The sequence below is a fragment of the Pan troglodytes genome, chromosome 17, assembly GCF_028858775.2.
Source record: "Pan troglodytes isolate AG18354 chromosome 17, NHGRI_mPanTro3-v2.0_pri, whole genome shotgun sequence".
NCBI lineage: Eukaryota > Metazoa > Chordata > Mammalia > Primates > Hominidae > Pan > Pan troglodytes.
Genome location: NC_072415.2, coordinates 64,327,182 through 64,457,562, shown reverse-complemented (window position 1 = coordinate 64,457,562; position 130,381 = coordinate 64,327,182). Strand labels below are relative to the sequence as shown.

Sequence of the window (130,381 nt, the reverse complement as noted above, 5' to 3'; positions counted from 1 at the left end):
AAGGGAGGAAGGGAGGAAGGGTGGGAGGAAGGGAGGAAGGGAGGAAGGGAGGGAGGAAGGGAGGAAGGGAAAGGAAGAAAGGGAGGGAGGTAGGGAGGAAGGAAGAAGAAAAGAAGCAAAGAAAGGAAGAAAAGAAGGAAGAAAGGAAGGAAGGAAGGAAAGGAAGGAAGGAAGGAAGGAAAAAGAAAGGAAAGAGAGAAATTGGGCGGGCACTCACACCTGTAATCCCAACACTGGGAGCCAAGGAGGGATGATAGCTTGAGCCTAGGAATTCAACATCATCCTGGCAACATGGAAAAAATCCCATCTTTACAAAAAATAAAAAATTAGCCAGGCATGGTGGCATGTGCCTGTTGTCCCCTCTACTCAGGAGGTTAATATGGGAGGATCCTGTGAGCCTGGAGTTCAAGGCTGCAGTGAGCTGTGATTGTACCATCACACTCCAGCCTGGGCACAGAGGAAGACCTTGTCTAAAAGAAAAGAAAATACATAAATGATTAACTGTGATTATGTTCCAATAAAAGTTTATGAACACTAAAGTTTAAATTTCTTTTGTCATAAAATATGACACATCTTTTAATTTTTATCCAACTACTTCAAAATGTAGAAAACATTCTTAGCTGGCAGGCCATACAAAAACTGGTAGTAGGCTAGAGTCAGACTGTAGTTTACCTACCCCTGATTTGATCTTACTTCTCCCCACTTCCTGGTTCAGGACCTACGATGATCTAGAAAGGTGCATGATCAGAATGAGTTAATCAGCACTGACAGGCTCCTCTTCCAGGTAGATCCCGCTTTATTAAAAGGATGATTATTTCTACTAGATTGCTAATAATCTAGTTCCAGAAGAACCAGTGATTGACCATTTTTAATTACCTTTTGGAAAACCTCTAGTCATGTCTCAGTTTTGACCTTTATTACAAATCCGTCAACATCAAAATCATTCCTAACTTGCCCTCTTTTTATGCAAGGTGAGATGTGTGGTCCTGAGAAGATGCTGTTCAAACTATTGAACCAGATCCTTGATTTACTTGCGTCTCCCAGATAAGGAGGCCTGTGGAAGGATTTGGCTCATTCTTAACAAGTGAGAACTTCCAATAGCCAGGGAACTCCAGTACACAGCTGGTGCCATGCTTGCACTTTTTCATTTAAACCTAAGATCACGGGTCATAGAGAATGCGGCTTTCCAGAAACTAGAGCAGGGACTCCATCTCCCAGGTACAATTCAAGATTTTTCATTTATAAATAGCGATGATCTCAAAGTTTGTATCTTATCCTTTTTCCGCCCCTCTCTGCCTGCCTCTTTCCGCATCCCACATTTTCTGTTTTTTTTTTTCCCTGACTTAAAATAGGAGAGATGTTGGGGAGGCTACACCATGGGTTTAGTCCACTAGGTAGACTTGATTTAATCATGCATATGAGAAGGGCGCCTCAGGGTAAGAAGTAATAAGGATATTTCCTTTGAATCCCTGTTCCTAGCTCACTATATCAAGTCTATGTCTTGCTGAACACCCAAAGCCAATTATTATTACATTTTTTACATTCTCAAGGACCACCCTTTAGACTAGCAAAAGCATATGCCAAGGCTAAAACATCCTTCCATTATGTGAGTGTTGGGAGGATGACCAGGGAGAGACCTGGCATAATGTGAAGTTATTAGTGGTCTAACAGGAATCCCGGGGCTGAGGATGCTAAAGGGAAGTGAAGTGAGTTGGGGACAGTGTCATAATGCTTTATGTCTACATCAGGTTTCCAGAAGGAGAAAGGTGCCCTCTAGTGGAATAAAAAAGCGTAACAGCTCTTACTATTAATAACGCTTCTGTTTCTACAGGCAGTCATTACTGGCTGAAATTCTGACAGCATGAACTGGCATAATTCTTTTTACCAGCAACAACTAACACAAATCACTTATTATATTCCGGGAACTGTGCTAAGTGAGCACTTTACAAGCATTACCTCACTTAATCTTCACAACTGTATGAGATAGATACCATAGCTCCACTTAAGAAATTGAAGATCAGAGGTTTAATTTGCCTAAGGTACTCCAGCTAATAAGAGAAGAAAAAGATTACAATTAAATTTTAAGCCCTCCTAAGAAATCTGCCTCATAAAACTATGTACGTGCACACACAGAGAGACAGAGACAGAGAAAGAGAGAAAGAGAACAAGAACTAAATTTTTTCAATATCTGCAACTCTTTGCTCATTTTTTCATCCCCCATCTTTTTTAAAACCATTTTATTAAGGTATGATTGATGTTGCTTTGCTCATTTGTAATAGAATATCTATTCTGCTTTGGCTTGGAATGAGCAAATCTGTTTCTGAATAAAATTTTATGTTTCCCCAGGTTTCTCTTTAAAAAATTATTGAATACTTGTGATTTAAAGAGGCACTGACTTTTTAATTGCTAGAGGCACCATCATGAGCCAGGTCATGAACGATATTATTCCTCACTGTCACCAGTGCTTCTGGACCACCTGCCAAAAGAAACTTCTTTGTGTTCATTTCTGTTTTCTTTAACTTGTGTCTCCCACACCCAAAAAAGTAAATTGTTCAATTAATTAAATATCTACTACTGCAACCTAAAATAAATTAATAGCCCTCTTAACATTATTAAAATACTATATTCTGGGAACTTGTTTTACACTAAAACATCACAAAAACCTTACGAACAGTAGCTCTATCTCTGAACAAAAACAATAAGCCTTCATTCTACCTTTCATTACTATCTAATGAAATTAACATAGTGTATTGTTGCCATGGCATCAGGTTTTAAGGACTGGCTACTAAAAAGAAAAAAAAAATGGCTTTAGTATCTGAAAAAAAGTTCCACTTACTGCAAGCACAAATCAACATAGGGACTAACAAAAAATTAATATTCATTTTAGGCTGCATCAAAAATGCTAATCCCCTTCCTTCTGCCCACAGAATAAATCTAAAATTCTTGGCTGAGTATATCAAGTACCTCAGATGGGCCCCCAAGCCACTTTCTCAGCCTCATTCATTCAGAGAACAAGTATTTTTGGAGCATTTTACATAACTGCTAAGTGCTCTTCTAATTGTTAGGGATACAGCAGTGAATCAAACAAAGGCCCTAACCTCAATATTAATTAAAGAAAAATAAAGGAGGAAAGGGGCAAAGAGTAATGGCGTGAGCAATGGTGGTGGCCAGGGTTGGCCTCTGGTAAATGACGTTTGAGCATACACCTGAAGTGAGGAAGTGAATCATGGAATATTTGAGGAAAGACTATCCAGGTGGAGGAAACAGTGCAAAGCTCTGAAAGCAGACGCTCATGTTCATACTAACTGAGAACAGCAAGACCAATATGGCTGAATTATATAGCAAATGGAGTGGTAGAAAATGCACTGGTTTTGTTAGGTGAGGGGACTGAGAGATATTGGCATACCATAGAACTTTCTAGACTATGGTAGGAATTTCCGTTTTACTCTGAAAGGAAGGCAGGGGAAATTTTAAGAGATAAACATCACATGACATGTTTGCAAAAGATTGTTCTTGCTGTAGTGTGGAGAATAGAATGGAGAGGGCATTTTATTGCCTTAGAGGCAAAAGCAGCTTTATGTCTTATTCCTAGTGTCTCCCTCAACTAAATGTATTAGCCCTTTGGCAATTAGTATTTTCTGAGCTCATATGTGCCAGGCATACGTTTTCTCATTTAATCCTCAAAACGAAACTGCAAAGTAGATATCAAAAAAGAGAGGGAAAACAAAAAAGGCTCAGGCAAGGTCAGGACATTTGTCCACAGTAAAGAGCTAATAAAATAGTGGAATCATAAATCTGCTGATTCTGAAGCCCAGACTTCTTTTACAGCACACACTATTCTGATTCAACAAATTCTGTAGCAGGCTTTTCACCACTCAATCTTTGCACACATATTATCTCCTGGCTAGAAAAAACACCCTTCAGGCCGGGCGCAGTGGCTGACGCCTGAAATCCCAACACTTTGGGAGGCTGAGGCAGGTGGATCACCCAAGATCAGGAGTTCAAGACCAGCCTGGCCAACATGGTGAGAACCTGTCTCTACTAAAAATACAAAAATTAGCTGGGCGTGGCAGCAGGCGCCTGTAATCCCAGCTACTCAGGAGGATGAGGCAGGAGAATCGCTTGAACCCGGGAGGCAGAGGCTGCAGTGAGCCGAGATCACGCCATTGCACTCCAGCCTGGGTAAAAAGAGTGAAACTCTGTCTCAAACAACAACAACAACAACAACAACAACAAAAACACACACCCTTCTACTCAATTTCCTTGATGGCAAACTTCTGTTTGTTTTTCTATATCAACTCAAGTATCCTCTCCTGAGTGAAATCTTTCCTGGTTTTCCCCAGGCCACTTAGCTGATCCATCTTCTGTGCTTCTTTATCAGTTGTTCTATCTTCATTTCTCTGAAGCAACACTTACCTGGTTATAGTATACATTTCTCCACTTATATATTTCCTCCACTGAGTTCCGCATGATAGAGCGACGCCTTATTTGTGATCACCACCCCCCCCCACCCCACCCCCCCACCCCCCCCCCCGCCACACACAGCCCTAGAACAGTGCCAGGAGCCAAATAAATACTAGTCGAATAAAGTACTATAATAAACTATTAAACAGAGTCCCCACATTCTACTTTATGAATTCTGGACATCTGGTGCCACGTTAAAAAGAAAAAAAATTGAAAGCTGGAAAGCATCTAGAAAGGTGAAACAGTAAAGAAGAAATAAAACTTTTACCAAAGAAATAATTTAGAAACACTGAGCCTAAAGGATGGAACATTACTTCTGTTGATTTCAATAGAAATTAGGAAGATTGAAATATGTATATGAAATTGTCTTAAGAGGCAAAATTAAGAGTAAAATGTGAAGACAGAAATGTAAATCATGACTTAACTGAAGCAAGTATATGCTAAGAAACAAAGCATTCCGACTGCAGAGAATTTTCCACTTCCAGAATTGCTCATATAAAACTATATGACCATCTTGATGAAAAGTAATGAAAGGAATGCTCTATGCTCCTGCTATATTGAGGGTGCCATTCATGTAACTCCAGAATATAAACAGTAGTCCCGATTTCTAGTTCATGAACTATTTTATGAAGTTATCAAATTCATTAGATTTTGAAAATATTGGCTCGAGGGTTTTCACGGTTCCTCAGTTTTCTAAATGACCTGGTATTTTCACTACCTCACCCATATGCCCACATTTCTTGGACAGGCTATGCAATATGTTGCAAAACAAGGAGGGCAAAGGAGGATGAGTGAGATATTTTATATTTACCTTGTGATGAGCTCTCTCATCAAAACCTTCCTACAACCTGATCAGCTTCTGCACTAGTTATCAATGTATGGTCTCTCAGCTCCCAATTCACCCCGGAGGGTCTCTCCTGCTGCTTTCTGGCAGCTGCACCATCAGTTAAGAAGCGTGGGTGTGAAGACATCTGGGGCAGCTCTGCCCTAGCCACGCTCTGGTAATGTATTATTCTTAGTGACTTTACAGACCTCATCCGGGCTGGTGATCACCTTCTACGACCCTCCCAAAACCGACACCTCACGCTCCAGATGTCCTGCCAGCACTAGTGCCCCTCCCCCAACTCCTTCTGCATTCTCACACACTGAGTCACCATTGTGGCTTCCTGCTTGCCTGGTAACTAAACACCAACCAGCACTGGTCTGAGCAAACCATAACTTTCACTGCAATCCAGCGACCCACAGTTACCCTTTTTTCAACAAGGTCTGAATCCAGACTTTGGGCTCCCTCTCCCAAGTCTGCCCTTTCTTGGGTACTCTCCCTCAACTAGTTTAAAACTTTTATATTAAACTTCCCTTGTTTAAAATCACTGTTTGGTTGCTTCTAGATTAGACCCAAACTGATAGTGACCATCGAGCCAGGCTTGAAAAAGCAACACAATGCAAAACCAGTACTGTGATCTGCATGTGTTCCCTAAATTCATGTGTTGGAAACTTAATTCCCAATGCAACAGTATTGGAAGATAGAGACTTTTAGGAGGTATTTAAGTCATGAGCAGAATCAATGTCATTATAAAAGAGTTTGGTGAAGGAAGCTGGTGGATCCCTTTTGCTTTCTGTCCCTTCCATCATGTAATGACACAAAGTTCCTCCCCTCCAAAGAATGCAGCATTAAGACGCCATTTTAGAAGCAAAGAGCAGCCATCACCAGACAGCCAAACATCTGCCAGCACCTTGGACTTCCCTGCCTCCAGAACTGTGGGAAATATATTTATGTTTTCTATAAATTACCCAGTCTCAAGCATTTTGCTGTAGCAACATAAATGGACTTGACTCTTTATAATGCACTGAATTTTCCTAGATTTAGTGCTAAATCTGTAAAACTGAATATATAACTGATGAATTGGAAAACATTTAAAAACTAAAAAATCTCAGTTTTGAGGGCTCAAGAGGTCAGAAGGCTACAGCAACGTCATCCAAAATACACAACTGTTGCTCCTATTTAATGAACAGGAGCAGCAACATCAAAAAAAGAAATAGCTCCTCCAAAATAGGTTTAATTTACCTCATTTTAAAGTGGATTTTCAGGCAGTTGGAGTTGGGACCAATAGGCGGAGCACAGAGGATTTTCAGGGCAGTGAAAATAGTCTGTATTGAGACAGCCAGGTGGAAATGGGTCCCAGAGAAGTTCCAACAGGCCTGTGCACTGGGATGAGTGTGCACTGGGGTGGAGCCACAGAAGTTCATGCCATTTGCAGCAAGGAAAAGCCTGGCCCTTCCTCTTCCTGGGTGAAACCTGGAATTCGATCTGGGAGGCAGGAAGCACACTAGCAGGGACTCTGGTTTTTCAGAGTCCTTGTTTCCCTTTTTTCCTTTTTGCCCGATAAATTCCATTATTCTCACCCCTCAAAGTGTCTACAAGCCTAATATTTCAGGGCTATGTCACAAGGACCCAGCTCTTAGCTGAACTAAGGAGTAAGTCCTACAACAGCTTTGGTGCCCAATGTTTAGAAGTGAATGAAATGGGGACTCAAAACCTCTCACTGTCCTTTCTAAGCTTTTTCATCCTTGGACTTCTAAGGGTAGGGGAAACTGTGCTCCTACCTCTGTCACTCCCAGGGGTCGGGGCATTTCCGTGGCCTTTTCCTTTCTTTTTTGGAATAGACAGGCAAGCAGGGGCTTCTCATTCCTCCTTCCCTCCTGGTGTTATCTGGGGGTCCTTGCTCCCAGAGCTCCCAAGATGGTGGTGGGCGCTTCCAAAATGGCGGCGGGCGGCTCTCAAGATGCTGGCAAGCCTCGTGTTCTCTGACTTGGGGTTCTCGGCCTCACAGATTCGAAGGAATGGAATCTTGGGACATGCAGTGAGTGTTATAGCTCTATTGGAAGCCGTGGGTCACGGAAGAGAACCGTGGAACCCAGTGACTAGTGTTCAGCTCGAATAGAACAAACCTGGACACTTAGCCGTGCAGGAATGATGGCAAGCCTTTAGCCCGATCCGGAGCGGCAATGGGCGCCTCACTGGATCAGGAGCACAGCAGACACCCTGCTGGATCCAGAGGATGGAAGTCAGCGGCGGCTCTGCGACGGCGGCAAACAGCAGTGGTGGACGGCGAGCAAAAGCTCAGCTCCAGCCGTAACAAACATGGACCAGAAGAGAGTGCAGCTGCAAGATTTAACAGAGTGAAAACAGAGCCCCCATACAAAGGGAGGGGACCCAAAGAGGGTAGCCGTTGCCTGCTCCAATGCCTGGGTTTATATCCCTATCATTGTCCCTCCTGCTGTGCTCTCAGGCAATAGATGCTTGGCTATTCTTTACCTCCTGTTTTTGCCTAATTAGAATTTTAGTGAGCGCTCCTTATTACCTGATTGGTCAGGTGTGAGCTAAGTTGCAAGCCCCTTGTTTAAAGGTGGATGTGGTCACCTTCCCAGCTAGGCTTAGGGATTCTTAATCAGCCTAGGAAATCCAGCTAGTCCTGTCTCTAACTGGCTGGGGCTGGGGAATGCCACGAGATCTTCCCCTTCCCCTTCCCCTGCCAAGGGGTTCAACTCCAACAGATAGTAATTTTTTCTCCCTGGTGGAGGAACCAGTTGTATAAGATGCTCTTCCTCAGGCATTTTTAAATTGTTTCTTTTCTTCCCCTTCTCCACCCCACCAGCAGTTAACTTTTAAGTGAGGTTTTTCCTTCAGAAGATGTTTTACTAGGCTAGGAATGATAAGGATCACTGTTTATATTCTCTGTAAAGTTTTGTGAAAAAGGATTTGTGAGGCTGGTCTTCAGCTGTAGCCAATCTGGTGTGCTTTGCATGTCTGCATGGTTCGTAGCAAACTTCGCTGCAGGCCTCCATCTTGTTTTACTTCCTGGGGGTGCGGCAAGGCTTTGTTTAGCAATCCTGCCTTAGGAAATAAGTCCTTTCTGGTTTGATATCTGTATGTTTTCCTAGCCTGCTCTCTTACAGGGCTCCACCAGGGGATTGAGTTTTCTCCTACCTGTCTGTGTAGCTGTATGTGTTGTGTGTATGATGTCTGTAAAAAGATCCCTAATTAATTTGACCTAAAGAAACACAGCGCTTAGATCAAATATTTTTTAAAGGGAAGATAAAAGCTGTGGTACCTCTCAGTTCACGTGACTTTAATCTTTGAGAAAAAAATAAAATAGCCTTAAAGATTATTGTTTAAAAGCAGATGCCATCAAAATGTAAATAGTAGACTAAATTATGCAAGTTAGATGTAAAGTTTGCTAAGTGTTTTGAGGTTATAAGCTGCTTTTGGGGTGTTGAGAACTATCTGACTTGCCTGATCCACAACTGTTAAGGCCTGGGGACATATGGAACTAACCACGCCTTCTATTATGCTGGAAGGAGTCAAATCTTGGTTGTACCTGGCACACAATTAAAACAACTTACCAGGTTTTACATTAAAGTTAAAATTGCTAGGAGTTACCATTATAACATGTAACTGATACTGGAAATATATTTACATGCAAGATGTGTAAGAACAGTAAAATGTGTTTTTTAGTAAAAGGTTATAAGAAGGCATGGAAATGTAAGTTTTTGCCTAGGGATAAAGGATTGTTTTAAATTAGATAAGATAAAGCTGAAGGGTCAAACAAGTGGTGAAAGGATTGTAAGAATCTTGCAGAAGAGGTTCTCTGTTTCAACATATTGACTAAATTCAAAAAAGGTATTATATATTTTTTCTGTAAATTGAGCATTAAAATAAAAGCACAACAAGGTATTCTTAAGGTGCTAATCTGCTCTTTAGCAAAATTTGTAAAGGGTTATGAAAAGGTTTTTGCTTCTTTAAAATTTTGGAGTCATCATTTTGACAAAATAACTTATGGTAATATGAAATTCTATTTCATAATATCAAGTGGTTTGAACTTCTAACATATTTAATAGGCTTCCCAAAATCAAACTTCAGTTTTGAAATTGTCTTTCCTGATGCCAGGCTTTTTGGATGGATCAGAGGGCCCCTGAAACATGCAGAAAACAAGTAAACATGGTTATTTGACATACTTAGTCACATGGGATTGCCAAGATGATGTTCAATCTTCTTTAGGTTATATTTTGGTGAATAATATATGTTCCAAAATTATATGGGACTTCTAAAATTCTAATGTCTAAGTATATGCTATCAATCATAATTAAGGTTGTAAACCACAGAGATAACCAAACTTCTTTGTCAATTGTGTTTCTAACCATCCTGGACATTTTGCTATTGACAATTATTATCTTGTTTTAATCCTTTTCAAAAGATGGTTTATTATAAGCCATAGGACTGTGACAGGTGCTCTCAAATACAGGTTTCTGATAAGTTTGGAGATTGTGACATTGGAATAAAGGAAAAATGTACAAGACTCAAAAGAGCTGAAGTGTTCACGAATATCAGACAAAACGAGTTCACTAAATGGACTGAACTCAGGAAACTAAAGCAAATCTTTTTGACTTTTGCTTGGAACATTGCTGATCCATGTTTTGTTTTTCAAAGTCAAGGAAACTTATTTTGCACTATTTATGGCCTTTAATTAAGTTACACTCCTGTGAACAAAATTTGGAGTATGTTTGTTTCTCTCTGCCTGGTTCCTCTAGAATTTGGAAACTATGTGTGAGTATTCTTAACTTATGGCAATATAGTTATTTGCATCAGTGCAATAAGGATCCATTTTTTTTTCAACAGTATGCAATTGGAGAAACTGGTTATTTTACCAAGGCTTTGACTGGAAGGGTATGCTTCCCTTTAAGAAGTCAATCTTGACTTGCAGAGCTGCTAAAAGCCCTGTAGGAAGAACTGGCCTCATACCCTTGCCTACACAGTCCCTGTACAGGGTTCCTGGCCTGTGGTCAGTAAAGAATGTCACTTTGTAACAGGCCTAGGAGCTCCAAGTTTATCTTGGGACCTTAAAAGGAGAGAATCACCCAACTCACAGGTATTTGAGGATACAAACCCTTGGCTGGGCTCGGCTTAAAAAGTCTCACCTGAGATTCCTTGTGGCCCAGCGTTCCATCAAAGCCAATCCAAAAGGACTATGTAGAAATAACTATTCTTGCTGCACCTTATGCAAATAATCAGGCCAAGTATAAGACTAAAGTCCATTTTGGAAACCACTTAGTCCTATGATGGTTTATGTTTTTTAAACAAAAATGAGGACTGGTGACAGAAAAATTAGGTTTCAAAATTTATCATACATTTGTTATTAAATTCTAAACTCATTAGTTGTTTTTAAGTTTTCACCTACATTTTAGATTAACCCTACTTGTTCCTGTGAACTAACCAGCAATCTCCAGCTGCAGCTCAGAAAGAACAGAGGGACGGGTAATGTAAAAATCTGGATCAATATTCTAGTTCTGAGCAGTTATCCTGCAAATCCTGCCAGGTGATGGGAATAAATAGTATGCCCATCACTTGGAGGTTTCCTTTATGGGAAAGTAAGACCAAGGGAGCTAAACAAAGCCAAGCACAATGCACCCAAATCTTAGCAGCATAACTATAGCCACCAGTTATCTGGATGTATCACAAGACATCCTTTTCTCTCCCTTGTTGGAGGACTTAATTCTACAGCTTCACCTTAGCATTTGGCTTATGGTAATAAGTCCGTGCAAATCCCCCTGACACATATTTCTGTCCCAAACTCAATTCCAAGCTTCAGGTCAAAGCCCTAGGAAGGAAAACTGGATCTGAGGGATCCAGAGGCAGATGATAACGGAAAAGGCACAACACAGGTGAATGTGGCTGATTCCTGTCAATTAAGCCACTCTTCCCATTTCATAGATAAAGGCCATGCTAGTATTCATGGCATAAATGAGGTCTAGGGAATTCAAGGCTATGGACAGCAGGGGAAACAGAACATATGTGGGAAGAGTGGATAATTCCCACCCCCTAGGCCCCGTTAACATGAGTGAAAGCCACTTTAACATCCATGGCAGTACCTGCCAAGGTCACCAGGACTCAGGGATACAAGGACGAAAGAGGAGAATGCTCATCCTTCTCTCTCACGTACCCCGGGTATCTGCTAAAAAGAGAAGGGAACCAGGGATGCCTGCTCCCCTCTTTCTAGATGGGTGGCCTTTCTTCTTCAGTTTGTACCCCTTTCAAATGCATCCTGAACTCCAAGGACTCTTTGGAAAAGAGCCTTTATCTTTTTCCCTCCTTTGTCCTCTCTTCAAAGATAGGTAATTGTGTCTCCAAACTACAGGACGCTCCCCTCAGATGCACCCTTCACACTGGGAAAAGTTAATTTCCCAAACCTTAAACTGGTTGGCTTAGAATTGGGCTCAGGGGAAGGGAATCCAGAAGCCCAACATGCTGGCAAAAGGGTAAAAGTGTTTATTACCAGTCAGGCTTTTGACCTGCCTATCCCTGTGCTAACTGGTAAACAGCCTTGGGATCTTTGAGCTGTCCTTACCTCTCCCTTTGTTTCGTTTTGACATATATTTTTTAATAACCTGGTTTGTCTGTTCTTGCCTTTAGGCCATCAAACTCCAAACGGTCATGCAACCGGAGCCTCCGATGATGGCCCCTTCTGCTGGGAACCCTTAAACAGGCCTATGAAGAAGCTCTGACTGCCATTTTCCAAAAATAGTGCCCCCTGTCATCAGGAAGCAGTTAAGATGGGTCTTCGTCCTTATCCTTATCCTTCTTCTAATGGCAATTAGATGTACTTTAGAGGGGAATGAGACAGCCAGGTGGGAAGGGGTCCCCAGAATCCAACTGGCCTGTGCACTAAGAGGATTGCATACTGGGGTGGAGCCAAAGTTTATTATACATCTGCCCAAACTCACAGAATGTACAACAAGAGTGAACCCTGACATGAACTATGGACTCTGGGTGATTATGATGATTCAGTGTGGGTTCACCAATTGTTCACCACTCTGGTGGCAGACAATGAAAACGGGAGGTTGGGCATGTGCAGGAGCAGGTTTATGGGAAATCTCTGTGAAGATTATTTTCTTCTTCATTTTGCTGTGAGCCTGAAATTGCTCTTAAAAAGTTTTAAATTAAAAAAAAAGTTATCAAAATGTTTTTAAAAAAGAAATAAAGGATTTCCAGAACCTCACATAAGTAAAGAATGTGGTATCTTTATCTTGAACTTAACAACTTTATATAGGAAACCAGGTTTAGAATATCAATCAATCAATACTTAAAACCACTATGTAAAATGCAGTTTACTTTTTCCTGATTCTGTAAAGCAGTATAAGAGGTGCTATCATCAAGGAGATAAAACAATCAATCATCTAACATATTTTGATATACATTTCCTTGTCTAGGAATACAACATAGTATAAGAGGCACCACCCAAAACATTAAAATGAAATATAACAGCTAAATGAATGACAGGGGAAGGAAAAAGAAAAGCCAACTTACCAGTTTGGTGGATAGTTAGAATGTTTAGGGATGAAATAAAATACTTGGCCAGAGCTTTAAAGAAATGTAAGAGTAAGCTTTAGATAAAAGAACAAAAATTGAGTATTTCAAGCATGAGAAATAGTATGCACAAAGATGAGAATACACATATAAAGTTTGGGGGAATCTGAGTAAAGCAATTTAACTACAGCAAATTTGCTGAAACAAATCAGTGAGGTTAGAGTGGTGATACACAACAGAGTCTTGCCAAGACCAGTCACTCTGGCTTCTGTGTAAAAGACAAAGACAGTAGACGTTAAAGGTTGAAATAGCTATTTGAAAATGAGTGAACTAGTCCCAGTGAAGGTCCTGAAGGGTGGATAAAAGTTGCTACATTGTGAGAAAAACTGTTACACAGAACGGGCTGATCTAGGTTAAGGACAATGCAGAATACACTGGGAGGATGAAAAGCTAAGATTTTTTTTTTCTTTTTTTTGGTCCAAAAAAGGAAAACAATCTTAGGGACATATGATTATAAACAAAAAAAGAAAAAGGAAATGGGAAAATAATAACTTCAAATGTCACAGGAAAAATATCTAACAATATGCTCTATATGTGTTCAGGATTAGGCCTCAATTTACACCAATCACTGTATGATAGGCACTGCAATCCAACGCAACATTTAATTAGGCATGAAATATCCAATTTATACATCTAATAGGAAGACACACAGTCTTGCACATTTGAAGAAACTTCAAGTGCTCAGAAATTATCCACTGTATTAGCCTTTTGCTTCTTTTGTCTTCTTTCATGCTACTTGCCTTTTGACAAGTTCACTTCTGGATAACACTTCTACCAAAAATGTTCTGAAACAGAGAGAGTGAAGGGTGGGACAGAAAAAAATGAAACAAAAATTCAAATCTACAGGAGCAATTCCACGTGTCTGTAACACAGGAATAAACAGGGGACCTTGTCATGATTTATCTTCAGGCAATATTTTGGTATAACTACATATAATGTAATAACACATTATACACCATTAAATACTAAAACAATACAAAAAACCCACATTATAAATTTCAACAAGAAATAACATAACTATAATGACATATACCCAAAACAAACCCAGGAAAATAGTGTTTCTTAATTTGCTCAGAAATCTCTATGAAGCTGAAATTAACTGTCCGAGAAACAACTGAAAGGAGAGTTCTTGATAGTAAAGACAATACATTTCAGTCTTGACCCTTCATATTGGTCACACCATTGTCCCTTGATCTCAAATAGTTTTTTGAAATTAGGCTTTTTTGTTATGTTTTTCATACTCAAAGATCTGAAACATCTTATTAAAATTTCTTAATTTTTTCTATTTAACATTTTCTCAATAGGTCTAAAAGAGAGCAAAGGATTGATAAAAATTTTACATTCACAATGCAATTTTAAAAATCTTATGTTCTCCTTTGTTTTAAATTCTCAACTTAGCAGTCTCCACACTGTTATCCTGCTCTTTTCCCCTGGAAACCTAAAAAGAACCCTGAGATATTAAAATTGTAAATAAATCTCTTATTTAGAGAATTTATTGAATGTTTATCACTTAGATTCGTTATTTTTCTTACTTGACTCTCCTAGATATTTCTTATAAGAAGGTTGGAATGAATCATTTTGCTAAAATTAATTCCTTTGTTATGTAAAGGATTAAACCTCTCCATATTTAAAACAAGAGAAAACAAACAATGTTCCTTTGGTAAGTATAATCAAGTTTCTTAAAATACTGGCTGTAAGATTTTAGAACAGGCTTATCTCATTTAGTATTGGAGATATGTTCTCATGAATAGGAGCACTAACCGAATAGGTGCTTTTCAGTCATAATTTCCAGGCATAGTATATATTATGTATGATCAGCATATAATATTCAATTAGAAGTTACCACCTGATGCCTTTATCTCCTTGCCTTCTTTAGAACTTGTCTAATAGTGTATTTTTCTAGGCCTAGAACATGACCCACCCAGACCTACCTGATGTTTACCCACCTAAAATCTGCATTTTTAATAGCCAGGCATACTTTAATTTCAAAGTAACTCCTTGTTTGATTATGCAGGCTATTTTCTATGAAGCAGACTATAATCTGAAAACAGTGTCAGTGGTAAAAACATCACAGAATAAAGAAAACAAATCTATTGGTAATTGCCACTCAAACTGGTCAGAGCAGCATAGTAAAAAACTCACAGGCAAAAAAAAAAAAAAAAAAAAAAAAAAACCCACAGAGCTCACTGTAGTGTTTGACATGTCACCTCTAACAAAGATAGTAAATAACACTTTATTAACTTGGAAAAAATGCTTTGACTCAATGTGCTTAGAAATTCCTATTTGACAATAAATCTACTGAGGAAAAACGCTATCATTTGGGTGAAGTGTTAACCTGTAGTAGTTATACATATACACAGTACTCTTTAATTTCATCAGGCAGTAATGTGCTGTATTAGTTATGTTTTATGACTTAATTCTCAGTTGTGTTAGTAAAGATGCTTACTACTTATAAGAAGTATTAATAAGTGCTTGGTAAAAATTATAGAGCTTTGTTCAGTTCTAGCTAGAGACAAACTTAAGACTACAGATCGTGTTAAAGAAAGCACAACTCTTACAAAATAGCTCTAAAATAGAGTTGCTTTCTGATTTTCCATATTCATTTTAAGTTTTAGTTATCAAATTTGATAAAGCAATTGGCCATTTAGTCATAGTTTTCACTAGTTTGAGCTAACCCCAAAATTAAAATCTGGGAAACAATCTAATATCAAAATATTAAATTCTTAAATCTCTCTCCAAAAAAAGGTTTGGAAACTGTCAAGCACTACCAAGATTATGTTACACAGAATCAAAGTACTAATTAAATGAGGAGGTTCTCTTGAATGTCACAACACAATGTTCCTTTTAACACAGTATCACCCCACTATTAATGCAATTTTCAAATACGATGTATCTTAAATATTAAATTTATGAAAATTTCAAAGTAACAGACTTCCCTATAGATGAGATACACAATAACAATTTTGATATTCCTTTAAGCTGTTTAAAAGTGATGCTAACTATATCTTTAAAAAAGTCTATTTAACGTAAAAGATTTTGGATAAAAACCAGTAAGTTTCTTAATGATCCTGAACCAGGTAATAAAATGCTGAGGATGCTGAAGAAGGTTAAATCCAGGTAAGCTTCAAGAACAGAAGTCATCCATCTTTAAATATTAGACATTTGCTGGCCAGAAGGCGAAAGTAAGACTTCAGGATACACTGTGGGTCCTTGCAGTTCACATTCTAGTATGTTGGCACAAAATAAAGATAGGTCCCAAAACCTATGGGTATTTTCAAGTTTAGTGTTTTAGAAATATATAATCCTTGAACAAACCACAAAATAATGTATGGCTTATATTTACTTTGTCAGTTTAAGTAATAGAAAAAATGCCAATTTGTTCTGTGGTGACTATTTATTGTGGTGACAATTGCATTTTCTTCTTCACATTTTCGGTGACCGTTCTCCATTCGTATCATCAACCAGGTCTCTCAGGCGAGATAAATGGTGCAAAGCCCTTCATTAAAAAGTATAAAACACATTATAAACCAGTTATTAAGAACTGAATAGCCAATGCAGACAGCAAAAAAATAAATTAGATTATTAACTTCAAAATTGGTATGAGAAGTAAATTTATATAAACTTTGAGACTTATTCCTTATAAAACCTTGAGATCTGAATAATTGAGGGTTAAAATAATTTATCTAAAGTTCTATCAACATTTACTTTAAAAATTATATTTTTTGACATTAACTTTTTTTAAGATAGTCTGCCAAGTGCCCTAACAAGAAACAATAGGTATCAGTTGTATCACACTTAACAAAAACACTTTTTTCAAGTAATTTTCACTACAGCTCTATGAAATGACACCTTTGCTTTTGGTATCCTGTGTATATTAGTTAAGAAGTAAAATACAGAAATTATTTTTAACATTTACATTCAAGATAGCTATTTTTTAAATAGCATTTAAGGATTAGTTACAGATCTGAACAAAACTCATTTTTATTGATTATAGGGGAAGCTGCCAACTACTCCAATAAGTCTATATAAATGTGTTGTTATACCAACAACCTAGATTTTTCTCTGAAATAATGCCAAGATTGTATTGCAGGTATCAGTGGAGAAAACTCAATCATTCCTCAAACCAGGAAAAGAGGCCCTTAACTTTCCAAGCCTTCTCTAATTATATTTTTCCAGTTTTTCTCTCCCCTATATTTCAGTTCCTGGAGGACCACTCAGAAAACATCAATTAGTCATATTTCAGATCTTTGATAAATAAGAAGGATATTAAGGAAAAACAGAGTGACAATATAGTAATTAAGATGTGCAGGAAGGGCCGGAAGCAGTGGCTCACGCCTGTAATCCATGCACTTTGGGAGACTGGGATGGGCATATCACCTGATGATATGACCACCTGAGATCAGGAGTTCGAGACCAGCCCGGCCAACATGGTGAAACCCCATCTCTATTAAAAATACAACAGAAAATTAGCCAGGCGTGGTGACGGGCATCTGTCATCCCAGCTACTCAGGAGGCTGAGGCAGGAGAATCGTTTGCCAGGAGGTGGAGACTGCAGTGACCCATGATCGTGCCACTGCACTCCAGCCTCCAGCCTAGGCAACAAAAGCGAAACTCTATCTCAAAAAAACAAAATTAAATTAAAAAAAAAAAACATAAGCTGTGTAATAACCTCCAATGTTAGTAATTTCCATTTATGGTGAGCAGAAAGGTAATGACTACAACACTCTATTCTATAGTCTCTAACACACAGTAGTTGTTCAATAAATGTATAATAAACTGCATCTTCCACTTTACCCAGGACAAGGAGATGGAAGGAAACTAGTAGCATTATTTACTGCATGTATATCTATTTCCCTGTACTATACACTTCTTGGATACTTTTACTCAAATGTAATAAGAAGACTCTCAATTCTCCCACCTTTTTTGGCAACTTCAGTTAATTTCTGAGATTCCCACCTTCATTGACTAAGTGACAATAATTCACCCAAAGTTACTAACCAATCAGAGGTAAAATAACTAAAATTTTAAAATATTCAGCTGGGCGTGGTGGCCAGCACTGTAATCCAGCACTTTGGGAGGCTGAGGTGGGTGGATCACCTGAGGTCAGGAGTTCGAGACCAGCCTGGCCAACATGGCAAAACCCCATCTCTACTAAAAATACAAAAATTAGCCAGGCATGGTGGCACGTCCCTGTAATCCCAGCACTTTGGGAGGCCGAGGCAGGTGGATCACCTGAGGTCAGGAGTTTGAGACAAGCCTGGCCAACATGGCGAAACCCCATCTCTACTAAAAATACAAAAATTAGCCGGGCATGGTGGCATGCACCTGTAATCCCAGCTCCAATGAGTCTTCCTAGAGAACACATATTTCTAATTGAAGAATATAAGAAAACTGAGTATTTAAGGGACTAGACAAAGGCCAGACTAACTAGCTTACAGTTCCCTATGGCTAATGAAATATATCTTAAAACTGGATAGCCATCCAAATTATTAAAAACAAAAACTGTTATTTGAGGAATGTAAAGAGCCATAATAGGATTTTACCTTAGGAAAGGCCAATAAAGCCTACAAAGTATAATCAGTAACTTTTGAAATATTTTGCAAATATTTTGTAAATTTTGAAATATTTGAAGTATGAAAAGATGACCATATACCTAACCAGAATATTTTGCAGCCTGGAAAAAGGAATTCTGAGATGTAATTAATTTAAATTGACCTTAAAACAGTTAATCTACAGACTGAAAATAACTTTTGTAAGTCTAAGCTTACTTCATTACAGTACAAACGTCTTACTGATAATACTTTAGAAATGTAAAGACAAATTAAGACTGCTCCAGTTAATACAACAGAATTAATAACTAAAGGCCATCTAACAAAACATAAAACTTACTCTCTCTAAAAATGAAACTCCATATACAGGTAAGACTATTGATTGCTTATAGTAGAAAAAAAGTTACTATTAAAAAAATTCTAGCAAATGGTAAAAGCACTTATAGATCAGTATCGATTTTTGTGGTGATTTAATGACTTACAATCCACTGTTAGTTTTCACCAGGAAAAACATCTAGGATATGTACATTAACTCAGAAAACACATGTAGGTCTGTGACAGGTGCAGTATAATGCTTTAAAGAGCAATGGAAAACTTATGGTCATTCACCTCAAATTTTAAAGCAGAATGAAGTCTTCATACTAGGTGATCAACTGAGGCCCTGTTCTTAGTCTCAATGAATAATTCATCACTATCATTAGTGAGAGGAGTGTTAAAAATACAGACTTTCAAATCACACTACCTGATCTGAATCCCGCTTCTTTTACTAGCTATGGCAAGTTACTTTACTACTCCATGCCTATTCTCCGATCTGTATTATGAAAATAATAATAGTACTTACTTCATAAGGTTGTGAAGATCACATGAATTATATTCAATAGCACTTAGAATACTGAAATTTGGTAAACATTCAATGTTAGCTATTACTATCATTATTCACTGAATTCTATTAGGTATGAAACATTATACCCCAGTACTATGGCAAGCTACAAACAAAGGTGCATTATTTATACCCTAAAGATAATAAATTAAGTAGAGAGAAAAAAGTAATTATACATGATACATGTAAACTATGAAAACTATATACACATTTGTGACAATTAGATTCTTAAGTTTACATGTCTAGTGTTTTATTTTTCCACCAGTTCCTTAGATCACAGAAGCCTAAGCAAATTCTCAAAGTACAAAAGGTAGCCAAGTGAAATGGTGTGACTAGAGTAGAAACTTTTAATCTCAGTATTTCCTAAGTTCAGTATTCCATCTTCTGAGGACACTTCATAGTCATACAACGAACTCCAAAATAAATACCCTTCTCTTCTGTCAATATCATGACTATAGAAACAAATTGTATTTTTCTCCATTTTATTATTTAAGACACTGTAACTAAGAAAATTAGACCTATCTTTATACCCAGGTCATTATATCTACTTTAGATTTCTGTAATGATGTTCCAAATAACGATCCATTTATTATTAAATTTATTCTAGAGAGAATATATGAAAACACATTTCATACAAGTTACTGTTATAGGATACTCACAAAAATACTATCATAAATTGTTGCTATTACTACTCAAAAATGAGTCATATCCATTATATTTTAGAGGTCTAAGGCTATCTCATTAGGTCCTTAGAACATTTTGAATAGGAAAAAGCACAAGTTTAAAAGAAAACAATGTTTTTTAGTGTAATTAAACAGTGTGCTCCAAGAAGCTTAAATATGCCTAATAGTGCTACTCTTAAAACTACTTACTTCTACCCTGTAACTTTATATTTGTCAAAGAAATGGCTAAGATGGATTCGTATCCATATTAGTAAAGAATACTTACTTCTGAAGTGACCTAGTAATAGGAATCATACTTTCCTTCAACTGTAATTTAGAGAAATCATCTTCTGAAACCTATTATTAAAAACACCAAATATAACAAAATATTAAAATTATATAACTATAAAATTAAATGGTATTTAAAATGTGATTAAAACATTAAAAAATATTTTCTACATTTCCAAAGAATTCTAATAATTTTCAAGAGTATTAAATATTTTTATTTTCCATTTACTGTAAAAACACTACAACTAACAGCCATTTTTCAACTGTCCTAAAGTATACTTCTACACGTATGTCTATTAAAAATCAAGTCTTCGCTTAAAATTATGACTTTATTGAACAGGCTTATATCTCAATGATGTTTAGAATGAGAGGGGAAAGAAGGATAGATTACATTCTACATATTAATGTTATGATTATTAGAATGTAAGGACAGAAATTAAGAAATACAACTCAAATGAGAAGACTATGAAGGTTCTCAAAAGCTGATCCACTCATTTGTAATGAAAACTCAATTTCACAGATCTACTGAATAACAATAAAACAATGAGCCATCACTTATTGAGCATTTACCATGTACCAAGCACTATACTAAGTACTTTATATAGTTTGTCTCAATTTGTCTTCTCAACAACCTCACTGTACAGAAAAGGAAATTGATAAATGAAATAAGCCCAGCACAGAAAGACAGACACTGAATAATAATCTCACTTATATGTAGAATCTGGACGTGGGGACGGGAGTTGCAGAGATGTTTTTCAAAGGATACAACATTTTAGTTAGGCGAGAAGAATAAGGTCAAGAGATCTATTGTACAACATGGTGACTAAAATTAAAAACAACATATCGTATACTTGAAAATTACTAATGGAGCAGGTTTTACATGTTCTCCACAAAAAGTATGTGAGGTCATTAGCTCCCCTAGCCATTTCATGATGTTTCAAAACATCATGTTGTACACCCAAAATATATATATATTGTCAATTAAAAATCAATAATTTTTTAAATAGGAAACTGAAACTAAAGAGGTTAAATGATTTGCACAAATATTGCACTTGCTAGTAAGTGACAGAATTCACAATCATATTTGGGAAAATATAAACTCTATGTTCTTAAACACTATACTTTTGTGGGAAAAAATTCATCATATAGAATGGCAGCCTAAAACAGAAACAGATTTTCAAATTACCGGGAAATACACAAATTGAAAAAATAAAATGGCTCTAAAATAAAACTTGATATAACTGTATTCATAACAGCCAATGAACACACAGTAACAAAATTAAATTTCAAAGGAGAAAGGTGTGTGAAAGAATCTAATGTTGAAAAAGTTTTCTAGGCCTCCTCGAATATAACTACCAGAAGATGGGCCACATAGATTAATTTTGTAGAGCATTACAAAACTCTTACAACCCTTTGATACTATAGTTGTAACATCATCATAACTAAATAAGATGTTAGATTTATAACCATAATAGAACAATCTGTTTAGAGATAAACACCTACAGAAATCAAACAGAATTAAACGTGAGTACATTACTTCCTAACAAAAAAAAACTACTGCCACTTACAACATGTGTAATGTGGCATGCTTACTAACATAAAACTATAAGGTCTATTAAAAGATGTAGAAAAAAATCTTTATACAAATTCACAAATCTCAATTCATAAATCATGTTTGTGCTTACTTGTTTAATCTCTTCTTTTGGATCTGTGGTCTTATTTTGATTAAAACGTTCTTGTACTGCTTGAAGGTTAAATAACATTTGTTTCAGGGCTTCAACAGGACCATGATGTTTGCCTCCAGAGAGAGTACAGCTCTAAGGTTAAAACAGATGATAGTATAAAGTTAACCATCCAAACTCAGGGAAAGAAGAGTTTTATTTTGTATTAATTTCCCCAATAGAAAATTAATGTAAAACTCCAAACAATGCATGTCAATAAAGTATTTTAAAAAATCAAAACTGTAACTCACCACTTACATCCCCAGGCCCCAGGTGAAGTTACTTAAAGACAATCATGATTAACAGTTTGGCATATCCTTTCTAGTCATTGCTGTTTTAAAATAAATAGTGCACGTTTGTATTTATGACAAATTAATTTAGCACATTTAAAATCACAAATTGTAAATGAAATGAAAGGTCTTCAGAGGACAGGTAAACCAACATGTTCTTTACAGCTGATCAAGGACTAAAATTTCAAATACAGTATTCTCTGCACACTTTAAAATATGTTTTTATAACAGAATGCCAGCTTTTCACCTCTTCATGGGCCATACACTCCTTCTACCTAAATAACACTCATAGCTCGATTACCCCTGACCTTATTTGTGTTCAAAGAACGCAGCAGTACTTAAGACACATAAGATGGTCAGGATTCTTTTAAGATAATCGGTGAGGGATATTTTAAAATTTCTTTTTAAAAGTCTTACCAGTCTATTATTTTACATCTTTCAAATGAGTTTCTGTGTCCTAACAGCTATCTACCAAGTAACAAATAGGCCTGTACAGATGTCTGTAATTTAATATATTTCAGCATAGACTGTGCACCATAAGTACTACTTAAACTTCAATTCTATAGAAAGTTGTTGATTAGCATAAGATACTCAAGGTAAGCAGTATGGTTAAAAAGATTTTAAAGACATTTCCACAGTTATAGAACAGGGTATAAGAAACAGGGAGCGGAAAGGTAAAATGCTATAGCCATTGTAGAAAACAGTATAGGAATTCCACAAGAAATTAAACATAGAATCACTGAATGATCCTGCAATTTCCCTCTTAGGTATATATCCAAAAGAAGTGAAAACAGGGACTTGGGTAGATATTTGTATACCCATGTTCACAACAAAATTATTCACAACAGCCAAAAGATGCAGATAACCCAAGAGTGCAACAACAGATGAATAAACAAAATGTGGTACATACATACAATGGAAAACTGTTCAATCTAAAAAGAAAAGGAAATTTTGACAAATGCTACAACATAGATGATCCTTAAAGACATTATGCTAACCAAAATAAGCCAGTCACAACAAGATACACATATGATTCTTCTTACACGAGGTTCCTACAGTAACAAGTCCATAGGGACAAAAAGTAAAAAGCTACTTACCAGGGACTAGGGAGAGGGGGAAATAGGGAGTTAGAGTTTAATGAGTACAAAGTTTCAGTGTGAGAAAATAAAGTTCTGGTGATGGACGATGGTGATAGCTACATACAATGCGAAGGTACTTAATGCCACAGAACTGTACACTTAAAAATGATTAAAATGGTAAATTTTATATTATGTATATTTTAACACAACAATATAAGAAACATTTTAAAAAGAAAAAAAAAAAAAAACAGGGTAAAAGGATCCAGTTAGGATATACTCCTACACTCTGGGAGATAGCATCTGAGGCATAATCTCCAAATGATCTGCATCCAGCCACTACCTTATTTTAGAACTTCGGCTGCCTTATGTCAACCATAATAGTTACAAAAGGCTGCCTCTGGAATTTATGTTTGAGCTAAGTGACTTTTCATGCAAAGCAGTGGTCAGAGTATCAAAAGAAGACAGAAAACTAGAAAACATATGAACTGTTTGTGCCAATGTTAATGAATGTTTTAAAAATATTGTATGGATAATACAATTTGTTCTGAGACTTGTCATTGAAACCTGCTAGTAAATGTCTCCGGGTACATCTCTGTATATCTTCGACTCTCAGAACCATAGTGACATTTCATATATTCAAAAAGCAAATTATTTAAACCAAACAGAACAAGAGGACAACCCAATATATAGTCATCGCTGTTTTCTTGGGAGACTGTTTCCAGGACACTTTGTGAATATAAAAGTTCAAGGAAGTTCAAGTACCTGATTATAAAATGGCACAGTATTTGCATATAACCTATGCATATCTTCCTGTAAACTTTAAATCATCTCTAGATTACTGATAATAAATACTACAATGTCAACAGTATGTAAATACTTGCACATTGTGTTTTAAAAATTTTTTTTTTTTTTTTTGAGACAGAGTCTCGCTCTGTCGCCCAGGCTGGAGTGCAATGGTGCTATCTTGGCTCACTGCAAGCTCCGCCTCCTGGGTTCACACCATTCTCCTGCCTCAGCCTCCAAAGTAGCTGGGACTACAGGCGCCCGCCACCAGAACCGGCTCATTTTTTATATTTTTTAGTAGAGACAGGGTTTCACCGTGTTAGCCAGGATGGTCTCGATCTCCTGACCTCGTGATCCGCTCGCCTCAGCCTCCCAAAGTGTTAAATTATGTTTTATTATTGTATTGTTATGTTTATTATTCTTCTCCAGATTTTCAATTTGCAGTTGGTTGAATCTACAGATGTGGTACCCACACATACAGAGGGCCAATTGGATACAAAGACAAATGAACCAACTAACAGTATTATAAATAAACAGCACAACCACACCAAAGAGAGTTGGGAAGAAAATAACCTAAGTAACTCTGGAAAACAGTATTTTGTTATGATATTATAAGGCTAAAGACGAAAAGAGCAATATTCAGCTCGGCATGGTGGCTCATGCCTGTAATCCCAACATTTTCGGAGGTTGAGGCGGGTGGATCACTTGAGGTCAGGAGTTCAAGACCAGCCTGGCCAATATGGTGAAACCCTGCCTCTACTAAAAATACAAAAATTAGCCAGGTGTAGTGGTGGGTGCCTGTAATCCCAGCTACTTGGGAGGCTAATGCAGGAAAACTGCTTGAACCTGGGAGGCAAAGTTGCAGTGAGTAGAGATTGTGCCACTGCACTCCAGCCTGGGAGACAGAGTAAGACTGTCTCCAAAGAAAAAAAAAAAGCACTATACAAATAATGTAATCTAGTTAGTACATTTGTTAATTACAGGAATATGGGTTAGCAATTCTAAAACCACTTTGCATGTATAATAAGACTGAACAAACAAGTAAATTTACTGTAGATAATGAAAGGATTATCATGGGGGGAGAAAGTTACAAATAGGGAATGGGAAAAGCTAAAACAAACTGCAGTATTAGACCGGAATCAGAGGTATCAATACTCATGATTTTATACATATATATGTTTATTTATAGGTAAACACATATACACATATATGTACACAGATAAACAGATAAAGAAATGTACATATGTGAGTACATGTGGGTTGGCAAACTTGTTTCCTAGGTCTTCCTGCTGACATAGTTTAGAATGAACAACACCCTAGTAGCACTCAGCACAACTAATGCCTAGATCCTAGTTTCTAAATGCCATTTTCCAATACAAAGAACCATGGCTCCTCAAAGAAATGCTCAAAAAAGAATGCAGACATATAAAAAGGCACAGGAGCCAACATGACGGAACTCCTAATGGCCTAACCTGAAACAATTTGAACAGCAGCGTAACTAATTATACTGCATTCTAAACCAAGAATAAAATAAATTAGTGAATCTGTACTAATATAATTTACTAAACAAATATAAAGATAGTTTTTCATTATACAAGGTTTTCAGTTAATAAATATAGAAAAAAGATAGGATTCACAAATGGATACTAAAATTAGTAGACAAAAGTTTGAGGAGAAACAGGATATCTGCAAAGTCTCAAAGTGCTTTATAAGATATTTAATAATTACAAGGAAAATTGGTATCTTTACTAAGGATAAAGATCACCTTAACCAAGTGTTCAAAGTTAATACAACCAGTTTTTACATATTATATCTTTATTATATATTACTATTATTGCATTAACTTATCAATATATTAATGATATCAATATATAATGAGCCCTCTGAGATAATGCAGTAAGAAGAGCACATCACTTCTTCAGTATTCTTGCCAAAAATGCATAACCTCATTCTAATCATGAGAAAACTTCAGACAAATCCAAACAGAAAACCTCTACAAAATAAGTGACTGATCCTAAAGACCTGCAGATGATCTGGCAAACAAAGAATTCAAAATAGCTGTTCTAAGAAAACACAGCAAACATCAACAAAACACACAGAAAATAATTCAGAAAGATGCCGAGATACCAACAAACACAAGAAATATGTAAAACCAAGAAAATATGACACCACCAAAGGAATATAATAACTCTAGTAACAGACTCCAATGAAAAGGAAATCAGCAAATGGGTGGAAAAAGAATTCAAAATCATGTTTTTTAAAAAAACTCAATGATACAAAAAAACACAGACAGATAATTTGACCAAAGCAGGAAAACAATTCACAATATGAGCAACAAAGTCAACAAACAGAAATCATAAAAAAGAACCAAACAGAAAATACACAGTGAAGAATTCAATGAATGGAATTTTAAAATACAATAGAGAGCTTAATAGACTTGATCAAATAGACAAAAGAATCTCTGAACTTGAGGATAAGTCATTTGAAATTACCCAGTCAGAGAAGGAAAAAGAGTAAAGAAAGCCTACAAGACTTAAAGGATACTATAAAATGAACAAATGTTATTATCATGGGAATTCCACAAGGAGAAGAGAAGGCAAAAGGCACAGAAAACCTAATGAAATCATAGCTGAAAATTTCCCATGTCTGGGAAGAGATATGACATCCAAATCCAGTAAGCTCAATGGCCCCCAGTAGATTTAAGCCAAAAACATCCTCCCAGAGGCACACTATGGTTACACTGCAAAGGCAATTCTAAAAACAGCAAGAGAAAACCATGAAGTCACATATAAGGAATTCCCATTAGACTGACAGTGGATATCTCTGCAGAAACCTTAAAGGCCAGGAGAGGATGGGATGATACATTCAAAGGGCTGAAAAGAAAAATCGCAAGCCAAGATACTATATGGAGCAAAGCTTTCCTTCAGAAATGAAAGAAATAAACTCTTTCTTACATAACCAAGAGCAACAGAATTCACCACTACTAGACCTGCCTTACAAGAAATGCTCAGGGGAATCCTACAACTGGAAGCAAAAAGATAAGCACCATCATGAAAACACATGGAAATATAAAACTTACTGGTAGAGCAGATACACAAAGGAAAAGAATAAAACATTACTACAGAAAACTACCAAACCATAATGATAATATGAGGGGAAAAAAGGAAGAAAGAACATATAAAATGACCAGAGTACAGTAAACAAAATGACAGGAATATGTCCTCACTTATCAATATTAACCTTGAATGTGAACAAACTGAATTCCCCACTTAAAATTTGAGATGGACTTCCTGAATGGATAAAAATAACATTGTCCAACTATATGTTGCCTACAAGAAACTCCATTCACCTTTAAAGATACACATAAAGTGAATGAATGGAGAAAGATATTCCACACAAGTGATAACCAAAAGGAAGTAGGAGTAGCTTTACTTATATGAGACAAATCAGACTAAGTCAACAACTGTAGAAAGAGACAAAGAAGGTCATTATTATGGTTTAAGATTTCACATTACAACTTACCCTTAAGAAATAATCACTTGTGGAATATAAATTAGTATTATCAATTATGGACTTTTTTTTTTTTTAAACACTCAAGCAATCCTCCAACCTTGGCCACCCAAAGTGTTAGTATTACAGGTATAAGCCACCACACACAGCCAGACACAGTAAAACAGTATGAAGATTCCTCAAAAAATTAAATATATAATAGAACTACCGTATGATCCAGCAATCTGACTACTGGGTATATATCCAAAGGAAATGAAATCAATATGCCAAAGAAATATCTGCACATCCATGTTTACTGATGTTTACTGCAGCATTATTCACAGTAGTCAAGATAGAGACTCAACCTAAGTATCCATCAACAGATAGAAGGGTAAAGAAAATGTGACATATATAGACAACAGAATATTGTTCAGCCTTCAAAAAGAAAGAAATCCTGTCATTTGTGACAAAATGTATGACTCTGGAAGACATTATGTTAGGTAAAATAAGCTAAGAGCAGAAAGATAAATATCATAGTTCTCACTTATATGGGAAAGCTTACTAGCTGATCTCATAGAAATAGAGAGTAGAATAGTGGTTACTGGAGACTGGGAAAGGTAGGAGGGAGGTAAGGAATAAGGAGAGATTGGTTTAAGGATAAAAAAATTACAGCTAGAGAGAAAAAATAAGTCCTAGTGTTCTACAGCAGTATCAGCTGACTATAAGTAAAAATAAATTATTATATATTTCCAAATACCTTAAAGAGAGGATTTTGAATGTTCCCAACACAAAGAAATGATAAATATTTGAGATGATGGTATGCAAATCACCCTGATTTGATCACTGTATATTCACGGTGTATCACATCACCATGTATCCCATAGATATGTATGATTATTATGTGTTAATTTAAAAATTTAAAATATTATAAAAAATAATATAATCAATAATTCTGGAAGGAATGATGGGTATTTGAGAAGATTTGAGTCTTTTTTGCTTTAAATTATCTAAGTAACTTAAAAATTAGTATCTACGTATTATTCATAAATCTTTTAATAAGTTTTAAAACTTTTAATTTCACCCACCTGATTATCATTATTTAGAAAGTCTTCAAGAACCCCTTTAGCACTCTTTGCCCTTGAAGTTTGTTGAGGACTATCATCAGAGTTAACGGGAACAGGAGATTTGCTAAACAGGATTTAAAGGATGCAAGATAGCAATTAAGTTCCCAATTTCTAAAAAGTAAACAGTATATAATTTAAGAATTCTCATTTAAATACAAGTAGTCACCAAGAAATAATCATCATGGATATGATTCATATTAATGTTGTATGGTAATTCCCTTATCTTCTCCCTAAACTGATACCAGAATCCAACCCCTTCTTATCTCCCTGCTTCTGTCTTCAAGCTTTAAGAAAACACTATGAAGAAACTGAAGATATTAACATTCAGCTAAACAAGGCCTGAACTACAGACTATGCTCCAAAAGCTCACCTTGTTTGAAATAAACAGTACATTTTTCCAATTAAACATTGTTACCATCTAATAATCAACAACCCCATAAACTCTTAAAAGTTTTTACTAGAATGGCAGTTAAATGTTCTCCTACTTGAAGGCAACAGAACAGACTTCCCCTTTATAACTGGTATCAACATAAAGAACAGATCATTCTGGGAAAAGAATTCTGAAATTTAACATTCCTGCATGCAATCTCAGTCCCACTCACTGTATGACCTTAAGTAATTTATCTGAATTTCAGTTTCAACATTTGTAGTCCCATCTATCTCACAGACATATTGCATAAACTGAATTAATTTTGTATGTACCTAGTACATTTAATAAATACCCATTTCTTTCCTGATATTCACAGGGTAGTAGAGGAAAGGGTATCCCCAGCAAAAATAAGAATGTTCCGAGAATCAAATTCTATTAATCACAAAAATGAATTCAATCTATTTCTCTCTTATTCTTACAACACTATGAGGTATGTTTGTAACTCAAGAACTCAGATATCTAAGAATCTTTTTTTAACATTTACAGAATGCTGATGTTTTTTCTTAATAAGCATGCTTCTTTATTGACATATTTGATTTCTAATTCACAAGCTCTTTCATACTATCAGGTAGTCCTTTCCCCTATTCTTTGCTAACACTTTGTAGAGTCACCCATCTGTTATTAAAAAACATTTACCAGATTGTTGAAGAGTACACAGAGGTTCATTATGCTATTCTACTTCCATAATTTATTTGAGCTTTTCCATAATAAAAAGTTTCTTTAAAAAAGCAATGATCTGATTGTGGTTTTGCTCTACCACTTAAAATACTACCTTGAGTACTTCCTATTCAATTTTGTTTTTGATGACAGGTTGATAATAATTTGTCAATCTCAAACTGAGATCTATTCCTTCTCAGCAATTCATCCTTAGTTTTATCTACAAACATTCCCATCACAATATAAATTCAGTCTTCCAAAAATGAATTAGTATATGCAAGGTACTGAGCCAAACTATTGATAATATTAATTATACAAGCTAGAAGTTACATTATCAAATAATAAAATACATTAAGTGCACTCAAAAATTTTAAGCACCTCTGATACTACTTGCTTGCCCATTTTGGTTCCAATTAAAATCAAAGTATTGCAGCTATGATACTTTATTAATACACAGAACAAGTGATAAAATAAGCAACTAGGACACAAGAAGGATAAGAGAAGTTAAGCATTACGTGAACTCATTATCAACCCAAGTTTAAAAAAAAATACGTATATATATCTCAACATATATATATGAAATATATAAGGAGAAATGAAGCTAAAAGAAGAAAATAAAATATTCTAGATAATCATCATCACTACTAAAATTTCTAAGAGAGCTCATCCTAGGTCAGAAACTTCATTTTCATTTTCTAGTCAAATTAATCCTCACAATAACCCTGAAGCAGACGTTATTTCTCCATCTTTAAAGTTTAGAGAAGTCAAGTAAATTGTACAAGGCAATACAGCAAGAAAATGGCAGACGTAGGCTTCTAAACTGGAATTATAGTCAATGTCTACATTCTGAAAAGAGACAATCAACTGAGAATAAAAAAAAAAAGAATCCAGGAACTTATAGACTCTGTCTATAACAGAATGAAAGTTTAGACAACTAAAGATAATAAATTATCAGAGCGTAAGGCATGATATGGGGTTAGCAATAACGCATTTCTGATAATAAAAAATGTACCATCATTTAAGAAAAACAACAACTAAAAGGGAAAGTAAAAGTAAATGATAAGAAATTTGTAACTTCAGGCTGGGCACGGTGGCTCAAGCCTGTAATCCCAGCACTTTGGGAGGCAGAGGCGGGCAGATCACGAGGTCAGGAGTTAGAGACCAGCCTGGCCAACATGGTGAAACCCCATCTCTACTAAAAATACAAAAATTAGCTGGGCATGGTGGTGCAGGCCTGTAATACCACCTACTGGGGAGGCTGAGGCAGGAGAATGGCTTGAACCCAGGAGGCGGAGGTTGCAGTGAGCCGAGATGGTGCCGCTGCACTCCAGCCTGGGTGACAGAGTAAGACTCCATCTCAAAAAAAAAAAAGAAAAGAAAAAGAAATGTATAACTCCATTATATGGAGAGACTATAGAGGAACAGAGGAAAAGCTTTAAGTCAGAAGAAAATAACAAGAATTTCATAACACTACTCTGCAAAATAATTGTTTCTGGTTCTAATCCCTCATATTAAGATGCTTATCAATATTTTATAATGAAACAAAATGAGCACGTAACAAAGACAGATGTTATATAAAGTACCTAAGGTTATGAACCATTATACCATCTTGTGGTAATAAATGAAAAATGCAATTTAAAGCAAGTAACACAATGCTATGTTCTATGGAGTTACAATATTATTAATTACCGTTCGTTTAAATATAAATCAGATATTCGCATGACATTTTTCATTTGGAAAACTAAACAGTTTTTCCATTGCCACTTACTTACAAAGTAACAGGAATATTTTCCCATGATCTTTCTGCTTCAAGTTTATCTAATGAGCAAGGACTGTCATCCTTTTTCATGGACTTTGGTAATTCTTCAGTACACTGCTCTAGATTTCTCTTGGCCTTCAAGATAAGCAATTCAATTTTGTCACCTAATTGTAAAAGATGACTATTAATCCTTGAAGAAAAAAATTAATGTAAAGCATAGCAAAATCTCACAAAGTCAACAAGAGTTCTGATCATTTGGAATGTACATTCATCTATAACAGCAAATTATGTTAAAATGTGACATTTCAAGCAAAGAAAAAAATGGGAGAAAAGACATTTTCTAGTTACAAAATGCTGTATGTGAAGATTATAAGCATTCCAAAAAGATGTAGTACATGAAAACAAAACATAAAAGCTCCCAGATATCACATCAACTTTACGGCACTTCTTTTGGTTTAAAAAAAAGAAAAATAAGTAACTATAAGCAATAAACAAAGTATTACCACTGAATGGCTTTGTGGATTGTCCTGGGAGAAGTGGATTCTCACATTGACACTGGCTATGTTCAAAATCACATTTGTATTCATTAACTAATTCTTTATCATCACTCAAGGAATTTGAAAAGTTTGAGGGTTCAAAAGCATATTCAAAACAATCTAATTTATTGATAAGCCGAGAAGTTCCTTGTGCCTGATGACTATGTCTAGGGGAACACTGATCATCTTTAAATATTTGATAAACCCTTTGACTATTTGCATCAGGTAGCAAGTCTTGATTGTGGAGCCAGACTGGGTATTTGAAATCAGGTATACTAGTTATCCCTGAAACATTAAGGTCAGATTTCTGGCTAGTGAGCCATCTTGGGTAATTCTTTTCAAGACTGTGTTCTGAACTGTCCTTGAAAGACGATTTCTTGGGAAAAGACAAAGATGATTCAGAAATGCAATTATTAGTCCTATTCATAAGTTTTGGGTTTTTTAGCCTACCACATTGCTTTCCATTTATATTTGAGCGTATAACAGGAGTAACAAAGTTATCCTTGCCCACGGGAGTGTAGGGTCCTTGAAAATGTGGATTCTTCTCAATGTCCAATGAACCCAGTCTTCCATGGCATTTCTTGTTTTTCTTGCTCGTTCGGTGACTCGGTCCAACATAAGTATAAGAAAATGATCCATCTGCTGGGAGTCTTAATAGATCATCAGTTGTTAGGCTCATGGAGTCTATGTCATTAACGGTGTGTCTTCTACAGGATGTGAAGTTTGAGTGCTTTTTGTGATCAAGGTTTTCAAAAGCTGAAAAACGAAGAACAGTTTTGTTTATTACATACAAATATTTTATAATATCCAACAGTAAATGAGAATTAAGAATTTAAGAGGCATTTTGCTGCTTTCCCCTTATCCTCACTAAAGCTTTGATTAAAAGCATAAAAAGGTGTAGGTGGATAAAATAGGATGTGCTTTTTTTCTCATGATTCTTCGTTCTGTGTTAATTTCTACATTTTTCTCTCCAACCTCCTGAATTTTCCTGTGTTCTCTAATTTACTGTTCCTTCAACTTTTATCATCTAGACATATCTGATACACTAATACAATCACAATAACATTGGTCACTCAATATTGGTTGCAGCATAGAAAAAAATATGCTATTAAACTAGGTGGAAAAATAACTTGTTTTCTCACCTACAAACCCTTCAATGGCATGGATTATACATAGAGAACAGCTGTTCTCATTCTTTGCTTCCGGAATATATTGACCACATCCCTCCAAGAACTGAATACAAACTTTTTCTATTCTAGGGTCATTCTGCAAGTGTTCGGTAAAGTAGTAATTGACTTATCAACAACTGCATTTTCCAAACTTGTCTTCAAGGAAGCTTTATTATGGACAAACTCTTAACATCTTGTGAATATTACTGTTCCACAGAGAATTATATAATCATTTTACAAAAACACCCAGATCTCAATATTATAAGTTATTTTTACTCCAAAGTAACAAAAATAATGTCAAACTTTACAATACTACAGTACATCTCCCAAATGCTTCAAAACATCTGAACACAAAGAAAACAAAGAATAAAAGCATACCATTGTTTGGTTTGTAAATATAGTTGCAGAACTGTGACATATTAGTAAAATCCTCATCAATGTTAATTGTTCCAGTGCTTGCACCAGGATATATTTGGCTTAGATCAAAATCATCAATATAAGCCTGTAGAGCTTGAGAAGCAGATCTGTACAGCTTATCTTTATAGTGAAACGAGCCATCAGAATTAGAGGAATTACTACCACTCAGGGTGCAGCTTGCCAGCAGCGCAGATACTGAAGATTCCTGAGAACAAAGTCTATGTTTTGTCTTTGATTTCGCCATGGCTTCTTCAAAGTGGATTGTTTCTATTCATTTCCCTTAAAAACAACTGTAATACAAAAACGAAATGTTAAGGTGCCAATTAAAAGTGACCATATACAAACAAAATATGTAAACCTCTTGTAATTTTCTTTAAATAATAAAATCCATTATCTATAACAGACACTCCTTGTTAGGAATTGTAGATTTTTGTTATCTTTATTATTGTGAATTCCTTCATCAATGATTTAGAAAACATTTTTTGAGTACTTACTATGTGCCTGGAAGTATGTATACAAAAATTATCTGAGAATATACATGGAAAATACCAAGGAAAGAGTACTCACTTCTTAAAAAGTCCTAAAAACTACTTATGAACCGTCTTTTCTCTTATGGTGATATATTCTATGACATCACAATACCTAATATTCCCCTATACATCATATTTTTCAAATCATAAGCCTACTACCATGTGCTGCAGATAATAGCGCTCAATAAATTTTTTAAAGCCATCAAATGAAGTATTCAAAACAAGAAGGAACAATGGAGAATATTCACTTTCAATGTTATAAATGCTAGTACATTTACAACATTTAACTGTAAATAAACTGCAGGTCTTATTCTGGAATTAGTTAGCAATATACACTTTTCCTAAAATAGTTAATCATTTCCTGACCTTCGTTTTTGGTACCACCCTCCCTATTTTCAATTCTTATGTTAAATGGATTCAGCTCACCTCTTTTAAAGGAAGCTTAAATAATATGAAAATCAACTCAATGTGTTCTTCTTACTGTTTTTCCATTATTAAAATTGAGAGAGTCCCTGTCCACCTCAGTACAGTAACAGGATGTATATTCGAAAACCTAAGAAATCACAGAACGAACCGGCACTAATTCAGTCCATGATGACATTCTTTTTAAAATTAAATGAATGGATTTTCTATACTAAAAAAGTATTAATGTTGAGGACTTAACATATGCTATGATGTTATAATGTTTAATTTTTGGCTATAATTTTAGAAATATTTGTTATAACAACTTTTAATGTAATCTTAGTAACTATTAAATTTGGCTTTAAAACATCGAAAGTTTTCTAATTAAATAAGAGACAAAGTAAAACATCATCCTACCACAGCGTTAGAGCATGCAATGGCCATTACAAGAGATCTGACCGTGGTCAGTGCAAATGGCAGAACATAAGGTAACAGTTGTTTCGTCTCATTGATTTATCTGAATTCTGTAATACTGGCATATCTCTGACGAACGGCTAAACTAAGCCAGCTTTACCTTTTTCGTATCCCTTTTATTTAAAGAAGTTTAAACTCACTCAAGTAAATTTGTTTGGATAAGCCTGACCAAATGTTTTCTGTCTTTGAATGCCGAACAGGCTACTGATTTTATTTTACAAAACCTTGAAAGAGAAAGCTGTTGTATTGGTCTCCGTAAGTGGGTGATAACATTTACTAGTTATTTCAACTCACAGGACAGACAAAAAGAAAATGCACAATTTAAGTTCTATTATGAAAAGTTTTCCAACTTTTCCCCAAAAGAGTATACAAAAGTAGAATCTTTCAATAAACCCCTATGTACTCATCATCCTGCTTCCAACAATTGTAGCTAAAGTGGGTATGGACCCACCCACTTCTCCCCACTTCAGCCACAGGATTATTTTGAACCCCACATATCTCATGCAAATCCCATGTATCTTACCATTTCCTCCGTACAGGCTTCAGTTCGAATCTCCAAAAGAAAATCCATCACGCGGAAGAACAGAATGTTAAACTTATTGACAAGAAATTTTAACTAACTTTGATTCAAAAACAGAACGTTCAGTGTTAAATAGCCAATGGGAATATCGCACAGGAAATTAACAACAACTCTTGGAAACAGCTCTGTGACTGCTAAGTTAGGAAAGGGAACGTTTGTTTACTCGGCAGCAGAAAACCAGGAACCCATCGACCGGCCAGCGAAGGTCGCCCGTCTCCAGCAGTGCGCATCGTTCCCCTACCCCGGGCGCCCTGAATTCCAATTTTTCCAGTCCCAATCAGGCGACACCCTCCCTTTGGTGTTCCACCGCCCGTCAGTCACAGACACAGACAAGTTCTTCAATGAGATGCTATTCACTCCGAAACCATTTATTCAGCAGCCAGGGCGAGCGCAGCAATGGACTGAAGGAGAAGTGTTCGGAAGCGACAGCCCCAAAGCGCAAGCCCCTTCCTGTCGCCGCCTCAGGTCCCCAGACGCCCGTGTCAGCCCCCTCCGCCGCGTCCCGCGACCCTCCCTCGCCCAGGGGGCACTCCCCCTACAGTATTCTTCCTTCCACAGAGACTCCACAAGCGCCCTCCCTCAGGAGACGTCTCCTCCTCTTTCCTCGCCACTCTCCTTTCGCCTTTTCTCGGCTGTCACAACCCTCGAAAAGACACCCTCCTTTCCGGCCTAACTCACCCCTAAGGCCCCAAAATAAAAATAAAGGAAAACAAAAACAAAAACCGCACACTTCCACAGCTCTCCGCCGAAAGCTCAGGCCTGTTACCCAACGCGAGACACCACAAAGCATCCCCAACCCGGACACCGCTCCGCCTCAGGCTCGGCTCACTCGCAGCTTCCTCCGCAGTCACAGCGGAGCTCGACGCCCGCGCTCTCTTTCAAACCGCCCCAACATGGCGCCGGCCTGCGGTGCGCATGCGCGGCAGTGGGGCGCCGGGCGCGAGCGAAAATGAGGGAGCGGCCGACGAAGAGGAGAGGATGCTGTTGAGCGTTAGGTCGCGACCCCTGCTGGAAGGTGCTGTTTCTCCCTCCTTTCTGGGGCATCCAAGTCGCTGCCCCCCACGCCCTTCCAACCTCCGTCACAGCTATTCTCGGCCAGTTTGCGCGGGGACTGGCTGATCTCCCTTCGGCCGGCCCCGGGGTCTGCGGGAGGGGACTGGGTGGGGAGGGAGACTTAAGGGCGCTGGCAGCTGTCGTTCCGGTCGCTGAGAGTCGGCCCCACAGCTCCAGTTTTTCCAAGTGAGTTCAGCCTTCTCGCTTCCAGAGCATCCCCCGCCAAAAATAAGACATCGTCTCAGCTAGTAGGCAGTCCCCCCACCACTTCTTTCACTCCCTCTTCAGTGCCTTTCCTCTCACACCCCGGAGCCTCTCACACACAAAGCAGATGGGAGATTGGAGACCCGAGTTTAGCCAGGGATGGGATTTAACAAACTCCTAGGAAGCCTTGATTCCCAGGGAAGAATGGCAGTGACCCCGCACGGATTGGGGACCCAGTCAGGCAGCCCAGAAAGAGGGACATTGTACAAACAGATGTAAAGACTCACTACCATGTGTGAACCTGTCTGCAAGTCTGGAAAGAATCCAGTTTCAACCAATTGGTGTATCCAAAAAAGAGGCCATCCCAATGTTGATTTATGTTTATTTTCCACTGACCCTATGAGTGAAGATATCCTTGACCATGAGTCCATCTGAATATGTTCCAGTTCATCCGACGTTCCACCACCAGGCAATACAATTGTAGTCTTACTGTTTGCACTTTCTCCATTTTACCCTTTGTAGCCTACTAAATTTTACCTTCCCTTTTCTCTTAGCAAATGAAAAAGTCCGGAAGCTATAACGTTCAGTTTAGTGGTTAAATTAAACACAGGTCTATTGTGGCAGTAATAGTTGGTGATTTGAAAATAAGACATACCCTGCTAGTGGTATGTCCCAATAATCTTCAAAGTCTCTAGATCAATTAATATCAAGTAGGTTTCCAATAGGAAATCAAGAACGGTGTTTTATATGCTAAGACGAGCCCTGGTCAGGGATTAACAATCCTTGTTAATTGTTAATGACGTGAGCTTAAAAGCTTAAATTTTTGTATCCACGTTCCACCTAAATGTCTTTTTAAACTGAGTTCCTTTAAAATAGTTTCTTAAAGATTCTTTTTATAAACAGTATCTTTTAAAGTTTTTTTGTACTATCTTTTTCTTTCATCTTGGGGCATATATGTAGCAAATGTTTCCTAATGAAGACAAAGTATAGATAAAGGACACTGAGAAGATATAAAGAAAATTATCAAATATATTGACCTAATTCATGGATCAAAATAATTCTACTTCTGCCTTGTTTCCTCACAGGTTAAGAGATATGGAGATTTCCACAAGGATTTGGAGAGGAGCCTCAGCAGTTACTAAAATTCTGCATTAGATCTGTCAGGAAAGGTAAAGAAACCAGGACTCTGCTTGGAAAGAGGAGGTTATAATAATGGTTTACTAAAACTTTTCAAATATAGAGACTATCAACTACCTGTTGTGCCTTGCTGGAGAATTAAATAAGAGAAAATAGATTTATGATCCAACCTGAAGAGTTTTAAGTGAGAGCTAAGGAAGAAATGTTCCAATAATTAAACTTTAAGAAGGTTTATTTAAGTGCTTAAGGAAGCAGATCTTTGGAGAGTTTTTTAAATGATGGATTTACATGTGTCCATTTTTTTTAAAGAGAAACTAACTATTTTGATAACCTTGTATAGGGCTCCATACTGTTTCAAGCATTTTTACATATATTAACTCAACTAATCCTTATAATGATTCGGTGAGATAGATATTATTATCCCCATTCTATAGATATGGAAGTTGAAGTTCAAAGGTTAAGCAATTTATCCAAAATAATATAGCTGGTACTAAGTGACAAAGTCAGGATTTGAATCCAGTTCTGTTTTCACCTTACCTGCCAGCTTCCCCTAACTGAAAGCTGGATGATGACCCAAAGGACCAGTGAGACTGCAGCTTCCGGAACTCATTCACAGCAGAAATAGTTATGTCTAGTATCTTACTCAACTGTTGTTGCTACATCTACCACAGTGCCTGTCTCAGTCCTTTTGGGCTGCCATAAGAAATTACCAAAGACTGAATGACTTGTAAATAATAAATTTATTTCTCAGAGTTCTGGATCCTGGAAGTCTGAGATCTGGGTGCCAGCATGGTTAGGTTCTGGTGAGGGCCCTCTTCTGGTTGCAGACTGCTAACTTCTGGCAGTGTCCTCACATGGCAGAAGGGGCCAGTGAGCTCCCTGGGGTCTCTTTTGTGAGGGCACTAATCCCATTCATAAGGGCTTTGCCCTCATGACCTAATCATCTCCTAATATCACCCTGGGAGTTAGGATTTCAACATATGAATTTTAGGGAGACATAAACATTCAGTCCATTGCAGTTTCTAACTTCAAGCAGGGTTCAATGTGTTTAAATTGAGTTGATTTAAACTTGATCCTGTCTGAGGAGGTGACATTTAAGCAAAGATACCTATGAAACAGTCAGTTATATGAACACATTGCAGAAGACAGTGACAAGCAGGAGGAACAGCAAGTACAAAGAACCTGAAGTCAGAAATTGCTTTATTGTATTTGAGGAACAGCCAGGAGATCAAATGATTGAAGCTAAGTGGACAAGAAGAAGACTGGTAGGAGGTATATTTGAAGAGGAAGCCAGGGGTCAGATCATGTAGTGCCACTGCTACTCACTTTAAATAATCCTCAAGAACACATAACCAACAGCTCATAATGCTTAACAAGACAAAGGACGCATGATTAAACTGTTAGAAATTAAAATTATTTATTGAATGACTATCGTATGCCAGGCACTGGATAGAACCTTAAGCATATCATCTTATCTAATCCTCACGCTAATTCTACAAGACAGATATTATCCTAATTTTACCTTGAGAGAAATGGAAAAACAGAAATATTAAGTAACATGCTTCACACAGTAGGTGGCAGAGGCAAGATATGACCCAGGTTTCTGATTCCAAAGTCTAGATTTTTCTACTATACCACAGTTTCTCATTTGAAAGACTGTAAGGAGAGAGGGGTTCATGCATACATGCATTCATCAAGTAATTATGTTCATTTCTATGTGACAGGCATTATAGAAATAATATTAAAATGTAAGATAGCACTTTTTAAGTTTTTATATGATTATATTCTTACCAGTTGTTTGTTTTTAAAACTTGCAGATAGATGGACTTCGACTTCAAGGCAATTGCCCAACAAACTGCCCAAGAAGTTTTAGGTTATAATCGAGATACATCAGGCTGGAAAGTGGTTAAAACTTCAGTAAGAAAATAAGTTAAATTATGTTTCAAGACTTTGTTTTTAAGTAGGAAACAATTCATTGTAAAGACTTTTTTAAAAAAATATTTTCTGTGCCAGGTGCAGTGGTGTGCACCTATAGTCCCAGCTACTCAGGAGGCTAAGACAGGAGGACTGCTTGAGCACAGGAGTTTGAGGCTGTCATGCACTATGATTGTGCCTGTGAATAGCCACTACACTACAGACTGGGCAACATAGTGAGACCCTGTCTCTGAAATATATATATATATATTTTTTTCTTTTACAAACCAGAAAAAAAAGTTTTTTTACTTTTGTTAGTTTTTCATTTTCATTTTTCCTGCATTTGACAGCTAATTATTTGTGGATTTTTATTCCCCTTTGAGAAAAAGATAACTGTTTCCAGTAAGGCTTCTAGAAAATTCCATGGAAATCTGTGAGTACAATCTTCTATTTACAATTACTGTTTTAAATTCAATGCCATTGATGTATCTGGAATTTCAGTGCTGTTTCATTAGCTATAATAAATTATTATATAGTAATAAATAGAAATTATTAAGTCACTAGGCTGAAATGTGATAATAATAAAATACAGCAATCAGATACCATCTAATCTTCTGTTTTCAAATCTGATGACAATCATAAAAAATCTCTTCTAATTACTAATTCACTAAATAGGAAATTTTCACTTCAAGAAATAATTACTATAAAAGCAGATTGGTATTTTCTTGCTAACAGTAATATTTTATGGAATTTTAAACCCTTCATGTGTCCATTAAATGAACCACTAACAAGTAAAGTGTATTTCTTCATTTTATTTTATTTTTTTGAGACAGGGTCTTGCTCTGTCACCAGGCTGGAGTGCAGTGGCACAATCTCGGCTCACTGCAACCTCTGCCTTCTGGGCTCAAGCAGTCCTTCTGCCTCGGCCTCCTGAATAACTGGGACTACAGGTGCACACCACCACGCCTGACTAATTTTTATATGTTTTTATAGAGATGGGGTTGCCCAGGCCAGTCTCAAACTCCTGAGCCCAAGCGATCTGCCTGTCTTGGCTTCCCAAAATGCTGGGATTACAGGTGTGAGCCACTGTGCCCAGCCTACTTCCTCATTTTAAATATGCATTTTTTTCTGTATGCTTCTTTTAAATATACTTTTAAGGATCAAATTATTTCAAATACAAGTGCACTAAGGGAAAGTATATTGACTTTTTTTAGCTTAATCTTTCAGAGTTCATTTATTGCTCATGATAGTACATCAGGGCCATCAGATCATCAAATTTTATTCAGTTCCTTTTCTTTTGGAGTCCACTCCTTTCAACTACCTCATTTTATGTTTCTTGCTTTTTTAAAATTTCACTAAAATTTACCTATATTATATTTCAGCCCAATTTTTTACCATTGGACAAAGCTGATATGCTTTCTCCCACTCACTTTAACAATGATCAGGAAAATAATCCCTACCTTATCGAAATAATGATTCTAATAAAGGCACTTTCAAAAATAAACAGGGAGGAGTGGGTATGGTCAAGCCTAGGTACACTAGGGGAATTAACTTTTGGATAATATGGCTTTTTGGTATCTTACAGATCAGACCAGTGTAGACAGCAACCTTGGCATTTTTTAAAAGCTTGGAAGTTATTCATTTAGTCTACAAGTAATTATTGAGTATTTATATAGAAGGTGCTATACAAATGCCTAGAGCCAAAGAATAGGTTCTGTTAAGCTGTTCTAAAGCTTTACTGGAAATTTTCATCAGAGATATTTTACTCTTACATGCAAAACTAAACAATTGGTACTTTTTGCACTCACAGTTTGAGTGAAATTTATATGCACTGTATACTAGGTATTTATTGGTGCACAACAAATTATCCTATAACTTAGCTACTTAAACATTTATTATCATATGGCTTCTCTGGATTAGGAATCCAGGAACAGCTTTGCTAGGTGCCTCTGCCTCAAGGAATCCACAAGGCTGTAATCAAGGTGTCAACAGGGCTTAGGTCTCATCTGAAGACTCAGTTGAAGGAGGCTATGCTCCAAACTCACTCACATTGTTGTTGGCAAGATTCTCAAGTAGCTGGGACCACAGGCTAGTTCTTTGAAAAGAAAAAATTGGCAGACCATTAGTAAGATTAACCAAGAAAAGGAGAGAAGATCCAAATAAACTCAATTAGCAATGAAATGGGAGATATTACAGCCAATACCACAGAAATACAAAAAGATCATTCAGGGCTACTTTGAACACGTTTACATGCACAAGCTAGAAAATCTAGAGGAGATCGATAAATTCTGGGAAAAAATACAACCCTCCTAGATTAAATCAGGAAGAAATAGAAAATCTGAAAAAAAAACAATAACAAGTAGCAAGATTGAAACAATAATTTTTTAAATTGCCAACAAAAAAGTCCAGAACGAGATGGATTCACAGCTGAATTTTATCAGACATTCAAAGAAAATTGGTATGATCTTACTGAAACTATTCCAAAAGATAGAGAAAGAAGGAATCCTCCATTCTATGAGGCCAGTATCACCCTAATAACAAAACCAGGAAAGGACATTTAAAAAAAAAAAAAAAAGGACCAATATCCCTGATTAACACAAATGCAAAAATCCTCAACAAAATACTAGCTAACCAAATCCAACAGTATATCAAAAAGATAATATATACCATGATCAAATGCATTTCATACCCAGGATGTGGGGATGGTTTAACATACCCAAGTCAATAAATGTGATAGATCACATAACCAAAATTAAAAACAAAAATTTTGATCATCTCAATAGATGCAGAAAAAGCACTGGACAAAATCCAGCATCTCTTTTTGATTAAAACCCTCAACAAAATAGGCATAGAAGGAACTTACCTCAAAGTAGTAAAAGCCATCTGTAACAAACCCACAGCCAACATTATGCTGAACAGGGAAAAGTTGAAAGCATTCCTCCTAAAAACTGGAACGGGAAAAGGATGCCCATTTTCACCACTTCTATTCAACATAGTACTGGAAGTCCTAGCCAGAGCAATCATGCAGATGGGTAAAGAGGAAGACAGACTGTCACTGTTGATCAGTGATATGACTGTATACCTCTAAAACCCTTATGACTCATCTAAAAAGGTCCTAGATCTGATAAGTGAATGGTTTCAGGATAAAGTCAGTGTACACAAATCAGTAGCACTGCTATGCAGCAACAGTGACCAAGCTGAGAATAAAATAAAGAATTCAACCCCTTTTTCAACCACTGCAAAAAAAGAAATACTTAAGAATATATCTAACCAAGATGGTGAGAGATCTCTACAAGGAAAACTGCAAAACACTGCTGAAAGAAATCATTGATGACACAAACAAATGGAAACACATCCCATGCTCATGGATGAGTAGAATCAGTATTGTGAAAATGACCCTACTGCCAAAGCAATCTACAGATTCAATGCAATTCGCATCAAACTCCCATCATCATTCTTCACAGAACTAGAAAAAACAATCCTAAAATTCGTATGGAACCAAAAAACAGTCCACATAGCCAAAGCAAAACTAAGCAAAAAGAATAAATCTGGAGGCACCACATTACCCAACTTCAAACTATTCTACAAGGCTCTAGTTACCAAACACCATGGGACTGGTATAAAAACAGGCACGTAGATCAATGGAACAGAATAGAGAACCCAGAAATAAAGCCAAATACTCACAACCAACTGATCCACAACAAAGTAAACAAAAACATAAAGTGGGGAAAGGACACCCTATTCAACAAATGGTGCTGGGATAATTGGCAAGCTACATGTAGAAGAATGAAACTGGATCTTCATCTCTTACCTTTTACAAAAATGTACTCAAGATGGATCAAAGACTTAAATCTAAGACCTGAAACCATAAAAACTCTAGAAAATAACATTGGAAAAACTCTTCTAGACATTGGCTTAGGCAAAGAGTTCATGACCAAGAGCTCAAAAGCAAATGCAACAAAACCAAAAATAAATAGATGGGACCTAATTAAACTAAAAGCCTTCTGCATCGCAAAAGAAATAATCGGCAGAGGAAACAGGTAACCCACAGAATGGGAGAAAATATTCACAAACTATGCATCCAGCAAAGGACTAATATCCAGAATCTATAAGAACTCAAGCAAATCACTAAGAAAAAAACAAATAATCCCATCAAAAAGTAGGCAAAGGACATGCGTAGACAATTCTCAAAAGAAGATATACAAATGGCCAAGAAACATGAAAAAATGCTCAACATCACTAATTATCAAGGGAGTGAAAATTAAAACCACAATGAGATACCATCTTACCCCTGCAAGAATGGCCATAATTTAAAAATCAAAAAACAACACATTTTGGCATGGATGTGGTGAAAAGGGAACACTTTTACACTGCTGGTGGGAAGGTAAATTAGTACAACCACTATGGAAAACAGCATGGAGATTCCTTAAAGAACTAAGAGTAGAACTGCAATTTGATTCAGCAACCCCACTACTGGGTATGTATCCAGAGGAAAAGAAGTCATTATATGAAAAAGACACATGCACACACATGCTTATAGGAGCACAATTTGCAATTGCAATTATATGGAACCAATGAGTGGATAAAGAAAATGTGGTATATATAAACCATGGGACACTACTCAGTTATAAAAAGCAACAAAATAATAGCATTCACAGCAGCCTGAATGGAGTTGGAGACCATTATTCTAAGTGAAGTAACTCAGGAATGGAAAACCAAACATCATCTTTTCTCACCTATAAATGAAAGCTAAGCTATGTGAACACGAAGGCATAAGAATGATATAATGGACTTTGTGGACTCCAGGGAAAGGGTGGGAGGAGGATGATGGATAAAAGACTACACATTGGGTACAGTGTACACTGCTCAGGTGATGGGTGCACCAAAATCTCAAGAAATTACCACCACAGAATTTATCCATGTAGCCAAAAACCACCTGTTTCCCCAAAACCTATTGAAATAAGTCCAAACATTTTATCATGATGTGCAGGTAACTATCTGGGCCCCGCTTACCTCTCTGACCACTTCTCTCCATTGTCCCTGTGTCACAGCCACAATGGACTTCTGTTGTTTGAATGCACTGAACTTAAACCCATCTCAGAGCCTTCTTAGTTGCTCTCCTCTTGCCTGGCAAGCTATTCCCCCAAATGTTTCCAAGGCTTATGTCATTTTTATGTTCAAGATGTCAGTTTCATTATCTCCTCTTCAGAATGACCTTCCTAGCCACGTGGCCAAAGTTCCCAAATACACACACTCAACCTCTATTTACTACATTGTTCTGCTATTATCTTCTTCATAGCACTTTTCACTATATGAAATTTATCTTCTTTGTTTTCTTATGTATTTTATGTCTCTCATATTAGAATATAAACTTGATGAGGATACTAACTTTAATAGGCACCAGACTAGAAATAAATCACTTGCATTCATTGCAGTATCCCTAGCACAAGAACAGTGTCTCTCACCAAGACACTTAATAAATATTGAATGAGTTTATGGACTTCAGTTATATTATATTGGCTACCAAATGGAAAGTTATATATCTTATAACTGCAGTACAAAAAAATAAACTCAAGATAATTTTTCAACACTTATGCCTTTTCTTAATAATTTGCTACTCAAAAAGGGCCTTTTATGGTTAGCTTTAAGCATTTGCCTGAAAGAGAAGCAGTTCTTTGGTTGGAATTTCGTTCCTTTCTGCTCTTAAGGGATGAAATACAGACCTACCAGCACATGGGTCTACACATTTCTCTCAGTGTTAGAAGCAGTGAACAGTAATGTCTTACTATATGTCAGGCACCATGCTAAATACTTTTCTTTCATTTTCTAAATGTATTTCTCATATTTCCCACAATGTAAGCACTGTTATTATCCCCATTTTACAAATGAATAAGGGCCTATGTAAGTTACTATCTCCAAGTCACCTAACTAGTGTTAGTGAGACAAAAACTTAGACACCAAGACTTTACCTCAAAGGCTATACTTTCTTAATCATTATTCTCTCTGACCTCATCAAAACTGTCAAGATGTATCTGTGGAATAATGAAGGCAGATTATCCAGAGATGGATTCTGGCAGAATGTACCTTTTCTGCCTTTAGGCATTTCATGCTTGTTTAGGATACTACTTTCTCCTCCATCGTCGTTACTACTTATTACCACCATCATTACCACCACTACATTTAATCCTCTATTCTACCTTCTGAGGCAGACATGTGAGACAGTTTGTAAGTTTTATAAATTAAAGCATTCAGGTTTAAACAGGTTGTATTAGTTCATTTTCACGCTGCTGATAAAGACATACCTGAGACTGGGCAGTTTACAAAAGAAAGAGGTTTAATGGACTCACAGTTCCATGTAGCTGGGGAGGTCTCACAATCATAGCAGAAGATGAAAGTCATTCTTCCATGGCAGCAGACAAGAGAGAATTGAGAGACAAGCGAAAGGGGAAACCCCTTATAAAAAACATCAGATCTCATGAGACTTATTCACTACCACGAGAACAATATGGGGGAAACCGCCTCCATGATTCAATTATCTTCCACCAGGTCTCTCCTACAACACCTGGGAATTATGAGAGCTACAATTCAAGATGAGATTTGGGTGGGGATACAGAACCAACCCATATCACAGGTTAAACATTTTTTAAAGTAACAAATGTAATTAATAAAGTTGCTGTGACCAAAATAGAGTTCTAACAGCTCAGGATTCATCCTGGTTCTACATAATGTGTAGATATATTTGGAGGAACAATGAAAAACACCCCAGTTTAATATCTTCCTAAACCTGCTTCCTAAACTTAACATTTTTCTTAACTACAAAAATAATTCAGATATTATTAATATAATAATTTGGAAAGTGTTGTTCAAACTCTGCTGCCATTCCGTTTTATGAAAAACTTAAGGAATGAAAAGTTATGTTATTCAGTGATGAATATTGTAGTACTATTTTTAAAATAGAATTTGGGGTTTATATTAGGTCATTTCACACAATTCTCTTTCACAAACAAAAAATCGGTAACATCAGTATCCATCGATAACTCCACAACCATTAACATCAGCTGGTTTATAGTTAATGCTGGGTGTGGGCAGAACAGGAAATTAGGAAATATATTTATAATGAGTAAATACAAATTGAGAATAAAAGATATGATAACAAAATAATTGCTAAAGACTAGTTTATAAAATACTTTATTGAATCATCTTATTTTGGTTTGCAGTTTAGAGCAAGTTACTTAGATAAAATATAGGTTCTCTACCTACTCAAGAGACATTAAGAATTTTTGTTGTAATTGTTTTTATGCAATAGATTAGACGAGAAATAAATTTAATGTCATTCTCTAATTCAGAAAAAAACTTGTGGAACTAATTCATTTTTAACAATTTTATTGAGATAATTTATGTACCCTAAATTTCACCTACTTTAAGTGTACAATTCAGTGATTGTTAGTATATATACACAGTTGTACCAGGATCACCATAATTTCATTTAGAACATTCTCCTCCCCCAAAAAGAAACTTGTGCCTACCAGCATTTACTTCCCATTATCCGATTCACCCCAGCCCCAGGCAACTAGGTGACAGTTTCTGCCTTTTATATTTGCCTATTCTGGACATGTCATAAAGGAGATCATATGCTATGTGGTCTTTTGTGACTTGCTTCTTTCACAAATTCTTTTATCATGTTTTTGAGGTTTACCCATGTTGTAGCTTGTGTCAGTACCTCATTTCTTTTTATTGAAGAATAATGTTCTATGGTACGGATATGCCACATTTTGTTTATCTATTCATCAGTTAATATATATTTAGTTTCCACCTTTTAGGTATTATAAATAATGCTGTTATGAAATTTGTGTACAAATTTTTGCGTGGACATATATTTTTATTTCTCTTGGCTATAGATCTAGGACTGGAATTGCTGGATCATATAGCAATTCTATGTTTAATATTTTGAAGAACTACTAGACCATTTTAGAGACTGGCCGCACCGTTTTATATTCCTAACAGCAGTGTATTTAGGTTCCAATTTCTCCACCTCTTCAGCAACATTTTTCATACCTGTCTTCTTGATTATAGCTATCCTAGTTGGGTATGTAGTGGTATCTCATTGTGGATTTGATTTACATGTCCTTAGTGACTTGTGACCATAAGCTTCTTCTTATGTGCATATTGACCATTCATATATCTTCTTTAGATAAATATTTATCCAAACTCTTTTTTAAAAAATTGAGTTTCTTTTTATCGTTGAGTTGGAAGAGTTATTTATACACTGTGGATACTAGTTTAGTATCACATATATGATTTGCAACTATTTTCTCCCATTCTGTAGGTTGTCTTCTCACTCTCTTGATGGTATCCTTTGAAGCACAATTTTTTAAAATTTTGTTGAAGTTCAATTTATCCATCTTCTGTTGTGTTACTTGTGTTGCTGGTGTTGAATCCAAGAACTAATTGGCTGACCCAAGGTCACAAAGATTTATCCCTAAGAATGTATGGTTTTATTTCTTACACGTAGGTCTGTTGTGATCACTTTGAGTTAATTTTCTGTATGGTGTGAGGCAGGAGTCCAATTCAATCTTTGCATGTAAATATCCAATTGTCCCAGCACTATTTGTTGGAGATTCTTCTCTCCCCATTACATTGTCTGGGCTCCTTTGTCAAAAATCAATTGACATCCCTTGTAAGTTGGATTCCTAGGTATTTTATTCTCTTTGAAGCAATTGTGAATGGGAGTTCACTCATGATTTGGCTCTCTGTTTGTCTGTTGTTGGTGTATAAGAATGCTTGTGATAAAATACCTAGGAATCCAACTTACAAGGGATGTGAAGGAACTCTTCAAGGAGAACTACAAACCACTGCTCAAGGAAATAAAAGAGGATACAAACAAATGGAAGAACATTCCATGCTCATGGGTAGGAAGAATCAATATCGTGAAAATGGCCATACTGCCCAAGGTAATTTACAGATTCAATGCCATCCCCATCAAGCTACCAATGCCTTTCTTCACAGAATTGGAAAAAACTACTTTAAAGTTCATATGGAACCAAAAAAGAGCCCACATCACCAAGTCAATCTTAAGCCAAAAGAACAAAGCTGGAGGCATCACACTACCTGACTTCAAACTATACTACAAGGCTACAGTAACCAAAACAGCATGGTACTGGTACCAAAACAGAGATATAGATCAATGGAACAGAACAGAGCCCTCACAAATAACGCCACATATCTACAACTATCTGATCTTTGACAAACCTGAGAAAAACAAGCAATGGGGAAAGGATTCTCTATTTAATAAATGGTGCTGGGAAAACTGGCTAGCCATATGTAGAAAGCTGAAACTGGATCGCTTCCTTACACCTTATACAAAAATCAATTCAAGATGGATTAAAGACTTAAATGTTAGACCTAAAACTATAAAAACCCTAGAAGAAAACCTAGGCATTACCATTCACGACATAGGCATGGGCAAGGACTTCATGTCTAAAACATCAAAAGCAATGGCAACAAAAGCCAAAATTGACAGATGGGACCTAATTAAACTAAAGAGCTTCTGCACAGCAAAAGAAACTATCAGCAGAGTGAACAGGCAACCTACAAAATGGGAGAAAATTTTCGCAACCTACTCATCTGACAAAGGGCTAATATCCAGAATCTACAATGAACTCAAACAAATTTACAAGAAAAAAACAAACAACCCCATCAAAAAGTGGGCGAAGGACATGAACAGACACTTCTCAAAAGAAGACATTTATGCAGCCAAAAAACACATGAAAAAATGCTCATCATCACTGGCCATCAGAGAAATGCAAATCAAAACCACAATGAGATACCATCTCACACCAGTTAGAATGGCAATCATTAAAAAGTCAGGAAACGACAGGTGCTGGAGAGGATGTGGAGAAATAGGAACACTTTGACACTGTTGGTGGGACTGTAAACTAGTTCAACCATTGTGGAAGTCAGTGTGGCGATTCCTCAGGGATCTAGAACTAGAAATACCATTTGACCCAGCCATCCCATTACTGGGTATATAATACCCAAAGGACTATAAATCATGCTGCTATAAAGACACATGCACACGTATGTTTATTGCGGCACTATTCACAATAGCAAAGACTTGGAACCAACCCAAATGTCCAACAATGATAGACTGGATTAAGAAAATGTGGCACATATACACCATGGAATACTATGCAGCCATAAAAAATGATGAGTTCATGTCCTTTGTAGGGACATGGATGAAATTGGAAATCATCATTCTCAGTAAACTATCGCAAGAACAAAAAACCAAACACCGCATATTCTCACTCATAGGTGGTAATTGAACAATGAGACCACATGGACACAGGAAGGGGAACATCACACTCTGGGGACTGTTGTGGGGTGGGGGGAGGGTGAGGGATAGCATTGGGAGATATACCTAATGCTAGATGACAAGTTAGTGGGTGCAGTGCACCAGCATGGCACATGTATACATATGTAACTAACCTCCACAATGTGCACATGTACCCTAAAACTTAAAGTATAATAATAAAAGAAAAAAAAATCAATTGACCATATACGTTAGGAGTTTCCTTTGGATGCTTAATTATATTCAGTTGATCTCTCTGTCTGTCCTTATGCCAATACCACACAACCTTCACTACTATAGCCTTTTAGTAAGTTTTGAAATTAAGAAGTGTGAGTCTTACAACTTTTCTATTTTTCAAGACTATCTTGGCTATACTGGTTCCCTTGCATTTCCATAAGAATTTTAGACACTCCAGCCTCAGCAACAGAGCAAGACCCCATCTCAAAAAAAAGTCAGCTGGGATTTTGACAAAGATGCTTTGATTCTGTAGTTCAATTTGGAGAGTTATTGCCATTTTAAAAATATTAAGTCTTCCAGTACATGAACATAGGATGTCTCTCTGTTTATTTTGAGCTTCTCAAACTTCTTTCAGAATGTTTTATAAGTTTCAGTATATGTCTTAAACGTGTTCAATTTTTTTTTTTATTTTACTCTAACACCATTCAATGACTTTTGTTAAATTTATTTCAAGGCTTTATTCTTTTTGAGGTTATTGTAAATGGAATTGTTTTCTGAATTACTTTAAAAAAATTTTAATCCTAGTGTATAGAAATAAAATTGATTTTTATATATTGATCTTGTATCCTGAAGCTTTACTGGACTTATTAGTTGTATTATTTTAGTGGATTCTGTTGTTTTTTTCTATATATAAAATCATGTCATGAAGAGTTCTACTTCTTCCTTTTCAATCTGGATGACTTTTATTTCTTTTTCTAACCTAACTGCCTGGGCTAGTACCTCCAGTACAATGTTTAATAGCAGTGACAAGAGTGGACATCCTTGTCTTATTCCTGATCTTAATAGAAAAGTATTTAGTTTTTCCACCATTAAGTATGATGTTAGCAGTGGATTTTTCATAGGTGCCCTTTATCAAGTTGAGGGCATTTCCCTATACCCCTCATTCTATGAATGCTTTATCCTGAAAGGGTGTTGGATTTTGTCATATGCTTTTTCCACATCTATTGAAATGATGTGGTTTTGTTGTTTAGTCTATTAAAATTGTGTATTGTAGTAATTGATAATTCATATGGTAAACCAACCTTGCATTCTGGGATAAATCCCGCTTGGTCATGGTTTATAATCCTTTTTATACATTGCTAGATTTGGTAGGCTGGTACTTTCTTGAAGGTTTTTGCATATACATAAGAGATACTGGGGTGTAGTTTTATTTTCTTATGATATCTTTATCTGGTTTTGATATCAAGCTAAAATTTGGGAAATGTTTCCTCCTCTTTTATTTTCTGGAATAGTTTGTGAAGGATTTATGTAAAAATTTTTCTTTAAATGTTTGGTCAGATTCACCAGTGAAGCCATCTGAGCATGGGCTCTTTTTGTGGGGATTATTTGGATTACTAATTCAATCTCTGTCTTGTTATAGATAATTAAGATGTGCTATTGCTTCTTAAATCAGTTTCAGTAATTTGTGCTTTTCTAGGACGTTGTCCATTTCATCTAAGCTATCTACTTTGTTGACACATCATTCTTCTCTTACAACCCTTTTTATTTGTATAGGGTCAGTCTTGATTTTCGTTGAGTCTATTCTCTTTTTTTTGCGTACATCTAGCTAAACATTTATCAATTCTGTTGATCTTTTCAAAGATACAACTTGTGGTTTTATTAATTTTCTTATTTTTTATTCACAATTTCATTACTTTCTACTGTAATCCTTATTATTTCCTGCCTTCTGCCAGCTTTGGGTTTAGTTTGCTCTTCATTTTTTGTTTCCTAAAATTAAAGGCTAGGTTATTGATTTCAGAACTTCTTTTTTAAAAAAATATAGACATTTACAACTATAAATTTTCCTCTAAGCACTGCTTTTGCAGCATCCCATAAGTTTTGGCATGTTGGGTTTTCATTTTTATTTATCTCAAATTATTCTCTAATTTTTCTTTGACTTAATTTTTCTTCTTTGACTTACTGGTTATTTAAGAATGTTTTAATTTCTACATATTTGGGAATTTCCCAAATTTCTGTTGTTAAAATTTAATTCCATTGTGATGACAAAAATACTTGGTAAAATTTCAATCCTTGAATTTGAGACTTGTTTTATTGCCTGAACAATGGTCTCTCTTGTAGAATGTACCAGATGCACTTGAGAAGAATGTCTATTCTGCTATTTTTAGGAGTGTTCCATAGGTGTCTCTTAGATCTAGTGTTGTTCAAGTCTTCAATATTCTTGCTGATTTTCTTCTGATTGTTTCATTCATTATTGAAAATGACGTGGGCCGGGCACGGTGGCTCACGCCTGTAATCCCAGCACTTTGGGAGGCCGAGGTGGGCGGATCATGAGGTCAGGAGATCGAGACCATCCTGGCTAACACGGTGAAACCCCATCTCTACTAAAAATACAAAAAATTAGCTGGGCGCAGTGGCGGGCGCCTGTAGTCCCAGCTACTTGGGAGGCTGAGGCAGGAGAATGGCGTGAACCCTGGAGGCGGAGCTTGCAGTGAGCCGAGATCGCGCCATTGCATGCACTCCAGCCTGGGCAACAGAGCGAGACTCTGTCTCAAAAAGAAAAAAGAAAATGACCTATTGAGGTATCTAATTATTATTGTGAAATTATCTATTTCTCCCTCGAGATATGTCCATTTTCCCTTTATGTATTTGGGGCTCTATCATTAGACGAATATACGTTTATAGTTATTACATCTTCTTAACAGGTTAACCCTTTTATCATTGTAATATATCCCTCTTTATCTCTGGTAATAGTTTTTATCTTAAAGTCTACTTTATTTGATACCAGTAAAGCCACCTCAGCTCACTATGGTTCCATTTACAGGGTGTATCTTTTTCAAACCTTTTACATTCACCTATATGTATCTTTGAATTTAAAGCGTATCTTTTATAGACAGCAAGCATATAGTTGGAACTTGTTTGGGGTTAAAAGAAATACTGTCGACAATGTCTACCTTCTGATTGGCTTGTTTAATCCAGTCACACCTAATGTTACTGTTATATGGTTGTATTTATGTCTGCCATATTCAGTCACACCTAATGTTATTGTTATATGGTTGTATTTATGTCTGTCATTTTTCCTGTATTTTAAAAATTTATTTTGTTTTCTGTATGTCTCATGACTATTTTGTTCCTCTGTTCTTTTACTATCTTCTTTTGTATTAAGTAGGTTTTGTCAAGTATATCATCTTTAATTCCTTTAATAATTTTTTGAACTACATGTTTTGGTTATTTTATTAGTAATAACTATAGGGGCTACAATATATTTTAATTCATCAGAATCTACTGCAGATGTATACAAACTTAATTCCAGTAAGATATAAAAGCTTTACTTCTGTATGGTTCCAGTCCCTTCCCCAACATTTTGTACTGTTTTTTTGTTGCACATATTATGTCTATATACGTTACAAATCAAATACCATATTGTTATAATTATTGCTTTATATAGTATCTTTTAAAGAACTTAATAGGAGAATACAAACATACTTCAAGATATTTCTATCTTACCCATCTAAATACACATATATATCCATAAGAATACATCTATATAGAAATATAGCTTTAGAAATATATTCTTTCTTATTTACCATTTCTGGTTCTCTTCATTGGTTTCTGTGGATTTGAGTTACTATCTGCTGTTATTTTTTTTATTCACATATAGCTTTATTTCCATCCCCCTCTGTTGTGTTTATTGTCAATTATATGTATACATGTTATAAGCCCAATAAAATGTTATATTGTTTTAGGAAATTGTCTTTAATCAGTTAATAGAAGAAAGGGGAAGAAATATGTAATTATACTGTATTGTAACATTAGCTACATACTATTGTTACTGTAACTCTTTATTTGTAAGGATTTGACTTACTATTTTGTGTCTCTTCCTTTCGCCTGAAGAACTTCCCTTTAGTATTTTTTGTAAGGCAGGACTACTACCAATAAATTCTCTGTTTTTCTATATCTCAGAATGTCTTTGTTTAACTTTTATTTTTGAAAGATAACTTAGCTGGGTATAGAATTCTTTTTTGGTAGCTTTTTTTCTTCAGCTCTTCAAACGTCATTTACTTCCTTCTGGCCTCCATTGTTTCTAATGGCATGCCAGCTGTCAGTCTTATTATGGTTCCCTTCTATGTAATGCCCTTTTTTTTTTTTTTAACTGCTTTCAAGACTTTATTTTTATTTTCATGTTCAGAATTTTGACTATGATATATCTGGAGGTGGATGTTTTTCCACCTATACTACTTAGAATTCAATGAACTTCTTGAGTGTAGTATTTTCCTACAAATTTGTAGAAATTTTAGTCATTATTTTATTTCTATATTTTTTTGCATATTTTTCTTTTTCTCTATCCTTTCTTGTTTTTAGAGACGGGTCTCACTCTCTTATCCAGGCTGGAGTGCAGTGTCTGTTCTTTCCTTCTGGTACTCTCAAAATGTGTATGTTGATGTGTTTAATGGCATATCACATTTCTCTGAGGCACTGTTTATTTTTCTACCTTTTTTTTTTTTCCTGCTTTCGTTAGTTCTTTGAACATATTTACAATCATTGCTTTGATTTTTTTTTTTTTTTTTTGATGGAGTCTCACTCTGTCGCCAGGCTGGAGTGCAGTGGCACAATCTCGGCTCACTGCAACCTCTGCCTCCTGGGTTCAAGCGATTCTCCTGCCTCAGCCTCTCAAGTAGCTGGGATGACAGGCACATGCCACCACGCCCAGCTAATTCTTGTATTTTTAGTAGAGACGGGGTTTCACCATGTTGGCCAAGTTGGTCTCGATCTCTTGACCTCGTGATCTGCCTGCCTCGGCCTCCCAAAGTGCTGTGATTACAGGAGTGAGCCACTGTGCCCGTCCAAATTTTTTACATGATAATTCCAACATCTTTATATGATAAGGCCCCCTAAAATGTAGTTTCTTCTGCTTGCTGGTTTTCCTAAGTATAAGTCACACTTTTCATGTTTCTTTGCATGACTCACAGTTTTTTGTTTAAAACAACGTTTTAGGTAAAATAGTGTAGCAACTCTGGATACTGACTCCATCCACCCATCCTGGGTTTGTGATTATTTGTTTGGTCATTTGTTCATCTGTTTGGTGATTTGGCTGGACTAATTCTGTGAAGTCTATTTCCCCCGAGTCTGTAGCCTCTGATATCTCTGCTCTGACTTTTTACTTGTGGTTATCTTTTAGCCTGGCCTCCTATGGATCACTCCTTGGTCAACATAAGCCATTTTGTGGTAATTTTTACCCTCTACTGTCAAATATGTATGTGGATTGAAGACTGCTTTTGTAATTCAAGGAGTTTTGTGGTTTTGCTCTGGATTTAGCCAGGGACTGGTAGCTTGGAAGTTTTGTCCCAGTCACTCCTCAGAGGGTGCAGCCTTCAGCATACACAGTCTTCCAGACCCAGCTATGACCATATTTTATTTTAAAGTGGATAGAATATATTATTTTCCAGTCAGTGATGCATTACAGGTTGTACTATACTTATGTCCCTGAGTCAGTAAGGCATCGGCTCCTTGCTAATCAATCTGAATGTGGCTTGGGGAATACTTACAAGTCTGCACTACATCTTGCTCTGACTGGTACTGAGTAGGCAGAGCCGGTGCATAAACACAGCCTTCCAGACCCCAGAGATGAGTGTGCTCTTAGTGGGCCACTTTAGCTGTATGTTTCCCTGCTTCTCTCTGTTAAACTTCTGGCTGGTCGTCTTTGTTTCTTTGATGCTATTAGTTTTATGCAGCTATTGGCCTTCTAATTGTTCACCAACAAAAAATAATTTCTGCCTTACAGCCATATAATATAACTGTAATTTGTACTTTTCTTACCTTTACAAAGTCACCGGAAAATGCAAGATTAGCCACTGAATGGACACCCTAAGCCAGGGGTTGGCAAAGTTTTTCAGTAGAGGGACAGACAGTAAATACTTTAGGCTTTGCAACCCATATGGTCTCTTGCAACTACTCAATTCTGTCATTATAGCACAAGAGCACCCAGAGCTAACACATAAATGAATGAGTGTGGCTATGTTTCAATAAAACATTACAGTTGACCCTTGAACAATGTGGGAATTAGGGGTGCCAACCCACCGTACAGTCAAAAATCCCATTATAATTTTTGACTCCCCAAAAACTTAATTACTAATAGCCTACTTATAGAAAAATGAATTTTGAAATAATGTATTTATTGCAGTGCATATTTAAATAAACCTTGCTACTTCCAATTGAATATTAATATATTGAATTGCTGATAGTACCTTCAAGTTTTCTTCATTGCTGTTTGCTAAATTAGCCTACCTTTATGCTTTGATAGTATTATATTTTCAGCTTAGACTAAACTTTTTAAACTTTGAATTTTCTTTATTTTGTTAACTGTAGATATCGTGTTGAAGGGATAATTCCAGAATCAGCAGCTAAACTATCTGATTTCCTCTACCAAACTGGAGACAGAATTACATGGGATAAATCATTGCAAGTGTATAATATGGTACACAGGATTGATTCGGTAATTTGTTGTTTAATACTGGACTTCTAGAACATTAATATATTTTTAGTTTATACCTTAGTGAGTTGATTAAAACTATGTTATGTAGACACAGTATTTTATAGTTTCAAATTGACTTGAAGTCTTTATAAAAGCTTTGAAACTTCCCTACTTTCCAAGAGTTTAATTCCAATTAGCTTTATTCTACTTATAAATGCATATTACATTTTGAATCTGGTAAGCTCTCCTGCAATGTGTGCCATTTGTTATAAAGGAACAGAACTCAGGGATTCACCTCCATTACATGGAAAACAAAGGTTAACTATGCCTTATTTATGGGAAGTCTGTAGACTTATTTTAGTCATATTACATCAGATATTAGGAAACTTACAATCATGGCAGAAGGCAAAGGGGAAGTAAGCACATTTTACCGTGGCAGAGCAGGAGAGAGAGGGAGCAAAGGGGGAGATGCCACACATTTTTAAACCACCAGACCTCGTGAGAACTCACTCACTATCATGAGAACAGGAACAATGCAGACATATACCATAAGGACTTAAAGAACAAACGGCATATAATGTTTAAAAGTAGTTGTATGAGTCCGTTCTCATACTGCTATGAAGAAATACCCAAGACTGGGCAATTTATAAAGGAAAGAGGTTTAATTGACACACAGTTCCGCATTGGTGGGGCGGTCTCAGGAAACTTATAATCGTGGTAGAAGGCAAAGGAGAAGCAGGCACCTTCTTCACCGGGCAGCAGGAGAACAGCATGGGGGAAACCACCCCCATGATCCAATTATCTCCACCTGGTCCTGCCCCTGACATGTGGGGATTACAATTCAAGGTGGGATTTGGGTGGGGACACAGAGCCAAACCACATCAGTAAAGATAAAGTAAGGAAATAACATTATATAGAAGGTTGAAGTTTAGGAACACTTTCAAATACATTATCTCAGTTAAATAGATATAAAGAGAGAGAATAAAAACAAAGAGAAAACAAAAATAAAGGTAATTGGAGTAGAAAGTTGAGAGAAGAGAGAATGTGAGAGGCAAGTATGGTTTACAGAGAAACAGAAGAAAGGATCAGTATGAGGTAAGGGCAGAATGAAAGCTCAGGAGGAGAAAAAATGAATGAAATGACAGGAATAATGATACATGGTGAAAAGAGGTTGCATTAGTCTGTTTTCACACTGCTCTAAAGAACTACCTGAGACTGGGTAATTTATGAAGAAAAAAGGTTTAATTGACTCACAGTTCTATAGGCTTCACAGGAAGCACGACTGGGAGGCCTCAGGAAATTTACAGTCATGGCAGAAGGTGAAGGGGAACACCTTGGCATGAGGTAACAGGTAACTCTTCTGTTACCATGGCAGAACAGGAGAGAGGGAACTAAGGGGGAGATACCACACACTTTTAAACCATCAGATCTCATGAGAACTCACTCACTATCATGAGAACAGCAATTGGGAAGTCTGCCCCATGATCCAATCACCTCCCACCAGGCTGATCCTCCAATTCAACATGATATTTGGGCAGGGACACAAATTCAAACCATATCACAAGTAGAAACAAGGATGAAGAAGTGGGATAAGTGATTCCAAACTTTGGTCCAGCACACTATAGATATCTCATTTATTTATTAAGGCCATGATAAAAATAACCACCTGGGGCTGAGCACGGTGGCTCACACCTGTAATCCCAGAACTTTGGGAGGCAGAGGCGGGTGGATCACCTGAGGTCAGGAGTTTGAGACCAGCCTGGCTAACATGGTGACTGCGATTCTACTAAAAATACAAAAAATTAGCCAGGCGTGGTTGCATGCACCTGTGACCCCAGCTACTCGGGAGGCTGAGGCAGGAGAATCAGTTGAACCTGGGAGGCGGAGGTTGCAGTGAGCCAGGATCATGCCATCGCACTCCAGCTTGGGCAACAAGAGTGAAACTCCGTCTCAAAAATAAATAAATAAATAACCACCTGGAGGGATGGGGGGATGATTCTCCTCTCTTCCATTAATGTATTAAAATTCATTCTCCATTCCAGTTGTTTGTGTTTTCTCCATCTTAGGAAATCTGTTTTGGGGGGAATCCTGACTTTGTTCCATACTCTCCCAGACTGATGTTTATGTTCTTTTGACTAATTAATTCACTTGACAAATACTTCACAAAATACTTCACAAATACTTCACACTTCACAAATACTTTTTGAGCAACTATTGTGAACTCCATACTGTTTCAGTTCACTAGGGACACATAAGGGAAGAAGACAGAAATTGTCCCTGCTTTCACAAAACTTACATTCTCATCAGAAGAGACATAATAAACAAATAAACAATTTTTTAAAACTTACCAGATAATGAAGGCTAGGATTGGTAAGAATAAGTGTTATGTAGGATAATAGTATAGGCAATAACCAGGAGAAGCTAATTTATAGCTAGAGAACTGGGAAAGGCCTCTCTGAGTGAGAGACATTAGAAACCTGGGTAACAAAATGGAGGTTAGGGAGATAGACATGCAAAGATCTGGGAGACAGTAGCAGACACAGGGTAAAGCAAATGCAAAGGCCTTGAGGTGGAAAGAGTTTGGCAGTGTTTAATCAAGAGATAAACAAAGTCTGTGGGGTTTGACCATAAAAAGCAAGAAGAAGAGTGGTTAAGAGGTGAGAGGTTAGGCTGGGATCAGATTCTGCAAGAGTCTCAAAGGTCAGGGGGAGAAGTTTTGCTCTACGTTCATTGGGAAGCCATTGATGTGTTTTAAGCAGGGAAGTGACTGATTTGATTTACACTTTTAAGAGACAGCTGCTGAAAGGAGCATGGATTATAAGGAGGTAAGAACGAAATCAGCAAAAACAGTTATGAGGCTACGAAATCAGCAGAAAGTTATGAGGCTATGAGAGTAATCTAAATGAGACATTATGGTGGCTTGTGCAAGGGTGGTAGACGTGGAGAGGGAGGTAAGTCAGGGAACCCAAAGATATATAGAGTCAATAGGGCTTACTGATGCAGGGAGAGAGGAATCAGATAAGTCTTCTAAAACTGGATTGTGATGAAAGTGCACAAATAAAGTTCCTTTGGGAAATTCATTGAACTGTATACTTAAAATAGGTGAATTCATGGTATGTATATTATACTCAATAAGCTGTTTTTAAAACTGAGTCCTAGATTTTTGGCTAATAATAACTTTATTTAAAAGAGATGAGAATGTGAATGATGGAATAAAACTAATTTTTATGATTTTCACAAATGATTGCATTTGTAAAATTTCAGATCACTAGGCCTTTAGTTCTTTAAGTCTCCAACCTGCATTTCATTTATCAAAGCAAACAAAAATAAGTAAATAAATAAATAAATATCCCACATATCTGCCATCATATTATCATTTATTTAGAACTCTGTAATTTTACCTACTTTTATTAAACTCATCTTAAAATCTAGGAGAGAAGAGTTATAGAAAAGCCCATGAAGGTAAATCTGTTTCATCTTGTAGAAAGTCCTTGATCTTCATCTTGTAAATCAGTTTTATTTTGTAGAGAGGAAGTTCCTATCCACAGAAAACACATGTCCATGATCTTCTTGGGATTTGAACATTCAGTTTGAGAACCACTGGGCATCACAAATGAAAATCCAAAAATTTAACTATTTCATTCATCTTTGTATGATACTAATCATACAGTTTGATTAGCACTTCAGATATTTCTTTTTTTGAGACAGAGTCTCGCTCTGTCACCCCAGGCTGGAGTGCAGTGGCACAATCTCGGCTCATTGCAAGCTCCGCCTCCCAGGTTCATGCCATTCTCCTGCCTCAGCCTCCCAAGTAGCTGGGACTACAGGTGCCCGCCACCACGCCCAGCTAATTTTTTGTATTTTTAGTAGAGACAGAGTTTCACCGTGTTAGCCAGGATAGTCTCGATCTCCTGAACTTGTGATCAGCCTGCCTCGGCCTCCCAAAGTGCTGGGATTACAGGCGTGAGCCACCGCACCCAGCCCAGATATTTCTATTGTTGTTGCAAGTCATATGTTATAATAGAAAGAATACTAGACGTGACATCCAAAAACCTGAAAACAAATTCAGAGAGATTATGTGACTTATTCAAGGATAATGCAGCCAATATGTGACAGAACCAGGACCCGTACCTGGTCTCCTAATTTTAAATTAGAATTATTTTCCCTTTCTGTAAAGATTTGTAGTATTCATCTCCAGGAGTATGTTTTATTTACTTATTTATTTTTATAATTATTATTCTTTTTAGAGATAGGGTCTCACTCTCTTGCCCAGGCTAGAGTGCAGTGTTGTGATCAAAGCTCACTCTAGCCTCAAACTCTTGGGCTCAAGTGATCATCCTACCTCAGCCTCCCAAGTAGCTGGAATTACAGTCATGTGCCACCATGCCTGGTCAAGGATGTTTCTTAACTGCCTCCTCTTCAACCTACTGGTGAGGGAGAGAGTCCCACTCTAGGGTTATGGGGATGGCCAAACACATAATACCCACCAATGGACAAGTGAGGTAGACTAAAGTTTATTCACCATTAATCACAGACCAAGGAGGGAGAACAAACCATGCCACACAGGGCAACATGGGAACAGGGTGAACACCTAGGGGCTGTGGGAGGTAGCCTTTGTGTCAACAGGGTAGGGTGAGCCCCAGTTCCTGCAGAAGAATGTGATTGACTTGTTTGAATGATTCCATAGGCCAGCAGGGAACTGAAACCGCTAAACAGGGATAAATAGTAACTGTGCTGGTCCTGTTGAGAAGGAGGGTTGTTTGGCTAGGGGATCTTATCTACAGGAATGAAGAGGGAAAGGAATGTGCAGTTAGGCCATTCAAGACCCTCCTGGTTTCACCCTATGCTGGTAAAACCAGCATACAACATTGGTCTTTAATTTTAGACCTTACACCACAGGGTGCTAAATCAATGTATTTTTCAGAATATATTACTTAGCCTATGTGGAGTAGTAGAAATAGTACTGCATGGGGAATCAGGAAACCTGGGTTCTATTTCTGTACTTATCTCTAGATGTGAATGTGATTTAATCTGTTAGGCTTCAATTTCTCCATCTAAAAATTGAAAGAGTAGATGGTATCAAGATTGCTTCTTGAATTTTCTACACTCGTAGATTTAATGCTCCTTTAACACTCAAAATCCAAGCTGATTTGGTGACGAGATCTTAAAATTTCAAAGCCCTGCTTTTTCCAAATAGAGGCCAATCATATGCAATAAAATTTGGGGGGGAAACAATACAAAGAATAGATATTAAGTAACGTTTGTTATCTTTACGGTTTGATTTGTTGCAGGACACATTCATATGTCATACCATTACACAAAGTTTTGCCGTGGGCTCCATTTCCCCTCGAGACTTTATCGACTTAGTGTACATCAAGCGCTACGAAGGAAATATGAACATTATCAGTTGTAAGTTGAAACATTTTGCCCATATCTTGGAATTACTGCGAGCCATTAATAAATGTTTTCCCTTTATTCACAGCTTCAAAGAAATTATATTTTAATTATTTCCTTTTTAAATTTACTTAGTGGGATCAACAATTAGACGTATCATGTAGATATGCCTAGTGACACTCTGAAGGTGCCATTTATATAATGGTCAATGTTTGCAACATCTCTTAGACTTTTGCAGCATATATCCTGTAGCACTGAGTATAGATAGATACTTGTAGCCTAAAACTTTGGGTATACATTTTTTAAATCCTAAGAAACAAAATTAATTGTCAGATATAATTTTATATTTGAATTGCTTATAATGCACATATCCAGTAACTGATAAAACTGTTAAAGAAATTTCCACTAGATGGCTCTTTACATAAATGTGCTTTTATTTCTTTTAGAAACTGCGGGTTTTGATATATCCCTATCCCCACTCCCAAATATGTCATTCTGTAAAATGCAAATGTGTAATCATTTTCTAACTTGCATTATTGCTGAGAACATACCATTTCATACCATATGGATCTATGGACTCAGATAACTTAAGATAACTCATGGTGAAGGAACTTTGGTATCACAGTGGCATAGAGCCCGTTTTTCTCTATAATTTGAATTAATTTCACCATTTCTACTTGGGACCAGGGACAACTACGTTTCGTTAATTATTATTTCCCAACAAGATTTCAGTTCCTCCGAGATATCTTTAGGACTCTACATTTCAGAGTTCAGACTAAGTCACAGCACTCATTCAAACCCAGTTAGCTCTTTCTGCAGCATACCACTAAGGGCTGATGTTCATAATATTCATATATGTTTAGTTGTCTCATTTTTGAAATGAGGGCACATATAATGTATTCACTGCCTACAACATAAAATAGTTTGTCTGAACAGATCATAGATCTGTTATTTCCCACATTTTGAAGGCAGACCATTTCTATATAATTATTAGTGACCAGAGGGAAGCTAAAAAAAGAAGTAGAGGTTAAAATCAACAACTAGAGGTAATCAACCACGTGGTGTACAAATCACTACTGAATTTGCTTTTAAAAGTTTCCATTGAATGAATTTTCAATCAGTACTCATAGTCTTCTTAACATTTCTTTTTTTTTTATCCTGCCCTGCACCTTGCTTTAAGCTAAATATTTTGCTTGCATTATCTCACTAGTGAGGAAACTGAAGTTCATGGAAATTAAGCAGTTAAGAAAGTAAGTTACATAGCTAATAAGTAGGTAACCCAGAATTAAGACTCAGATCTTTCTGATTTTCCAAAATAAGTGCTAACTACCACACCATATGCTTCATAAAAGACCCATACCTGTTTGTAGACTACAACAGATTTTTTTAAAGAAGACAAGCATAATTTCCATATTTCAAACAGGGAAAAAATCTTTTATAATAAGATCACTCTGGCAGTACTATTATAGGCTCTGTTAAGATAATGATATAAGTCATAAAAATGGAAAATTCATTCAACAACTCTAGTCTCCTTAGTGTTTTACTTTGTATTTCCCATGGAATTGATTTGCTTTATGTTAAAATCATATCAGAAAATCCATCTTCTCTGACAAGAGCAGGATTCAGTTGCACAGAATAAACAAATATATCTTTTAAAATATTTTTAGAAGAGTATATATATTATCATAAATTAAATCATAAACCACCCCCCTCTGCATTCACATAGAATACAGATACTAGGTTGCATAATTCTAAAATAAACTCTATTGATTTTTAGTTAGAGTTTGAAGTTAGCTACAGGGAATTGCAGAAGGAAGCATTTTAAAGTATCTTTATTGACCGACCATCTAACTACTTCGAATATTTTATTTAAAAAAAAAAAACATGATTAACACAAAAATCTATGAACCCAGGACCCTAGTAGAATAGTTTTCACCCAAAGCCAGTTAACAGTTTTCACTCAAACCCAGTGAGATTTAAGTTAGTTATCAGCATTAACTATTTTCTGAGATTTGAGGGTATCTTTTGCTTCAAATCTCAGAAAATAGTTCAATGATACTTTTAACCATTTTTCTTGTATACAGAAGTTGACAGCATCTTTAGAAATAACTAGCAGGAAAAAGTTTAAGAGGACAATAGTGCTGATACTGGTATTTTCTCAATTTTGGCTTCATATGTGCAAATACACATTCACATATATAAAACTAATGTTAATGCTATTAACTAACTTAAATGCTATATTATATGTTTCTAAAAATATGCTGCTGGAAATAGTTTTTCCTCTTTGTGAATAGGTTTCATTTTAATTTTTTTAAATCTCTTAGCTAAAAGTGTGGATTTTCCAGAATATCCTCCATCTTCAAATTATATCCGCGGTTATAACCATCCTTGTGGCTTTGTATGTTCACCAACGAAAGAGTAAGTGTTATTTGCACTTATTTATTTTAACAGGTTTTTTTAGTCCAACTTGTGATTTAGTTTAAGATTGCTGGCTCATCAGTAGAAATATGTAGCAGCATATTCTGTTGCGGGAAAAAAACTGCCCCTAAATATGATTTTTAAAATAACTTCTTATAATCGTTTTCATTTCAAGTATAATCAGAATGGATACTTCCCTATAAAGTATGATCTGAGGTTTCTGAGAACAGTCAAACACACACAAACATTTCCCAGCAGTTAAGCTTCCTTGATGTTTTCTATTTCTCCATTAGAGTCATTTCTGTAAATTATTAAGGAACTTTTGTGAATTAAAAATAAACTTTCCTAGAATTATAGCACACTTACATTTATCAGTAATGAATGTTTTACTTTGAATGAATTCTTCCAATGGACTACCTACTAAGAGCAGATACCTGCAAAATGAGATCCAGTAGGTACATTCAGATAAAAAGAAAAGCCGAAGAAATCAGAGATGAGTCACTGCCTAAAGGTGGCCTTGGGATAAAATGGCAGCATAAAATATACTTATTTTGTAAAAGCATATACTCAAATTCAATGTATATCATTTCACAAGTTCCTTAAATTTTAATGTTTGCTAAATGATTTTTTATTAAGTAAAAGATATTGGCACGTGATAACAGATGTATTGGTCAGATATAAATGTCTCAGTACAAAAAAAAAATGTATGTGAAGGAAGCCCAAATGAAATTAAATTTTGGACCTGTATTCCTTAACATTTCCTCTACTGAACTGGAAAACTAAAAAACCTCACAATTATTCACGTTAATGTATACGATTGTTGATGCAGATAATAATAATAACAATGTATGGTCTTTCTACACATTTGTCAATTTTGAATCTATGGCCAAGACTTTATTCTCCATAGCAGGAGAAAACCAAACAAATGAAGGGTAATTACTCCAATTCAGCAAGGTAAATCAACTGCTGGCACGGACTAGAGTTGGAAAATTACACAGCTTAAAGTGTGCTTCACAGGCCAAGTCCCCTTCTTGCACCTTGTCAATGTAGAAGTGCACTCCAGTAAATATTAGAAAGGCTTTCTCATGTGTGTAAAGCCATTGTAAACACAAATAAAGATTTAAGACCATACAAACTACTAGTAAGGACAGTAGTTCCCCCATTTATCCATGGAGATACGTTCCATGACCCCAAGTAAATGCCTAAACCCATGGATAGTACCAAACCCTATGTATACACCATGGTTTTTTTAATCTCATAATCAAGAGGGCTACTAAGTGACTAATGCGTGGGTGGGCTATACAGCCTGAATACACTGGTAAAGGGATGATTTCACATCCTGGGTGGGACAGAGCAGGACGGTGTTAAGATTTCATCACATTACTCAGAACAATGTACAATTAAAAGCTTATGAATTTTTCTTATTTCTGGAACAGGTTGACCTTGGGTAAATAAAACTGCAGAAAGTGAAACAGAGTATAAGAGGGAACTACTCTGTTCTCGGTGTAGCCATTTGAGGCACTGTAAAAATAGTATAAACCCCGCATAGAGAAAAGTATAAGAAAATGGACGCTCACACTATTTGTTGGAAGGGTAGTCTCCCTTGAAAATTTTATAAAACTATATTCTCTCTTGCACATTTTTAAGTTGACATTGAAATTTTTCATAGGGATTACATTGATGAAAAGTAAATTACATTGATGAAAAGTACAATTCCCAGCATGCGCTAAACATTGACATTTTTTAAAAAGCGGTTATACCATCCTTATAAACGTATCCAGTAGATTATAAATACCATAACTTGAAACCCACCATTAAATTATTCATTTCAAAATAAATACAACTTTTAACAGTCAGAAACTTTACATCATTCCTTTCCTCCTTGAACTCACATTTTTATTTTTCCCTCATATAATTTTATTCTAATAGAATATATTTTATGCTTTGAATTCTTTCGTAGTCATCCTAATTCTCTGTAAAAATGACATGTGTTTAAAGTTTTAAAATGTGTTTTATTTCCTATAACCATACTATCTAACAATTAAAAATATATATATGCCTTCTGGATTAAGTTGTTATCATTATATATTGATCAAAATTAAAAATGTTTGTATACAAATATTAAACATAATGCAAACTGTTATTAGAAACACATATTTTATTATTAGCAAAACTGAAATAGCACTTACTATGTGCTAGGCACTGTTATAAACAATTTGTACATATTGACTCATTTGATCTTCAAAGTAACCCCATAAAGTAGATAGTGTGACTATGCCCAATGGGCAGGAAAGAAAGTGAAAGCCCAAAGAGATTAACTATCTGAAGGTTACATATAGGTAATAGCAAAGCTCAGTTTCAAACCAAGGCAGACTAGTTCCTGAGTCCACACTTTTAACCATTACACTCATTTCATTTAACTGTGGGTGTATATTACTGAAAAATAAGACAGCATTCAATATCAAGTCGTCTACTGCTTTCATTTTAAGAAAATTGAAGAAAATTTATTAACATAAATGTGTTGAAATGGAGAGAGTATAATTCCAGCACTGTCATTCAATTAAATAATTTTTGATTTAATAATAAATAAAAATAAAATTTGAGAATTATATAAAAATATTTATTTTATTTTTATATAAAAAATTTATGAATTATATACCATAAATTATGTAGTGACCTATCATCAAAAAATGTTTATCATTAAAAAAAGACCTGGCCAAGCACAGTGGCTCACACCTGTAATCCCAGCACTTTGGGAGGCTGAGGCGGGTGGATCACCTGAGGTCAGGAGTTCGAGATCAGCCTGGCCAACATGGTGAAACCCCATCTCTACCAAAAATACAAAAATTAGCCAGGCATGGTGGCACAGGCCTGTAGTCCCAGCTACTCGGGAGGCTGAAGCAGGAGAATCGTTTGAACCCAGGAGGCGGGGCTTGCAGTGATCCCAGATCACTCCACGGCACTCCAGCCTGGGTGACAGAGTGAGACTCCGTCTCAAAAGAAAAAAAAAAAAAAAGACCTGTCAGCTGACAACTCAATTAGATCCTTAAGTTTTACTGAAAAAAAAAAAAAAGGCATGACTTGGAAAAGAATTTTTTCTCAACTCGCCACTAATCAGATTTTCCCTTTAGCATCTCAAAGATTTTTATATACCAAGGTAAAGCACCATAGTACCATTTAGTGTGGATAACAGGTATGCCTTTGTTGTATAAAGCAAGAGAAGGGCGATTTTGAAGAGGCTGATAGGAAAGAAAAAGCCCACATCTCCAACAGAGACATATTTACAGATCTGATTAAGGAAAAAATGCATATGGAAGTTAGAGACTGGAAAATTTATTCTCTTAAAAGTATTCACCCTTTCTGACCCCAGTGTGAAGATCAATGGGCTAGAATATAAAATACCACTTAGAGTGCAGTTTGGAATTAACGTGTCAAAAACCTTAATGCACAAACCTTTGACCTAGAAATTATAAGTATTTATAAAAGTGTAAATGGGGCTGGGTGAGGTGGGTCACACCTGTAATCCCAGCATTTTGGGAGGCCGAAGTGGGAGGATCGCTTGAGGCCAGGAGCTTGAGACTGGCCTTGGCAACATAATGAGACCCTGTCTCTTTAAAAAAATTTTAAAATCTAGCCAGGCATGATTGGGCACACCTGTAATCGCAGCCACTCAGAAGACTGAGGCTGGAGAATTGCTTAAATTCAGGAGTTCGAGGCTGCAGTGAACTAGAATCACATCACTGCACTCCAGCCTGGGCAACAGAGTAAGACCCTGTCTCAAAAAAAAAAAGCATAAATGGATACATTACAAAGATATTTTATTGCAGCTTTACTTACAGTAGCCAAAAGTGAGAAACAACCTAAATGATAGTCAATAAAAGGACTGTTAAATAGAAAATGAAATACTGTCTGTAGCCATGAAAAACAGTTAAGTAGATTGTATGTACAGACACAGAAGGAAGTTCATGGTATCCTATTAAGATAAAAATAAAACTAGTTGCAGAAAAATATCTCCATTAAAAAATAAAACTATATTTATATATGTGGGGAACATATTCATTTATGTTCATATGTATGCTGTTTTTGTATATGTATATATAGAGAGAGAAAGACAGTCACGTGAAAATATAACAATTAAAACTGTAAACAGTGATTATCTCTGGGAAACAGGATAAGGGAAATGAGGGAGGGAAAATTTTCTTTAATTATGAAAAATTTATATTGTTTAAATTTTCATAATAAGCCTACATTACTGTTAGAATTTTTTAAAGTCAATAAAATGACAAAAAGGAAATGGTGCCTAAAACTCAAGATTTTAAGAAATATTCTAGCCACTTAATACTTTTAAGTACAATTTTTAAGTAGGTCAACGGTGAATAAGATAAGAATCCTGCTCTCCAAAAACCTGTAAAGTCAGTAGTTAAATCTAAAAATTTCTTATCTTTTTTTAACTCTTCTTTTGCTTACAGAAACCCAGCATATTCCAAACTAGTGATGTTTGTCCAGACAGAAATGAGAGGAAAATTGTCCCCATCAATAATTGAAAAAACCATGCCTTCCAACTTAGTAAACTTCATCCTCAATGCAAAAGATGGAATAAAGGCACACAAAACTCCATCAAGACGTGGATTTCATCATAATAGTCATTCATGATATCAAAAGAAGAAATGAGGCCGTTCTGCTATAAAATCATGTGTAGTAGTTATTGCTGTTTACTTCTAAGTCAACACACATAAATAATACTGTTAAACTATTCTAGACAGTATTCTTGTACACATGGCTGAAGATAGTTCATAAAAATAAGAACTCATAGTTGTACAAGAATATGGCATTAAATACAGTTTTTAATCTCATGTAAGAATGATGTTAAATAAAAGTGTTATTAGTATATTTTTATCTTTTGCTTTTGTCCCTGTAAAATCCTCTGTATAAGGACCAATAAGAAAGCAGATACAGTCGGAGGTCAGCATTAACTAAAAGTTAAAATACATTTTAAATTGTTTTTCTTTCACTTACTGCTTAAACTGACAATTGTAGGAAACATGAACATAAAAATTGAAAAGAATTCCACTAAAATGTATGACCAATGACATTTAGAATTTTAAATGCAATGAGTCATCGAACAATTTCTGGTGTGGCCAAGATGCAATAGCCCATTCCTCCCAAGTCTTTCCTCTTAAAACTTAAAGACCCTGCACATAACACAACAAACAAGCATAGGAAAACTCAAGCATAGGTGGAAAGAATGCAGCAAGCTATCTATGGACGTTGGGACTTAAGGAATGACATTCAGTGAGTTCTCTGGGTTTCCTTATTGCCTCCCACATATCCCAGGTGGGAAAGAAACACACACACATGCACACACACACACACAACTGCATGCATGAAAAGCCTTCTCCTCCTAGTCATAGGACCAGGTGCCTAACAGAACAAAACACTTTTTTATACTGCCCACCCTACACCAGCCAAGCATCAACCTACAAACCACCCCCATGGTTTCAGTGTGGCAGAGCAAGGAGACACTTTTCCATCCTACCCACCCCCGTCCCACAGAAGCAGATGGTGGTGCCCTGACACACCCCTATCCCATGGTGTCTACAAAGCTGAGCAGGGAGCTAATCTCCCATCTTCTACCTGGCAGATGCAGACAGCACTGATTGCTCTTCCAGGTGATGTAGACTGACCAAGCAGGGAGCTGATTTCTATCTTCCACTCAGCAGAAGCAGGAGGTAACATAGGCAGTATGAGTGAAGTCCAGAGACAAAGACAGCTTCCACCCCCAGCTGGCAGCAACGAGACTTAACCAATGTCTTAGTCCATTTTCTGGGGCTATAACAATACCACAGTTTGTATAAATTATAAAGAAAAGAAGTTTATTTAGTTCACAATTCTGGAGACTGAGAAGTCCAAGAGCGTGGTACCGACACCTGGTGAGGGCCTTCTTGCTACATCATAACATGGTGGAGGGCATCACATGACACGAGGGTAAGAGCAAGAGAGAGCTCACTTTTATAACAAAGCCACTTCTGTGATAATAACATTAATCCATTCATAAAAGCAGAGGGACATTCAACCCATAGCAGCTAGGTAGTGCAAAGAAAGGCTAGTGACCAGGGAGCTTCACTACCCTCTCCCACCCCTACTCCCACCCCTGGAGTCATCAAGGCCCAGCAGGATGCTAAGCCTCCATCCCCACCCTGCATCAGGGTGTAGTGGGAACAGTGACCCACCAAAAAAATGTCCATGTCACATCCCTGGAACTTGTGAATCTGACCTAATTTGGAAAAAGGGTCTTTGCAAAGATAATTAAAGACCTCAAGATGAGCTCACCCTGGATTATCCTGGTGGCCCTAAATCCAAAAACAAATGTCCTTATAAGAGATACATAGAGGATAGAGACATGGAGAAGAGGAGAAAGCCATGTGAAGACAGAGGTAGAGACTGGAGTTTTACAGCCACAGCCCAGGAACACTTGGAGCCACCAGAAGCTGGAAGAAGTGAAAAAGGATTCTCCCCTAGAGCTTTCAGAGGCAGTGTGGCCCTGCTCTCAGACTTCTGGCCTCCAGAGTTATGAGACAACAAATTTGTCTTTTTAAGCCACTAAATTTGTGGAACTTTGTTATAGTTGCCAAAGGAAACTAATATACCCTCTCTGGTGTTGGCAGGGTTCAGCAGGGATCTGAGCCTCCATTCCCACCTGGGTATCAACAAGGTGAAACAAAGAGGTAGGACACGGGCCTACGCAGCACTCCACTTCCTTGTCACCTCCCCTGTGTCATCAGGTTCCACTGGGGAGGTAAGCTTCCAGTCCCACTGGAAAGCAAAAAGGATGTGCAAATCAGTGCCCCACCTTTGCCAGGAGGATGTCAGCAGGGCCAGAAGGGGAGCTGAACTGCCACCTCACCCATCTGCAATGAGAGGCAGTCTGTGCTCTACTTTTGCCAGAGTGGTGATGGCAGGGCCCAATGGAAGGCTGAACCAACACATCCACCCAGTCCTTATACTACACCTGAACAGCAGGACTGCCTGCTAAAAATGAAGATTAAATAGGATCCAGAGGTCTTCAGAAAGGAAAGAACACTGTAATGGGTAAAAATAAAGTGTTCTCATGAGTATATTAAATCACATTTGATGGGTGACAAAGGTTTAAAAACAATTCAGTTGAACAGCATTTCAGCAAATGGTGTTGGAGCAGCTGGACATTCATAGGCCTTGATCTAACTTTACACTAAGTATGAAAATTTACTTAAAATGGAATATGGAGTTACATGCAAAATACAAAACTATAAAATATTTAGAAGAAAAACACAGGATAAAGTTTTCAGAACCTACAACTAGACAGAGTTATTACACTTGACACCAAAAGCATGATTCTTAAAAGAAAAAATGATAAATTGACCTTTATCAAAGTTAAAAAAATGTATGCTATGTGAAAGACCTGTGAGGAGGATGGAAAGATAAGTGACAGACTGGAAAAAAAATATTTGCAAGACATTTCCAACAAAGTACTTGTAACTAAAATACATAAAGAGCTTTCAAAACTCAACTTTGTAAGAAACAATCTAATTAGGGACAAAGACATGGACATTTCACTAAGATACCCATATATCAAAAGATGTTCAGCATCATTGGCTATTAGGTAAGGGTACATATCAGTACAAGCTTACCAGAATAGCTAAATTTTTTTTAAAATAGTGATAACATCAGGTGTTGGCAAGGATTTGGAGAAAGTGGATCACTCAGACATTGCACCTGGAAATGTGAAACAGTAACTGCCTCTCTTGAAAAGTGCGGCAGTGTCTTGCAAATCAAACAAATACTTACTGTACAACCCAGCAATTGTACTCTTCATCCCATAGAAATGAAAGCATTTACACAAAAACATGTACACAAATGTTGATAGTAGCTTTATTCCAAATAGCCAAAAACTGGAAACAACCCACATGGGTTAATAGCTAAACTGTGGTAATCCATACACGGAATACTACCAAGTAATGAAAAGGAACAAACTATTGATGCACACGACAACTGGAATTGTCTCAGGGGAATAATACTGAATGAAAAAGCCAATCTCATAAGGTTAAATAGTGGATTCTTCCATTTATTTAACATTTTTGAAATGACAAAATGATAAAGATGAACAGAATTAGTGGTTTCTGGGGTTAGGGAGGTGGGGGAGGAGAAGAAAGAAAGTGGCTTTCGCTTTGAAAGGGTAGCAGGAGGGATCCTTGTGATCAACCTGTTCTGTGTGTTGACTGTGGCGTGGTCACATGAATCTATACACGCAATAAAACTGCATAGAATTAACACACATGCATAAATGAGTGCATGTAAAACTGGTGGTATCTAAATAATGGCAGCGGGTAGTATCAATGTCATTTTCCTAGTTGTGATACAGTACTGTAGGTATGCAAGATATTACCATGGGGAGAAACTGGATAAAGGGAATATGGTATTATTATTATGTATTATGTATTATTTTTCAAAACTGCATGCAAATCTACAATTATCTCAAAATAAGTTTAAAAAAAAATAGAAAAGCCTATCCAAGCCAAAAAAGAATGTCATTAAAAACTATATCATAATCGATAGCATTTGTTTTTTCATTTATCTACCATATCACTCATTATTTACCAATATATAGTTAATGTGTTTACGTTATTAATATTTGTTTGACATTACACTTTACAAGCAATTTCCTTAGTAAAGATTTTGTAATCTCACTCTATGGATTGGAATGATTGTTAAAGAATATTAATATTTAGCCCCAGCAAAAAGCCTACTTTTATTCAAAAATATTATGTATCAAATCTAAAAAAGCACACACCTTTTTGGAATTGTGGCTTGAACAGCTCTGATGCTTCATAGAAAAATATTGTCAAAATTCAAGTGTAGGAACATACAGAAATACCATTCTCCTTAAGAATAATTAGGTCTTTTCATGGCACTCACTTCAAACTCCTTTAGTAATCACCCTCTAGCTTCACAAGTTTGTCTTCCAGCCTTCTTTGCATGAGAGAGGATGCACAGAAATCTGGGGACTGGAGACCTGTGGGAAGAAGAAGGGCACAGTGGGGGAGAAGCTGGAAGGCACATAAAAAACCACTACTATTTAAAAGAGCAGCAAAACTAAAGGGAGACTGTCTTCTGTTCCTAACTCTCTTCCTAAATCTACTGGGATTCTGAGTGTTATTTTCCCTTTTCTACTGAATGTTCGGGAGACATAATTAAAGATGTAGTTATACTATGATTTAGAATATGCCTAATTTTGTGAGTATGCAACTTTTACTATTTTCCAATTTAGACTTTACTCTTAGAAGAATGTGAGCCTTTTGGCCACCCCTAAACTTCATAAACATACAAATCACCAAATTACACATTTTAATAAAATACATATCCCAAGAAAGATAAAAATCTTGAAGTCAGAAGCCAAACATAAGTTTTTCTTTGTCTTACAAATAGGAAAATTGGATATTTAATTAACTTGTCTCCTATTTAAGGTAAAATGTAAATAATAATAACAAACAAATTAAAAGGAAATAATACCAGGTACTGTATGTTTGATTCCTTCTCCTTGCCCTGTCATCATCTCCATATATTATGGTATTTTGTCACTTTGATTACTTCTAAATAGCTAGGTATTGCAGAAGGTACCATATATAATAATAACAATCCCACAAAACAGTAAGGTTTAAAGGTAAGTAATACTGGTATCCAAATAATATGACAAATAAAAATAATTTAACAATTCTGAACTTAGATTTTTCTATAAATCTTATCTTTCTTACCATATAACTCCTCCAATACTTTCAGATATTCAGACATTACTGGACTTACCAAAACAAAAATGTTTATATTTAACTAAATATAAATAGTCATAAATAGTCTTATCGAGAAATTATCAAGACTATTTATGCCCCATGCCCCATGTCCCTTTTCAATGTCCCTTCTCTACCATGATTTTGGACACATAATACTAATGAATCAGAACCGTGGTTTCCATAGAGGGGAGTGCAACATTATTATATCAGTTAAGAAAACGTTTGGCTGCAAACAACAAAAATATGATTTATAGAGGACATAAATGTTGAGAGGTTTATTGATCTCACACAAGAAGTCTGGGAGTCTGCAGTAGAGATCTGATATGATGGCCTAATAATGTCATTAGGGACCAAGGCTCTTTACAGCACTCAGCTCTGCCATACTTAGCTTATAGCATTTGTCTTTCTGGTGGCATTGTCCCAATGTTCTAAGCAGGAAGAAAAAGGGTGAAAGGCAAAAGATATTTTAGCTGAGTTTAGCCCTATTTCATAGCTTTCTTGGGAACCCCAAGAAAGATGCTTACATCTCATTAGCCAGAAATGGAACACTGTTCACACCTGGCTGCAAAGGCATCTGGAAAGGTATTCCAGTATCTATAGTAAAAAAGCAAAGAAGCTCCACCAGAGTGCAGAAATAAAATAGTAAAACTTATATTTATATTTATTTTTTCAGAAAATTAAGCTGTACTAATACAGAATATGCAGCTTGACTCTGGTGCCTCACCTAGCCATTCATGAGCATAAAAGATATTCTGAGAAATAAGGATGAGTTCCACAGTGTGGAAGGTTTGAAATTGGTTGTTGGCTTTCAGTATATTTTGACAAATTATGTTTTATAGGGGTACAGTTAAGCAGATATACTTTTAACGAAAAAAATCATCAGAAAATTGTGAATGGGTTTAAAAGATTTCTACAAAGAAACTAAGGATTGAAAATACTAATAATACAAACATGAATGCAGCTGAAATTTTACTAATATGAGATCTTTGCAATATTAAAAGTAAACGACAATATAGTTTAGATCTCATAAGAAGCTAGCAAAAAATAGAAATTATCAAGACTATTTGAAATATGAAATTATATCTATTATCTATGAAAATGAACTTCACCAGAAATATCTTTCATATATTGAGATGTTATCCAATGACAGTGGTTCATGTTTACACTTTTAAAATAAGTAAAAATAGATGTACATTGAATTAAAAGCACACTTTGGACAAAGAGCTGAGTATTTAAATCAGTATTTGGTCAAACTAAACCCAGCTCCTATTATTACTACTATCTTAGAATAAACTATGATATAAAGATAAATCTGAAATTTTATCCAAAAATATTTATTACAACTTTGTTTTTAAAAATAGTCAACATTTTAAAATTTGCCATTAGAGTACAAAAAAAACCTCTCAGAACTGTGAGCTAGCTACAAGGCATATACTATATTGCACGAATTCAATATTATAAAACACCCAGGTTCAAGTGGTATGCATAATTATATTACTAATTTTTTTGGACATTAAATCTTAGAATAGGTTTTAAGTTATATGATTTTCAGAATCAACTTTGATTTAGGATTAATAGCTTTGGCGAATCTAAAAAATTCTTAGTCTTCAACTACCAAAGACAGCAATTTATAATAAATCCTTTTTGTTTATTAAAGCCTGTCGCCCAGGCTTGAGTGCAGTGGTATGATCATAGCACTGCAGCTTTGACCTCCTGGGCTTAAGGGATCCTCTTGCCTCACTCTCCCAAGTAGCTGGGACTACAGGCATATGCCACCACACCGGGTTAATTTTTTTTTAATTTTTGTAAAGACAGGGTCTTGCTGTATTGCCTAGGCTGGTCTCCCAACTCCTAGCCTCAAGCAATTCTCCTGCTTCAGCCTCCCAAAGCACTGGGATTACAAACATAAGCTACTGCATCCAGCCCAATAAATAATTTTAATACGTTCTGCTTTAAAATTTATCCACCATTTAAAGATTGTTTTGGGACTCAATTCGTCAGAACAAAATTAGTTTGTTTTTCACTAACACTTTTTTGCTAACACTTTATTAATATACTTCATCTTTTTCTAATAATGAAGCTGCTTTATTGTGCATATTATTGTACACACTTGTATGAATATCAACTGCCACAATTACGTGTAACAGACAATCACAAAATCTCAGTGACATACAAATCTAACTTTATCTCTTAAGTCTGAGCTCACTCACATGCCTGGCAATTGGCTGTGGGTTATCTGAGAAAGGATGAGGTGGGCTGACGTAACTGGGGCGACTTAGCTCTGCTTCATGAATTTCATCCACTAGCAGCCTAGCCTTTGTATGTTCTCATAAGAAGGCAAGGGAGCAAGGGAGGAAGTGGAAATATTGTAAGCACTTTCTAAAGTCTAACATTCCATTAGCAAAATCACATGTCTAAACTCATAATCAATAAGTTTCCAAAAATGATCATTTCTTAGAAAGAATTTTGAAAAGATAATGATGGAAAAAGGAGGACATCTCAGATAGTATAACCAAAAGCTGGAGATGAGACAACAGTTCTACTCTTCAATTTAGTAATTCCAGACTCCTATATATTACCTTTAACTTCCGCTTGCAAATAGCAACCCTCAATCAACTTCCTTATAGTACTTTAATCTAATGCAGTTAAGTGCACAAGGTGGTGCTTTCTACATTTTGCCTGAAGATATTCTAAGCCAAAAGTTCATAAGGTACAGTATTTTGTTTTCCAATGTACTATAAGCAGCTTTTTTTTCCTTTTACCAAATATTTCATAAGAACTTCTTAAAGCAGTTTCCTCATCGTTACTCCAGCCTCTGCTAACAGTTTTCTGAGCCCTCTACTGCCCAAAAGCCTAAATACCACATATTTGGGGTTTTGTTGTATAGCCCTCCACTTTTATGTACCAACTTTTGTAGCTATTATCTATTACTGAAATAACACCACAAAACAAATAACCACACATTTTATTCTGTTGACTCAAAAAGAATATGTTACATCATAAAATGACCAAGCTAATCCACTCTCTCAATAATTTGTAAGCTGTTAATAATCGTTTTGTACATAAAATAAGCTTCACAATCTTCAATTATATCAACATTTTTCTTTGCAATAATAATCACAAATTTAGACTCTGATGAAATCACAAGAAAAGCTTATGAGATTTTATTAGGTAACATCTAGAATGTTTACCCATATTTGAAAGTACATATTCATGATGACAGGATCAAAATGTCCTGTACCAATACTAACTTTGAATGTCAACAGTCTAAATGCCCAACTTAAAAGGCATAGATGTCTGGTGCAGTGGCTCACACCTATAATCCCAACTTTCTGGGAAGCCAAGGCAGGAAGATCACTTGAGCCCAGGACTTTGAAACCAGTCTGGGCAACATAGTGCAATCCTGTCTCTACAAAAAATAGCAAATTAGCCAGGCATGGTGGTACATGCCTGTAGTCCCAGCTACTCAGGAGGCTGAGGCAGGAAGATTGCATGAGCCTAGGAGTTCAAGCCTGCAGTGAGCTATAAGCACAGCACTGCATTCCAGTCTAGGCAACAAAGGAAGACCCTGTTTAAAAAAAAAAAAAAAAAAAAAAAAAATGCATAAAATGGCAAGTTGGATAAAAAATCAAGACCCAACTGTCTGCTGTCTTCAAGAAACCCATCTCACATTAATGACACACAGAGGCTCAAAGTAAAGAGGTGGAGAAAGATCCATCATGCAAATGGAAAACAAAAAAGAACAGGGGTCATTATTTTTGTATCAGATAAAACAGACTTTAAATCAAAAACAGTCAAAAAGAACAAAGAAGGGCATTATATAATGACAAAGGGTTCAATTCAACAAGAAGACTTAACAATCCTAAATATATATGCACCCAACACTGGAGCACCCAGATTCATAAAACAACTACTTCTAGACCTACAAAAAGACTTAACCACATAGTAATAGAGACTTCACCACCCCACTGACAGTGTTAGACAGTACATTAAGGTAGAAATTAACAAAGAAATTCTGGACTTAAAGCAAACACTTGACCAATTGGACCTAATAGACATCTATAGAATATTCTACCCAGCAACCACAGAATATACATTCTTCTCATCCCCACACAAAACATACTCTAAGATCAACCACATACTTGGCCATACATAAAGCAAGTCTCAAGAAATTAAAAAAAATTGAAATCACCAAGCACACTCTCAGACCACAGTGCAATAAAAATAGAAATCAATACCAAAAAATCTCTCAAAACCATATAATTACATGGAAATTAAACAACTTGCTCCTGAATGGCTTTCAGGTAAACAATGAAAGTAAGGCAGATATCCAAAAATCTTTGAAATTAATAAAAATAGAGACATAGCATACCAAAATATTTGGACGCAGCTGAAGCAATGTCATAAGAGTAAAGTTTATAGCACTAGATGCCTACATCAATGTTAGAAAGATCTCAAATTAATAATCTAACATTACATGAAAAGGAACTAGAAAAACAAGAGCAAACTGACTGCAAAGCTAGCATAAAAAAATAAATAACCAAAATCAGAGCATAACAGAATAACACTGAGACCCAAAAATCCATACAAAAAGATCAACAAAATCAAAAGTTGGTTCTTTGAAAGAATAAACAAGATTGATAGACCACTAACCAGATTAACAAAGAAAAAAAGAAGATCCAAATAAACACAATCAGAAATAAAGATGACATTACAACTGATCCCACGGAAATACAGAAGATCCCCAGTGACCATTACGAACACCTCTATGCACACAAACTAGAAAATCTAGAGGAAATGAATAAATTCCTGGAAGCATGCAACATCTCAAGATTGAACCAGGAAGAAACTGAAACCCTGAACTGACCACTAATGAGTCCAAAATTGAGTCAGTAATAATTTTTTTAAAAACCCCTGGACCACATGGATTCACAGCTGAATTCTATAAGACATATAAAGAAGAGCTGGCACCAATCCTACTGAAACTATTCCAAAGAAAACTGAGGAGGAGGGACTCCCCACTAACTCATTCTATGAAACAAACATCATCCTGATACCAAAAACTGGCAAAGACACAACAAAAAAAGAAAACTTCAGGCCAATATTGCTGATGAACATTGATGCAAAAACCATAAACAAAATACTAACAATCTGAATCCAGCAGAACATCAAAAAGTTAACCACAATCAAATAGGCTTTCTTCCTGGGATGCAAGGTTGGTTCAACATATACAAATCAATAAATGTGAATAAATTATTATGTTGAACCAACTTTGCATCCCAGGAAGAATTAAAAACAAAAGCCACATGATCATCTCAATGGATCCGGAAGAGGCTTTTGACAAAATTCAACATCCCCTCATGATAAAAGCCCTCAACAAACTAGGCATCAAAGGAACATATGTCAAAATAATAAAAACCATCTACGACAAACACACAGCCAACATTATACTGAATGGGCAAAAGCTGGACGCATTCCCTTTGAAAACCAGAACAAGGCAAGGATGCCCTCTCTCACCACTCCTACTCAACAGTACTAGAAATCCTGGCCACAGCAATCAAGGAAGAGAAAGGAATAAAGGGTATCCAAACAGCCAGAGAGGAAGTCAAACTATCCCCGTTTGCAGACAATATGATTATATACCTAGAAACCCCCATAATCTCTGCCAAAAAGTTCCTATATCTGATAACTTCAGCAAAGTTTCAGGATACAAAATCAGTGTTCAAAAATCAGTAGTATTCCTACATACCAACAACATCAAAACTGACAGCCAAATCAAGAACACAATCCCATTCACAATAGCTACAAAAAGAACTAAATGCCTAGGAATACACATAAGCAGGGAGGTGAAAAATCTCTACAATGAGAATTACAAAACACTGTTCAAAGAAATCAGAGATGACACAAATAAATGGAAACACATTCCATGCTCATTGATTGGATGAATGAATATCATTAAAATGGTAATAGTGTCCAGAGTAATTTACAGATTCAATGATATTCCTATCAAACTACCAATGTCATTTTTCAAAGAATTAGAAAAACTATTCTAAAATTCATACAAAACCAAAAAAGAGCCCAAATAGCCAAAGCAATCCTAAGCAAAAAGAACAAAGCTGGGGACATCATATTACTTGACTTCGAAGTATAATGTATTATAAGGTTACAGAAACAAAAATAGAAAGTTACTGGTTAAAAAACAGACATATACACCAATGGAGCAGAGTAAAAGAACTCAGAAATAAAGCCACATACCTACAACCATCTGATCTTTGTCAAAGTTGATAAATATAAGCAATAGAGAAAGAACTGCCTATTCAATACATGGTGCTGGGATAACTGGCTATCCATATGCAGAAGAATGCAACTGGACCCCCACCTATCACCATACACAAAATTAACTCAAGATGGATTAGACTTAAACGCAAGCCATCAAACTACAAAATTCTTAGAAGAAAATCTAGGAAACACCCATCTCGATATTGGCATTGGCAAAGAGTTTATGGCTAAGTCCTCAAAAGCAATTACAATGAAAACAAAAATTGACAAGTGGGACCTAATTAAACTAAAGAGTTTCTGCACAGCAAGAGAAACTATCAAAGGTGTAAACAGACAAGCTACAGAATGGGAGAAAATATCTCCAAACTATGCATCCAACAAAGGCCTAATATCCAGGATCTATAAGGAATTTAAATCAACAAGCAAACAACAAATAACCCCATTAAAAAGTGGGCAAAGGACATAAACAGACACTTCTCAAAAGAAGACATACAAGCAGCTAATAAACATATGAAAAAAATGCTTATCACTAATTATCAGAGAAATGCAATCCAAAATCACAATGAAATACCATCTCACACCAGTCAGAATGGCTTTTGTTAAAAAGTCAAAAAATAACAGGTGCTGGTGAGGCTACAGAGAAAAGGGAATACTTACACACTGTTGGTGAGAATGTAAATTAGTTCAGCCACTGTGGAAAGCAGTTTGGAGATTCCTCAAAGAACTGAACAATCATTCAACCCAGGAATCCCACTCCTGGGTATATACCCAAAGGAAAATAAATGATTCTGCCAAAAAGACACACGCACCCATATGTTCACTGCAGCGTTATTCACAAGAGCAAAGACATATGAACACCTAGGAATCAACCCAGGTGCCCATCAATGATGTACTGGATAAAGATAATACGGCATATATACACCATGGAATACTACACAGCCATAAAAAAGAACAAAGTCATGTCCTTTGCAGCAACATGGATGCCACTGGAAACCATTATCCTAAGCAAAAAACATAGAAACAGAAAATCAAATACTGCGTTTTCTCACTTATAAGTGGGAGCTAAACATTGGGTATGCATGGATGTAAAGATAAAAACAACAGACGCTGGGGGGGAATATAAGGGAGAAGGAGAGAGGGGAGCAAGGGTTGAAAAACTATCTACTGGATACTATGCTCACTATCTGGGTGATGGATTCATTTGTACTCCAAATATCAGCATCACGCAATATATCTCTGTAACAAACCTGCACACGTATCCCTCAATTCTAAAATAAAAGTTAAAAAAAGAAAGTGAATATTCAGATGTTAATAATAAATCTAAATGTGATGCCCTATTTTTATGGCTAGAATCATTAATCCTGATTAGATATGATGTAAACTATGTGATGAACATGATAATTTTGTGCATAATTTCATGGGATGCCACAAATTGATGCTGATGTAGTTATTTGATTATTCGGCCACCCAAAAACCAAGTAAGTGAATACTAAGGCTAAACCTAAACTTCGGTGCATCTTTAGTAAATATACAGATTCTGTGAGTGTGTACCTCCCACGTTTTTTTCACTGCTAGAGTGTTATATCAAAAAAGTTGATGACACTGAAGTAGAACACTATAGTCTGGCTAAGCCTAAATAGATGAAATATTCTTCTGTCAACATCACAAACTGTTCTGTCTCAGTATATATGTATCTACATAGGTTTGGTTTAGATAAATCAACTATTGGCTAAACTTTATTAGAATACAAGTTGGTAATTTGAAACAAAAAGGAATGACCACTATGACACAAATATACTATACTGACCACTTTTTAAAATTCAATAGTAATTTCAATAGTAATTCAATAGTACTTTCTTAGTGAAGCAGAAGCCATGTTTCTTCATTATTATTATTATTATTTTATTGCCATTTCTGATGGCTAGCAAAAACAAGGATATGTGAGTCTTCTTTTCTGTGTTCCAGTGTCCAACTACCAGATTCTTGTGTGCCAAGAGGTAGGTGCATCAACAACAGAGGCAACAGCAGCTTCTCAATTCCTGGTTCCTTATCACTGGGTTACAATTGTCAGTAACCTCCAGCTCTCCAGATTTCAAGAAGAAGTGGCAGGGTGGCAGCATACTGATTTCACTTTCTTCAATTCATAGTTCTACAACAGAAATAGCTAGACCGGGCACAGTGGCTCATGCCTGTAATCCTTCCTAGCACTTCAGGAAGCGAAGGCAGGAGGATCACTTGAGGCCAGGCATTCGAGACCAGCCTGGGCAACATAACGAGATCCCATCTCTACTTTTTTTTAATCAAAAGAGACAGCTTATCTGGTGGTTTGTGGGGAAAAGCAAGAGAGATCAGATTGTTACTGTGTCTGTGTAGAAAGAAGTAGACATAGGAGACTCCATTTTGTTCTGTACTAAGAAAAATTCTTCTGCCTTGAGATTCTGTTGATCTATAACCTTACCCCCAACCCTGTGCTCTCTGAAACATGTGCTGTGTCAACTCAGAGTTAAATGGATTAAGGGCAGTGCAAGATGTGCTTTGTTAAACAGATGCTTGAAGGCAGCACGCTCCTTAAGAGTCATCACCACTCCCTAATCTCAAGTACCCAGGGACACAAAAACTGCGGAAGGCCGCAGGGACCTCTGCCTAGGAAAGCCAGGTATTGTCCAAGGTTTCTCCCCATGTGATAGTCTGAAATATGGCCTCGTGGGAAGGGAAAGACCTGACCATCCCCCAGCCCGACACCCGTAAAGGGTCTGTGCTGAGGAGGATTAGTAAAAGAGGAAGGAATGCCTCTTGCAGTTGAGACAAGAGGAAGGCATCTGTCTCCTGCCTGTCCCTGGGCAATGGAATGTCTCGGTATAAAACCCTATTGTATGTTCCATCTACTGAGATAGGGAAAAACCGCCTTAGGGCTGGAGGTGGGACCTGTGGGCAGCAATACTGCTTTGTAAAGCATTGAGATGTTTATGTATATGCATATCTAAAAGCACAGCACTTAATCCTTTACATTGTCTATGATGCAAAGACCTTTGTTCACGTGTTTGTCTGCTGACCCTCTCCCCACAATTGTCTTGTTACCCTGACACATCCCCCTCTTCGAGAAACACCCACGAATGATGAATAAATACTAAGGGAACTCAGAGGCTGGCGGGATCCTCGATATGCTGAACGCTGGTCCCCCGGGTCCCCTTATTTCTTTCTCTATACTTTGTCTCTGTGTCTTTTTCTTTCCTAAGTCTCTCATTCCACCTTACGAGAAACACCCACAGGTGTGGAGGGGCAACCTACCCCTACAGTGGTTGATTCTGTATAGTTCTCAGATTCATTTCTGGAGGCCAAACCTAGAACTCACTCCTTCAGCTTCTCAATTATTTTGTAAGCATTTAATTCACTATACTAAATTCCTTCTTACTTAAAATATGTACACCAGTTCCATTTTCCTGACCAATACATTTAAAAAAAAGCTTATAGTTTTCTCAAAAGATTTTAACATATTTTTAAAAGATTTTTTCAATATTTGAGGACTTTAGTATATCTAATATATAATAAATACAACTTAGAAAAGAAAGGGCGGACACCCAAATATCACCAAATTGTGAGAACCTGACCACTATGTATCAAAAGTATAACTCTCTTTGTGAACTAAAATTGTTAACATGAATCAACTTTATAAAACAAGGCTGAAATGCAGAGCATACCTTTCTCCCAGAAAAAAAAAAATAGTAGGTAATACTGTGAGGTAACAGGATAAGAGAGAATTCCACACTATCCTTATAACTTATTTACAAGTGGTGGTAGTCTGCAAATAAGAAAACAAAAAATGATTAAATCTAAGTGTGAAGACAGGAGATAAGACTTTGGACCCACAGAAGGTGAGTAACTAGAATGTTACAGCTCAGGAAACTTGAAGGACTATCTTCTCAGTAAAACGGTGAACTAGAAAAAAATAATCCAAACAAAAATAAAAGAAAACGGGGGTCCGCTCCAAGATGGCCGAATAGGAACAGCTCTGGTCTGCAGTTCCCAGTGTGATGCAGAAGACGGGTGATTTCCGCATTTCCAGCTGAGGTAACTGGTTCACCTCACTGGGACTGGTTGGACAGTGGGTGCAGCCCACGGATGCCGAGCCGAAACAGGGTGGGGCATCACCTCACCTGGGAAGCACAAGGGGCCGGGGAATTTCCCTTTCCTAGCCAAGGGAAGCCCTGACAGACTGTACCTGGAAAAACGGGACACTCCCACTCAAATATTGCAGTTTTCCAATAGTCTTAGCAAACGGCACACCAGGAGATTATATCCCAGGCAAGGCTCAGCAGGTCCCATGCCCATGGAGCCTTGCTCACTGCTAGTGCAGCAGTCCGAGATGGAACTGCGAGGTGGCTTGGCAAGCCTCGCTGGGGGAGGGGCATCCGCCATTGCTGAGGCTTGACTACGTAAACAAAGTAACCTGGAAGCTCGAACTGGGTGGAGCCCACCACAGCTCAATGAGGCCTGACTGCCTCTGTAGACTCCATCTCTGAGGGCAGGGCATAGCTGAACAAAAGGCAGCAGAAACTTCTGCAGACTTAAACGTCCCTGTCTGACAGCTCTGAAGACATGGGACATCTCCCAGCACAGTGTTTGAGCTCTGAGAATGTACTGACTGCCTCTTCCCTGACACCCATGTAGCCTAACTTGGAGACACCTCCCAGTAGGGGCCAACTGACACCTCATACAGCCGGGTGCCCCTCTGAGACAAAGCTTCCAGAGGAAGGATCAGGCAGCAATATTTGCTTTTCTGCAGCCTCCGCTGGTGATACCCAGGAAAACGGGGTCTGGAGTGGACCCCCAGCAAACTCCAACAGACCTGCAGCTGAGGGATCTGACTGTTAGAAGGAAAACTAACAAACAGAAAGGAATAGCATCAACATCAACAAAAAAGACATCCACACCAAAACCCCATCTGTAGGTCACGATTATCAAAGACCAAAGGTAGATAAAACCACAAAGATGGGGAGAAACCAGAGCAGAAAAGCCGAAAATTCTAAAATCCAGAGCACCCTTTCTCCTCCAAAGGATCACAGCTCCTCGCCAGCAATGGAACAAAGCTGGAGGGAGAATGACTTTGACGAGTTGACAGAAGTAGGCTTCAGAAAGTTGGTAATAACAAATTTCTAGGAGCTAAAGGAGGATGTTCAAACCCATTGCAAGGAAGCTAAAAACCTTGAAAAAAGATTAGACGAATGGCTAACTAGAATAAACAGTGTAGAGAAGACCTTAAATTACCTGAAGGAGATGAAAACCATGGCACAAGAACTACGTGATGCATGCACAAGCTTCAGTAGCCGATTCGATCAACTGGAAGAAAGGGTATCAGTGATTGAAGATCAAATGAATGAAATGAAGTGAAAAGTATAGAGAAAAAAGAGTTAAAAGCAATAAACAAAGCCCCCAAGAAATATGGGACTATGTGAAAAGACCAAATCTACATTTGATTGGTGTACTTGAAAGTGACGGGGAGAATGAAACCTAGCTGGAAAACACTCTTCAGGATATTATCCAGGAGAACTTCTACAACCTAGCAAGGCAGACCAACATTCAAATTCAGGAAATACAGAGAACACCACAAAGATACTCCTCGAGAAGAGCTACCCCAAGACACATAATTGTCAGATTCACCAAAGTTGAAATGAAGGAAAAAATGTTAAGGGCAGCCAGAGAGAAAGCTCGGGTTACCCACAAAGGGAAGCCCATCAGACTAACAGTGGATCTCTCGGCAGAAATTGTACAAGCCAGAAGAGAGTGGGGGCCAATATTCAACATTCTTAAAGAAAAGAATTTCCAACCCACAATTTCATATCCAGTCAAAGTAAGCTTCATAAGTGAAGGAGAAATAAAATCCTTTACAGACAAGCAAATGCTGAGAGATGTTGTCACCACCAGGCCTGCCTTACAAGAGCTCCTGAAGGAAGCACTAAACATGGAAAGGAACAACCGGTACCAGCCACTGCAAAAACATGCCAAATTGTAAAGACCATCGAGGCTAGGAAGAAACTGCATCAACTAACGGGCAAAATAACCAGCTAACAGCATAATAACAGGATCAAATTCACACATAACAATATTAACCTTAAATGGAAATGGCTAAATGCCCCAATTAAAAGACATAGACTGGCAAATTGGATAAAGAGTCAAGACCCATCGGTGTGCTGTATTGACGAGACCCATCTCACGTGCAGAGACACACATAAGCTCAAAATAAAGGGATGGAGGAAAATCTACCAAGTAAATGGTAAGCAAAAAAAAAAAACAGGGGTTGCAATCCTAGCCTCTGATAAAACAGACTTTAAACCAACAAAGATCAAAAGAGACAAGGCCATTATATAATGGTAAAGGGATCAATTCAACAGAAGAGCTAACTATCCTAAATATATATGCACCCAATACAGGAGCACCCAGATTCATAAAGCAAGTCCTTAGTGATCTACAAAGAGACTTAGACTCCCACACAATAATAATGGGAGACTTTAACACCCCACTGTCAATATTAGACAGATCAACGAGACAGAAGGTTAACAAGGATATCCAGGACTTGAACTCAGCTCTGCACCAAGCAGACCTAATAAACATCTACAGAACTCTCCACCCCAAATCAACAGAATATACATTCTTCTCAGCACCACATCGCACTTATTCCAAAACTGACCACATAGTTGGAGGTAAAGCACTCCTCAGCAAACGTAAAAGAACAGAAGTCACAACAAACTGTCTCTCAGACCACAGTGCAATCAAATTAGAACTCAGGATTAAGAAACTCACTCAAAACCGCACAACTACCAGGAAACTGAACAACTTGCTCCTGAATGACTACTAGGTACATAGCGAAATGAAGTCAGAAATAAAGATGTTCTTTGAAACAAAGACACAATGTACCAGAATCTCTGGGACACATTTAAAGCAGTGTGTCTATAGAGGGAAATTTATATCACTAAATGCCCACAAGAGAAAGCAGGAAAGATCTAAAATTGACACCCTAACATCACAATTAAAAGAACTAGAGAAGCAAGAGCAAACAAATTCAAAAGCTAGCAGAGGGCAAGAAATAACTAAGATGAGAGCAGAACTGAAAAAGATAGAGACACAAAAAACCCTTCAAAAAATCAATGAATCCAGGAATTGGTTTTTTGAAAAGATCAATTTTGTTGATCTTTTCTTGCTAGCTAGACTGCTAGCAAGACTAATAAAGAAGAAAAGAGAGAAGAATCAAATAGATGCAATAAAAAATGATAAAGGGGATATCACCACCAATCCCATAGAAATACAAACTACCATCAGAGAACACTATAAACACCTCTACACAAATAAACTAGAAAATCTAGAAGAAATGGATAAATTCCTGGACACATACATCCTCCCAAGACTAAATCAGGAAGAAGTTGAATTGCTGAATAGACCAATAACAGGCTCTGAAATTGAGGCAACAATTAATAGCCTACCAACCAAAAAAAGTCCAGGAACAGATGAATTCACAGCTGAATTCTACCAGAGGTACAAAGAGGAGCTGGTACCATTCCTTCAGAAACTATTCCAAATAACAGAAAAAGAGAGAATCCTCCCTAACTCATTTTAGGGGGCCAGCATCATCCTGATACCAAAGGCTAGCAGAGACACACACAAAAAAGAGAATTTTAGACCAATATCCCTGATGAACATTGATGCAAAAACCCTCAATAAAATACTGGCAAACCAAATCCAGCAGCACATCAAAAAGCTTATCCACCACAATCAAGTGGGCTTCATCCCTGGGATGCAAGGCTGGTTCAACATACGTAAATCAATAAACATAATCCATCACATAAACAGAACCAATGACAAAAACCACATGATTATCTCAATAGATGCAGAAAAGGCCTTTGACAAAATTCAACAGCCTTTATGCAAAAAACTCTCAATAAACTAGATATTGATGGCACGTATCTCAAAATAATAAGAGCTATTTAGGACAGACCCACAGCCAATATCATACTGAATGGGCAAAAACTGGAAACATTCCCTTTGAAAACTGGCACAAGACAGGGATGCCCTCTCTCACCACTCCTATTCAACATAGTGTTGGAAGTTCTGGCCAGGGCAATCAGGCAAGAGAAAGAAATAAAGGGGGCTGGGTGCGGTGGCTCACGCCTGTAATTCCAGCACTTTGGGAGGCTGAGGCGGGCGGATCATGAGGTCAGGAGATCGAAACCATCCCGAGTAACACGGTGAAACCCCGTATCTACTAAAAATACAAAAAATTAGCCAGGCGTAGTGGCAGGCGCCTGTAGTCCCAGCTACTCAGGAGGCTGAGGCAGGAGAATGGCGTGAACCCAGGAGGCAGAGTTTGCAGTGAGCGGAGATAGCACCACTGCACTCCAGCCTGGGTGACAGAGCGAGACTGTTTCAAAAAAGAAATTAAAAAAAAAAAGAAATACAGGGTATTCAATTAGGAAAAGAGGAAGTCAAATTGTCCCTGTTTGCAGATGACATGATTGTATATTTAGAAAACTCCATTGTCTCAGCCCAAAATCTCCTTAAGCTGATAAGCAACTTTAGCAAAGTCTCAGGACATAAAATCAATGTGCAAAAATCACAAGCATTCATATACACCAATAACAGACAAACAGAGAGTCAAATCATGAGTGAACTCCCATTCACAATTGCTACAAAGAGAATAAAATACCTAGGAATCCAACTTACAAGGGATGTGAAGGACCTCTTCAAGGAGAACTACAAACCACTGCTCAATGAAATAAAACAGGACACAAACAAAAGGAAGAACATTCCATGCTCATGGATAGGAAGAATCAATATCGTGAAAATGGCCATACTGCCCAAGGTAAGTTATAGATTCAATGCCATCCCCATCAAGCTAGCAATGACTTTCTTCACAGAATTGGAAAAAAACACTTTAAAGTTCATATGGAACCAAAAAAGAGCCCACACAGCCAAGACAATCCTAAGCAAAAAGAACAAAGCTGGAGGCATCATGCTACCTGACTTCAAACTACACTACAAGGCTACAGTAACCAAAACAGCATGGTACTGGTACAAAAACAGAGATACAGAACAATGGAACAGAACAGAGCCCTCAGAAATAACACCACACATCTACAACCATCTGATCTTTGACAAACCTGACAAAAACGAGAAATGGGGAAAGGATTCCCTATTTAATAAATGGTGCTGGGAAAACTGGCTAGCCATATGTAGAAAGCTGAAAATGGATCCCTTCCTTACACCTTATACAAAAATTAATTCAAGATGGATTAAAGACTTACATGTTAGACCTAAAACCGTAAAAACCCTAGTAGAAAACCTAGGCAATATCATTCAGGACATAGGCATGGGCAAGGACTTCATGTCTAAAACACCAAAAGCAATGGCAACAAAAGCCAAAATTGACAAATGGGATCGAATTAAACTAAAGAGCTTCTGCACAGCAAAAGAAACTATCAGCAGAGTGAACAGGCAACCTACAGAATGGGAGAAAATTTTCACAACCTACTCATCTGACAAAGGGCTAATATCCAGAATCTACAAAGAAGTTAAACAAATTTACAAGAAAAAAGCAAACAACCCCATCAAAAAGTGGGCAAAGGATATGAACAGACACTTTTCAAAAGAAGACATTTATGCAGTCAACAGACATATGAAAAAATGCTCATCATCACTGGTCATCAGAGAAATGCAAATCAAAACCACAATGAGATACCATCTCACACCAGTTAGAATGGCGATCATTAAAAAGTCAGGAAACAACAGATGCTGGAGAGGATGTGGAGAAATAGGAACACTTTTACACTGTTGGTGGGAGTGTAAATTAGTTCAACCATTGTGGATGACAGTGTGGTGATTCCTCAAGGATCTAGAACTAGAAATACCATTTGACCCAGCAATCCCATTACTGGGTATATATCCAAAGGATTATAAATCATGCTACTATAAAGACACATGCACATGTATGTTTATTGTGTCACTACTCACAATAGCAAAAACTTGGAACCAACCCAAATGTCCATCAATGATAGACTGGATTAAGAAAATGTGTCACATATATACCATGGAATACTATGCAGCCATAAAAAGGATGAGTTCATGTCCTTTGTAGGGACATGGATGAAGCTGGAAACCATCATTCTCAGCAAACTATCGCAAGGACAGAAAACCAAAACCACATGTTGTCACTCATAGGTGGGAACTGAACAATGAGAACACTTGGACACAGGGCAGGGAACATCACACACCAGGGCCATTGTGGGGTGAGGGGATGGGGGAGGGATAGCATTAGGAGGAATACCTAATGTAAATGACTAGTTAATGGGTGCAGCAAAGCAACACGGCACATGTATACACATGTAACAAACCTGCATGTTGTGCACATGTACACTAGAACTTAAAAGTATAATTAAAAAAAAGAAAAATGAACTGGGAGAGAGGTGGAAGTATCGTCTGAGAATGCATGCCTGCAGTCTGCCAAGATTTGAGGTTTAATTTGCAAGATAAGAAATTAACAAAATAGTCCAAGTGCCAGCAGAAGCAAGTGCAAATATTTCCTGGAGTGACACATCCTCATCCAGACCTTGCAGGAGTTCCACAAATAAAGGCTAGCAAACATGAACACACACTCCAAAATCACAGAGCACATGAGGAAAAATGCCAGCATGTGAGTTGTCAGCAGAAATAATAAACAAGACAAAGAATTATAGTCCCCCACCAAATAATTCAAATATTTGTATTACCTCATATAGAATAAAAATGACTTTGTTGAAAATAGTAATTAAAATAAAACATGACAGTTTTAACACAGACAGTGTAAGAAAAAGTGCAAGCAGATTTTTAAAAGAATAGAGTTTTCTATCATTCTGTCATTCTAGGAATAATGCAGAACAATCTAGGTAGTTTAGGCAGAAAGGGGTGAATTTATTACAGCTAATTAGGTACTTAGGGCATTGTTGGAAAAGTGGGAGGGGCAGATTCTAGGCTCTTGGGGATGCCTCCAAGTATACTATGTCGGTGTCCTATCATGAGAGCTTCTACCTTTAAGTCTACATTGGAACCATTAAATGCAAGACTATATATCACAGCTGTAATTCAAATAGCAATACATCATTACTTTTGCTTTCACAAATACTGGACATCCACAAGCTGATAACCCACAGGGTTAATTCCACATCAATGATGTGATGCTAATGGGACTTGGTAAGGAGAAGTGGGTGAAAACTAATTGAGAAACATTTGCAACAACATGGATGGAACTGGAGGTTGTTATGTTAAGTGAAATTAGCCAGGCACAGAAAGACAAACTTTCCATGTTCTCACTTATTTGTGGGAGCTAAAAATTAAAACAATTGAACTTGTGAAGATAGAGTAGAAGGATGGTTACCAGAGGCTGGGAGAGGTAGTGGAGGTGGGTTGGGAGAAGTGGGGATAGTTAATGGGTACAAAAAATAATTAGAGAGAATAAGACCTAGTATTTGATAGCACAACAGGGTGATTATAGTTAATAATAATTTAATTGTATATTTTTAAACGACTAAAAGATTATAAGTTGACTGTTTGTAAACACAAAAGATAAATGCTTGAGGGGATGGATACCCCACTTACCATGATGTGATTATTATGCATTGCATGCCTGTATCAAAGTATCTCATGTACCCCTATAAATATACATACCTACTATGTACCAACAAAAATTAAAGACTAAAAACATTGAGAAATTATCTCCTCAAATCCAACAAAAGGTTGGAGTTTTTTTTTCTAGAGAATTGTAAAAGAGTAAAACTCTTTTTTTACTCTCCTCTAGAGGACAGTAAAACAAATGGTCTCTGAACTAGAGAATGTTTGGTTTAGTTGAGAATCTAGGAAGTATACTAAGAACAGGAAGATTAAATGAGTACACATATTGAATGCTGAGATTTCTAGTCCCTTTCCCCACATTGTTCCTATAACACAGCCAGCCAGCCAGACAGACATTCATAATCTAAGTAAGATATTTTAATCATCATATTTGATAAACATAACCAGCCCCAAAGGAAAGATCTAATGATAGATCATCAGGAGTTCCCCCAACAATGGCCTAGCCAGATCATCCTGTATGTAACTCAAAGTTGACAATTCCTACCCAAGCTATCAGAGCTTCCAGTCATATTTTTAGTCCCACATTCTTAAACAAATAAAAGCAACTTCAAGAGAGACTATACAGTATAAGGAAATCTTTGGAAGTTTTACCACATCTTTAGAGATGAGAAGATACTGTATCTGAGAAAAAATGAACAAGAACAGGATGCTATGGAAATAAACATTTAGAGAATAAGGAAGAACTTTTTTAAAAAGTAAAATAAAAACAAAATAGCAGAAATGAAAAGTCAGCAAATGACGTGAGCCCTACAATTGCCTTAGCTTACTGCCTGAAGTTTCCAGGGTGCAGCCCTGGAGGAGAGAAGCCAGAGAGAGCCCAGCAGTCTCTGTGAATTAAGGACCTGGGAGTCTGGAGGCACGAACAGCTAGAGTTCAGAATTCAGATAGCTGCAGAAATCTGCAGAAAATACCCCTTAAGTCCTCAGTTGAGTATTGATTATTATATGCATATGAACTCTGAGAAAGAAAGCACCTGAAAGAAGCAGAAGGAGCATCACAATGTAAAATCCAATGTATGGTTTCTCCTGAATGTACATTGTTTTTGCACCATTATGAAGTTGAAAATTTTTAAGTTGAACTATTGTAAGTCAGAGAACATCTGTATTCTGTGTGCACTTTAACAAAATGTTTTGCTGTTGTGTGGACTTTTGTATAAATGTCAATTGTTCAGGTCTTCTGTATCCTTACTGATTTTTTTTTTGTATGTTCATTTTAGCAATTATTGAGAAAAAAGTATTCAAATCTTTGTGTGTGTGTGTGTGATGGGAGTTTCACACTGTTGCCTGGGCTGGAGTGCAATGGCACAATCTCAGCTCACTGCAACCTCCATCTCCCGGGTTCAAGTGATTCTCCTGCGTCAGCCTCCCGAGTAGCTAAGATTACAGGTGCCCGCCACCACGCCCAGCTACTTTTTGGTATTTTTAGTAGAGACGGGGTTTCAGTATGTTGGCCAGGCTGGTCTCGAACTCCTGACCTTGTGATCTGCCCACCCTGGCCTCCCAAAGTGTTGGGATTACAGGTGTGAGCCACCGTACCCAGCCTCAAATCTCTTAACTACAATTGTGGATATTTTTCCCCCTTGCAGTTTTATCAGCTTTTGCTTTATGTATTTTGAGGATGCATTAACATTTAGGACTATTGCATTCTCCTGATGAATTGACCCGTTTATCATTTTGAAATGATTTTCTGATTAAATTCCTTTGCTCTAACAAGCAGTTTTCCTGTTGAAAGCTATTACATCTTTCTTTTGATTAATGTTAGACTCGTGTCTTTTATCCAATTTTTACTTTTAACATATTTGTCTTTATTTTTTAAAACATTTTATATACACAGCAGACAGTTGGGTCCTACTTTTTCATGCAATCTGATAATCTCTGCCCTTTAATTGAGGTTTTCAGATCATTTATATTTAACATGATTTTGATATGGCTTAAATGTACCAACCTACTATTTGTTTTCTATTTTCCCCATGTGTCCTATTCCTCTTTTCTCTCCTTTTAAGCTTTTTTTGGGGATTGAATTTTGTGGCTTTTTATTAAAGTTATTCTATTTCTTATCTTCTTTACTGGCTTATTAATTAAAACTTATTTTGCTATTTCAGTGGTTATTTTAGGATTTATATTATACATCTCTAACTTAACACAGTCTGTCTTCAAGCTGTAACCCACCACTTCATGTTTAGTTTAAGGGCCTTACAATAATATACTACCATTTCTATACTTAAAATTATATGCTTCCCCTCCTGGCCTTTGTACTGTTACATTTTACTCCCACATATATTGTAATCCTACAATATATTTTTAATAATTTTTATTTTTGTTTTATATAGCCAACTTTTAAAAAGACACTTAGAAATAAGAAACAAAAAAGGCTTTTAAATATACTCACATTTCTGGTGCTCCTCATTTCTGTGTGTAGATCTGTATTTCCATCTGGTGTGCTCTTCCTGCCTGTTGGACTTCCTCTAATTTTATGGGTAATGTAGGTCTACTGGGCATGAGTTCTTTCATATGTATGCCTTATGTTCTTATTTTACTTTTTTTTTTAAGATATTTCTACTGGGTTTGGAATTCTAAGTTAACAGACTTTTCCCCCACTTCATTTGAGGATGTCAGACCACTGTCTTCCAGCTTCCAATATTTTCAAAATTGTTGGCTTTGCTTGTTTTTCTGCAATAGTATGTCTTTTTGAAGGGATGGTGTTTATCACTGGTTTTAAGAGCTCTGATTAGGATACTCCTTGGTATAGTTTTCTTCACGTTTATTGTACCTGGGATTTGCCAAGCTCTTTGGACCTGTGGGTTTATAGTTATCCTCAAATTTGGAAAAATTTATCCATTGTTTCTTCACATATTTTTTACATCTCCCACTCTCTTCTCTTCTTTGGGGACTTGAATAAGACATGTATTAGCCTGCCTGAAGTTGTCTCATAGCTCACAGATGCTGTGTTTATTATTTTTTTCTGTTTCCTTCTGAATAATTTATTGCTCTGACTTCTAGTGCACTAATTTTTTCTCCAGTAGTATCTGCTGTTAATTCCATTCGGTGACTGATATGCAGTATGATACTTACAAGAGATATTCAACATTTTATTATAAAACAGGCTTTTTTGTTTTGTTTTGTTTTGTTTGAGATGGAGTCTTGCTCTGTCACTCAGGCCGGAGTGCAATGGTGGGATCTTGGTTCACTGCAACCTCCACCTCCCAGGTTCAAGCGAGTCTCCTGTCTCAGCCTCCCGAGTAGGTGGGACTACAGGCGTGCACCACCACGCCCAGTCAACTTTTTGTATTTTGGTAGAGACAGGGTTTCACCATGTTGCCCAGGTTGGTCTCGAACTCCTGAGCTTAGGCAATCCACCAGCCTTGGCCTCCCAAAGTACTAGGATTACAAGCATGAGCCACCACTCCCGACCCAGGCTCTGTCAACAGGCTTTGTGTTACACGACTTTGCCCAACTGTAGGCCAATGTGAGTTGCTCTGAGCATGTCTGAGGTAGGCCTGGCTAAGCTATGATGTTTCATAGATGTATTAAATGTATTTCACTCATGATATTTTCAATTTACAATGGGCTTATCTGAGCATAACCACATTGTCAGTCAAGTCATATCTATATTTACTAAAGTAGATCACTTTTGGGGCCATAATACATCTCAAAACTTATTTTAAAAGATTCTGTAGTAGGGCCGGGGGTGGTGACTCACACCTGTATCTCAGCACTTTGGGAGGCTGAGGCGGGCAGATCATGAGGTCAGGAGTTCAAGATCAGCCTGACCAACATGGTGAAATGCCATCTCTACTAAAAATACAAAAATTAGCTGGGCGTGGTGGTAGGTGCCTGTAATCCCAGCTACTCGAGGCTGAGGCAGGAGAATCACTTGAACCCAGGAGATGGAGGTTGCAGTGAGTCAAGATCACACCTTTGCACTCCAACCTGGGCGACAGAGCGAGACCCCATCTCAAAAAAAAAAAAAAAGATTCTGTAGTATAATTGGTCTGGTCTTCGTTCAGGGTTCCTGGACACCAAGCTCCTAAAACCCATGGAATTTCCTAAACAACAGAAGTGCCTTCATTATTCATGATAAGCCCTGACAGTGTATGCTAATGATGTGACCCACAGTGGGCCCTAGACAGCTAATGCTAACAAGATGATTTAGGATGGAGGTAGCTCACGTCAAAAAAACAACCATGATTAGGGTGTTGAGACTTTGAGCCAACCTGATGTCCAGACAGAGGAGGGAAACTGGAGATTAAGTTCAATCACACAGTAAAGGTTTTAATAAATCATGCCTACGTAATGAAACCCCAAAGAAAACTCTGGACTTCTTGATTACTTGATATGTTTTATTTCTTGACTTGGACAGTTACATACTTGTTACAATTACTCATTAACATGTTGATTTATGTTTATGTACCTTTCTATATACAGATTTTAAAATAGAAGTTTTTTTAATATTGAAAACAATCCAGATTTGATGGAAGACACAAATCTGCAGATTCATAATGAACCTAAATCCATGATAAATCTATAGCTAGACATATAATAAAAACTGCGTATCTCCAAAGTAAAAGATATTATTTTAGAACAGCTCAAGAGATGTCAGTTCTAAATCTACAGCTCTAAGGACATAATTTCAGAAGGTATAAAGAATTCTACCTAGAAGGAACATCTGACACACAAGAAAAAAGGTAAGCCCCCACCATGTCCCATCAAAAAAGATAAACATTGACTATATAAAATACTAATAATATCCAATTTGGAGATTTAATAAAGAACTTGTGGAATTTAATTAGAATTAATGTTATTTCAATACCTTTGTGTTGTTTGGAAAGAGGGTAGCATTTTTAGATGTTTAAGGATAATCAAAAGGACTTGTAACATTCACATTCCAAATCAGTAAAGGGAAAATATACGTTTAAATAGAAAACCCAACTGATCCCCAAAGATAGGAGGAGAGATAAAGGTGGGAAAGAAGCACAACATAGAAAAAGAAATATATTTAAAAATAAGATGGCAAAAAATAAATCCAAATAAATTTGTACTTTGGCACTACAGTGGAGTAGATACTTTTTAGAGTTCTCCTAGTACAAAACACTAGATCTTGGAGAAAAGAGACCTCTTAATTCATTGCTGGTTTGTACCATATAAGGGAAATCTCCAGGCCTACACTCAAGACAGAAACCCCCTCTACACTATACACTCTCAAGAAAGAAACAGAAAAAATAAAAATAAAAATACCCTCTACATTCAAGACAGAAACAGGAAAAAAAAAAAAACTCGAGCTGAAACAAAAGCAAGAAAGCAGCAGAAAGCATCAAGCAAGAAGCAAGCTTGAAAGATGGGGTTTATCCCTGGAGGCAGATAGCTAACAGCATCTGCCTGTTAGTTTGGAATTGACCTGCAGAGACAAAACCTTAGGCTAGTAGTAAGGGTCAGGGAGCTTAAACTTAAGACAAGGCATTCAATCAGGATCCACAAAGGTGAATAGAGTATGCCAAGGAGTTTGTACCACCTCACCCAGAGAAGCAACGAACTCAAATCATACTGAAGGAAAACATACACAATTTAGGCCCTCTGTCTTCTCGCAGATTAACACATACTCAAGGAAATAAGTCACAATGATATGCAATAATAACCTTAAATGTAGACTTATAAAGACTTAAAATATTGAAATTATCAAAAATATCATATATTTGACTCTTAAAAATTAGAAAGACTTACAAGGGACTGTAATGAGTAAACAGGAAGTTAAAAAGAATCAAATGAAAAATATATTTATTGAAATTAAAACCATCATTGTTTTAAATAGCAGGTGAGATGCTACTGAAAAATGAACTAGTAAACAGAAAGATAGAGCTGATGAAATTACCCAAAATGCAGTAAAGAGAAACAAGAGGATGAAAAATATGAGAAATTAAGAGACATGAAGGATACAGTAAGAAAGTCTATCATTTGTATACAGTCCTAGAATAGAGAAGAAATATTTGAAGAGCTAGTGGTTGAGAATTTTACAGAACATGAATTAAAAGATACAGGAAGAAGCCAGTATATACTAAGAATAAAAATAAATTCACACTTCCAAATAATACAGTAAACCTGCAAAACACCAAAGAAAAAAGAGATAATCTTAAAAACAGAGAAAAAAGATCCCATAAAAAAGTTGATTCTGAGGCCCAAAGATGTTGAGACTAACTTAAAACCACAAAATAAGTAGCATAACTGTGACATAGCCCGTACATTCTCAATCTATGAAATGTATTTTTAACTGTTTTGCTTTCTCTTTTTAAGCTGGCCAAAACCATTTACTTTGTTTTCTTAGCCATTTTTTCTTAAGCCCCTTCTAGCTGTCCAAGGTCCTGAAATCATTACAAGGATTATAAAATGTTTTAATGAATTATTTACAAAAAGTTATATACCCTTTTCATAAGTTTAATTACCTTACTGGAATACTCATGTAAAAAAATACTATGTTCCTTGATTCAGAGTACTAAATATTTGCATGGTGAACAATTTCTGATGTTCCTGCTCCAAGTTACTGTTCCTGATAACCTCAAACTACCTATTTACAATCCTTCGTGTTAGCATATTTTCAAATTCCAAGGAATCCAAAACTAAGTTAAAATTTCAGACCTGGGGCCAGGAGCAATGGCTCACACCTGTAATCCCAGCACTTTGGGAGGCCAAGGTGGAGGATCACCTGAGACCAGGAGTTCGAGACCAGCCTGGCCAATATGGTGAAATGTCGTCTCTACTAATAATACAAAAATTTGCTGGGTGTGGTAGGGCATGCGTGTAATCCCAGCTACTCAGGAGGCTGAGGCAGGAGAATTGCTTGAACCTGGGAGGCGGAGGTTGCAGTGAGCTGGGATTGCGCCACTGTACTCCACCCTGGGCGACACAGTGAGACTCTGTCTCCAAAAAAAAAAAAAAGAAAGAGAAGAAAATTTCAGACCTAGAAGAAAGTATTTTTAAGCTACTCTTTGGTTCATATTTGTGTACTGTATTTTTAAAGTCTCTTCTTTAGATTATATGTGCAAAAATTATAAATTTGAGACCAGGATACTCCCATACTGGTGCTGAGGGATACTTTAGTATATTCTATAAACATCCTCTATGTCTTGCAAATTATATAATACATTCTCAATCTTATATCCAATTTTTAGTTTAGCAGGCAAAAGAGGAAGGCAATAACAATGGGAGAAAGAGGACATCCACCAATTTAGTAATGGTCTATATTTGTGGTTGTTATGACAACCTAATATCATCTCCAAATGTAGGGAAGATACAAAAACATCTCAGTGCTTTTAGGCCCTTCAAACTAGCTAGAAAGAAATGGACTTCTTCCATTATCCAGTATGCTTATAGGCCCATCACCTTGCATTTCTGGTGTCCATCTTTCCCTTAATTTACTTGCACGGAGAGTTCCTTCTACCACTGTTCTCTACAACATATATCCTCCTCTCACTTTAACTCCCCACCCTGGCCCTAGCCAAACCATTCATTCATTCAATGTTTATTGAAAGGCCTTTGTGTGCTGTGTATTGTGGTAGATTCTTGGTGTATGAAGAAGCATTAATTGAATATAAATTGCTTTGGTATTTTAAAAGTCAACATACTAAATGTAATGTAGTACTTTAGTCAAAACTATCTATATTTTTTATAGGTTAGTTGGCAGTAGGATTTGCTATTCAGCCTAAGAGGCTGAATTTGAGATATTCCACATTTCACAGGAAAAAAAAAAAAAAAAATGTGTCCTTTACCATATCATTGCAACGATTTGGCTATTTTTTATATATAAACATATACATCTCCCCACCAATTCATGAAAAAAATTCTATGTTGACCATGATATTCTTTTTATTGAAAAGTAATATAAAATGGCTTTAGACATAAAAGATAGTATTTTACATTATTTCTTCTGTTATATTTTTACGCTTTGTGCCAGAATTTACTTCTTACAACTATTCTTGCTTTATCTGGAACAGTTTACTCCATTATTGAACATCTATTAGTGTTTAATATAGAAGAGCTTAATAAACCGCTAATCCGAAAATAATGGTATTCCCTTGCTTTTCAGACCTTTTTGCTGAATATGCTTATTTATGTCCAATGTGGAAATCTGATCCTGTTCTCTTCCACTCTGCCAGTAGTTCCTTTTGTACTGCTTCTGGTAGTTCATAAAAAACTTGAGGATCAATGTCAGAAGGGAAAGTAATTTTCTCATCAACAGAATCTGGCTCTCTATTTTCTGTAAGTCCTTCATGAGAGTCTGTTGCTACTGTTTGCTTATGGCTATCTGTAGTGTGGTTTTTGGAGAAAAGTTGCTCACTCAGCAAGTTTGGAAATGAATGAAAAGCAGACACAGCAGGGTTTGAATTTGTAAAGTGGAATCCTTGAGGTTCTTTAGGTCCTTGACTCATTCGTTCATCTTTTAATCTATTATCTAAATAATATGAATAATCCTTTTGGCTAGACATGTAAGAAGAACTACTGCTATTAAAGCCTGATGTTCCCGGTTCACAAGGAGATACAGAGGATACCTGTTTGCTACTGGATAAATGATCTCTAGGATTTATGGGAATATCTTGCATTTGTTTTTTAGAAAAGAAAGATAATACTCCTCTAGAGGCATGTAATGGACAACTCACACTTCCTTTTCCTTGAAATTTTTCCCTAGATTTTCCAGAAAGGATTTCTTCTTGAATATCTACTGGAAGCTGCTTGAAGACTTCTTGGTCAACACCTTCAGGAAGTGAACAAAGTGGGAATTCATTAATGTCTTTTTCTTTAGAAAAATTTGTGGTATCTAGTGGAGACTCCCTAGTTCTTGTACTTTCAATTCTTCCACTTGGTAGGAAATCCCGGTTTGTTTCTTTGTCTTTGGGAAAATCTTCCATATGACTGTCTTTCATTTTCTAGAACACAAGAATAACAGACTAATTTAGATATCTGATATCTTTTAAATATCGCTGCTGCTGCTGTGTGCCTGTAGCTATTATCTGACATGTTTCTAACCTACTCAACAAATACAACTCTTTGTGGCCAGTTCCAAACAACTAGAGATCTACTACCACAATTAGTCACACTATTTTGTGAATCTCTACCCACTATTCCAGAAAGAGGTTTCCTTCCTAGATAGCACTGAGACAGAGGTAAATATGCATTTGGAGACCTGGGAAGATTGTAACAATCATGCAACCAAACTTTCAATTCTATAAATAAAAGAATGGCGGCCTAGAAAAGCAAGTTCACCTAAGGGTATTTTTCAAAAAAACATACACACATAGCATCAAGGGCTAGTTTTCCAAAAATTACTATTCTAAAGGGTAACTTTTAACAAAAAGAAAAAAAAAAGCCTATAACAAAACCCAACATCATCAAGATATAGTACTAGTTTATACTTATATAAAATAAAAATTAAAAGACACTTTCAACTCTAACTTGCATAATTTTTCTATATAGTTTTTCATTTAAATGTCTCCTTTAGTTTCAAGCACCATAAAAATATAAACATAGTCAAATATAACTCCGTAAACATCAATACAATATGAACTCCAAAGAAGTAAAAGTAGTAGAAAAGATTCAGGCCCTTGTATTTATTGACTACCTACTGTGTGACAAATACATACAAGGTACTTTCACTTATATTTACTTTTCTAATGCCACTATAAATGAGCACTTTTAATTCCAATTTCACAGATTAATTAAAATGTAAAAAAATACTTTTTTAAATTTAATAAATGGAATAAGAAGGGTCACAGAAAAAAGTAATTTGAAGAGAGCATTAATTCACTATTTCCATACACTATCCTGTTCTCACTTTAAACTTAAATGAAAATGAAAAGGTTACTAAAATTATACTGACTAAACAAACAAAAAAGTATTTTAAATTGAGTTAATTATAGGCATGAACAATTTCGTAAAAAATAATTATTTTTAAGGCAACCCACATTTACTAAATAGTGGTTTGTCTATTAATAAAAGGGTTTTGTTTTAGTCGTCTGAAAATGTGACTGGCCTCTGCCTTTCTATTGCCACACTGTTAACTTTACAACTATAAAATCAGTAGTCAAATCTATCAATATTGCTATCAAAATTCAATACTATTTCAAAATGAAGAAAATGTAAATACTTTAACAAAAGAATCATGGGAAAGGTACTAGTAGCTCATGTGTCAGCTAAAAGACAAAAAGATGTGATTTCTAATATCTGAAAATATTTTAATGCTTATGAGCTAATCCATCATATTTTTATATACTATAAAATGTGCTAACAATTCCAAAATAGAGAACCTCCATAATGGTTCTCTCTTTTATCCAGTGATGCTTATGTTTTCTTCTTAGATCACAGCATATTTAAGGCCAGAAACCATAAGATAGGTATTATAAACAAGTTAATCACCTAAACAATATCACCCAAAAGAATCTCTAAATTATATCAAAAAGACAAGCACTTAGATTTGAAATGTAACCACACAAATCCCTAAGAGTATACTTAGAAAACTCAACAAAAAAGAGTGTACTTACAAAACTGTGCTTGCCAGAGCGTGAAGTTGTTGATAATGATGGCGTTAAATAATAATCAATAAGCCCTTTCTTAGCAGTATTTAGTGCTTTAAGGTTGCAGAAGCACACACTTAGAAGGGTAAGGTGAAATGGCATCTTCACATTCACCATATTTCGAAAAAGTTTCATAAGTATATCAACCATTGGGGTCATCACATCATAATTTCCTAAATAAAATGTTTAAGAATAAACATTATAATTAATATTAAGAGCATAATATATTTTATATTGCTGAGATTAAGAAATTAAAATCCTAAATAAGTATCACTGGGCATCTTGACATTATATACCAAATTAAGACATTTCAACATTAATACTAAATGGTTAAAAATTTTCAAAAGATTTGAAATATGGGATTTCTGGTTATACTACACTGATATGGTCAGAAAATCCTCTCTCAAAAAGCTACTATAAAACTGAACAACATTGTCAAAAACAATCATTTTGGTGGAAATCTGGAAATGAACCAAAGGCAAACAAAGTGAGAAGTACTGATTTATGAACAGCTGCTATATGTTAGCTAAGAAAGTAGGAGATAGCAGCTTCATTGTCTGGGACTGTTCGAATGTCCCTTTACATAGCTCAGCTGGTACAGGGTGAAGGCTGCAAAAGCCAGCAGTTTCACTTCCAGAGGGGACAGACCTGATTTGAGGCAGCAGGCAAAAGCCCACACTCAGCAGTGTTGCCAGTAAAATGAGCAAATTTGATAGGAAACGAATGGGAAGATCCCACAGCTCTGCTAGTCTGAAACTTCAGTCGTGGTTCGGGTGAAGGACAGATCAGTGGACCAGCCAGAAATGTCACCAGGAGATTTGGAAATGAGAGAACCAAAGAGGGACTACATAGGCTCCCCTTACAACCCTAGTTGACTAGGAGGCTACATGCAAATAAACGGAAGGCCACAGAGGGCCCAAGCTCTCCATACACTCCTTACTGAAAGGGCTACATGCACATCATGGGGAGATAAAGAGGGCCTAGCAGAAATTAAAATTCAAGAAAAACTTGAAAATGGCCTAATTTTTTTTCTTATATACTTTAAGTTCTGGGGTTCACGTGCACAATGTGCAGATTTGTTACATAGGTATACATGTACCGTGTTAGTTTGCTACACCTATCAACTCTTCATTTACATTAGGTATTTCTCCTAATGCTATCCCTCCCTCAGCCCTCCATCCAGATAGGCCCCGGTGTGTGATGTTCTCCTCCCTGTGTCCATGTGTCCTCATTGTTCAACTCCCACTTATGAGTGAGAACATGTGGTGTTTGGTTTTCTATCCTTGTGATAGTTTGCTGAGAATGATGGTTTCCAGCTTCATCCATGTCCTTGCAAAGGACATGAACTCATCCTTTTTTATGGCTGCATAGTATTCCATGATGTATATGTGACACATTTTCTTTATCCAGTCTATTACTGATGGACATTTGGGTTGGTTCCAAGTCTTTGCTATTGTGAATAGTGCCACAATAAACATATGCGTGCATGTGTCTTTATAGTAGCATGATTTATAATCCTTTGGGTATATACCCAGTAATGGGATCACTGGGTCAAATGGTATTTCTAGTTCTAGATCCTTGAGGAATCACCACACTGTCATCCACAATGGTTGAACTAATTTACACTCCCACCAACAGTGTAAAAAGTGTTCCTATTTCTCCACATCCTCTCCAGCATCTGTTGTTTCCTGACTTTTTAATGATCGCCATTCTAACTGGCATGAGCTGGTATCTCATTGTGGTTTTGATTTGTATTTCTCTAATGACCAGCGATGATGAGCATTTTTTCATATGTCTGTTGGCAGCATAAATGTCTTCTTTTGAAAAGTGTCTGTTCATATCCTTTGCCCACTTTTTGATGGGGTTGTTTGCTTTTTTCTTGTAAATTTGTTTAACTTCTTTGTAGATTCTGGATATTAGCCCTTTGTCAGATGGGTAGATTGCAAAAATTTTCTCCCATTCTGTAGGTTGCCTGTTCACTCTGCTGATAGTTTCTTTTACTGTGCAGAAGCTCTTTAGTTTAATTAGGTCCCATCTGTCAATTTTGGCTTTTGTTGCCGTTGCTTTTGGTGTTTTAGTCATAAGGTCTTTGACCATGCTTATGTACTAAATGCTATTGCCTAGGTTTTCTTCTAGGGTTTTTATGATTTCAGGTCTAACATTTAAGTCTTTAATCCATCTTGAGTTAACTTTTGTATAAGATATAAGGAAGGGATCCAGTTTCAACTTTCTACATATGGCTAGCCAGTTTTCCTAGCACCATTTATTATATAGGGAATCCTTTCCCCATTGCTTGTTTCTGTCAGGTCTGTCAAAGATCAGATGGTTGTAGATGTGTGGTGTTATTTCTGAGGGCTCTGTTCTGTTCCATTGGTCTATATATCTGTTTTGGTACCAGTACCATGCTGTTTTGGTTACTGTAGCCTTGTAGTATAGTTTGAAGTCAGGTAGCATGATGCCTCCAGCTTTGTTCTTTTTATTTAGGATTGTCTTGGCTATATGGGCTCATTTTTGGTTCCATATGCAATTTAAAGTATTTTTTCCAATTCTGTGAAGAAAGTTAGTGGTAGCTTGATGGGGATGGCATTGAACCTATAAATTACTTTGGGCAGTATGGGAAAATGGCCTAAATTTTTTAAGCCCTCTCCAACCCATACACTTATCCACGGGCAGAGGTAGACGGCTTCCAGACTCTAGTGTTTGAGCAAAACCTTTGCCAATCACTGGCTAACCATGAAACTATACAGACATGGGCAACTTCCCAGAAGCCAGTATTAAAATAAAAATTTGAATGGAAAAAAAACAAAAAAAAAACACTGAGCAGAGAAATCTGTGGCTACACAGCACAGGGGAGGTAAATTCTGCAGATTACGTTCAGACAAGTTACCTAAAAAAAAGTACAGGAAAGAAAAAAGAAAAAACCCTACAAGAAAAAATTTTAAATCCAGAGTTGCTACAATACATTATCTATGAGGTTCAGTTTTCAATAAAATAGTTCAAAACATGCAAAGAAACAGGAAAGTGTGATACATATTTGGGGGGAAAAGCAGTTAACATAAATTGACTTTGAGGTGGACTTAGCAAAGACTTCAAATTCATTATTATAGATATGTCCAAAGAATTAAAAACAACCATGTTTAAAGAATTAAAGTAAAATATAATGACTACAAAAAAAGGAGAATCTTGATAAAGAAACAAAACCAAACATACAAACAAAACACAAACAGAAATTCTAGAGTTAAAAAGTACAGTAACCAAAACCAACAAATCACTACAGGGGCAACAGCAGTTATGAGATGACAGATGAATCAGAGAACTTACAGGCAGCTCAATACAAATTATCCACTTTGTAAGAAAAAACGGGAAAAAAAAGACTGCAGAAAAATAAACAGAGCAGCAGAGACCACCACAGGGTGGAATCAGTGTTAAGATAAACATATAGACCAATGAAACAAGAAAGTCAGGAAATAAACTCTTATATTTATGGTCAATTAATTTTTGACAAAGATGCCATGGTAATTCAGTGGGTGAAGAATAGTCTTCAAAAAATAATGCAGGAACAACTGGATACCCACATGCAAAGCAAAGAATGAAGACCCTTACCGTATACCATACATAAAAAATTAACTCAAAATGGACCTAAACATAAAGCTTAAAAACTATAAAACTTCTAACAGAAAACAGAAAAAAATATCTGTGACCTTTGAGTTAGGCAAAGAATTTTTACATATAACACCAAAAACACTATCCATAAAAGAAAAACCACACTACTATATACCGCTAGAACAACTATAATCAAAGAGACTGATAATACAAATATTGGCAAAAATATGAAAAACTAGAACCTTCAAATATTGTTGATAAAAATGTAAATTAATACACAAACTTTGGAAAAAAGTTGGCAGCTTCTTAAACAGTTCATGTTACCACATGATCCAGCAATTCCACTCTTTGAAATCTACCCAAGATAAATGAAAACATATGCATATGCCCATCCAATGACTTGCATTTAAATGTTCTTCAAAATGGAAACAATCTAAATGCCCATAAATAAGTTATCTCATGCTATATAGTTATCACAGTTTTGTTCTCTTTGAACTTGGAAAACATTCTTAGATGACTCTTTACTTAATTATCTATTTAAAAACAAGGCCAGGTGCAGTAGCTCATGCCCATAATCCCAGCACTTTCGGAGGCTGAGGCAGAAGGATTGCTTGAGCTCAGGAGTTTGAGACCCTGTCTATCCTAAATATCAAAAAAGTTAGCCAGGTCTGGTGGCATGCACCTACTGTCCCAGCTACTCAGGAGGCTGGGGCAGAAGAATTGTTTGAGCCTGGGAGACAAAGGCTGCAGTGAGCTATCACAGCACCACTGCACTTCAGCCTTGGTGCAGAGCAAGACCCTGTCTCAAAAAATAAATTAATTAATTAATTAAATAAACAAACAACAAAGTTTTCCAGTGAAAATTCCTGATAGAATAAAAGCATTTAATTGCTTGCTAATTCCCTGTGAAGACCCTCCATTTTTGGAGCATATTTCTCGTTCAAAGTTGGCTTATTTAAGAGTTCAACCTGCTAATGAAACTGTTGGAAAACTAGTCCATACCTGTCCCTAACTTCTGAATTACATGTGAAGGAATAGGGCACTGACGACTCTCACGACCATAGTGCTTCTCAGAGGAATACCGACGGATTATTAATCTCACTGTATGAGGCTTCCTTCCATCTTGGCATACTCTAAAAATAAAGAGAAAGTGGAAATAAGGAATTAGAAAAGTATTACCTTTTTAAATTATGTAAGATCTCATTTATCTAAAGGTGCCAGATTTTGTTAAATATAACAATTATACATATAGCAGATAACAAAATAGTAAGCAGTAAAGGTCCCTGAGTATCCAAATAATCATCACAAAGTCTATGCACTAAAACTCTGAATGTTTAGATGTCAAGCTCTCAGGCCTCACTCAGAATTGAGTGCTGTCAGAAATAGAAGAGATATAAGATACAATCATAACAAGCTGTTTTATAATACAAAACCAAAACAAAACTAAAAGCAACCAATTTTTTTTTTTTTTTTTGAGATGAAGTCTCGCTCTGTTGCCCAGGCTGGAATGTGGTGGCACAATCTCAGCTCACTGCAACCTTCACCTCCCAGGTTCAAGCAGTTCTCGTGCCTCAGCCTCCTAAGTAGCTGGGACTACAGGCATGTGTGACCACACCTGGCTAATTTTTGCATTTTTAGTAGAGAGGTGGTTTTGCCATGTTGGCCAGGCTGGTCTCGAACTCCTGACCTCAGGTGATCCCCCCACCTCAGCCTCCCAAAATGCTGGGATTACAGACATAAGCCACCACACCTAACCAAAAGGCAACAAATTAAAATCAGCAGGAAATTTAAGAAACTGAATCATTCACTGACAAAAGCAAATAAGTGAAAAATAACAAAAGAACTTTTTTCAAACTTTTTCCTTACAAAACGAGATTACCAAAAAAAAGATTTTTTTTTACAAAATGACATTACTTTTGTTAAAGAGCAATCACTATTACCATTATATGATAGCTTATTAGGGCAATATCTTAAAAGATCATATACTATATTTAGTATATAATTAATATACAATATGAGTACATGCATTTTTAAGAAGAGTTTCATGCAGATGTCTTGGTTTTGGTGTTGAAACAAAGGTTTTAATGATATGACAAATTCACTTAAGAAGTACTGGAAAAAATGTCATTAAAGGATAACATTTCCCTTTTTATACACATGGCAATGCATATAAAACCAAATCTCAAACATAAAATGCAAGTATTGCACATTGTTAAACACACTCAACTTGAAGATTCTGATCTGAAAAAAATAGTTCTGGGCCAGGCACGGTGCCTCGTACCTGTAATCCCAACACTTTGGGAAGTTGAGGTGGGAGGATCACTTGAGCCCAGGAGTTCAAGACCAGCCTGGGCAACATAGCGAGACCTCATCTACAAAAATTTAAAAATTAGCTAGGCTTGATGGCAGGTGCATTCCCAGCTATTCTGGCGGTTGAGGTGGGAGGATTGCTTGAGCCCAGGAGGCTGAGGCTACAGTGAGCCCTAACTGCACTACTGCCATCCAGCCTGGGTGACAGAGCAAGACCCTATCGTAAAAACATAAAAAATTAAATAGTTCTGTAGTAAATAATTTTTTTCTATCTCTTATTGCTTTGTGACAAAACTTCTCGATGGCTGCTTAACTAGGATAAAATACCTCAAATGGTTACTAGTTTAAATATCTTCCAGTTAAACGTGTTATATTAATTATGCAATTCAGAGTATGATATGCTAATTAAGACACATTAGAAAAAGGCTGTATCATAAGCAATCTTAAACTAGTGCCTAGAGGATGGATTAAAAATAATATGGTTTTACATTTCTTACATACCTATAGTATTAATCATAACATACTCTAGAGAAAACAAAATTATACACAAATACACACACACACACACACACACACACACACACTCCTGTAATTTTTTTTTTGCAAGTCACTTAGATGGTGTTATAATTCAGTCACTGAAATAAGGGCCCGTGGTGTGGGAGAAAAGGAGCCAGCAAGCAGAGATACAGATAAATGGTTAATTTCACAGGTTTTGTATTTCACAGGTTTAGAGCACCTGGTCTCACTTCTGGGTTGACTCTTCAAATAAGAGAACCTGTAAAACTTATACTTCTTGTGGTTTTTCTATGTGAAGAACTGTCTCCAAAGGTTAGGCATTTCAGAGTAGTCTTCTATTTAGCTGAAGCAAATGACCCAGTTTCACTAGCATACTCGCAGGCCCAGCCTGAGTCATATCACTGGAGCCCAGTCATACAGCCAGCCCCAGCTGCATGCAGCCAACAATGAGCTGCATGGCTCTGCTCAAGACATTTGAGTGCCACATTGCACACGACAGCAAAGTTGGAGGAAATTTCACTTCTTCAGTTTTCTCAGACTTAGAACCAACCAAAAACCATTTTCTCTAAATACAGTTAGTCCTCCTAGAATCATTAGAGAAGCACACCTACTCTAAACTGTTAGAGCCCTGAAACCACAATTTGAGAAATTTCTAACAAGAAGAGGAGAAACAAAGAAATGGGACGAAAACAGATAATACTCATCTGTGGAATATGGAATATTGAGAAATACATGTATAATGACAAGGAGCACCACAAAATTAAATTTCCTTTTCAGTTTATCTTGTACTACTCATATATTTATAACCCCAGTTGATACTCTTTACATACAGATCAGAAACCCTACACACACCTGCAGTCACTCACCCTACTCACACATAGCGCCAGCTAGCCATTCTTTCCTTCAACTCCATTTTATTTTACAGTCTGAGGCAAAAGAGATACAAGGGTTCTTCTGCTTCTTCCATCACTGTTACTTTAATAATTTCCTATCCTCAACAATCACAAATTTATATAGTTGTTCCTGTATCAGGAGTTTTAGAATTATGACAGTATTATTCCTCTTTGCATTTTTTTCTTCTTAATGAAATGCAAGTAACTATTAGCAGAGGCACAGATAAATGGTTAATTTCACAGGTTTTGTATTTCGCATGTATTTGTATTTAGCATGGTACTAACTTACTGAAATGCAACTATTAGGTTGAGGGCAAAGGCTTTGCAATTGCCACAGGGAAAAATTAAAACTTCTTCTTCTCACCTGAAGACCAGAATAAGTCTAGAAATGTTAGAAATATCCATAAAACCCCTTTAGGTAACTATCTGCAGCTTTAGATCCATAGTATAACCACAGTGTTAACAGAATTAAGACCAACGAATTCAATTTAGGTAAGACCCCCTATTACCATCTTTACAATAGTTTATAAAGCAGAGAAATCCCATGATAAATTATTTTTACATTGTTTAGTCTCCAGATAATCTGTCAGTTCCAAGATGGAACATCAAATATTCTTTCCACATACCGTATATAGAATGAATACATAGGATGACTTGGCAAAATGGATTGAAAATCACCTGTTTAGAAGACTAGCAAGTAGTTCTTCAATCTTATTTTTAGCTTCAACTTCAGATGAACATTTTTTAAATGAATCTTCTTCACTAAAGGACTATCAAAGAAGCATAAATAAGGATTAGCACAAACTCAAATAACTATATCTAATTATTATCAGTGTAGAGTCAAATAAATATTCAATACATTCTTCACTAACGTACCTCTTGTCCTTAGTTTGAGCCATTTAGTTCACTTTTATATTAACTGTTTTTTATCTGCAAGCTATTGTACTCACTAGAAAGTTAATATAAAATATTACTGTATTAACAGTTAATATAAAACAGTTAATATAAAATAATTCAAAGTTACGAAAACTCTAAAGCTCTAGTACCAACTCCAAGCTTTATTGTATGATTATGGCAAGAGTTCTTAATCACCTAGGACTTGAATCTAAGTTTATCCTTGGACAAGTTATTTAACCTTTCTAAAGTACGGTATCCTCATCTTGAGAGAGAGCGAATGGAAGGAAGGAAAGAAGAGAGGTAAGAAGGAATGGACAAACAACAGTACTACCTACCTTGATGCTTTGTTGTGAAGATTAAATGGACTAACGTATTTAAAGCACTCAGTAAAGTGCTTGTCCCATAGCAAAAAAATCAGTCAATGTTAACTGGGTGATTATACCTTTCCCATTTGCTAAATCACTGGACTACTCTGAAAACAAGATTTTTAACCGATTAAAATATTTTGCCTCATATATGCATTATAGGCTATTAAAATTAAATTGCACTGTCTTCAATCATAGTAGTAACTTAAGATATCAAAATATCAATGCTTAAGATTCCATTTAAGAATACTTATTAATCCAATCTATTAATAATAAATCAGCCTTCTAATAGGAAAGGGATCACATACTAAGCGAACTAGAATAGTAAGAACATGGTACTAAAACTAGAAATCTTTATCTCAAATAATGTGATAACCAGTACTTAATTAAAATAAGTATCATCATGTACCTGAGGTGGTCCTGAGGGTATCACAGGGGAGTTATCCTCTCCAAAACTGAGCTTCTGGATACGCTGAGCAACTGAAATTCCTAATTCTTTTTCTAAAATTTTGGGTGAAAAGGTTTGGAGATCACGCACACTATTGATACCCAGTGCTTCAAGACATTTGGCAGTTTTATAGCCAATACCTAAATAAAAAGAAATGCATACAATGTTAAAATAGCTTTTCTCCTTAAAATAAAGCTAATTAAAATATTATAAATATATCAATCATATCTTTAAGTTCTATAATTTATACAGTAGTCCCCCCTTATCCACAGGGGATACATTCTAAGACCTTCAGTGGCTGCCTGAAACCATGGACAGTATCAAACCCTATATATACAGTACTGTTTTTCCCATTACATATATACCTATGATAAAGTTTAATTTATAAATTAGGCACAGTAAGAGATTAACAATAATAATAAAACAGAACTATAACAATATACAATATACAAGTTATGTGAATGTGGTCTCTGCCTCTCTCTCTCAAAATATCTTATTATTTTCAGACCACAGTTGACTGCAGGTAATAGAAACTGTGAAAAGTGAAACTGCAGATAATGGGGGACTACTGTATTTTGCAAAGATCAAACCCCATTGCAAACTAGGTTGTTGTTCTTCCACTCAGGGCTCCTGAATTATATGCACCTCTTTGAAGTCCTCACAAAATGCCGTAAAATAAAATGAATACAGAGACAGCCAATAAATGCTGTCTTACTAAAATAAAAATTTTACCACCTGTTATGTAATATTCCAGAAATATTCAGAAATCATGATTATTATTAATATACAAAAAGGCTGCCACTAGAGCAATTAAAATAAATTAAGTGTACATATTAGGTAACCTAACTGATTCCTATACGCACCACCACACATTTATCCATAAGTCATATCTAACATTTACCATCCAGAATACTATGAGCCAGAAAGCAAACAAACAAAAAATCTTGCTAGCAAAACTGTCACAAAGTTCTTGCACTAAAATTCAGTCATCCTTTATTCACAAGAGAAAACAGGCTATTTAATGTCTCCTTATTCTTTTCATTCAACAGTAATTCCAGTTATCTGGTTTTCTTGCACAGTAAAAGCAGTAAGTTGGAGGAGATGGCTATGTAGGGGGAATTATTAAAGTAGAGTGACAGATTTTTCACAGCAGAAATAAAAGAAGGTTGGCAATTTGGCAATAAGTGAGAAAGGAGAAAGCCTGTTAAAAAAAAAAAAAAAAAGATACAAGAACTCGAAAGTAAAGCCAAGTAAGAATGTTTTGCACCAGTATATAGTCCTCAATTTATTACAACCTGACATTGTTCTTCAGAATGCAGTACCAAAGTCATCCAAAAAACTTCAAATTATAGTTATACTATACTAAGGAAGGCAAGGCAGTGTATAATACATTTTTGAATCACGCAAGTATCAGTTAAAAATGTGAAGTATGACATCTAAGTTTCAGTGGTATTAGAAATTCACTTCCACAGAACTCTTTTATAACATCTTATTCCCTAGCAATACCACAGAAATGTAGTTCAACATATTGATGGCCTATAAAAACTTGGGTATTTCATCTTCAAAGATACAAACTTGCCCCATGACCTAAATAGGTCACCGAACTCCTCATGGAAATCAGTTTCCTAATCTTTAAAATGAGGACCTTGGCCTAGATGTTTTGGAAAGTCCATTGTAGCCTTAATATTTTATATGTAATCCCAAAAGAGTTAGTAAAAGACGAACTCCCCTCTCTAGAGGCAATGTACAGTATAAGAGTATGACCCAGGGACTGGAAATAAAGGACCATATGTTTCTAGGCTATAACTTTCATGACCATATTCTAACCATACAAAAGTAGATAAAATAAGAAAAGTACCTTCACATATTTCTTAATCCAAATTTGCTTGAGAAAACATTAGTTTTTCTTAGTTTTTTCCAGGAACCAAGTATACACACACACACACATGCACACAAACTCACAGACACCTCTACCTAAGAATTACATTGTATCTATAATTTTTTAAATTAAAAGAAATAAAATAAGACATATATGTACTTTTCAAATGTATTTGTCTTACCAGGTATTTCCTTTATGTGATTCAAACTATGAATAAGATGTTGACAACTTTCAGGTAATAAGACTGTTTGTTGATTCGGTTTAAAGACACCAGAAACTAATTTTGCCAACAGTTTATTAGAAGCCACTCCAGCACAGCCAGTGAGCCCCAACTGATTATACATGGCTTCCCGCATCTCTGCTGCAATCTGAGATCCAACAAGTAGTCTGATGTGCAAGACGTCAAGCAGGTTTATAGCTTTAAAAACAACAAATGTCATTCAAAGTCACAAGAAAAACCTTTTTCTTTTTCACAAAATAATTTTTAAAAGGTAGAGGGCTTAGTCTATATCCAACCACCACCACCACCACCACCACCACCACCACCACCACCACCACCACCACCACCACCATCACCTGGTATGGTTGCGATATTTGTCCCCTCCAAACCTCATGTTGTAATTTGATCCCCAGTGTTGGAGGTGGGGTCAAACGGGAGGTGTTGGGATCACAGGGGTGGATCCCTCATGAATAGATTAAAGCCCTCCCTCAGGGGTAAGTTTCTGACTGTATTAGTTCCAGAGACAGCTGGTTGTTAAAAGAGCCTGGCACCTCCCCCAGCCCTTGCTTCCTCTCTCACCATGTGATCTCTGCACACACTGGCTCCCCTTTGCCTTCCACCATTAGTGGAAACAGCCTGAGGCCCTCACCAGAGGCCTAACCTTGACTTTTCCAGCCACAAGAATCATGAACCAAATAAATCTTTTTTTCTTTATAAATTACCCAGTCTCAGGTATTGTGTTAAAGCAACACTAAATGGACTAAGAGATCACTGCCACCCTGTTATCCACTTGACTAATCTCTTTCATGCTTCATAGGAATACTGTAAACAAATTCAATAAGCAAATTCCAAGGGCCTGTGATAGTGACTGTGTACTGGGAGTGCTTAATAATTAACACATTATGAAAACTGATCTCATAAAAAAATTCCTACTGACATTGGCAAAACTTTTACTCATATTTACCCGTAAGTAGGCATAAAAGTATTATTATATAACAAGAAAGCTAACATTATACTTTAAAGATCTAAATCTTAACCATGCACTAGCAGTATATGCTGCTAGAAACAATCTCTGACCTGTACACAGTTTTAGAGCTCTTTTATGAAAAGTGTAAGAAAATTATATAAAAATAAATTTGCTTTAGGTGTAAAACAGTGTTGGAATGACATGAAACCATCCTAACCTCAAAGAGACTAACGCTAAAAGTATTTAGAGATGAAATGTCAGGATGTCTGCAATTTACTTCCAAATAGCTCATCAACCAACCAAGCAATCCATAGAGAGAACAAGAGAAAGCAAATGTGGCAAAACGATAACAGCTGGTTTATCTACAAGAAAGGACATAATGGGCCAGGAGTAGTGGCTCACGCCTGTAATCCCAGCACTTTGGGAGGCCAAGGCAAGCAGATCATCTGAGATTAGGAGTTCAAGACCATCCTGGCCAACGTGGTGAAACCCCGTCTCTACTAAAAATAAAAAAATTAGCCGGGTGTAGTGGCACATGCCTGTATTCCCAGCTAGTTGGGAGGCTGAAGCAGGAGAATTGCTTGAACCCAGGAGGTGGAGGTTGCAGTGAGCCGAGATCACATCACTGCACTCCGGCCTGGGCGACGGAGTGAGACTCTGTCTCAAAAAAAAAAAAAAAAGAAACGACATAATGAGTATTTTTTGTACTATTCTGTCAACTTTTCTGTAGGTTTAAAAAAATTTTTAATAAAATCTGTGTGAAAGAGGAAGAATTAATCAATAATTCCACATTTCCTTTTTGGGATATAAAACCTAGCTCTCTATAATGTACTCTAACAAATAAAATCCAAGTTTGCCTTAAAAATTATATAGAAATATATTTGAAATATTCTTGCTAGTTAGCCCTTTTAAGTTACAAATGGGCACAAGTACCAAAGATACACGAAAAGCTCCATGTATTCTAGAAACTGTGGTTCTACTGCTTTTCTTCTGTGGAGAACTATTCTGTAGACCGATGTCTAGTTCTCAAAAAAGAGGATAAGAGGAAATGCATGGGGAGGCTTAAGAGCAAAAGGGTCAGACAAGTCTTACACAACAGCAGAGTACCTTGTCTTGTATGTGGTATGATAGGGGAGTCACCAGCAGAGTCATAAGATGTCCAAAAGCCTAATTAGATATTCACTGGTGCTTACTGCAGCTTATTTTCAAATGTAAATATCCCTGGAAACACCATCAGTCATTCATATCTCAATATATGAAGGAGACGAACTATTCTGCTTTCTTGCTAACTTTGACAAAGATTATTTGAACAGATTAAATAGGAGCTTGGAGAAGATTCTAGCACATGGCAGATAGCCCTGGACAACATTCCAAAACTGCTAACTTGGGAATTCAGAGAGCAACATGAGGGTCTCAGGGGAATCGAAGGGAACATGTAAAACACACATCAAAGGGGAATCGAAGGGAACATGTAAAAGACACATCAAAGGCAAATCTAGCCTACCTGAAAACTCTGCTTAGAGATTGTTTTAGAATAATAAAAAATTATTCCAAAAAGCATATTAAGAAGCCAACTCTTATAACTTAAGAATGACCTACAGAGGTATGGCTTTTTGTTTCCTTAAGAGATGGGATCTTGCTCTGTTGCCTAGGCTGGACTCAAACTCCTGGGTTCAAGCAATCTTCTCAGCTCAGTCTCCCAAACAGCTGGGACTACAGGGGTGCTCCACTGTGCCCAGCTGGGTATGGCTTTCTAAAATGGGAACCAATGCACTGTGTCAGACGAAAACTCCGCACAGATGAATGCTCTGTGCAGATGAACAGGAACAATGCTCTGTGCAAATGAAAAGTGCACAGAGCATTGAGCTACATGTCATCAAAATCTTAACACTTATTATGGAATAGCAGCACCTAATTTTAGGTCTCCTAGACAGATTACTGACTAAATATAACTATACCTCCAACAAAAGTCATGAATCTTTCAGAATCACACAGCAAACTCACTGAACATTAAGAAATGTATGTACTTTTAGTTAGTAGGTAGAATAAGAACCTACTCACACTGATTATTGTATACATGACCCGACACAGTCACCACAGAAAGTTCATCACTTTGCAGCTGCTGTAGTCTCTTCCCAACCATTTCTGTTAGATCCACAAAATTTTCATCAAATCCAAGTCTCTCAACAACTGGACTAAATTCTTCCAGTAATTCTAAATTGAAATAATATTGGAGCACAAATGTAAATGAAGTTATAACTAGGATAAATTTAACTATCTAGTGCTTAAAAATTTATCAAATTTATTGTTAAAGGTTTTATATACATTCATAGTTCCATAATATCTTTAATAAAGCCCTCAGTTAATTGACTTTTTTTCTGTACCACATCTTGTATAAAGGCAATATTTTCGAAAAAGTCTAAAAATGACATTCCTAGGGCAGTTATTCATGGCAATATATTTAGCTCAATCTTCTACACCTATAATTTTTATATCTGTAGTACATTAAATATCAATGCTTATAGTAAATTGGTGACCTTGAAGAAATGTGTCAAAGAATAAACTATAGGCTGCTCAGGAAAGTTAAAAACAAGTAATAGTATATTTTAGCTATATTTTCTCCAAGAGTTTAAAAGAGGCAAAACAAAATAATATTAAAAATGTCTAATTATTACTGAATAAAACAGAAAGTCAGTCAACTTTCAAAATATACTATAATGTGGTATTTTTATTAGCCATTCCCAAGCATATTCCTTAGGACAGAGAGGCAGAGATGAACCACAACTTACAGGTATTCAAATGCCCAGCGTCTAGCACAATATCTAGTCCTCAAGTCAAATGTTTACTAGATTAAGCTGAACCAAAATTCAAAATAAATTCAAAAAAACTATCAATTTTCATATATTAACATTGAGACTAATAACTTTAAAATCATTGAGAAAGTTTTTCACTTCCCTCTGAATCACTTTCTACTGACACCAGCTGGATAAGAAAAAACAAATGCAAGTCTCTTAGTATACAAAAATGCATAGATTCTTAAGGTCATATAATCTGAAGCTCAGAAATAAAAGGACTATCTCATTCCACATAGATCATGTTTTTTTCACAAACACCAAAAGTGCTTTTTTGTTTTGTTGATGTCAACATTGACAATGTGAGGGGAAACCAATAAAGGTAACAATGTGACATGGCAAACACCAAAAATCACTCCTGAGAAAACTATTACCTAGAGAAAACTATTACCTCCTTTCAGGACAGACTGACAATATGTCTAATCAAAGAAAATGATTGTTTTGCATTTGCTTCATCAATTTCGGCAATTTATTTTCAAAAGTATATACCTGATATGCAAAGTAACATGTAGAAAACAAGAGTTTATCAAAAGAATACTACATAAGAAAAATAAAGGATAAGGCTTTAAGCACTAAATAGAAAAGCAAGTTAAATACAGAATCATGCACGAAGCTGGTGGATCACTAAATACTGACTGATTTTAGGTCACAGGACAAATCCCTAATTATCCCGTTCCTGAAGGTTTTTGTTGTTGCTGTAGTTTTAATGAGACAGGGTCTCACTGTTGCCCAGGCTGGAGTGGAGTAGCACACCACAGCTCAGTACAGCCTTGACCTCCTGGGCCCAAGCAATCCTCCTACCTCGGCCTCTGGGACTACAGGCACATGCTACCAGCTAACTTTTTTTTTTTTTTTTAACTTTTGTAGAGACAGGGTCTTGCTATGTTATATTGCCCAGACTGACCTCAAATGATACCCCACCACAGCCTCCCAAAGTGTTGGGATTACAGGCATAAGCCACCATGCCCAGCCTCCATTCCTGAAGTTAACCTCTTTCTTGGTATCAACTTCATAAGCAAGATACATTTATTAAACATATAATTATATAGGACCCAAAAGAGGAGTCTGTAATTACAGAAAAAAAACTACCTTGAAGAAAGGTATATATGCAGTAGCATCAAAATATGAAATAAATAATAAGGTTATAAACAGCTCAGAGATAAATACAGTAAAGGACTAATTGGCTACGCTCCTACTTCAACTCAGAAAAATACTGTGAGAAAAATTGATAAAGTAACTTTTTTCAAAAAAATACATAACACAAAAAGTACTAGGTACTTAGTACTTAGAAAAAGATGAACAACCCAAATTAAAAACAGGCGCAAGTGAATACGTTAACAGAAAAGAATACATAAATGACCAAAAATATATGAAAAAACACTCAACCTTACTCATGGAAAACTGCAAATCAAAACAATGATTTACTCTTCTTCATCTATATGATGAATATGAGAGGCATCTATATGATGTCTCCCATATATATGAGAGGAGGCATTTAGGCCATAATTTTACACATTTGGAAAAACATGATACATGACTTTGTACCTTGCCTTTTATTCACTCAACAAAGCCTATCTCCATCATTCAAATAGTATTGCACCAATGAATTCTTTTTAATGGCTATATAATATCCATTATACAGATGTCTTAGTTTATTTGGCTATTTCTCTTGATGGGCATTTTTCCTTCCATACTTTTGACAATCATAAACCATGCTACGATAAACATTGTTGTACATATGTCTTTATGTACTTGTGGTTCCCTTTCTTTTTTAGAGACAAAAGTCTCACTCTGTCATGCGCACACAGGCTGCAATGCAATGACACAATCATGGCTTACAGCCTCGAGCTTCTAGGCTCAAGCAATCCTCCTACCTCAGCTCCAAAAGTGCTGGGATTACAGGTATGAGCCACAATACCCAGCCTTATGATTTTATTTCTATTTGATAAACTCCCAGCAATGATATCACTGGATTGAAGAACATTCATCTTTAAACTCAGTAAGTGTTCTTGATACTTTTTTCTTACATTGCTTTTAATTTTGGGCAAGTATGACAGATATAAAATATCTTACTAATTCAAATTTCCTTGGCCACTAATGAATTTGAGCATTTTTTCCCTATAATTGTTAGACACTGGGTTAGGCTCTTCTTGTCAACTCCCTATTCATATCCTTTGTCCTTTGTTATTAGGTTTATTTTTCCTGTTAATTTCTAAGAGGTCTTTGTATATTATAGACATTTAATCCAGTCATCTGAAAATTGCTATCATAAAAGAAAAACAAAAAAAGTAAAAAAGACAAATAATTGCAAAGCTGATCATTACACATTTTTACACTATATATTAAGTAATTGCAGTTTTCGCAATTAAAATTGTGAAAGCCACAATTACTTTTACATCAACCTACTATATTTGCAATGTGCCAGTGCACACTCATTTTCATTTTTCCTGTAATTTACTATAACACTAAGATTTAAACCCAAACCTTAGCATAGGAAAGTTTAGCTACATTGTAATATTTAGTATATATATAAAACCTAAGAAAATATTAATGTATCCAATATTTTTATTAATATTTCATTAGAAATCAGTTTTTAATTATGTTGATCAAATGTTACAGAAGCCTCTTTCAATTATCATTAGTGCATTAGAAAACAACATATTTCTTTGTAATTCATTTAAACTTAAAATTTTAAAGACCTGGCATCCTTTACAGTAGTTTCCCATTTTCTCACTTTTAAACTTTGTTTTCCATTTTTCCGTTATATAAACATCAATAATAACAGAGTTAAAATTACTTCCAACTATACATCTTCTTAAAAATACTATTCATAGCATACAGTTATCCTTTCACATAATTGTTAAAGTTGACAAGACCCAAAATAAGAAGTTATTAGGAAAAAGCATCTTGACTTATGTTATTTTACATTTATTAAAAAATTCATGTAATGAACAGGCATCCTACATAAAAATTAATGCTAAAAGTACATTGCTTATCATTTGTACCTGTAACCTTATAAGACATTTCTCTGTAGCGGGTCAGGTCTTCTCCATTAACTAATACCAACTGTGGACACTTTTCTTTTGCATCTCTGACATTCATAAGTTTCTTAACTCCAAGTTTCCTAGCTTCATAGTTGCAGGTAACCACCAAATATTTCTGTTGAACCCCTGTAAAAAATATTTTATGAGAAACCCAAGCACAATTGAAGAAAACATTTAAAGATATTATTAATTCCATATTACATTTGTCTAAATTGTAAGACAATCAGTTTTGATAAGAATCAAAAGCCCTGTCTCAATTAAAAAACATAGCCTCCATATATCAAATTTCTATAATGCAGAAACATTAGGTTTTCAAGCTATCTCCTAATTATGAATTATAATATACCAGTGTATTATTTTTCCATACCCCACTTTTAATCTCTGGTTGTTTTGTCTCCTTGAAGAAGTTATTATTAAATAACAAAACACTGAATAACACAGAATTACAAGTTAGACGATAGATCAATTATTCATATACAAAAGGCAATCTGTGTATTACATTTCTAAAATTTAAAAATGAACCTAAATCAATATATTCTATGGAATCTTCAGTGATAAGATACAAATCAAATCTCTCTAGGATTTTTTTCCAGACAATATAAAAGCAGATTAATTTATACTGCCATATAATAGGGCATGTTCTACCAAAAAAAAAAAAAAACGGATGAAAATAATTGAGTACAACTAAATACTGGTTGCTGCTAGAAAAACTCAACTTCTCTTCTGCGTAACTTGCTAATATAAAGCAATATAAAATATAATATGTATATAAAATATATAAAACAAGTGCTGGGCTATAGCAATTTTTAGGGATCTAAGAGTTATGTACTACTTATTGAACTGTTCTATCAAAAATGATTAAATTATGATCATTTATTTACAGACTGCATAAAAAATTCTAGTTTATTGGTGACTCAAGATTGCTAAAAATTATTTGCTCTTTTTTTATACAAGTTGACTACTTGCTTACCACTGTAAGAGTAATGTTCACCTAAAATATGTAAAATACAAACATATAGAAAAAAAGGTTATGTCCACTTCTCTATTAGACATTGCTTCTAAAATTTTGATATCATAAACAACATTATTTTTATATAAAGTTTTTCATATATCAGGTAATGCCCAAAAATATAATCATGGAACCAAAGGTAATAATAATTTGAGATTCCTCAGTGAACTACATAAAAAATCAGATTGGTAGATTTCTTAACTAAAAAAAGGAGTCCTTTAATAGAGCATTACATTATATGGCCTCATCACTGCATGTCACCAGCCTGAGTTCGTCACATATTTGTTGAGTATAAATGAAAGACTACTGGTCGGGCACGGTGGCTCACGTCTGTAGTCCCCGCACTTTGGGAGGCCAAGGCAGGTGGATCGCCTGAATTCAAGCGTACGAGACCACCCAGGGCAACATAGTGAAACCGTCTCTACTAAAAATACAAAAAAATTAACCGAGTGTGGTGGCGCACACCTCTAGTCCCAGCTACTTGGAAGGCTGAGGCAGGAGAATCACCTGAGCCCCAGAGGCAAAGCTTGCAGTGAGCCAAGATCGCACCACTGCACTGCAGCTTCGGCTACAGAGTGAGACCCCTTCTCAACAACAACAAAAACAAAATGAAAGACTACTTTAGTTTTCCCCCCAAAACGTGGAGCATTCATATCCCTCACTTCCCAATAATCATTCATTCGTACTTACAGTTTTTTTATTAAGCATTATCTACAGAACATCTTATAACACAGTGCTACTACTCAGAAATGCCTTCAGGAGAAAAAACTTAGGTTCCCCTGATTCTAATGCCTTGGCACCCTTCGAAAAGTTTTAAGATCCTAGACTCACCTTGGCATAGCAAAAGCTAGTCATCCCTTTGTTCTTCAGTAAATCAGCTAGGCTGGATTGGGATTTATTAAGCCAAAGTGGGCACAAGAGGGTAGCAGCAAGTGAACCAAAAATGTTCTTTATGCTTACACTAAAAGCGGAATCTTCCCTGCATGCATGAAAGAAAATCTCTTTATCTTTCTCAATTTAAAATATGAATAATAAAAATGATAAAACAAGCTAGCATATCAACAAATATCCAATATAAAATTTATTTTGGCTTTTATTTAAAAAGATGTTTATGTTTTTATGGAAAGTTTGCTGTCTTAATAATACTTAGGTTTATGTTCAAAATCCAACTAGTTAGTTAGATGTTACACAATTTAAGAGAGAATTTCAGAAAGGGGAGGACAGACGAACACTTCCACTAAAATGTAATAAGAGGCTGTTTTTGAGAACAAAGCCTGTAAAATTTCAAATACTGAGAAAAAGAAATCTGACCAGCAAACTAAGCTACTAACCGCACAGAAAAGTCACATTTATTCTGCTTTCTCTTCATTTGTTCTGCCGACTACACTATTCTCAGATTCACCACTTATTAAATGAGGCTTGTAAAATTTACACTTGGTAGTGAAGCAAAAATGACCAGCTATAAAGCACTGTAAGAACTGCTTCCAAAATCTTTCTTAATAAGGTTAATAAATCAGTATATAATGAGCATGATGAGTTGCTAATCTAATCATTATGCAATTAAAAATATTATAAATCTACAGTTACCTAAAGGTTTGTCTTTTAGCTCTGGATTTGAGATCATCTCTACTTGTGCATAAAAGCAATCCAGATCCACATGTACTATGACTCTGGATGAAGAATTTGGTGTGGGCAATACTTGATCATGAACTCCTGCACAATATGCAAAGAAATAAAAAGAAATTCAGGCTGCTTATTATCTCTCAGCAACTGACAGTTCCTTAAAACATGGTACCTGTGAAGGAAGAATGCAGAGTGACGTTAGTTTTCTGCTGGATTGTGTGAAAGCATCGAAAAATTACAAAGACATGAAACTCCACTTAGAGTAGGGTCTTCAGTCCTCTTAATTACTGTTTCTTTGTGCACTGCGTTTTTCTCAGGATAGTAATAAGTTTGAAGGGAAAAAATGTGATAAATAATGGATGATAAAAGAGCTAATACTATCACCTGGAAGTTTATAGTAGCTCTTAGTGTAAACCAGAAGGGGCAGAAAAGTTGAAATGACGTTGATTTTCACACAACTTGAAAATTATTCTAAGCAGCATGCCCTTACATTTAAAACAAACAAACAAACAAACAAAAACTGAAATACAAAATGGCAGAAGCCAACCAGTGGGTACAAGTGTGGGCTATTTTTAGCTCCCATGGCAGCAGGATTATCTGGTTTAATGCTAAATCGCCAGTGCCTAAAACAGTGTCTAGGACATAACAGACCACCAATAAATATTCACTAAATTGAAAGACTGAATAGTTCTTTGATTTTAAAAAGTTGTTAGGTCATTATTTGTGGGGGAGGGAATGACAGAGGCGATTCCTTCTCTCAACACTGGCTAAAAACAAGACAGGCAAAATACAATACAATATTCTGGTTGGGATCCTGGAACAGAAAATGAACGTTAGCAGAAAAACTGGTAAAATATTAATAAAGCGTGTAGTTCAATTAATAGTATTATACCAATGTTAATTTCCTAGTTTTGACAAATGTACTGAGTTTATGTTAACACTAGGGGGATCTAGCTCTGCAACTTTCAGGTAAACCTAAAGTTGTTCCAAAATTTAAAAGGCCAGGCACGATGGCTAACTACTGTAATCCCAACACTTTTCGAAGCTGAGGTGGAAGGATCGCTTGTGGCTGGAGTTTGAGACCAGCCTGGACAACACAGCTACACCTGATCTAAAAAAATCTGAAAATCAGCCAGGTGTGGTGGCACGTGCCTGCTGTCCCAGCTACTCGGGAGGGAGAGGCTGGGGCGGAGGATCACTTGAGCCCAGGGGTTCGAGGCTGCAGGGAGACCTTGTCTCTAAATTAATGAATGAAACAAAACCAGCAGGAAATGAGAACCGGTGCCTTTACATCCAGGCCCTGAGGTGGGCGGTACAAGGTAAAGACCAGAGCTGGAAGTGGGTCACCGGAGACGTGACCACAGCGGACCTGACTCCGCCTAGGTTCTGAGCCATCCCTTCCTGCCAGGACTGAGAACCGGGTCCCACCTTCTGCCAAATGAGCGACAAGGTCCTCAACTTCTCCAAAGTTAAAAGGCCCGGAAGCCTCTGCAGTTTTCGTCGGGCTGGCTGAGGGATTCCCGCCCCACCTCGCCCCTCACAGAGGAAAGGACGGTGCAGATAAACCCTCGACACGTATTTGTAGTGTGGACGCGCCCCACCCTACTCCTACTGGGTGAAGCCATTCCTCTAGAGGTACCCGCCGCGTAACACAAGGCAGAGGGAGGCAGCCCTCTCTTAGAGGAGCCGAGTGGGGCGGGGACGGTCGCGCCCCAGTGGCCGCCGCCCCGAGCGTCCGCCTGCCCCACCCTTCTCATTTACACCCAAGGAGGCCGCTGGCTCCTCTGACTGCGGCGCACCCTGCGAGCTGGCTGCCGCCCCCACGTCCGCCAGTTCCATGGCCCAGGCCTCGGCGTCTTCCTCGTCGTCGCCGCCGCCTTCCTCCTCCGGCTCCACCCCCAGCTTCTCCATCCCGCCGCTGCCAACCGCAGCGCTACTTCCGGCCGCTTCCGCCTGGTCTCCAGGGAAACCGGGGGACGACAGTCTCTAGTCGCTCTGTGCCTCTCGCCTGCGCAGTCGTGGCCGACCAGCCTGTTGCCCAGAGTGACATGCATGCCAGGGAATCGTGGAGGCCCACGTGCGGGAGTTTTTTCCCGCCGGGTGGAGGCCGGAAGCGGAGAGATTGAAAGCACAAATGGCTATTTTTTTTTTTTTTGAGACGGAGTTTCGCTCTTGTTGCTCAGGCTGGAGTGGGCAACAGTGACGCAATACCGGCTCACTGCAACCTCTGCCTCCCGGATTCAAGCGATTCTCCTGCCTCAGCCTCCCAAGCAGCTGGGATTAACAGGCATGCGCCATCACGCCCAGCTAATTTTTCTGTATTTAGTAGAGACGAGGTTTCACCATGTTGGTCAGGCTGGTTTCGAACTCCTGTCCTCAGGTGATCCACCCTCCTAGGCCTCCCAAAGTGTTGAGATCACAGGCATGAGCCACTGCGCCTGGCCTTTTTGTTGTTGTTGTTGAAGGCTTTGGAGTGAGGCCCACATCACAAATTTTAGCTTTTTATCTTTGTTCCATTCGGCTGGTAGCAAACTTGCAAATCCCTAGACCTGAGTGATTAATGTGATGGGGTGGGAAAGAGTGTAACCGATAGTAAAGAGACAGGTGGCCTTGTAAACTCATATGATTAGCAACTATGTTAAGGTTTGCTGTGTTTTGTTTGTTGTTGTTTTATTTAAAGACACTGTGACGAATTCAGCCACAGAATTTTTAACATCAAAACTGAATAGGATTTGATACATGAGTGTTGCAGTCAGACAAAATCTCCAGTCCAGACCCTCCATCATGCTGTGTGACTTTGGGCAGGTTACATAACTGCTGTGAGCCTCAGTTGCTCTACTGTTAAAAAAAAAAAAAGTATTGAGATTGAATGAATGGATAAAAGCTACCATATACTGTAATATCCTAATGTATATAAAACATGTGGCACATAGGAAGTGCTCAGTAAATGTCTATTCTCCTTGCCTTCTATTAGGATACCATGTGTGCATGTGTGTGTTGGTGTGTGTATGTGTATGTTTTACAATAGAGGAAATTTGGAAATTCCTCCATGCCTGTATGTATGTATATACACTATATCTGTATAAATACCCAAATTAACACATATGTTTGGTTTTTTATATGATTCTACTTCTTATCAAATAAAATACTAGAACCTTGAGAAACCCTTTAAAGCAGCCATTCCCAACCTTTTTGGCACCAGGGGCTGGTTTCATGGAAGACAATTTTTCCACAGACAGAAGGGAGGGGGATGGTTTTGGGATGATCCAAGTGCATTACATTTGTTGTGCACTTTATTTCTATTATTATTACATTTTAATAGATAATGAGGTAGAATCAGTGGGAGCCCTGAGCGTGTTTTCCTGCAACTAGACTGTCCCATCTGGGGTGATGGGAGATAGTGATAGATCATCAGGCATTAGATTCTCATAAGAAGCATGCAACCTAGATCCCTCGCATGCGAGTTCACAGCAGCGTTCAGGCTCCTGTGAGAATCTAATGCCGCTGCTGATCTGACAAGAAGCAGTGCTCAGGCAGTCATGCCAGTAGTGGAGAGTGGCTGTGAATACAGATGAAGCTGCACTCCCGGGCCGCTACTCACCTCCTGCTGTGCAGCATGGTTCTTAACAGGCCAGGGACTGGTTCTGGTCCATGGCCTGGGGACTGGGGACCCCTGCTTTAAAGGATATGTTGATGCATCCATAAAGAAAAGGGAATAACAAGCAGAGCTGGGTCTCAGTGGTTTGGAAACAAAATCTTCCTCTTTGCATATTTAATTCTTAGACGTCTGGACCAGTTCTTTCAAAGTCTGCTATCTAGGTTATAAATTACCTGTTCAGAGAGCTAGGCTGCTATCTTTGTGAAAGCTGTTTGATAAGTCTAGATAGTTGTTTGGTGGTTTTTCATTTTATTTATTTATTTATTTTGAGACAGAGTCTCAGTCTGTCTCCCAGGTTGGAGTGCAGTGGTGCGATCTGGGCTCACTGCAACCTCTGCCTCCTGGGTTCAAACAATTCTCCTGCCTCAGCCACCTGAGTAGCTGTGATTACAGGTGTGTGCCACCATACCCAGCTAATTTTTGTATTTTCAGTAGAGACAGGGTTTCACCATGTTGGCCAGGCTGGTTTCGAACTCCTGACCTCAAGTGATCCGCCCGCCTTGGCCTCCCAAAGTGTTAGGACTACAGGCATGAACCACCGCGACCCAGCCTACATAGAGAGCTTTTGAATTGAGTGTCTCTTTGTCCACTAAGTGCTTCTTGGACAACATTCGGTGGTCTGATTACTAATAGACAACCAAAGTTTGTTTTTCTTTTCATTCTTCCAGATAGAAAATGATATAAACACTAAAATACTATGGCAGATGAAAACGGTCTCTCTAGAAGAGCCCTAGGCTCACTAACATTCAACATGTTGCTTAAGTGAGACAGTGTTAAAAAACAATGCATGTAATCAAGCCCTCTTTAGTTAGTTGCATTTATTTCCCCATCCGTTGTTTAATTTGAAGAGTGGCTTTTAATTTCGTGAAAGGATAGAAAAGTAGACCCTTGGAAATCCTAGGGGAGCAAGCAGGGCTGGCTTGACGAGTATGTGACGTAGGCAGTCACATAGGGCTCAACACTTGATTTCATATTCTGCTCTTGTCTTGAAATTCTTAATTTATTAACAAGGAAGCCCCATATTTTCATTTTGCCCTGGACCCCAGAAATTATTTAGCAAGTGCTGCAAACAAAGAAGAGAAGCAGCACTAAAAAGGACACTCATTTAAAAAAAAAAAAGGCGTTTTATGCCTGTATATCAAGCACAGGGCTAAAAGCTTGAAACAGGTCATTTCATTCAATATAATAGCCCTAGAGGGTAGATGTCAGCATCCTCATTTTACCAAAGATGAAATAGCCTAGGAGAGATTAACATGCTTGCTCAAGGCTATGAATCTAGTAATGGCAGATCCACTTTTCAGAATTTTCCACAGTGAAGAATTCATTAATAATGTTTTCTCCATATAGGAAATCAATTAGCTCTGACCATTTTCCTCACTGCTTCAAACACCAGACGGCTGGTAGTGGGGAGAATAAACATCCCTCAAAGGTATTAAGAGGCATGAAAATAAAATTTATATAAGCTAACGTGTCTCATTGTTTTGGAATGTTTTAGGAAAAAGGGATTTTGGGGTTTGATTCTAAAAATCCCTACTCCCAGTTTTAATTAATAGGATCTAATCTAGAATAACTTCAGGAAATAGCTGTCTTGAGCTTGGGTCATAACTGTATATTTAAGTGCCAAATGAAGAAAACAATTTCAAGGCAGAATAGACATAGTTAATTAAATAATATTATGGTCAAACAAAATTTATGGAGGAGCATGGATTTACAGAGCGTGGCTAGTGGATAAAGAAGCTGGAGGCATTTTAGAGCTTCAGAAGTCAAGACATGCCAACACGGTGGCTCACATCTGTAATCCCAGCTACTCAGGAGGCTGAGGCAGGAGGATTGCTTGAAGCCAGGAGTTTGAAGCTTCAGTCATGTATGATTATGCCACTGCACTCCAGCCTGGGCAACAGAGTGAGACTCCATCTCCAAAAAGAAACAAAGAAAGAAAGTCAGCACATTATGAACTTAAATACATTTAAAAGGATAAGCATGAACTCCCATGTCAGTGGAGGGTAAGAAATAGGCATCAGTGGTTACTTCTCTCCTCTTAGCCAAATTGGCCACATATGGCTCAGAGGAAGAACACTAGACAATGTTCAAGGTATTTCATATGAAGAATGTGAGGGTGTTTGTGTCTGTATTTTATGTTGGTGGGTGGCTAAGTGGGTAGAGTTGACCATGGAGTCAAAGGAGCAATTTGAATTGGCAAAGGCACAGAGGATTTGATTTTGTGAGGTCTTTGGCCTAACGCAATCGTTCTCAAGCAAGCTGATTTTGTTCCCTCGTGGGTATTTGGCAGTGTCTGGAGATATTTTAGGTGGTCACATCTCTGTGTTGGAGCTCTGTGCTACTGGCATCTAATGGGTAGAGGCCAGGGATATTGCTGAACATCCTGCAGTGCAAAGACAAACCTTTATGACAAAGAATTATTCATCCCAAAGTGTCAATTCGTCCGTGGTTGGGATACCAGTAGTGTCTACACCACCTTGCTCCCAACTAGCCTCTTCAGATTAGGGTCTCCAGTTGTAATGAAGAATTGGTCTTCAGTTACGTGCTTTTAATTATAGATAGGACCAGGTTTGGTGGCTCATGCCTGTAATCCCAACACTTTGTGAGGCCAAGGCAGGAGAATGGCTTGAGCCCAGGAGTTTCAGACCAGCATAGTGAGACTTCGTCTCTAAAAAAAAGTAATAAAAAAAAAATTAACCAGGCCTGGTGGGACATGGCTGTAATCCCAGCTACTAGGGAGGCTGAGGTGGGAGGAATGCTTGAGCCTGGGAGGTTGAGGCTGCAGTGAGCTGTGATTGTACCACTGCACTCCAGCCTGGGCAACAGAGTGAGACTCTGTCTCAAAAAAAAAAAAAAGAAACACACACACACACAAAAGAAAAGAAAAGAAAAAAGGGTATAAAAGATGAAAATAAGTATTATTTAGTTGCTTCTCACTGTGGGAATTTACATTCTGATACTAAAAAACAAA

At 36.8% G+C, this 130,381-nt stretch overlaps 3 protein-coding genes across 25 annotated transcripts; 1 reads left to right on the top strand and 2 right to left on the bottom strand.

Moving 5' to 3' along the window:
- Positions 1 to 13,469: 13,469 nt before the first annotated feature.
- C18H18orf54 (chromosome 18 C18orf54 homolog) lies at positions 13,470 to 36,629 on the bottom strand. Of its 15 annotated transcripts, none has more exons than XM_054671658.2 (8): positions 36,434 to 36,629; positions 33,681 to 34,009; positions 32,584 to 32,889; positions 31,611 to 31,761; positions 28,713 to 28,815; positions 21,951 to 22,082; positions 20,264 to 20,334; positions 13,470 to 16,382 (listed from the first exon to the last, which is right to left on the bottom strand). In XM_054671658.2, the coding sequence occupies exons 2-8, from the start codon at positions 33,961 to 33,963 to the stop codon at positions 16,310 to 16,312; spliced, it is 1,119 nt and encodes a 372-aa protein (XP_054527633.1). In that variant the 5' UTR covers positions 33,964 to 34,009; positions 36,434 to 36,629; the 3' UTR covers positions 13,470 to 16,309.
- STARD6 (StAR related lipid transfer domain containing 6) lies at positions 36,576 to 69,709 on the top strand. 4 transcript variants are annotated; one of them, XM_523930.6, is made up of 8 exons: positions 36,576 to 36,720; positions 38,048 to 38,131; positions 39,917 to 40,016; positions 40,397 to 40,446; positions 56,902 to 57,028; positions 62,299 to 62,416; positions 64,726 to 64,819; positions 69,289 to 69,709. In XM_523930.6, the coding sequence occupies exons 3-8, from the start codon at positions 39,921 to 39,923 to the stop codon at positions 69,470 to 69,472; spliced, it is 669 nt and encodes a 222-aa protein (XP_523930.2). In that variant the 5' UTR covers positions 36,576 to 36,720; positions 38,048 to 38,131; positions 39,917 to 39,920; the 3' UTR covers positions 69,473 to 69,709. The 4 variants fall into 4 exon arrangements, with proteins under 4 accessions (XP_523930.2, XP_009432316.1, XP_054527829.1 ...); XM_009434041.3 differs by having other exon boundaries at positions 36,634 to 36,720; positions 40,364 to 40,446; XM_054671854.2 differs by having other exon boundaries at positions 36,692 to 36,944.
- Positions 69,710 to 72,894: 3,185 nt separating this feature from the next.
- Positions 72,895 to 125,731, bottom strand: POLI (DNA polymerase iota). 6 transcript variants are annotated; one of them, XM_024350803.2, is made up of 10 exons: positions 125,552 to 125,725; positions 123,717 to 123,842; positions 121,082 to 121,246; positions 117,286 to 117,438; positions 114,219 to 114,455; positions 112,120 to 112,298; positions 111,127 to 111,218; positions 107,732 to 107,862; positions 73,772 to 73,868; positions 72,895 to 73,112 (listed from the first exon to the last, which is right to left on the bottom strand). In XM_024350803.2, the coding sequence occupies exons 1-9, from the start codon at positions 125,661 to 125,663 to the stop codon at positions 73,783 to 73,785; spliced, it is 1,281 nt and encodes a 426-aa protein (XP_024206571.1). In that variant the 5' UTR covers positions 125,664 to 125,725; the 3' UTR covers positions 72,895 to 73,112; positions 73,772 to 73,782.
- Positions 125,732 to 130,381: the final 4,650 nt, after the last annotated feature.

Bases quoted from the DNA above. Each gene is read 5' to 3' on its own strand.
- POLI (XM_009433944.5), bottom strand. From the start codon at position 123,753: ATGATCTCAAATCCAGAGCTAAAAGACAAACCTTTAG. The intron at 121,247-123,716 runs GTAACTGTAGAT...TATTTTTTACAG, and splicing joins GCTAAAAGACAAACCTTTAG to GGGTTCAACAGAAATATTTG. The intron at 112,299-114,218 runs GTAAGACAAATA...CTTTTTATTTAG, and splicing joins TCACATAAAGGAAATACCTG to GTATTGGCTATAAAACTGCC.
- C18H18orf54 (XM_009433947.4), bottom strand. From the start codon at position 33,963: ATGGCGAAATCAAAGACAAAACATAGACTTTGTTCTCAGGAATCTTCA. The intron at 28,816-31,610 runs GTAAGTAAGTGG...AATCCTGTTTAG, and splicing joins GAAAATATTCCTGTTACTTT to CAAATCTCCTGTTCCCGTTA. The intron at 16,383-20,263 runs GTAAGTATTCTT...TTTTTAATGAAG, and splicing joins ATTACTAGGTCACTTCAGAA to GGCTTTGCACCATTTATCTC.
- STARD6 (XM_009434041.3), top strand. From the start codon at position 39,921: ATGGACTTCGACTTCAAGGCAATTGCCCAACAAACTGCCCAAGAAGTT. The intron at 40,447-56,901 runs GTGAGTACAATC...TGTTAACTGTAG, and splicing joins AGAAAATTCCATGGAAATCT to ATATCGTGTTGAAGGGATAA. The intron at 62,417-64,725 runs GTAAGTTGAAAC...TAAATCTCTTAG, and splicing joins AAATATGAACATTATCAGTT to CTAAAAGTGTGGATTTTCCA.